Genomic DNA, 144,179 nt, shown 5'->3' on the forward strand with positions numbered 1-144,179 from the left:
ATCCTATGTGAATATGAACCCGGTGGATCAATCAGGATTTTCAGTTATTTGGACCTTGAAGAGGAAACCTTTAGGTTTGAATGTGTCAGGAACACAGACTGTATAATATGTTGAGGTACTCTGCATTTGTTTCTGATACAGAGCTTTTAAGCCTGTCACTGACAGCTGCCTTATTGAAAATGCTGAACTCAGTCTAGCTTGTAGCTTGTCAGACTTTAAACATGTTTGATTTTGTTTTAAAACCAGGTTTTTTAGGGGGGGCTTGGTGTGTTTGTGGTTTCTGGTATTTCTGCATCCCTTCTCAAGTGGACGCTCAGTGAAATGCAGTTTTTAAAACTTCCACTTAGACTTCTGATGTTGCCACTTTGCCGATAAATTCATGCTAATGTATGTGTAGCTTCAACTTAGCATCAGCATGATAAGCCATTTCCATTAGTTATATTTATTTTCATGCTGTCATGCTGTCATGTTCTTTTAAAATATCATACCATGTCAGCAGCCAGCTAACGTGACCATGAACTACAATGGGCCAATGATAGATTATGGGGCCCCTTTTTGTTGGGGGATCCACTGACGTGACCCTGGTATCAAACAGCAGCTTAATATAGACTCAAAAAGTTAGATTGTAAATGAAACATTACCAAAGAGTAGATCCATCTGAAAGATCATCTGTGTTCATCAGCTCTGGCATGTCTGAGCATTTTTGCTAGGCGGAGCTAAAATAACATGAAGGAAGCCACGGAAACTTGAAATATGTGCAAGTTTGATTCCTCAGTGGTCCGATGCTGAGGTTAAACTGTAATTCCTGTTATTGTTGGAGATTTACTTACCACACATTTACACTTTTATAATCCCATAATAGAATCACACAGCCAGTTTAAATTTATTTATATTACATTTTAGTTTATAGAATTAGAAAAAGGCCAAAGTTACAAAGCATTGTTCTAAAAAAAATAAAAAGGCTAGATTAATGTATTTATTTTTGTTCTTGCCGTCTTTATAACAAAAACTGTTGCCAATTTAAATATCATGAAGTCCACAACCCACCCAGTAGCTACACTGACATTTTACTGGTGCTGTTTAACTGTCTTATTACAGCTTTGTCCCTGTATACCTTAGGATGAACTTGGCATGAACAGTTTAAAGTAGTGTAAAAAACAAATAATACAATTTAAGTTTTATTATCATAAATTACACCCACACATTATATTTTACAATTTCATCTTAATGTAACAGAATTAATATGTCACTTATTTTTCTTCATAATCACAAAAATTAAGCCTGTATACATTTGTGTCTGTGTTGTAGAGTTTCTGTTTCTATGTGCAGCCTAATTTTCCTGTCAGTTTCAAGGTTATAATAGTTAACTAGAACAAAACTAAAAACGAAAACTAAAATTTAAAATACATTGCAGTTAACTCAAACTAATAAAAACTAGAAAAGAAAACAAAAACGATAAGTAAACTAAAACTGTATCTTGTGTTCACAAAACTAACTGAAATTAACTAAAATGATAGACAAAATTTCCTTAGTTATAGTTTTTGACAATATTAATAGCCTTTAGGATTTAAATTAATCCGACACATTTCCCAACCAGTTTTAGGCAGTTGTCAGCGCCGCACAGCACCATCATAGCGGAGTATAGGGACGAGCTTGTTTACTGCACTGACAGGCTGTGTGCTGTGCTGCGACGAAACGTAGTGGAGCAATTAATTAGAGCATCTGTAATAGTTTAACTGTTACAGAGTCCAAGTTTTTTATTGTATTTGAGTCTGCCTTTATTGTTACAGAGTCCAAGTTTTTATTCATTGAAGCTCATATTATATTGTTTTTTTTATAATTTATGTTAATATTATCTTTATGTAATTTATGTCAACATTATTTTATATAATTTATGCTTATATTTTTTATACTAAGTTTATATTATTTTCATGTGTTTAAGGCAGCAGCCAACAGTTCAGTATCAGCATTGACTGAGCAGTGAGCACTATGTTGGACTTGAAAAGAAACAGTATGACAAAATATTTACTTTGACCTTTTTTGAATCCTGCACCTGGTTAATAAGGTATGAAAAAACTAAAACTAAACTAAAACTAAACTAAAACTAAGCCTTGTTGCAATAATCAAAACTAAATAAAAACTAGAATGCCTGCTCTAAAACTTATTAAAACTAAACTGTAATGGAAAATAAAATGTCAAAACTAACTAAAACTAAACTATAATGACAAATCCAAAACTATTGTAACCTTGGTCAGTTTCTTCTGTGTTGGAATCTTGTCTCTTATGTCCGTTTTCTGTGTCATCCTTGGGGAGTTGTAGGTATTCATCAATCAGCTTTGTCTCTTTTTCTATCTTTTTCTATCTATTTCTTTATTATGTGTGCCCCTTTTTGTCTGTGATGTGTTTAATGTTTTCATTCTCTAGATTTTATTTTTATTTATTTGTAATGTTGTGTCCTAAATGTTGTTTTGAATTACTTTTGATGTCCATAGGCTCAGTGCAGGCTAATGTGCAGTGTGAGCTAGCTACGATGTACATGTATCTGTGCAGGAGCGGAGACGGGCTGCATTTGTTTCTGTGAAGTTAGTCACAAGTCAAGTCAGCGTTATTTATAGAGCACCTTCAAGAAGACAGCAGTTGATCAAAGTGCTGTACACAAATACAAAGAAATAAGTAAATATAACAATAAAAACAATTAAAAGATAGAAAAACAAGTTAAAGAGACTCTTTCTGTGTTCTGCAGAAGCAAGATCCGGAGACGGTCATCTTTTGCAAATAAAGACACAACACAGAGTCACACCAGTTATAAATACAGTTAATCAATATAATACAGATACATGCCAATAATAAATTAACAAGTAAAGTTATACGTATAAAACAGTTGATCTCTGTCTACATTTTTCCTGGCTTTATAAAGTCTAACAACAACAACACATTTTCTTCCTATAAAATAGTATAATATGGTTAAAAAATCATGTAATACACAGTTTCACATTCACAGGCCACTCACAAGCAGCCTACAGCCAGGAGAAATGTTGCATTGTTCAACTTTGTGGAAACAGAGTGTGTGAATTCATTTAAAAGCTGTGAACAGGTGTCATACGCTGAGTTAAAGTGGTCTAAAGAAGAGCGCACCATTTCCTCAGCCTCATTTGTAGATTACATGTCACTGGAAGTGTGTATGTGTGTGTGTGTGTGTGTGTGTGTGTGTGTGTGCAGGGTGGGGGTGTTCCTGTTTTGTTTAATGCCAATCACATGCCTGAATAACTGTTCATTAAGCAGCTAGAGGCCTGCAGGGATTTGCTGTGATAGAGATGTGACCCTTTGTCTTCACTCGAGCAAAGGTGGATCATTATTAAACATCTTTAAGTCATACTTTAATAACATACGCTGAAATAAAATTGCAGTCATATTTTCACTCCAGACTCTGGGATGAGGTTGAGACGGTGGGGCGAGTATCCAGTTTGTCTCTGCCTGAAGAAATAAAAGCTTTGTGTGGGAACGGGCTTGAGAAGCTCAGATCTTGTTCTCCCAGCACACGTCCTGCTGTTCTGTCTGATTATGTCGTCTTTGTCTTAGCCTGATGTGCTTGCCTCCTCCTCTGGAGAGGCTAATGCAGGCCCTTCTTGCTCCCGCAATTTCACCAAATGCCAAGTGTATCTGGTGCCCCTATTGCTCCTAATTAATGTATGATTAAAGAGCGAAATAAGGGATTCTACCAGTGATTTGTTTTTCCAAGGAGTAAGAAATTAATCCCCTTTTGGATCTTGCAAAATCATTTAAGGATTCTCCTTGTTCTGTTTATCAAATAAACCAAGTAATTAGAGACTTTAGATAAGTAGGCTAAATTGATGCCCGCCCTATGTCTTCCCAAGCCAGTGTTGGCTGATAGAGACAGTGTTGCTCTGGTAATGTGCAGCATTAAACTTGTCTAATAACAATAGCCTTTGTGTTTGCTAGTCGTGTAATTACACCAGGGAGCCTCCTTGACCTTGGTAAGCACATCTATCTTACATGCGGATCACTGTATTTCATTTCTGAAGCCATGAAGATACATCACAAGGGAGTCTATTGACATCCCATGAAAGTAATTTAGAGTATAGACTACATTACCAGCAATGCACGCCTGTGAAGTATAATTGTGCAGTTATCCAGGCTGATGATACAAGCAGAGCCGGCGGCTGTTTAACAGCGTTATCCTCAGCTAACTTATTGTACCTTCTCTGTATCTGCGGAGGGAGTAGTGTAATTTTTTATTACTTTCACCTGAGTACCCAGGGGAGGTATCTTATCTCCTCACTTGGTTTTATGCAGGTTGGTTTTGAAAAGGTCTTCAGATGTTGGGAAATTTGAATTTAGGCTGCACGTCTCACCAGGCGGACACACGAGGTGACTTCACTTCACACCACTGCCATCTGCACCCCCCCCCCACCCCCACCATCACCCAATTACAACCATTTCTGGTGTTGCATCAGTGTTTCCAACACTCTACCTGCAGCAAATGTCCAGTCTGAGACCTCAAACAGACACTTTGAAGCCAAGCAGGGCCGGGCTGAGTAAATGACTTCATCTGGGCCAGATGAAAACGAAAATGTCAGATTTTTGCATCACAAACAAAGATTGACAACATGTGTAATGTTTCCTGTGCAGCATTTATGCTTTTATCTTGATGTGCAGCTGAAAGAGTCTCAGTCCAGAAGGGCTGCAAATGTTTCATATTTCTGCAGGAGTCTATTTGTCGCAGCAAAGTAAAGGATTAGATTTGTGTGTCTTAAAATAACCTTTTTTTATGAGCATATCAACAGTTTAAGATGTCAGTTTAATGATTTTGTCTTTTTCTTTGAAGTTGTGCAAAAATATTAGCATTACATATTAATCCCTTCCCTAATGTTATTGCATTTTCTACATATGTCCTTGTCCCGTCAAAACTCTTTTTAAAAACTTTTCACAAACAATAGCAGTGAAATATTGTCATGTCATTCAAAAACAAGTTGAATGCAGAGTGAACTGTGCTTCTCAGAGTGTTTAGAAAGTCAGCACAAAAAATAAAGAATGATTTCAGAAGTCCCTGATGAATTTTCTGGAAACCATATGGATTCTGCACCCTCAAAATTTGTATTCAGTAATATTTGCTACAACTGTGTGGCAACCTCTGATCTTAAAATATGAAGCCTTATATGCAAAAGTGTTAAAGCTGCAGTTCATCAGTGTCCACTAGAGGGTGGCTGCAGAAACACCAGAAAACACATACACACCAGTTCAAAAAGCTGATCTTCACAGCAGAACTAAACCTGTTCACAGCTCTATCTCATCCTAACTCAAATAAAACTTGTCTGAGTTCAGTTTTTTCAATGTGGGTGCTGAAGCCATTTTCAGTTTATTTGAAGATCTTTATTTTCTAGCGTATCAAATTAAAACTTAAAGTTTAGTTCAATTAATGAAAGTATTACATTTATAAGATAAACTCATTAGGAAAAGTGAAATGATTGACCACACTCTGCTGGTACCCCAACTGACAGAAAAGCAACAAAAAGTAGGTATCTTCTGTAATAATTGTTTGTCTATTTATTTCTATTATCATCATCACTCTATTGTTATTATTGTTTCTTACATTATTTATTCATCTTGATTAACTTAAGGTAATATTGTCTTTCTCTCTGTACTATACCTGTTTTAAACATGTCTCTTCTTATTGACTTGTAGTGGCATTTTTTGGAAAAAAAAATGCAAAACAATCATGAAGTGTTAAGACAAGTCAAAGAAAAGTAGTAGAAGAGTAAAAAAGACAGTTAAACATTTTTTTGTGTGAATTTATATATTTATTTATACCAATATCAGGTAATTTTTTTTTTTCAATTTTAGTGTGAAGATTGAGATCTGTCTGTCTGTTCGTGGGCTTTGTATGAGCGTGCCGCCCATTATAACTGACCATTTTAGATCTGCCAGAGTATTTCTTTACATTTTTACACGTTAAGTATCTTTTTTTTTTTTGATAAAACTTTTGCCATACATCAATCAAACCTTTATATCCCAAACTTAAACAAAATGTATGGACCCTTGTCTAGACTTACTGAATAAATTACTAAAAAATGGCAATGACACATATGAAAAGTGGAAATTGGATAAATAATTTTCTACATACAGAAATGTCAGGGATTTTTTTCTAAAAAATATAAATGGAAAAAACATGATGAAGGAAGCGAGGTAAACAGCCGTGGTCTGAGTCATAATGTTGTTGTCCAGCAATTTACTTCACTTTCCTCCATCTGCTGCGTCTCTGTGCGAATGGGAGGGACCTTTTTGTTATTATGCACGTAATTTTTTTCCCAAAAAAATTGTGGTGGTAGAATGATTAATTCATTACTTTTATACAGTAAAAAATTTGTTTTATTGTTGCGGTTAGTTGATAAAAAACATTTTTTATTTCCTAAAATCTTTGTGCTGTGTTTTACCATAATTATAATCAAAATCATCCAATTCAAAGCAAAATCACAAAATTATTCAATGATCATTACATTTCATGTAAAAAGTATCGGTATCGGTATCAGTATCGGCGATACTAGCCCTCTATTTACTAGGTATCGGACCGATACCAAAATTCCCAGTATTGCCCATCCCAGAGGAGGGAAACAGCACTCTGGGACATGTTAAAAACTCAATATGAAAGTATAACTTCCAGATTTAATATGCAAAAAGAATGATCAATCAGTCTCATCTAGTTTCAAATCTACCGCCAATTGGAGCTTATTATACGGCTTAATTGGGATAACTGTCACGACAGAGAGTGAACGACAGATCTGTGAGTGATAGAATTAATCTTTATGAATAACAGATGTAAAACTATCCTGGTGTTTTCTACAACTTTTGTGAGGAATATGTGCCTACGATGGGTGTCAAAACTCTGCATCAGAAACAAATGGGTGACATCACAGAAACTATCTGTGTATTATACAGTCTGTGGTTATAGCTGATCGCAATACGTTCATGACAGAAAAAATAACAACATGAAGACGCTCTTGGCTGGCTAAAGTACGGACAGTAACCTTTAGACTTGACTACACAATAAGCCAATATCTGTCTATTTCATTCACAGACTAAAAAATGTCTTTGTCCGTGCTGTCTCCGACTTATTCTAGCTCCAAACACCAGCTATAAGGATATGTTAAATCGAGTAAATTGAAATAATTAGTGTGCAAACCCATCATTCCTGTGAATATTTGTGACATGAACAGTTGCTGTAGATAAATCTCCCTCCTACATGCACAGATAAGTCGACCTAACACTTCAGACTGGGTTTAGAACAGTAACGGTAAAATGCTGCTGAGTGTGAGGATGAGATCCTGACCTGAGGCTTTAAAACAGCATGTTTACCTGCTCATTTCCCTGCACTCTCTCTGTTGTTTTCCTCTTCCTCTCTCCTCTTCACTGACTCCTCATTCCCTCCTTTCCTGGGCACACAGTCGGCCTGTCTTCTTTATTCTCTTACGGCAGGCCCGGCGCTGAGCCTTCCTCTAATTAGATCAGGAATTATGGTATGGATTAGGTGATGGAGGGGCATGCCAGTTCTCCTGACCGTGGTAGCTATTTCAAGTCACCATTTCAAAGTTATGTGCCTAATGCCCTTCTCCCCCTCCCCTTTTTCGCTTTGCATTATAACACAGCTGCAGGAAGAGTGACAAACACTGTTAATCTCTTGTTTGCTGGCAGTCCATTACAAAGGGGTAAAGCAGGATTTTTCTCCAGCACTGTAAACACTTAAAATTCAGCATTGTCCATTACCTCTTAAACACAGCTGATAACAAGCATCATTAATTAAACTGTGGGAGTAAGTGGGGCTACATAAATTGAAATTATTAATCAGGCGCTTACAGAAATAGAATGCATGTTTCTGAATTGTTTCCTCAGAAACTCCCAAACGTAGCCGCCTAGATTAAGAAGGTTTGGCTCTTGTTAAGCTTGTGATGTTTCCACCAATCCTAAGGATAGGTTTAGTCATGGAGTGCTCTTTTAATTTGTTTGCCACATTCTCACATTTTCCTGGAAAAAAATGATCAAGTAGGCATTTAATTACTTGAAGAAAATAAATCACTACCCATAGCTATTGTTCTAAAGCCAAGTCTATTGCACATAAGCTGCAAAGAACATGAAAGACTTCACCTCTTGTGTTTGAAATAAACCTCGCCGAGTCCATTTGTGGCAAGAAATGCTGCACCAGTTTACTGTGAGGGAGGGAGGAAGAGCCCGTCAGGATATTTTCAGGATTATCACACAGGCTGATGGATAATAGATACACATAAAATGCTCATTAATGACCACCATGTCAGGTCTAATTATGCTTTAAAAGCCGGTTTCCTGTGTGCGATCATCAAGCATCATTCAGAGGTGTAAACAGACACCTCACAAACAAAGGGCAGCATATTGTGTTTGGAGTGCTGACATGGCATGAAGCTCTCCGAGGACTTCTGCACGGCTGATTGAAGACACAGCAGCCTGTAGCTCTGTTGTCTGGGAGAATCAAGCCAAGACATGCCCGTCCACATCTGACAGCGGAGCGAAGGAAGAGGGAGGAGGTGGAGGAGGGGGGCAGAGCTGTGCGAGCAAATGTTTAAATAACTGAAGAAATGCAAATACATGTTCATCCAATTCAAGCACTGATTTTTGAACAAAACAATGGAGTCGACTCCCACGAGTCAGAGCTGGGTCTTGTGGGCACCAGAGGTGGTTTTCGGTTCGAGATAACAGCCACTTTGAGGCCTAATTCTCCCTCCGGAAAAACACCAATCCACCTGATGATGACTGATAATCAAAGTCTGACAGAAATTTCTCAAACTCCCAAAAGGTGACACCAAATCCCTTGTAGAGCCAATTGAGCAATGGGTTGGACAAACATCTGCAGAAAGCCACAGTTGAAATCCATATGGCTGGGAATTAATTGGCGTGCGCAGGCCCAGGCTTGACGTGACCATGGTTACATAACAGTCTGTGTGGGTGGGCAGAGGTGGCTGGAGGTTTGAGGTTAAACCTCGGTCCCCTTTCATACTGTTTCACACGGGCGTCCTGGAGGTTATCTGAGAGAGCGCTGAGATCTGTGGGCACTTCCTGCAAAGTCTTATTAACACCAGTGGCCTTCCTCTAATCTGTGGCCCACATCCTCAGAGGAAGGAGAAGTGTTGCAATTACCTGGCGATGACTTATCAGAAAGTAGAGTGTTTATAACACGCTGACGGTTTTGTTTGCGCTCCAAACGTCTGTCTCTAAACTGTCACACGAGAAGAGTGAGAGGGGATCTCTGCGAAGTTTGTCAGGTTTGTTGAAGCCTCGGTAATAAAGAGTCACAGTTTTTCCCCCTCAGGTCCTCCCCACATTGGAGAGGCTTGATTCATTAGGACAGCAGGTCTCTTGAGGGAAATCTCAAGGGTGCTCTAACATACAAGTGACTGGGATAACAAGCAAAAACACTCATTGAGAGGAAAAACCTCCCTGGACTTCACTGAAGCACAAGACTGTACTGACATCATTTGCATGCTTTAATTTTTACATCTTTTCACACTCATTCACGGCGCAGAAAAAAAAGAAGAAGAAGGAGAAGAAGAGGGTTCTCCTGATCCAGAAATTTCCATAAGCGCTCCACCCCCACCAGCCATGGGAATTTTAATTAAAGGTGTTTGAGTCAGAATCGGCGTACAAATAAATGACGCGCTCCTGGGAAATCACGGCAACAAGCTGATACATGTTAAAACTCAAGAGAGGCTTCTCATTTGAGCTGGAGAGGGCTTCCTAAAATCCAGATGTGGTGGAGGCGCAGACAGGGCTCAGGCCTTCTCACCAGTAATGGAGCAATTAGACAGACAATTATGAACACCTGTGACACTGATTGGCACCATGCGGCACTGTCTCCTTCAGCCACGCTAAAGACGCCTGAATGCTGCTTAAGTTCACGGCCCGTAATGACGATTTGGGCCAAAACACACCGCACAGATGCATACATTTACACACACACACACACACACACACACACACACACACACACACACACACACACACACACACACACACACACACACACACACTCACAGGAGGTTCGCATTAAGAAGACAGGCTCATCCCACACAGCCGGTTGCGTCATGTATTATTGAAACCAGCCCTTGTATAAACACGACTCTCATAAATTGGGGTGTCAGTTTTTCTGATTCATTAAGTTTAATGCATTTTTAATTAGAGCTTGATTTGGAGACTATTAGAGGCAATTTATAAGTCCTTTTCAGGGACCTGCAGAGCCACGTTGCGTGGGATTAATAAGATAAAAGACACAGGTTAGAAGACCCCTCCAGGTTAATGCATAAAGTCTGACAGAGCTCACTTTGCAGTGTGACAGCTCGCTTATTTACAGAGCTCCCTCTGCTCTAATGATTTCCAATGATAACTATTGTCATTTGAAAATTAAAACTAGGGTAATCTTTAAACTGCAAACTCACAAAGGGGGTGGTGATAGCTTTTGGTCCTTTGTTGCTGAATCTTCACTTTGTTTTAAATCAGACTAAACATGTTCAATCCCACGGACAACAACAGCTGCTGTCACTCTGTTTTATTTTATTTTTTATTATTATTATTTTTTTTTCGTTTTTTATTTTTTATTTTTTTCTGGAATATCTTGAAGTGTTGGTTTGACTTTAGGTAACTAATTCATAAAATACCTTCCTATAGCTTTTATTCTAGCGAATAAAATAATAATAATAATAATAATAATAATAATAATAATAATAATAATAATAATAATAATATAATACCATACCAACTTTTTTTATAGAGCACTTTTTAAAAACAACCACAGCTGTAAACAGAGTGCTGTACAGGTAATAATAATGATAATAATAATGATAATAATAATAATAATAATAATAATAATAATAATAATAATAATAATAATAATAATAATAATAATAATAATTGTTATAACATATTTTGCAGGAGAAATTTGGGATTGAATGGTTTAGGTTGAAAAGACATATTTCAAATGTAACACACAAAATACAGTGTTACCATATTACTTTCATACACTTTGTTTAGAAACTAAACTCAAATTTGGCTCTAGATTTAAAAAAAATATAAGAGAAGCTGTTTATGTTTCTTTTCCCATTTTATTTAAATATTTTTATTTTTTTTCCCCCCTTTTTTCTTAAAAAAAAAAAAAAAAAAAAAAAAAAAAAAGTGCAGTGGTTTTTATTTAGTCCCTCAAAATTTAAAAATTCCCTAAAAGTCAGCCATGAAGTTGGAATAAAATATTTTCCACTGCTTCTCAGGAAATGATTGAGGCAGTGTGATATTTCCTGTAAAGATAAAGTGATCGATGTCTTCCAAAGTGAAAATTTTACCACCTTAGGGAATCATAATGAATTCATGAGAAGAGGTAGAAAATAAACAGGACCCAAAGAAGAACAGAGAAACAGTTGTTTTGTTATTTTCCTTGTAACAACAGAGAAACAAAGGGAGCACAGTGATGTTTTGAAAGCATTATTCCCTTATTACAGCGTATGAAATGGCACACACACACACACACACACACACACACACACACACGCACACACGCACACACACACACACACACACACACACACACACACACACACACACACACACACACACACACACACACACACAAACACACACAGCACAGAGTGGATAGCTGGGAGTGATATGAGTGATAGCGAGCAGGCTTTTGAAATGCTATCAGTGCAGGCTAGATGTCTGAAAATTACAGGGACAGAGTGTAGAGCTCAGCTGCTGACAGCAGGAGTCACATTACATTAGCAGATCCTCCAAGTGGCTGCTCTTTCTGCATGACATTCCCACTGTACGGAGCTGAATTGTTAACACACAGTGTTTGAAACTGTTACAGCCTCATTTTTCCTCCCCTCTCTGTGAGACGGTGGAGCCGCGAATCAACGAGGTTAGGGGACAGGTGGAGCTCCTGCGCTCGGCTCGCAGCTTTTGCATGTTTGTAAATTGCACCCAGAAGTGAATAAAATGGTCCCATGTGTAAACTTCAGCTCTGCAGGCTCACTTCAGAGACCTGAGATCAATTTTGGTGCATTTACTCTCAGAGAGAGGCTCACACAATAGGAATTCAGCAGAGATCAATGTTCAATAGGATAATAGGGCTGTGAAGAGAGGGGATGGAGGGGGCATCGCTTTCACACACTCTGTGGCTTCATGTCTGTGCAACATGAAGCCTGTCTCAACACCTCTATCTATCTATCTATCTATCTATCTATCTATCTATCTATCTATCTATCTATCTATCTATCTATCTATCTATCTATCTATCTATCTATCTATGACTGGCGAGGGGCTCAGCTGCTCTCTTTCTAACCTGCTGCAGCCACTAGATGGGGTATGATAACCACAGAGAGGCTCTCCCTATGGGCTGCCTCTAACTTTGCTGCATGTGGGTGCTGCTGCTGCTGCTCGGGGAAGAGCGGAGGAGAGGAAACTGTGAGCCAAGTTCACCACAGTCTCCATCAGCTTCTCATTTCAAAAAAAGGAAGAGAAAAATGTTTCTTTGCTTTTTTAAAAAGAGGAAATGTTGATCTTGCATATAAATAAATAAAATTTTAAAAAATGTTAAGGCATTGGTGAAAAAGTCAGAAAGTCACCACGAGACTGGGGACAGATTTTTATCAGATAAACTGTCACATTAATTTAATCTGTGTCACAAATGTGCAGTTAAGAGCTCTACATTTGTTCCTCATCAGTGAAATAAACCAGAGCCTGTAGAGGGTTAGATTGAATGTATTAAAAATAAAAGGCTTTTTTCTTCAAACAGTGAAATAATTGACCGAGGAAGGTGAAAGTGACTCAATTTGACTCGTTCAAATCCAGCTAAACGCTACTTTAAATAATTTCCTCTGAATCTGTTCAGGACAAAAGCCGGGTCCTCTTTGCCCTGTACCCACAACGCTGCTTAGAACAAGATACTAAGATTGTTCTGTGCCTGCTTTTTTAGTGATGCCAAAACTGAGGCTCAGGGAGTCTAACAGGGATGCAGGGATCTGCAATGTAATAAGATTTCACTCCTTTGTTACCTGTAATAGGATCAACATGAATACTCCATTTGATGGCCCGTTATTTGATACCTACAATCGAAGAAATAGCAAGACCACTGAGCAAGGGCTGTTTAAAAACACTGTTTTTATTTCTTCAGCACATATTTAACATTATTCTGTCAAACAAACAAATTAATAAATAAGTAACGGGCTGATTTAGAAAGAGATATAAAGTCAATCTGGCTGCTGAATTATTTCTAATCCAGAGAATTGAGTTGGATTACCTATGATCACATGAGGATAAATGCTTAAAGAGTTTATGATCAGCTGATATCACACACACACACGGTGCACTCCACCTCTGCACTTTCTGGGACAGTCTGAAAACATTTGGGGTCATAAAATTTTATCTCATGTCTTTTTTATTACACTAGTTTGTACAAGTTCATGTGTGAGTGTGTGTGTGTGTGTGTGTGTGTGTGTGTGTGTGTGTGTGGGGCAGAGACATCTTTGAAGTACACAAACAGCTGCACAGTTTCCTCAAGGCCTGTAAATCTAGTCATCGTTTCAGAGCAGGCAAACTGTAATTTCTCTTTACTGTCATCCAATTTGGATGCAGTGGATAATTTCTCAGATCTTCTGCAAGAAATGCAAAAATGAAAAGTCCTGCAACTGAAACAATAACCTGATCGCAGCTTTCTACATGTTCTTCTTAAAAGACTTTTACATCAGCGACTGAAGGTGTTGGTGTTGACTTAAATGACTGGATGCAGCTTTGTTTAGCTGCTGAATCACAGAAAACGTTAATAAGCCTCATCAGGCCAAAACCCTGATATGAACCTGAGTCTATGAGTAATGCTATCATCATCACTCCTATCTGGTTGGGCCACAGCTTGGCTCAAGTTTCATTAAAAGTCAGAAATTAAATTACCTGTAAAGATTTCTTTAAGGGAAAAGCTTTTCTACGTTTCTTCATTCATGCTTTCACTCTGTTTCAGGGAGAGTCTAACCCTCTGTTTTGGGATGTAGCCATAGATATGTATATAATATGTATGGCTTTTTGCATGTGTTCAGCAAATAAATCTTAAATCCTCAGACGTCAAATATCCGGACGTTGTTGGTAAATGGCAGAATGGCGTGCGGGACAATAACCAGATGTCAATTCTGCAATTCCTGGATCAGAATAAAACATATCCAGCCTGCTGCTCACCTCTGCAATCTCTGGGCTCACCCCAGCCACCAATGTAATACTGAACAATGAATTTTAAATAAAGTCAAACATTTGCTTCATGCTCCTCCACAGTTTAAACACGAAATTTCTGATGGAGACGTGTGGATTTATTGTAAGTAAGAGATATAAGAGATAACTTAATCCCCAGCTGGATTGTAAACCCCACCTTCACTTCACATGGCTCCACCCCGTCACACCGATTTCTTGACCTTTTGTCTCATTTCTCGGCTGGTAATGAATGCTTTCAGACTATTTCAGACAAAAAGATCTGGCACATGGTTCCTGAGCATTGGAATGCCATATCAGAAAATCACCCAATCAGCATGCTGGTGTTGAGAGCAAACACAGAGCGAGACCCCAGCACGCTCAGAACAGTGGTGGACTGGGTCGTCTGGATGTCAATATAATAGACTGGCTTATGATGTGTAAATAACACACCACTTAATGGTCCTCTCCTTCCCAGTCAGAGTATTTGAATCACACAAAGGGCAGCGTCTCCCTCTGTGCTCGCCTCTGCTCAGCGTCTCCTCACACACCGTCCAACCAACCAGCCTGTCTGTGTCGTCCTCAGAGTGGGACAGACACAGAGAAACAGACAGTTATGAGAGTTATTTTTCCTTTTTTTTGACAAATTTAAATTATTTTTCTGATTTTAAATTTGTTTGTGATATTTTTGTAAATTCCTTCTTCACACACTTTGTTTTTTGAGCTTCTGTTCTTTTATCTTTAGGTACACAAGAGTAACAATAAGGTAAAAAAAAAAAAAAAACATAATTATTTTTCAAATAAGTATTCAAGGACAAAAAATATTAAAGAAAAATTAAGGCAATGTTTTTAAAATTATTTTTAATATTATTTTTAAGATTTTTCCATGAAGAGCTGCTAGGAAAAAAAAAAAACTAAAAAATGTCTTTAATTTTTTTTTCTTTTTTTCTGGAGCATCTTCTCCCGGTCACTTGTTATTTTAATAAATTACTGAATTAGTGCAACTTTTTATTAATTTTCCTTTATTATAAAATCTTGTATAGTTGCACTTTTTTTTCTTTAATTTAATTCGACTGTATTTTATTTAAAATTATTGTATTTTTTTGAGACTGTCAACAAGTCACAAATTATTTCAATAAATTACTGAAAATTTTATTAATTTTCCTTTATTTTAAAATCTTAAATTGTTGCATTTTTTCTTCTTTAATCTAATTCTACTGTATTTTGTTTAAGACTATTCTATTTCACTTAAGACTGACAACATGTCACAAATTATTCCAATAAATTACTGAATTAGTGCAACTTTCTCTTACTTTTCCTTCATATTTAATTTTTGCACTATTTCTTCTTTAATTAAATTCTATTGTATTTTATTAGGACTGAAAACACATGTAAGTTAAGAACACACACACACACACACATGTTCGATACACACCCTTTTGTTCGTCCTCTCGTCAAACACTGCTTAAACTTAATTAAAGTATTTTATTCCTCACTCATTGAAGGCCTCTAAACTTTCCTTTTGTTCTAAAACACCCAAATAAATCCCCACTCCATGAACGTCAACATTAAAATCCAGCATTTACTAAACATCATAATTAATTCTGAATACACGCAGGGGTGGCAGACATAGTGAAGTATTACAAAACAAACACGCCCCGGGGAAACATAGGGTAATATTTGTATGAATTAATCATTACACTGCTGCCTTTTTTCTTAAAAGTGTTTGATGTTTGGTTTCCGAACAATGCAGGGAAACACCATGACATTCACTGAAACAGGCTTGAAATTAAAAGACTGTGTGTGTGAGACAGAGGCTGAGCATTTGCTTTATTTGTTCACAAATTTGAACAATTTTAACATTAATACAGAGCAATGCTGCCTGTGTTAATTACACACCCTGCTGCATGCTAATGGGTCAGAGCTCTTAGAGTTTAAAGTTTGAGGAGAGACCCTCTCACACACACTCACACACACACTCACACAGATTTGATCGTGCTGCAGAACAGTTAAACTCGGGGAAAGAGGCAGCTCTACGTCTTCCTGACTGCTTGTTTTTGTCAGCTCTCTCTGTGGATCTGATACACCGTCAAAGACGTGAAGCTGTGCGCGGTGCTACTTTTACATGAGTTATTCACACCTGCTGTGACATACATCAGAAACCATTACCGCCACTTCCATCACAGACCTGCTGTATACATGCCTCTGTCCCCCTGCTGTAATAAATAGATGTGACCTCAGCGAACATATCACTCGTGGCCTGTCCATCATTTGGTCCCTTTTTCTGAGGAACCCAGGAGACAGCAGCAGTTCCCACATTCGCCGACCTTGGAGTCTCTTTAGGGCTCTTTCCAAAAACCCGCTGCTCAAGGTTGCATCCAATCTATCTGCTGTTTTTCTACATTAGTAAACCTCAGCCCTCCTCTGCACCCGTGCCCCTCTTGAAAACTAACACCTGAGTGTACGGGCTGGAGTGAGAGGTAGCGTGGGAGTGCAGGTTGAGGTGGGTCAGATAGGGTGATCAAAAACAAAGCAGAAGGATAAAAAATATAATTTTACCTCCCCCATAATCCCGGACCTCCGAGAATGACCTTTGATCTGGCAGCATGTGTGGTATGCTGAGCTGCCTGCTCGTGCTGCATGCTGCTCTGATCCTGGGAAGCAATCACCGAGTGCTCTGCTATCAGAAAGGCTGCTTGGGAAACACTCTAAGACCGAGTCTGGAGGTGAGCACCGAGCAAAAAGCAAATGTGCAGGATGGAAAAAATAACCAAGTGCAGCCAACCACATAGAAGCCTGATGGGCCAGAGTGCTGCATGATAAAGGTAAAGTGGATACTGTATCTACAACACAGCCTGAGCCTGGCTGTGATTCAACCCCACAGAAAACATGAACAATCTTAATGGTGAAATGTCAGCACAGTGAAATTAACCATTTCACATTTTTTTATAACTTAAAGTTTATATTTGAGAAAAGAAAGAGAAAATCCAGCTTGTTTCTTGTTCTAAAATGTATTAATTTTCCATCAACGTGCTGACCTTTCATCAGTTTTCTAAAAATATTTTCACAGTTGTCACGTCCAAGCACTAAATTTGTAATCACTTATTTACATGCTCCATCTAAAAGGCCCAGGGCAGTGCAAATCCTCCACATGTGTGTTTGTTTGATTGTTTGAGAGCAATTTCCGAAAGCCAAGTTTTGGACGTCCAGGAGCCTGCCTTGTAGCAATTATGAGGTTAAATGTTAGTTGGCCACATAGGAGGGCATTTGCCTGCTGGCAGCTCCTTTCTCCTCTGCAGAGGTCAGAGGTCGTTGACTTTTCAGGAGAAGTCTCTTTTTTTTCTAAAGTGGTGTGAAACAGGTTGAGACTGAAACAGCATGAAGAAAAACTGCGTATGCCTGTGAAAAGTAGAAACACTTCTTCTGCTTCGTCTTCTTTCAGGTTTTTCTCTTTGTAGCTGCTTCATCTTTATTAACGGAGCACAATAAGCAACTTTTGATGAAAGGATTCACTGAGGAAATGAGGATGTAATGGCAGGATAAAAGGAGTTTAGCTCTTTCTGAAATATGAAATAACAAGAGTGACTTTTCTACATCTGCGTGAATCGCTCTAGAACCAGTCGGAAAGACCAATTCACTAAATTATGAGGAAAAAAGTGCAAAAGGCAACTCAGCTGCACTCGACCTCTCAGTGTTCTAACTATTTGGATTGGTTAAATCGCTGGGACCTGGAGCTGAACCCATCAGGAAGGGCTTAAGTGTTAAGGATTAGGGATCTAAAAGGCATTTGGAGGCCTTGAATCAAACCAGCAGGACCGGGGCGAAGGAGAGCCCTGGTGTTTGGCCTGCACCATAACCAAACAGAGGCGGCTAGGACCTCAGCACACCTGCAGGAAAGGCCCTCAGCAAAAGAAAAAGGTCCCAGAAAGCGGAGCGGACCAGGCTGTGGGCTTTTTCCCCGGCTCTCAGAGCAACAACAGCTGGAGCGGTGTATGGCGCTGTGGCCCGGGGGCACGGCCGGCGCGGTAGGCCGGGGGAAACAGCAGCCGGATTGTTTTTACTCGACAAGTGAAAACAGCAACGATGGAGATGCTGAATGTGCCAGCTGTGGTTGCGGATTTCTAGGCCACAACCTGACCCCACATTAACACTATGAAGGGAAGCTGGATCACTAATGACCAGTGGCCTCCGGCCCCACCTGATCTCCTCCCAAACAGCAGCCAGACCTCAACACACACTGTGAGTGCACGTCGCTGTTAAACGCTTCAAAATTTCAATCTGCTCATTTATTAATTTAAAGTTATTCCCAAACGTTTCTCCTCATTTGAGTCAAGCTCAAACTTGCTATTACAGCTAATTGTAAAACTAATAAAATAGTTTCACACTCCTAACGTCGTGGCTGGAAATGTGTTTGATTTAAAGCGCTTCCTGGGACAGGTTGGTTTGTGGTTGCAGCACACACAGAGTCGACCTGAATTCATCCATAAAATGTCAGGATTCACACATGTCCTCAGGCCTAATTGGTCTGGACAGTTAACATCAAAGCAGCCGGGCTTTATATGTAATCTGTTCGCTCCTCTCCCACATTCTCAGGCTGCCGCTCTTCTGTGTGTTCAAACATTGTAATGAAGGTCATTCTCCGTCAATTCACTTTGATCTAAAATGACAAAAATTTTGCGTTTTAATAAAAATTCCATCATCGCTTTGACTGTACTGTGTAACTCTTTCCATCACCTTTCCATCCCCTCGTCCTTTTCTCTCACGCTGAGCAGAAACAGCCTGCACAGCTCATCCCAGGTATCTGGGTATTTTTAGGAAACATCACGATAAAAAAAAACAGCCACGAGTGTCACAATGCAGGCCAACACCTGCAACAGAGCTGTAATTAAACAGTGAGAAACCATCAGGATCATAAAAACGAGGCATTAGACGGTGAAGTGTAAATGATGTGAGGAGTTTGGATCATTTCTCCAAAGCAGACCAAAGATTATCACTCAGCGTCTTAAATCAGGGGCGGGTTTGTTGACTGTATCGTCTGCCTCGCTAAGATAAAAACAACTCTGAGAAACATCGAACACATTGGACTCGCAGACAAAAGTTGTGCCTCACAGCCGGTGGAGGCGCACACTGCGGTGTGTTTCTATCACTCCTTTATAATGAGAAATCAGCTGTCTGCAGATCAGCTGCGGAAATGCTATAACGAGCCATGAGCGCTAATACTTGAGGATCAGTTGCACTGGATGAGGCAGCTTTATCCAGTTATTAGGGTAATGTAATGGAGTCTCCTAATCCAAACCCACCGAACCCTTCCACTGTAGGGGGCACAATAGTGAGGCAACATGTTATTCCAGCACAAAGCTGACTTCCTAATATAGCAGGACACTGAGGCTTGCAGCCTGTTCTAACAAGTCCTTCACAGTATCTCCCTTAAAATGATTTTCTCCCTCCTTTTCCTCAACCCCCTTTTCCCTGCTAACTCGCTCCCTCCAACAAACTCTGCTGGCAAGGCATATTCTACGCTTCTTAATGCCAAATTAAACCCCAACTCTTTTATTTTAAATGAGAAAAAGGCAGAGGAGAGCTGACAATCTTGATTAGGCAAAAGCGAAGGAGGGGGAGAGAAGAGGAGCAGAAATTAAATGGTATTAAAAAATATAGAACATTACATTAATGCTGTCCGGCACAATTGGTGCTAATTGGCAGATAATCCAGGAGCTCTGGGCTGCCTGATGCCGGGCTGAGTGTAGGAACAAGCCGGGCCCCTCGTCCTCTCCCACCACAGAGTCCTACAAGCCACAGGATAGGGTCAGAGCGCGGTGGAGGGGGAGGGATTAGCATTGGCATTGTTGGCTCTTTCCACTGGAACATGACCTTGACAAGAGTTTAGTTCACCCCCCCTTCTTTCCAATATTCCAGCAACATGAACTTTAATGGGAGCATAATGGGCAGTTTCAAAGTGCCAAGAGAAACACATGAAACGCAGAGACAACCCAAATAAAACCTGACGTTCCCACACCTTTGAGTTTCAACTCACTTGGGACTTGGGAGGGACCTCTTGGAGCAGAGTCAGCGTTACATTTTTCTAACCCCGCACAATAAGTAGCTTCTCAAATTAGGATTACCAAGCTGAGGAGTATATAATTTATCTACAAACATAAGCTTATCAAACATTCTGACAAATCCTGGAACAACAGTTCATACCCAGAAACCATTATTCCATCAAAACTGATCAAAACAAAGATGGAGACCCAAAGTGGTGTGGGAAAGCCAGCAGACGCTACGTGTTTTCAAATGTTCTGATAATCTTTATTCTAATCCCTTAATTGGGAGTCAATTTAGTCTCTCGTGAACGCACAAAGCTGCAGGCTGGAAGAAATTTTAGACAAAACCGAGCTCTTAGAGGCGACCATCTACACCTGGGCACTAAGTGTGCTTTTCACTCCTCCGAGGAGGCTTTAAAGCAAGTCCTTGGCTGTGAAAGTTCCCATGTTGAAAGCACTACCTATTAGGGAACATCCGAAAGAGATGTATTTCCGCACAGTGTTTGAAGAATTTCCATTTGCATGAGAAAGGAGCTCAGCAAAACTGTAACTTGTGAACTGATCAAAAGACCAGAGACTGTTCTGGGGTTGAATGGCTTTCCCCCTTTGACACGAAAGAGGCTCTCTTGAGGCGCCTTCGCAGCGGTGGCCTTGGAGGTTAGGAAAATGTAGCCCCTCAGACCAAATGGGACTATTCTCTAGAGTCTGGACAACACTTGAGTCCACGGCTAAAGAAACGAGCTGATTTGCCGCCGTGTATCACTACTTCAATGGGCCTCAGTAACATTCCAAAAGAGGGCTTTGCTTTTCCAATGGATAGCCTTTTAAGTTGAGAGGAGTGTGTTCATGGAAATGTGTGTGTGTGTGTGTGTGTGTGTGTGTGTTTGTATATGCATGCGTGTGCATTCCAAAACTATGTTGTTTCTAACAGGCTTGCATTTTTCTCTATTATCAAAAATAAGATCAAATATTTAGAAATAAAAAAAATCTGTACAGAGAAAAGCTGAAGATAAAAACAAATAGATAAAGCTTGGTGTGAAATAAAAGAATCAACACGTCGACCTCGAGGTGAAACTCACACATCTTTGTTCATCATCTTTAAGCAGAGGCATCTATCATCCCTTCACTCGTCTTCGGCGTGTTTTGATCGGATGCTCGGCCTCAGAGACGAGCTGTGACAGATGTGGCTTCGCTCACAGCACATGGACGTGACCTCAGAGACATCACCCTGATGGTTTCTGGAGCAGAAAGCAGAGGTTTGGAGCATTTGTAAGCAGTCACCATACTTGTAATGCTGGCTAACATTCAACTGCAAAAATAAAGGAAAGAAAAAAAAAATCTAAGAAAATGTTTGTCTTAATTTTTTTTTTTAGTAAAATGCTTTTATGCGACTTAGGATGAGCCACATTAATCTGGGAAAATTAAGTTAAGTTTGGGAAAATTTCTTAATTCAAGATATCAAAAACAAAAATGACTTCTAAAGTTTACAATGGGGTGAGAAAATGTTTTTGTCAAGTTTCTTAAACTTAGAAACTATTTTTATTGAAAGAAAACAATATTTTTTTTATTCATTTTTAATGTTTCAATATTTTTTGACATTTTTTTCTCTCAACTCATTTAATCTTTTCAAGAAATTCTGTCTTTCAAAATTTTGAAATGAGACATTTTTCTTACTTTTTTTTTTGGTATTGAGAAACTTTAATTCAAATGTTTCTTATCCCATGGGATTTTTTTAAATTGTTTATTTATCATTAACTTTATTTATTAACTCATATTAACTCACAACAAATAATTCAGCCATCATGTGTGTCTTTTGATATCTTGAAGAAGACTTTTGTCAGACAAATGTGGCTCATTTTAAGTCTGATGAGACATGTTTACTAAAAATTAATTATAAATATTATGCTCAGGTTTCAGTTTTTGCAGAGTAGCTCTTGGTCATCTCCGAGGCAGGCCTGTAGCCTCATTGCTTACAGCTAAAGTGTCTGTGCCTGTCAGTCAAGTCAACTGTTCCTCTTATCATGTGAAACTTGTGGTTTCAACTTGTTTAAAACTAATTAGTTAAATAAGAATTCAACCCCTGTACAATGTGCAAAAACAAAACAAAAAAATCTTTTTTGTTGCTTTTTTTAAACTGGTGTGTTTGTGGTTTCAAGTATTTCCGGAGCTAGCCTCTGGTGGACACTAATGGAACTGCAGTTCAGCACTTCTGCTTTGGCCTCGTTTTATTGAGGTTAAATATAGTCTGGAAAAATTTGTTATTATGGCTGTAAAATTATCTGATAATACTTTTGTCTGAGCGCTTTGGCCTCTATTAGGAGTTGTATATAAGCTTGCTTTTTAAAATCTGGTAAATGATACACCTTGCGTGTTTAGCATTGCTGAATCTGGCCACCCTAGCTTACTTTGTCGCTACTTGTTTTAATATTTTTTTTATGTTCAGTCAAATGTTTTTAATATTTACTTGTTCTTTCTAACTCTTCTCTATCCCCTTTCTTTATATATTGTATTTCTTTGAGTCATTTCTTAGATGTAATATTTTTTATACATTTACTTTACAGGACCTTAAAAGTGAAATCCCATGATACCCATGTGTAAACGTTTTTCAGAGTGACAATAAAGCTTCTTTAATCTTGAATGTTTATTGCACATGCTACAGAAGTATTAGCAGTGTGAAAGAAGTAATACACAAAAACTAAATAGATTTTTTGTATGAGTTTAGTTTAATTGACAGAAAGCACAGCTTCTCAGCTTCTGTCAGTGCTGGAAGTTTGTGGATTGGGCAAAAACTGGAGGAGGAACAGCCGTTTTTTGTTGTGTTTCTGTTTAGGGATGCACAATATTCGCGGCACAATATCGGTATCGGCAGATATGAAAATTTCTGCCGATAAGGTGCTATTCAGTTAGGATTATTATTATTTTCCATCTGAAAAATAAGCTCCTTAAATAAAATGTAGCACTTCATTTATTTGCTCTGCAGAGCTCTGTGTCTGTCACCAGGTTGTTACAGTAGCTCTAAAATAATCAAATGCAACTTGGTTATGTTTAAAAATGCATTGTACATTTAAAGTTCATGTGATCTAAAGAAATTATTTTTCTGTATTTCAATACTGAATGTCTTGAGTTTGAAATAATAATACATTTCTTATTTATGGTAAAATCAAATGTTTTTTGTCTTGTTTTATGTGTGTTTCTTAAACAAATAAGACCGTCACAATAAGAGTAACATATAAATTCCAGTACAGGATAGACTTAGCTTTCTTTACAGTGAAAAAAACAAACAAACTTGTGATTATCGGTATCAGTATCGGCCAAAAGGAGTTTCGATATATCGGCAAATCGGATATTGGCAAAAATCCAAAATCGTGCATCTCTATATCTGTTGTTTTGTGTTGTAGGGCCACGTTACGTGCTTTTGATTTGATTATCAACCATCAACCAAATATCACGGTTTCCATTACCGTTTAAATTTTTCTGATTAAACAAATAGTAACAGAGTTCAGTAATAACACTTTGAGGTGTATTGATGCATGTTTCACACCAACATGGCGTCGACTGAAGCAAACATGAAGCTCCAGAAAGATCGGATCATCGGACCACTCTGACCATGAGGCAGAGACCCTTTACTATTCTCCTCCACCTCTGTCTCCCCGGCTCTCTGACTCAGCTGGTTTCACTTAGAGCGCACAGAGAGAGGGGGTCACGGGGTCATACCATGACCTCATCAAATTAGCTCCAACTGAGTGAGGTGTTTAGCACGAGTTAAAACAAGTAATCTGAAGGGCATTAAATGCAAATGCAACGACCATATGCCCACTTCAAACACAGGCAGCTCCCATCCAGGCGGGCCCCCCCGCCCCTCGCTGTCCCACATAAACAGCGGAACCATTCACATGTCTCATTGAGTGGGGGGCTGTTAAGATGACAATGGGTTTCTGTCAGGCTGACCAGGTGCAACACATTTCAACTGCAGAGCTGTTTGATATCTTTTCACAGAACATATGCAACGAGAAGTCTGCAACTGGATTACTCTGCCTTTGAACACACACGCTCATTCACACACACACACACACTCATTTACACACACTTACACACAAATATGTGAGCGTACATCGATATCAAACCAATATCGCTCTTCACCCTGAGCTCAGATGTGGAGTATGTAAATAAAGGGGATTCTGGTCAGAAAGGTTATCCTGCAGTTCAAGGAGGGGAAGGAGAAAAAAGAGGGAGAGCGTCGGGGTAATACTTCTGCTGCGCCTCATAAACGCTACACCATGTGTCCCCGTTAGTGGGAGCCAGGGCCCGGTCAGGCTGTGAAGATTATGGGAGAAGACTGATTTTGCCCCCTCAGGCGATGGCCGCGTTGGGAACATGTGGCAGCTCATATATGCTAATAAGCACCTGTGGAGAAGGGGGGAGAGGGGGCAGGAAAGCCCCGCCGGGCTCTCTGGCTGTGCCACCTGCACAGACCTCCACTGTGCCTCTGACTCGCTGCGGCTACGAAACGTGATGAGCGTCAACTCAAACACAACACTGGAAAACTGAAGGGGTTAGCAAACAGTCTCCATGAGGGAGAAACGATGGTGCTGATTGGGCATCATCAGAGAGACAGGGTCAGAGCTGGCCTGTGGTTGGGTTTTGCTCTGAGTTCACTTGGTTACCTTAAACAAACTAAGTAATGAAATAAGTTAATTTAACTCAACATCTTCAGTAGTAACGATTTTTATTGAAAATCATTCTACAGAATGTCTTTAATCAAATAAACCTGATGCTTTTGTGTTACAAATAAAAATATTAAGTAATGCTAAAAAATGTTGCATATCACTGTTAAACATAATAAGTTCACCTTACTCAAACTGAAAGATGTGATATCAATAATTTTGTCTTATGAATTAAGTGAATGTAATGATAAAAAACTGAATCAGATCTGAACAACTAAATTAAATAACATTTTAAAAAACAGCTGGGTCTCATATTCACAGCGTTCCCTCCTCACTCATGGTTACAAACGCCGTCACAACAAAACTCAGCTCTAATTTGAAAACTTTAGTAACCGTGAGTGAGGAGGGAAGGCAGCAGATATGAGACCCTGCTGTACATTGAAATATTGTTCTTCAGGGGGCACAGGTTGTCTGAGCTCCACGGCACTGACTGGTGGTCTGTGCTCCATGGCATGGGGTCTTGTACCTATTGATTTTTGCAGTGTGCGCCTAATGGTTGATATATTAAAAAATGAAATTTTGACAGGACTATAATGCTAATTAGGTCAATTTTGAAAATGTAAAAATATATATTTTATTTATTTTTGACACAGACAGTCAGTCCACACCACGTAGAGCATAGACAGCTGATCAATGCCACAAGGAGCACAGACAGTTGGTCCGTGCTGTGACGCACAGACAAACAGTCCATGTCATGTGGAGCAGAGACAACCTGTGCCACTGCTGCACGTCTAGAAGTACAGCAGGTTCTTAAATGGATTGCATTGCCTCCTCACTCACGGTTACAAAACTCAGTCACACAAACTAATGATTTTAAGTTGTACTTACTGAAACAGTTACAAAAGTTAAATTACTCAGAAATCATCAGTTTCGACACTGAAAACTCAGACATTTGAGTAAATTGAATTTACTGACAAATTATAAGAGTTCACAGCTTAATCGAAGTGAGTAATTTGAACTTTGAGGTTTACAGTGCAGTTTGAGTCAGGAACAATCTGTTTTATCTTATTTTTGATACTTTCAAGTAGTACTACTTAGTTTTGCTTCATTATTAAACATCAACAAACTCATTCCTCCAAACAGGAGAATCTCTGTGCAGCTTTAAGTGAAGGGACTTTACTTAAGATCAAATCTTTTCGCAGTTTTTCCTGTGAGTCCGCGTCCAGCAACAGCTGCTGAGATACGACTGCAGCTCGTACAGTGCAGCAACCAAATTTATGAAACTCGCAGTGACACAAAAAACACTTCTGATTAGTGTCATGAGTAGCACATTCAGGCCCCGGCGGAGACTTGAATAAAAGTCCTGCTTGTCCCACGTTCTGTGGAGTGTGTGCGGCCTCCATCCCGTCCAGCGCGGGGCACAGCTGCTGACGAGGAATGCAAGAGCAAAAAGAAGACATTGTGGGAGAGCGCTCTCCTGTCAATCAGGAGAAGTCGTATTAAATTTGTTAAAGCTGTGAAAGCATTTTGAAGGAAAGGGACGATGTTTTTCGTGTGTTCATTATGAACACCAATTTTCCTCAACAAAGTTTCCAATCAGAGAAAATTTCCTAAAATAAGGTGGAGAGAGTCTGAGACGTCTTTTCTTTAAAGAACTGAATAAATAACGAGGAGGAGGCTCATGAAATATTCTTTGTCTGTGCAGGAAACTTTTGTCCACATGACGTCTTTACATGCTCTGTGTCATGTCAGTAATGTATCTCAGCAGCACATGTTTGTATGTGTGAGCTACAAGCAAATACCGTAATGTCGACTTGAGGGATCAGACATCGGTGTCTCCACTTTCTGAATCTTTCTCTACCCCCGTGTGATCGCTCCGTAAACCACATTAAAACCTGACGATATTTGGAGTATATACGACTCTCTTCATCTCACAGATCTGCTTTGAGCCGTGACTGATGCTCAGTGCTTAGACATTTTTTCAGTTGGGGAGCTAATCAGCTTCCAGTGATTCATGGGATTTCATATTCCTTACATCTGGATTCTATACATGGAGGAATTTTTAAGAGACCAATTTACTGCACTCTGCATTCTTTATTGACAACTGGACTGGATCCCTACAATAGAGCGCTTTACAGATCAGGAGAAACTTCTGAGGAGGAAACTTCAATAAACTTTTTCTGTAATGTAACCCAAACACACGGGGAACAACTCTTCGGGCAATTTCACACATTTGAAGAGCAATTAAAAAGCATTTACATTCAATATAACACAAAGACGTTTTAAAGTTTATCTAAAAATGAACTTGTTCCCTCACAAAGATGCTCCAAATACACGTCTCTGTTCTTGATATTCTTGGTTAAAAACACTATTAAAAATCTTCATTTTGAGTTTTAATTGGAGCGCAGAGCGTGTGACTTTATGTGGATCCCCTCTCTGGTCAGGGCTGTTTGAGGAAATGAGCCTCAGTCAGCAGAAGAAGCAATCAGCAGCGTGATAACATGCGACAAATAGGAGTTGTTTCCTCTCATCTCGACTCCAGAAACATTACAGACAGAATTAATTATCATCATAAGCAAATGACTTTAAATGTAATTTTCACTTATGTCTTCATTATAAGCACAACTTATTCCTCATGTTGTTAAAGGAACAGGCGCTTTAGCAGTTTATCTAATAATTTACTGCTGCTTCAAGTCCTTTCTCTCAGTGTGGAACTGCTGACTTGTCAAAAACTGAGCTCCACAAAAACTCAAAACTAAGCTTTCCAGTAAAAAAAAAAATGTCTTAATATAGGTCACATTCACCCAGCAGGTCCAGAAAATGCCTTATTTTATGATATCAAAAGAAAAGAAAATGTGGTCTGAATGGCTTACAAAGATAAAAAAAATACAATAAATGAATCTTTTAATGTTGTAAAAAAATTGACATGTTAGAAAAAAAATTCTTAAAAAATTTCAGCTGTTGCCATTTTTAAAATGGGAATTTACCATATAAACAGCAAAAATTGAAATCCTAAAAAGTGTTTTTTGTCCTATTTTAGTAAAAAAAAATGTTTATTAAACTCGATATGAGCCATGAACACCTGACTAGTCTGGAAAAATGTTTTATTTCAAGACATTTAAAGACAAAACTGACACCTGAAATGCTCAAAGAGAGTACACAGAATCTTGCTTGTTGCTTTTCTTGGAATAAGGACACTCTCCTTGTTCAAGTTAAAAAATGAATTATCCTTACAACTTGTCAGCTATTTCTGTTTGAATCTGCACATTTAATCTTTTGACGTTTGGCATTGGTGACAAGAAAGCTCAACAGTCACACTGCAAAAAGTAAAATATGAGCAAATGTTTATGTTGTTTATTTTTTGATAAAATGATCTTATCAGACTTAATATGAGCCTAATTCACCTGAAAAGTAAAGAAAAGTCTTATTTTAAGATGTTTAAAACAAAAACGAGGCCTGAATTGCTCTGAAAAAGTGAAAGTTTCTTGTATAAAGACATCAGCTTCTTCTACTTTGCACGCAATTTGGGTTTCATTTCTGTAAAGTTTAAGATTTTTTTTTTTATAATTATTTTTTACCAAAACTAAGATGTAAACACTTCAGAGTTCACTTTTTTTCAGTGAGTATTATAACTTACTGATGCAGAGCTGCAGGTGTGTTTCTGCGTTCTGCACTGCAGAGCTTCTACTTGGAAAAAAATTGTCCCGACCTGAATTATATGACTTTTTTTCATGTGGGACAAAACTATGGAATACCAACATGGTACAGCTGTATTGCTGCCTAAAGCTACTGCTGTAAACAAAGCAGTCAGACTGATTTATGCTACGTTCTCTGAGGAAAAAAAAAATACACAAAAAAAAAAAACATGCATTTTCAGAGTAAATTTTTTTTCAAAGAAAAAAAACACTCAAAATAAAACTTTAGAAAAAAGTACAACAGCAGGTCATAGATGTCTCATGAATGAATTGATGAAATAATGAATGAAGAAGAGATTTATAACCGGCAGTTATTTGTCAAAAATAACCGTCAATGTGGTGCAAAAGCTAACAATAAAAAAGCATCTGTGATATTTTCATCATTACTCTCTGTTTTTTTAACCTGTTGTAACTTATTTTTCCTTTGAATCATAATTTAATATGTTGTCTGACTTTTAAATTAAGGATCAAAGCAGTACTGACAGGAAAATTTAATGTGCCTAGTTTGTCAAAATGAAAATGAAGCCATTTTTTTACTCACTTTAGCATTTCAAGTGTCATTTTTATCTTTAATATCTTGAATTAAGTCTTTTTTTCTGAAGCTGTTGTAAATGCAGTTGATCTAATAAGATCATTTTCATTTAAAATAAGACTCGAACAGGTTTCAGTTTTTGCAGCGTCTTTGCAGATTGCTCACAATGGAAGCAGGTTTTTCACATGTTGAAGTCCCGCTCTGAGCCGCGGTGATTCCTTCCTTCCTTCTTAAAGGAACAGAAGTTTCTACAAGTCCCAGAAATCCCCAAACTTTGAATGACTGGTCTCAAACCCTGAGGGTCCTGATTATTGCTTCAAAGCAGTCATCAGGACTCTTGCTTGCAAAGGCATGAGATCAACCCTTTGATTATTCTCTCTCAGGATAAAAAGCAACCCTCTCCAGCTTTTTGGGCTCGACATAATATGCTTTGGTTGCCACGAGAAACACCATTGAGATGAAGCAGAAGAGCTTTGACAGAAGCAACAAGTGACAAAGGAAGAGATTTGGTGACTAACCTGCTGTTAGATCAATAAAGGTACTCTATCATCTGCTATAATTGCTGCCCCCCTACTCCTCCTCCTCCTCTGGCCTCATTGTCCACTGACGAGTGCTGCTTGCTCTCCGTCTAATGGCTGACAGATTTGATTTTTCAGCAGCAGCAGGAGCTCTGTTTGTGGCCTTTATTTTGAGTAATTACTCCCGTCCTCTCTCCTAACCGCCTCCTATTTCATCCTCTGTCTCCTAAATCCTTCTTTTTCTTAGATCCTTTATGAGGCTAAATTTCCCACCGCCCAACATGCCTTCAGACATTTCTCTCCATCAGAGGGAAGTTCTGTTACATCTGAGTATCCTTTACATTACTCAACTGGCATCCCACACCCATAACATCTCCGTAAATGTTAAAGACCCACAGCTCCTAAATAAAGCGTTTAATAAATAAATGATTGTTATTAATCTGAGTGATCATTTCACAGGATTATATGATTAGACTTGGTGTAAAACTCAAAGTTAGAAATAACTTGAAGGTGATACGATATGGGACACACTTTTTGGTTCAAGGCCATTAAAGAGGTATTTAAGAGGAGGAAAAGTCTGGTAACTGGATATTTAAAGTGAGAGTTCACTCAGAGTTCATATGAGGTCAGTTGTTGAAAAAAAACGTAAATGCAAAATTCTTAGAAATAATTCATAACAGCGATGTGTGAGGTTAAAATTTACTGCAGCAAAACAGCAGATAGTTAAAATAACAGTTTATCCGTCACAGAATGGGGAAATTTACAGTTACAGCAGATAAGTGGGTGGTGCAAACATTATGATAAGAGCATATCAAACAAATTCATACAACATGTGTAACTAAAACGTTACAACGTAAAGAAAAACACACTGAGCCTTTTACAATAAATATATGTACAGAACCAAGATTCAATTAAGATGCAAAAACTACATTCAGAGAAAGTTTTTATGTCTCATTTTAAGAAAAAATGTCCAATTATACTTTATATGAGCCAATTTCCCCTGACAAGTCTAGAAAAATCTCACATTTCAAGATATTTAAAGACCAAAATGACACCTGAAAGTCTCAGTGCAAGAAACTTAACAAGCACATTTTGTTAGTGAAGTGTTGCTTATAAACCTAAACATAAGAAGAGATGGATCAACCGTTGATATTATCCTTATTAAGGAAAAACATGGTCAAGCCCTTATCTTATAGTGTAACATCGTTAAAAGTTTAACAAGTAAAATATCCAAGAGTAAGGATTCTAATTCAAAAGATAGAGGTTATTTTTTAAATTTACATTTTTTTTTACTCCAGTTGCAGGTTTTTATGAACTCTTTACAAACAATTCAGAATCTTTGACATTGTGAACTAAGTCATTTTTTTGGATCTATGTGTGAATTTGGCTCTTAGTTAAATATGATTTTTTTTTAATAACAAGACATAAACACTTGCTGAGATATCAGTTTGTGTAGTAGATGTACAAAAAATAATAATAATTATAACATTAAAAATAATGATGTGTTATTGTTGAAAATTTTTGGTAGCATTTAATTTAATTCAAAGTGTTAAAAACAAAAGTATTTGGTACTTGGACTGATAAACTTAGTATTTTTTCTGGCAAATTGAGTGCATGCATTTTAATCCTTAAATTTTCCAAGTACAAAACATGTATATATTTAGATTTTTTTTTTTTTTTTTTTTCATTTTAAAGCATAAATCAGCTTTCTAAAGTCAAATCAATACTTTAAGAGTTTCCAAAAATAAAAAAAATTGTGGTGTCTGATGTTGCCAGTGGGATTGAAGGGGTTAATAAGGGATGATTCAACCATGACGCAGTTACTTTAAAGACAGTTCCTTATAGATCACCTGATGCTGACTTGAACCATGTTTTTTAAATGGTCAAAGCTTAATTAAACAGCACATACAACTCAACTTGTTCTTGTTAGTTTAAATTGAGTGAAATCAGCCTCTACGATATCCTGAGTGATGATGTTTCACAGCTGACACACTGATAATGTTTAAAACCACTCTCTAGTCCGTTGATACATCTCTGTTAGTCCAGCTTCAGTATCTGTTCAGGCCCATGTCTGAAAACTGTTCCCTTCCTTCCTTCCTTCCCTCCTTCCCTCCCTCTTCCCAGGAACAACAGCGCTCTTTATTTTCACTTTACACAATCAATCATGAAGTGAGTTCCTGAGCTCTTCATGTGCTGCCATTCTCTGCCAGTTCCTCATAGTTTCATGTTCACGTTACATTCAGAGTTTCAAAGCAAACATATTTTCAGAGCTGGTGTCTGTGTTAATCATCCCGCCCACACACTTCATGGATTAGTCCTCCTCATGGCGTGGAATAAAAACGGGGTGTAGCTCTGCCAACTACATTCACAAGTATTATCCACAATATTTCTATTGATGAGTCTCAAAGGTTTAGGTAGACACTTTACATATAAATATATATACAAATAAATAAATATACTACATTCTTCTTACCGTGAGAGGGAGTGAGGAGGTAAATCAGTCGTTTCTAATCCACACAACAGGCGGCAGAAATAATAATGTGTTCCATAAATGATTAGCAAAATACATGAATATTTAATGCTGCTTTGCGTTGGCATTCTTTAAATGGCTTTTAGGCACACCAGGGCACATGATGAGCATCAAATTGGTGTTTCTGCTGGAAATGAGCACATTTACAGCCAGTGTCGCATTTTAATGTGACTTTGCGCAGGAATCAGAGTCAGGTTTTAAATATATTTTAATTAAAATGAGTAAAAGCTTAGAGTGTATATTGGTGTCATCAGTATTGGGTGTGTTAGGAAACAACAAGCTTTTTATTTCTGCTCATTGTCAGATGTTAACACTGCCTCCATGGAAGAACCACGCGGAAACACACATCTAACATATTTGACCTGTGTTTAAATTTCACAGTTTAAATCTTCTTCCATTCGTTACCATGGAGGAGGCGAAGTTTGTTCTGCAGCCAGCCAGTAGGGGGAGCTCTGAGTGTTTTGGCTTAATAAGCAGTAATGCATCACAATGTAAATTTTTAAATTTTAACGCGCAGTCTGCAGTTTGTGTGTTTGAATACAAATGTCTCACACACATCATATTTAAAGACACCAACAAAGAAAGATCCTCTAAAATAAATAATTTTGATACCCAGAAATAACCGCTCAGCGCTAACGCCGAACATCACAAAAGGTCACAGGCCTCAAATTGCCAATCAGAGATGTCAGAGCCGCTTAATGTCATCTGTGTAACCTTTTTGTGGTTGATATGACACCAAACTTTGACAATACTTCAGCGTTTCTTCATCACACCCTGACCTTTGTTGTCACTCTGATAATGTTAAAATGATTTTCCAATCATCAAAACGCTGGCACCTGAAGGATGTGAGGACTAATGTCAGTTAAAGTACACTCCTCTCTCAGGCATTAGGAAGAAGGTGGCACACTGAAACCAACAGAAAGAGATGAACACACCAAAGCTGGACATCTGGAACACATGAGATCCATGTGAATGAGGAGTTTGTGGACGCAGCAGCAGGAAAACACTCCAGATACCTTCACCTCACAGGTTAATAAAGTCTAACATCGGCTGCATGAAGGAAGACAAACACAACAGCTCTTCTATAAAATGTTACACCTTGTTTGTTTTTATGAGAAATTTCCAGAAATGATTGACTATATGTGTTGATATAAATCTTGTACAGTAACTGTATCAAACTACTAGTCAGATTGTGAATACTCTAATGTGTGAAATATCTCTTTAAAGTTGGCGGGTGCTAATCATTTCTAGCCTTTAAAAAAATGTATACAAAGGTCATCTTCATCGACATGTATCATCCACACATGGAGGGTTATTATCTTTTTATTCATGACCTTCTTGACACACTGACAGTAACTGAACAGCTTTTTTGTGCACTTTTACTTTTGATTAGTTTTCATAAATGTAATTTTTAATCCTGCTGCAGTATTTTTTTTTTTTTGTGTGTGTGTGTGTGTGTGTGTGTGTGTGTGTGTGTGTGTGTGTGTGTGTGTGTGTGTGTGTGTGTGTGTGTGAAGTTTTGTACTTTAGTAACATTAACAATAAAAACAACCAGAAAGGAGCAAAGTTGATCATCATCATTGATTGGCTGACATCTCTAGTCCAGTGATCAGGTGAAAAAATGTTGAGGAGAAAAACACACTGCTCATGCTAACATTAGGGATGTTTGTAACCACTGTCTGTCATACCGATACCAGTACAAGTACTCCCTTTTGAGTACTCAGTGATACTGAGTACAAACACCACTAGTACTTCTGATACATAAAATTTCAGTTAAGTGTGACAGATTATTTCAAATAAAGACAGCACAGTCACTCTGATATTGAGTCCGAAATCAAACACAAACAACTTCATCCATGTTGTCTGAACAGGACCTGAAGCAAATGTGCTGTGGTGTCAAACCGCAGCAATGTAGCACCAACTACTGGAGAGGAGGACTTACTCCATGTAAGGTTTTTTTTTTGTTTTTTTTTTGCCTTGGGTATTGGCTGCTGGTATCGACAGCCTTCACGAGTACAAATACCTTGAAATAAGGTCGGCATCAGCCCAGTACTCGCCCAGCCCTAACTGAAATCACAACAAATCCTTTCTCAGGTTGGTCGTTCAGGTCAGTAACTGCTCAGAGAAACAGAGATTTGATAAAGCTGACACCTTTTTCTAACCACAGTCTGATCAAAATGTGAGAATAAACCTGATTCTGATCAGAACAAGCCGTCCTGCAATCTGGACACACTTCAAAGTGAACTCTATGGCTGGCTGTGACTTGATGTAGGGAGCGTCTACAAAGGTCAAAATAAAAACAGAGAGGAAATTCAAAGATTGAAGAACTTCAACCTAAATACTGGAGGTCCTCTACTTACATCGTTTCAACTTTACGACGAAAATAAATATATGTACATAAGAAAATAGAGAAGTTACAAAGTTACGCCGCTCTGTTCATAAGCTCCTACGACGCGTACTAGTTTTTGACGCGGAGTGCGTATGAATACACAGCCACGCAGTGCTAGGTGGTCATCAGCATCGTCCACTTTGTCTCGAGTCGCATCATGTTGCAGATTGTCTGCGTTTGTGCTCCGTATTTTTTCTTGGTATCCTCACCTTTTTAGCATCATTTCCCATGAATATGAAGTATAATACATGTATTTGGATAGTTATTTGGAGATTCAGGGGGTCTCTAGGGTAAAAAATTCGACTTGTGCAGAATTTCGGGTCACGACGCATCGTAGGAACAGAACCCATTACTAACACGAGGACCGCCTGTATGTGTTGTTCTCACATTAAAGCTCTCCTGTTGGTTAAACTTCAACTATCAGCACAGGAAGAGATGTTCTGACTGCATTTGGAGCTCAGATCTTACTGACATCTTTTTAACCCCTATACTCCACAACTCTTGATTTATAAACAAGTATACAGCACTTTAAGGAGATTATAGTTTTAGACCAATATTTTTACGTCTACTTAAGTAAAATTTCATGAAAGTAACTGCACTTGTACTTGGGGGGAATAATGTGCGCACACATTTGCCTATTAACAATAAAAAACAAATAAAATACAAAACATCTCTTTAGCACTGAGCTAATGCTAAAACAATGTCTTAATTTAGCTTCTTTTTCCTACCCTTCCTTTACAAACGTTGCTCTATTTGGATGATTTCAAACATCTTGACTTTCAGACACAGTGAAACACTGAATGCTAACCTAAACCACTGCTCCTTGAAATCTAGGGATTCATTTCTTATCAGATTTTGTTAAAAATTAAAGTAAATTTCCTGAACTTGCAGTTGCAAAAACCTCGTCTTTATGTCCTATTTATGCACTTCCTTTTAAAACAACCCACAGTGACGAGTTTCATGGCTCCAGTCTACCTCACACTGAAGTTTCATCGCGTCCCTGTGCAGGCAGACTTTCCAACATTGTGTTGGATGTGTTTGTGTGTAAAGAAGAAATGTTAATTTGATTCTTAATGTAAGCAAATTGCTATAAAATTGTGCAGACTGAGTAGCTGTGTGGGATGTTTATCCTTGTAGAAAGTGGTAATAAGCTGATTCCACTCTGCTGGGAGCTTTGAAGGCTGCTAAACGTAATGATATATCCCACTCATTTTTTTTTTTTTTTTCTGTGGGGCTAAGGTAATACTAGTTCATATTTGTGTGTTTTTATGTGCAGTCTCTCCAAATGCAGTATTTGTTTTACATTTAAATGTCTCACCGCTTGTAACAGTTGAGAGATACACACACATATCCTATTAGCTATGCAAATTCCTGGAACACTATACCTTTCACCATCTTAGCAAAATGGTAATCTGCAGAGACTCATTCAGACCATGTTCTACATTCATTACTTTAAATGAATTTAAATGACTTTAAATCATCCCGCTGTATAATGCAGCTGCATTTATATTGACTGTGAAAATTCCTGCCTTCAGCATGAGAGTTTATTAAAATATATTAGACCATATTTTACACAACATTTAAAAAGCAGCCATGACAGGTATTGCAAAAAGCATCCCTCATCCTCTGAAAGTGAAGTCCTGGAACAACCAACAGGCTGCGCTGTGGCAGAAGTGGACCGGAGGAATGAGGCAGTGCCATGGGAGCACAGAATCATGTATGCAACAAACTTCTTTTGGACATTTGTAAGCCCTTTACATGGATTATACAGAGACAGAAGGAGTCTGAATGGCCTAACCTCTGTTCTGCCATTCCCAATTCACTCAGAGCTGACAGTTCCTTTTTTTCAGGGAACATGTTCTTGTCATTAGCATGCCTCTGAACTTTAGCTCACAGTTACTCTTCTGAGCAGTTCTGATGAATTATTTCATCCTGTACGAGGCTGACTGCAGGGCATACACATGTGGATGCTTCCTCTGGACAGAGCGGAGCGGGATTTTTTTTTTCTGTAGCTGGAGCTGGACAAACACCTGTTCTCCTTCACTGCTGAGAAAGACCTGAGGCTGTAACGCTGACATTAGAGCGTGCATGTGAGGAGACAGGTACTTACTTTCATTTGAGGAATGAGAAAGTAGCGTCTTTGTCGGCCTCCTGAGTAAAATAATCATCAAAATGCTTCTCTAAGAAACAAAGCTGCAGTCAGGTAACATATCATTTCCATTCCAGCACTGCAGACTTTAAGAATACTTTTACATTTTTATTCCAGTAGTTTTTAAAAAAAAATCTTTTTCTTGTTATTTTCTTATTCCCCCCCTTTTCTTAGTCTTTAGCATCTGTTCTAATTTCTGACATTTTATTATTCCTCTAGCGTTTTTTCATCTCATCACTTTTTTTTAATGACGTCTTTTTTAGAAGATTTTCTTAACCTGTTTATCCACTCTGAGGTTTTATTTCATGTTTAATTCCCTCTGTTTTGTCACTACTAATTTTTGGTCGTGTACACCGCTTTGTGTTACAATGTCATGTTAGGTTATGCTACTTTATTTACAGTTTGATTTGTCCTGCAACAAGTTGATAACATGTCTGTTAGTAAATATAAGACTGTGTTATAATTTTAGTGTATCAAATTTAAAGAGGTAGGATTAGTTAAGTTTATGCTTCTTCCTGCTCTCTTTGGCACTTGTAAACTGAGAATCTCAAGAAGTTATTGTCCTGTTTTGTTTTCTGATTTTCACTTATTTGTATTTTTCACTGTTAAAGTTTTCATCTACATGAACTAACAAAGATTCATTCATTCATTTATTCAACATGAAACACACAATAGGATTGACCAGCTATTAAAACACCAAAACACAAAATAAGAGCATGTCAGCTGCACCAATCATAGTTTAAGAGAGAGAGAATATCATTAAAATGTATGAATAAATAGGATCCAAATAAATAAATAAAAACAAGAAGAACACAGAATAAATAATGACATGACCTCTTTGTTTCAGTGATAGAAACATGAACAAAGCTGCTTCTGTGCCTCTTTGTTCTGCAAACCTCTGTCTGGAGGTAGAAATTGAAACGTATTTTACAAAAAGTAGAAGTTGGTGTTTAGTTTAGTTTAGTTTATGTAGAACTTTCGTACCTGTCAGGTGTACACGGAGGCTTTTTAAGGCTGTGACTCACCAATCAGCTGGGTGGACTGTTTTTATTCTAACAGGTTTAAAGAGTTTTTCTCCTTTAAAGACGCGTGACTGAACAATAACACAACAGAAAACTACTGAACAGCCTCAATAAAAACACGTTAAATCAAAGTATGAGAGTTTCCTTAAATAATACAAGCCCTGGTGGCCCCTTTGCGTATTGCGTCACAACTGACCACACAAAGTTTAATTTATTATCTTATAAAAACCCTAAAACTTGCATCAGTGTTTTCCTCCTTAACTCATGGTTGCTGATATGTTTGTCTGGAGGTCAGACTCCTCACACCACTCCACAAACTGATCGATGACCAGGCCATGGTTAGTCATCATCATCCCTTCCTGCATACAGATTATAATCCTCCTCCTCACCCACAGAGCCCTCCACCACCTGGCTCCATCCCACCCCAATGATCTCCTCCACGGTCATGCTCCTTCCCGTAACCTGCGTTCCTCACACATCAACTTCCTGTCTCCACCTCACAGAACCAAGCATCAAACTTAGCTTTTAATGTGTGATTGTACTGTTGTGTTTTTATTGATTTATCTGTAATTTGTCAATGTTTATTGTTCAGTATTAATTTTAAGGCTCTCTATGAATAAAGTTTATTATTATCATTATTAATATTTAGAGGAGCACTGACCCTAACTGTCCAACATTCCTGATTGTTATTAATATCAACTGATCAAAGTGCCTTCTGGCTGAAAAGCGAGGATTGATCATGTTCTTGTTCAATGAGAGGTGCTTTGCAAATAAGGGCTGGTTGATTGATTCATTAAATATAAAAACCTGAAATGTTTTTAAAATTAAGATTCTCAGAGTGTAAGACATATGATTAAATTACTATAATAATAATAATAATAATAATAATAATAATAATAATAATAATAATAATAATAATAATTATTATTATTATTATTATTATTATTATTATTATTATTATTATTATTATTATTACTATCATTCATGATAAAAAATAATGATGATAATTATAACTAGAGAAGTTGCATTTCCTTGCAGCAAATGCGTTGAAATGCTGAAGCTGGAAAAGTTTGAATAAAAGTGGAAAAAACTGAAAATGTAAAATAAAGGAAAAAAAAAAATGTTAAGAGAAATGAGGAAAAGACAATGAGTGGATAAAGAAAGTGGATACAGTGGAAATGTAAATCAGCCTACAAAAGTTAAAATAATTAAATAAAAAGAGAGAGAAACCAAACAGTGAAATCTTAAAAATGTAGAAGAAAGCAGAAATCTATGATTAATGTGTAAATGAGATGAGGAGAATAGGACCAGTTTAATGTGTGAACAGAGTCTCGAGTCAAAGTCTGCAAAAGGTAGAAGCAGTTGAAGTTGAAGGAGTAGCAGCCTTTTTTGTTTGATTTGAGTCAAGTTTGAGAATTTTATGGCAGGTTAATTGGCAGTTTTTTTCAGTAGCAGCAGCTGCTTCTCTCAGTCAAATTGAAAACATTCCGCCCTCTAAGAGCAGGAGGAGAGGTGAAAAGAGTGAAAAGTTTGTGTCGCTTAGACAGTGAAATCTCAAAAACAGTTGAAGATATTAAAAACGTTATTACAGATATCAGTAGTGGAAAGATCAGTGAACATTTTAAAGCAAAAATGAAGTCTGTAAGTGGGAGTAAGCTGAAGTTAGAGCTTGTTGAAGTTGAAGCAGATTTTAGTCAGAGGAGCTGAAATTTCCCATCTGTTTAACATAGAGAAATTTTTTTGGAAAAAGCTGAATAAATCAAAAAGTTTAATAGTTAGAAAAGTGAAAAGATATAGCACACTATTCCTAAACAAGCTGAATAGTTTAAAAGTTGAACGGTGAAAATCGGACAAAATTTGAAGGCTGTGAAAAGAGCCAAAAAACGTACGGAAGAATAAGAAGAAGAAGAAGAAGAAGTGGAATAAAGTCACAGGATAACAATATGTTGAAATGCTGAGTCAGCATTTCAACATAATAATAATAACTGGTGTGGCTCAATGGTGGAGTGGGTTGTCTCTGAACCAGAAGGTCAGGGGCTCAATGCCAGCTCTTGCAGACACATGCCAAAGTATCACTGAGCAAGACACTGAACCCCAAATTGCTCCAGCTTTTGATTAGGGGTGTGTGAACATGTGTGGTTCCTTACTATAGTGGCCTCTGCCATCAGTGTGTGAATGGGTGAATGTGAAGTGCTACGAGCAGTCAGAAAGACTCAAAAAGAGCTGCAAGTACAAGCCAATTTAAAGATGCTATGAGGAGGATCTGTCTTAACTGGACTGCCTCGCTACCTTCTGGCCCGGAGTCTCAAACACACCGTCGTGAAGACGTGACTTTTAACCAGGCGTGCGTTTGTTTTGGAACAAAAACAAACTGTCAAGTAAACTTTTTACCGGATACAATGTGACAATGTAAGGTATTTATCAGAACAGTTAAGTAGGGCTGTTGTTTGAAACGTGACAACTAGCAAACATTGCAAGTTTGTACCGTACATCGTAGCTGGCTAAATGTAGCACTATTAGCAGCCAGGTGCTTCAATGTATCCATAGGCTAACGTGGCAACAAGTAAACTTTAAGTTCATACAGTAGTTGAGTAGCTGTCCATATGTAGTGCTACTAACAGCGCGGCGCTGTGAGACGTGTCATGCTGCATGTGGGTAGGAATGAACATTATCACAAACAAATTAGCCCTTTAGCTTGGGCTGTATCACTTACCTGTTAATTTTTCTTCTGCCCTTCTGTTCTTTTTCTACCTGACAGTCAGGCTCCAGTGTCCACCATCACTACAAAATTAATCACAGAAATTGTTTTCAGCAGAGGAAAAACACACATCTCTCTTCCCACTACTAAATTTCGTTAGCCAGCGTGGTTTTGTCATAGAGACTTAGCTTGCCATAAATCAATTAGGTCCAGCTTGACCCAATTGGTAAACTACAAAGTATGAGCTACGAAACATTTCAAAATAACCTATGGCCTTGATAATCTCATTTTAAAGAGTGGATTATGATCAGGCATATATCTAGGAGGGAGACTTTTTAAGATCGCTGAGAAACTCTTCACAGCCTCTTAAATATATTTTTAATTAGAAAAACAGTTAAACTAAACTATTAAAGGGTGATTGTGTCTTAAAGTGCCATTAAATATATTATGGTAACTAATTTGGAAACTCTTTAAATGCAAGGTCATAAAAAGGCAAACGTACCTGAAAATTATCATTCAAATTCAAAAAATACCAACACCAGCAGCAAAATGAGCTGTTTGACCTTCTTAGGGAAGATTTGGCAATTTTTTCACACACAAACTCAGCTCTGAAACTCATCCCACATATTGCTTACAAATGTGTCTCCATTTAAGAGAGAAAGAACCAGGTTTTACAAGCATTGTTACAACACAGATTGCCTTACTTTTTGTGCTATGTTTACATCAACTATGGATAAATAAATAAATAAATAAATAAATCTATTCATATAACCAAAATCATGAATGTGGCAACCATACAGGCAGATAGAAAATAAACAAACTATAGCAACATGAAGTATAGTAAGGTGGAGCAGTGCTGGGAGAGTAAGGAGGTCAAATGTGTCAGTGAACATAGTGCATTCTTGTATACCACAAACGTGTAAAAAGTATTTTAAAAATCATAATAACAATATACTAATTTGAAAAAAAAAATGGAGCATGTTGAACACAGTACACTGTGAATAGGACAGTAAGCAACCATCCATTTATGAGGAAGCCCTCAAATACTGCTGCCGAGCTTCCTTTCACAGCCAATACGGCTGGGGTTAACTGGTCTTCCCATTAACAATATACTATCACTGCGCTTTGAAAGACAACTCTGAGATACCTGGCTTCTTCATTTGGGTTATTACATATTATGAACTAAACAAACCATGTGGAAGTTTAAGTTTTAGCATTAATTCAAGTCGATACTCATTCCACTCACTTTTTACACTGCCGTGGGCTTTAATCATCGAAAAAACAATCTATAACACCTGATAAAAGCACAAACAGAATTCATGAAGCTACACACTCTTAAAGAATGGTTTAAAAATATTATTGAAATGATGGTTCACCCTAAAGTTCAACGTATCCTCATTTTTCTACAAGGTTTGATCTGGACAGGTCTTTTTAGTTACAGGTATTTAATATTTCTGGAGTTATAAGGTAGATATAAAGGTTTCAGGAAGTAACCAGGCCCTTTCCAGCTCTGCCCGTCACGCTGCAGTCACACATCTGCAGCCGTATATCAAAGCCATGCACAAAAACATTCCTGGGAGCAAAGCGAGGGTGATTTGTGTGCCTTTCTCCTTTTTTTATTAAAAGTCATCTGTGATCTAACTGTTCACTAGGTTAAAAGCTGTACCTTTTAAATCAGTCATTCGTCCAGAGCTTAGACCTGCATCACATTAAGACCCGCAGCAACACAACTGTTTCCCCTCTCCCCTCCATTCCTCATGCCCCTTCATATATTTTCTCTTGTCCTCCACAGATGGACAATCTTGCAGTCAGAGATTTTTTTAAAGTGTTTAATAAATGTAATACAACCTTTCTAGTGTTGGAAAAAAGGGGCCTAAACCAGAACCATGTGCACAAGGTGAATGGCGGTCGTTAGGGGCCACAGCTAATATTGTTCAACATGTGGATCAGGCTGTGCAGGCAGGTTCACTTAGAAGTTAGACAGTTTATGACCTCCAGAGTCCTCCTCAGAGAGCAGGCTGGATCTTAATGCTACGACTCTTAAATTTACTACGTAATGCTTTGTTTTGAAATGCAGTTTGTTACAAACCAGAGGAGAGTGATAAAAGACTACAGATGATACTGGTAAGCTCTGACTTTCATCTTTTATCTCATGACATCCATCTGTGTTTTTATACATTTACCTGTTACATAGTAACTGAAGGAACGGCCACTTTTGTACACATCGCACCCAAAGGTTCTGGATATGGATGCAAATTCTGTGGCCAAGAAAGACTGTTTGGAGGTTGGAAAGTGTTTTGGTTTCCATTGTTGTTTGCATGCAACATTCTTCAGTTAAAAACTGCTCAGGCCAAAGGTTCTCAACCCAGATTGCAGTTTTATTTCTGCTTTTCCTGTCAAAATACTTTGAGTCCTGTCTACAATAGTCTGTGTGGTCTGAGGTATGTCTGACTTTAAAGTGATACTCCGGGATGGAACAAGTTGGGTCCTATCACAAGGTTTAGGGCAGAAATTACCCATACAGCAGTGTTTTTGTGCAGCAGAAGCCCAGGGCGCTCGCACCAAACACCCCCTCCCTGCTCCACTGCCGGTTTCCTCTGCACTCAGACGGGGCCATATTTTACTTGACCAAAAACACAAATAAACGGACTCCCACTGAAAAAATCTGATATTGGTCTGCATTCACGCTTTATTTAGAGAATTTTCAGTGCTTTACTTTCACACAAAAACACAGCTAAATAAGGCTCTAGTTCTCATCATGTCTCTTCGTCCTGGCAGACTACCTGCGTTTGTTTATATCTGGCACACCACGCGCGAGGACTGATACACTAAGCGGCGAGCGCCTCGTAGCCAGCTGTGGCTCTGCAGCGGAGGTAGCGCCGTTTACGACACGATGAGAACTAGAGCTTTATTTAGCGGTGTTTTTGTGAGTAAGTAACGCACTGAAAATTCTCTTAATAAAATGTGAATGCAGACCAATATCAGATTTTTTCAGTGGGAGTCCGTTTATTTGTGTTTTTGGTCAAGTAAAAAATGTCCCCGTCTGAGTGCAGAGGAAACCGGCAGAGGAGCAGGGAGGGGGTGTTTGGTGTGAGCGCCCTGGACTTCTGCTGCACAAAAACACTGCTGTAGGGGTAATTTCTGCCCTAAACCTTGTGATAGGACCCAACTTGTTCCATTCCGGAGTATCACTTTAAGTCTACTCTACTGAGATACTGTTTGATTTGTCTGATGCCTTTGGCGTAATAAACAACCAGGTCTTCCTCTCCACACTCTTTGAACTTGGTATCTCAACATCTGCCTCCGCTGTTTTATGTCCTACTTCACTGGGAGATCTCTTAGATCAACAGGGGTGCCTCAAGGATCAGTGCTTGGTCCACTTCTCTTTTAAACATATCACATCACTTCATGCAAATATCTAATCCTATTGTTTATATAACGTTGCAATAAATATGGTACACAGCGTTTCCTGTCATGACATGACTGAAGACAAAACAAAACCTTTAGCTATATGAGTATAAGATGAGCTTCTTGTCACTCCACCCAGGGTTGGTAAAGATGGCTGCAAACAAGTTACAAGCTAAATGAGTCTCTGTAGAGTTCATCATACACAGCACTGGAGCTTCATCTTAATGTGTTCCTAAATGGAAGACACAACTCCAGGAAATCTGGCCATCACACAAAGAAGCTGATTAGGGTCAATGCCACAAATATGCTGGAGTTTCATTACTGACCTAGAAATGATGCAGAATTAGGCATATTTACTTTTCATTTGACGCGTCAAAATTCATCTGAGTGAAATACTTCAGTAGAACATTTTTTCTAGTCCTGACCTTCCCATCGGGTGATGACCAGCTCTACAACCAAGCTCCAGCTACATTTTACACATGGTAGTCAGACTTCAGACTCCAAACTTATTTCTGACTGCTGACCTATGATGTGGGGCTTTGGAGCATCCACCTTGGAGGGGGGGGGGGTATTCTTTTTTGTGAAAATGTCCAAAAGCCAGCAGCTCTTACTGACATATCTATTAAACATTAACATAATATGGATATGGATGCTCTATTTGATTTTTTTTTTCTAAATTTTGTGGTCAAATCATTTCCCATCATTGCAGAATTATGAAATCAACCCTCATTTTCTCTTGATACCTGATAATAAGTTTTGAGTTTTCTGCATTAAAACCTCACTGTTTTTCATGACGTTTTTCAGACTATTTTGATCTGCAAACAACATTTTTAGCCTTGAGTGTTTGTTATCCTGCATTCTGAACTATTTCATGCACCTGCACCATTTCACAAGTTAAATCCAGTCTTGTGTCCTCTGGTGTGTTTTTTTTAACCCTCACATTTCATATCATGATAAATCTACTCATTTTAAGATGTTAGCTGTTAGACTTGTTAAGTTTCTGCTGAATGTATAGAGCTTAAGTTTTATACAAGTAGCCTCTGCACAGTCCAGATGTAGTTTAGTAACATGTTACTCAATAGACTTAGGTTTGGTTGCTGCATGTGACAGAAAAAGTAAATGTACACATACTTAAGAACATAATTCATTTCAGTGACATCGTTAATAAATAGTAAGATAAAAGCTGGGGGCAGTATGTAAATAGACCAAAAGCCTCTGGGCCTGACTTTGGACATTATAGGTGTTTATAACCTCACTGTTAGCTTCACTTGTAAACATGAATCTTTCTACACTGAACTGTACATTGACTGCATTTTGAGCTGATCCATTGTGCCACTTTGGAGTGACACAAAGTTTTTCTGCATATAACCAAAGCCAGCTGACAAAATGATGTACAAAGTCTCATTTTTAAATGTTGTTTTCATTATGTATTTATTTGAAGAGACAGTTCATATTCATGCTGTGTTTAAAACAAATGCACCTTTAGAGATGGGGTACACAAATGTAATCCAAATTATGTAAATTAATCTTGGTTTTTTGGTCACTTGCATCCCAAGATGATTATGGTTTATATTCATTTCAATTGTTAAAATTCATCTTAAATTGACAGTCTAGGGTGGTAAAGATCCTCTTTTAGAAATGTATGATTTAAGGCTTGCTGAATAGACAATTTTAGACAGATTCATGAACTACTATACAGGCAGGCGTTTCCTTTGTGACACTATTGATTTTTAAACAGTCCCCAGGTCATAAGAATACCCAGCTTTGATTATTCACCTTCCAACAGTTGTGACAAAATATGAGGGAGAGAGTGAGATCCTTTTTGAAAAGCCTAATATTTTACTAACCGTAGCATTTCATTTAAAGATCTACTCTAGATAAATACAATAATCTCAGTCTGACTGATTGCCCAGGCGGGGCCTCAGGCAAGTGGTGTGTACTTACTGCAGAACGATAAAACCAACATTGGCAGGTGTGTTTGGTTAAGATGCACTTGTCAAGTGGGATGACAAGCATGTCTTTGTTCATTCAAGTGAACCCCTTATCTCCAGCGCCTTGTCCCACTCATGAGACAAAAGCTCTCCCTATGTTTGTATGATTTTCCTCTCACAAGAATCCCCCATCACCCCCAAATGACCCACATCCGTGCACACACATGCATATACAAAACCAATTCTCTGTAAAAATACTTTTAAAGGCCTTCATTTTTGCTCTCTGGCCGCCTAGCGCAAGCCACTGGCTGGTTTACACTCACTTCTATAATTTATCCCAATGGAATAATTTCTACAGGGACTGTGCCCTACTCCATCCTTTAAACCCAGCAGGTATTTTAAATATCATTTGTTTTCAGGCTATTAGCTTGAATGAAGTGTAGTAATTCAAAGCTGTGATTGGATTGACAGGTATGCACAGACACAATGTAGACAGAGGGCAGTGATTTTCTCAAGTGTTCAGTAGAGCTTCAAACAATTAAAATATTAAAAAATTAAATGTTATAAGTTATGCATACAAGTAAGGATATAAGCCTCCCCTCATCCAGGTGGTTGAGACCTCTTGCTTAAAAGAAAACATTTGTTAAACTTGATATCATATACCATACTGTTTCAAATAATTAAAGAGAGCTCAGAGTGGTGTCAGTCTCATGACCATGATTCAGACTACCGTTATACGACTAAAAAGATAAGTTTAGAGGCAAAAACCGAACAGATTCTGAGGTGGTAAGTCCTGATGAGACAGCTGATAAAACGAAGGGTGTCAGACAGAAGCTGAGTTAAAGTTTCTTTAAAACACCAGTTTACAAAAATAAGCTAGGGGCAACAAATACAAGTCCTGATATCATAACTTGTGTTAGCATTTCAGAGTTAGAACATCATTAGCATTAAATGTGGCTGAAGTAAAATTTCCTGTTATGCTGATTGGCTAAGTGGCTTGCATGAGCCCCCTGAATTAATTTGTTGTTAAAAATGTGGATTTTTTGCAAACCTGTACCTGTAAATATAATAATATTGCCTGTTCAAATCTGATACTTTTGGAAAAACAACTATTTTGTTGCAACAGGATGATATCAACATCACAACCTCTTAAAAAGGTTGACCCCCTTGTGTCTGATACCTAAAGTGATGTAGAAGTGGACACAACTCATCTGAATGGATTGTTCGTCCCTCATTTTGCTTTGTCTTTATCTTTATTGATGGTGCAGTTCAATCATCACATTTTAGGTTTCTTATTTTATTCCTAACCTCATGTCTATAAATTAGTGCATGGGACCACTCATCTTCTTTTCTACTTCTACTGAACAATCCTTAATGCACAGCAGTCTAATACAAATAGTACGTACTACATGTTCTTGAATTATAATAAACTATTTTGATATAGAAGAAAAACAAACACACTTGAACGGGGCAGTAAATTGATATCAGTGTAAAGCAGGACAACACAAGAAGAATTTCAGATGTCAAGACATCGTTCCTCTACAAGTTAAAAAAAAATATGTTGCTTAGTTTAACTAAAGATAGATGTAAATCATTACTCAGTTCCTCTAAAAAATGGGGAAGTAGGGGTGCACGCTTTCATTTTACATTTACAAATATGGAGTTTACAATGAAAAGCATTATATTCAAAATACGTTTTGTACTTTTTTAACACATTTGTTAAGGTTGTAGGTTGTGTGTCTTTCCCCTCTGCTTGTTTCTAGGTGAGGCCACTGCATGCAAAATGAGTTTCACCTGGTCCTTAGGCCTCAAAAGATCATTGCTGCCCTGTACCCTCTCCTGATTTTTCCCCTAATTTGTCAATTCAGTGCTGCGTTTGTTACTTCATTCTTTATGTCTTGATATCAAAAAGTCCCTTTTGTAAAAAAAAAAAAAAAAAAAAAAAAAGTTTTTTTTTTTTTTTTTTTTTTTTTTTTTAAGGGATTGTTTGGGTTGTTGTCAGGCCCATGGGCCACTCCTAGGTGGGGTATAACAGCATTTTAAAAACCTTGTAGCATTTTTACAATCAATGTTGAGATTATGTAAAATTTTGCACAATACTCTCTGTTCTGGGACCATAAAGTAGTGGAGTATGTAAAATGTTAAATTCTGCTAATTGCTGCAGTCAGTGAACACACAGGGATAAAAGCACAATTCCTGTCGAAATCTTGTCGGATAAAAATAATTTAAACTAATAAACATTGTCAGAAATAGTAAAAAAAATAATTTCAGAAAGCCTTACCTTGAGGAGTAATTCTCTTTTTTATCCCTTCGGACGTGTGTTCATTGTCACATGGGACCCATGGTGGGACCACTCGGCTGAACTTTCACCGGGGTGAGGAGGAAGTGACGTCAGAGTAGGAGTTAAAGCTCTCTGTTGGCTGGCCCGGAGCCGACTGTACTCAACAATTCATAGCAACAACAGCAACAACTAACACTGGCTGGCGTTAACAACTGAAACCATCAAAATATGTACCTGGAAGCCTGCGTCTGGTGAGCGGAGGAGCTGAACGTACATCCACTGCGGGTGAAAATGACAGAAAGGTGAGCAGCCGTGTGAGGGATGCTAGTTAGCTCATTGGTTAGCCGCCTGAAGCTAACGTTATCCTAAAGCCTTCAGAGAGTGAAAACAGTGGAAACGCTTCAAACCAAAGTTATTATCGCATGCTACCTTATATAAGTTGAGTAAAAACTGTTTGTTTTTGTACAAAGCAGCTGTAAAATTCATCATTAAAGGAGAAACAACACCGACGGAACAGAAGTCACGCTGCTGTTTTTTTTCCATGGATAAATAAGAGTTTTGTCGAAAAATAGCCAGTTTAACCCTTTCTCTGTGTAAGATAACCGACAGTGTAATAAGTGGTAGATGTCACATCTTCAGATAAAATATTGAGAGTACAGTAGACAGGGAACAAAGACAGGAAAAGTCACTGTGACAGCTTTAATGGTCATTCTGCTGTTAGTGACAATAGACCAACACCTCATTTTGCCATAAGATGAGATCATCAGAGTCAGTCTCTGTACTCCTATTAGCTTACATTGTGAACAAGAACACTCTAACATGGTGCAGTTTCTTCTTCTAGCTTCTAGTCTTTTTTCCATGTTCTCTTATAAGTCACATGCCAGTCATGAACAGTGATAAATCACATACTCATGCTGTTCTCTCTCTTCCCAGATGACTCACCCGTGGCTTGGACATCTCTGATCTGTCAGAATATGAGGCTGGCTGAGTTCCTCAGGCCTGTCATTGCTTGTAATGATTGCTACTTTAACCAAACAGACATTCACAACAAACTAGTGAACACAGAATCATGTTTGTTGCATTTTGCACATGACACATGACACTAAAAGAAAAGCTCCATAAATTATCATCTAGTTTGTTTTGAATGGATTCCAGCTGATAACTGCCGTTGTTGACGATGTCGCTGGGCGAGCAGTCTCAGAAGTGGTTTCCAACCCATGTCCAAGCCACAGTTCTTCAAGCTACAGGTTTACAGCCCAAAGGCAAAAATGGCACCAATGACGCCTACACTATCATCCAGCTGGGCAAAGAGAAGTACTCAACATCAGTGGCGGAGAAGACGCTTAACCCTGTCTGGAGAGAGGAAGCCTCCTTTGAATTGCCTGGTTTACTTTTGGAGGGCAACCCTGAGGTGTACGAACTCTGCCTCATAGTGATGCACCGCTCCTTGGTCGGGATGGACAAGTTCCTGGGTCAGAGGTTCATCAACCTCAATGAAATCTTTGACAACAAGGAGAGGAAGAAAATGGAGTAAGTATAATCAAGTAAAGCAGTAACAAGCCATCAATTGAAGTCTATAATAAGCCAGTAATGCTTATCTTATAATGTGCATTACTGTAATTCTTCATTCTTTTAATCACCAATGGAACCAATGCTGTTTTAATTATATTTGTGATTAAGTTTAACACTTTTCTGCTCGTGATATTATAAATAATCCCCCTGTTTTCAACAACATATCACTGAAATACCATTAGTTTACCATAGAAAGCCACAGGTATTAATACATCAGCATTACAGATTGATCAAGAGAGATGCATGAGATTCTTAAACAACCACTTCATAAACTTTTACATAAGTCTGTACTTAATTGGAAGTGAATATAGTAAAATTTTCTTCTTTGAATCTTGAATTTTAGTTAAGTAGACTAAACATGGAGTCTTAAGTATAGAATATACAGAAAGAAATCACATCTCTTTTAAAATATCAAACTCCTTTGCACCTCCAGCTCACAGTCATGCACATATTTGCCATTTGTAGAGGAATGGACTCAAAGGAGGAAGTGGAAAATATTTACAGAAACTCTCCAGTCATAAGATAAATGCAGCATGTGCTCAATGTGTCGCTACATTTTATAAATACCTCTCCGGCCTTTTGGCAGTACCAGTGTTTTCTTATGTTTTTGTTGTGTTTTGTTCTCAGCTAGATTTATGACCTAACTCCTTCTGCAGCATACAGTTTAAATACTGCTGCATTGTTCTTTAATCACATTTTGTGTTTTGTACAATCATTGTATTAGCTGAATCTCTTTAAGTTTAATCTGTATTGATTCAATTGTTGCTTAGCCAACCAGTGGAAAGCTTCTGACAGATATAGCATTTTTCCTTTGCTGATTCAAACATACCCAACTCACACACATATATACATATATACAGTTTTCCATATATGCTGAATGAGTGAGCACAGATTGGTTGAACTTGTCCATCTTGTTGACCCTCTACTGTTGAGGCTTAGCAATGAAACGGCCTGCATTGTTGAGGGATTATTTTTAGCTTAATCACAGACATGGTTAGCAGTTGTTGGACTAATTGAAACTAGTGGAGCTGGCCAAACATGTCTAGTTAGTCACTCCCATGCATTCACTTATTCTCAAAGGAGGCATTGAAAGTCAGGAATGAACCGATGGCTTGTTCCCCGCAGAGGTTACTCATCATCTGTGTGTTTGTATTTTATTTTAATGCTGTAGTCTTTGCAGACAAAACTGAATGCAGTTTGTGTAAACTGCATATTTATGGATGACTGCAGGTGTGTGTCTTACCGAGTCAGCCTTTTCATCCAGAGGTGATTCATATCGGCTATGTATAAATAATGTATGAGAGGTTTAGATTGATATATAGATAGACAGGAGGCAGGAGGATGGAGAGACAAAGACAGAAAAAGATGGTCCCTTCAGATTCAGAGTCACAAAGAGCCTCATTTACCAAAATTAGCGCATTGAGAATGATCCCATGGAGAGATGTACCAGAGAAGGGAGGCTTGGAAAAAGTGACAGTTTTAACATCACTTATGGTTAATTTGGCAATAAATAAACAAACTTTAAAAAAATATTAAGTATATTCAGAAAATTATGCACTTTATGTGGTCTAAGGGGCCATTTACATGACAACGGTTTCAGAAACGCAAAAGTATTGTTGCGTTTCGGACACTCGTTTACACGGAACAGCGTTTTAGTCGACCTAAAATGCAAACTTTTGAAAACGGCCTTCAGTGTGGGTTTTTTTCTGAAACACTTCAGCCAGCATAAACAGTAAGCTGGTGTTTTCACTGGAAACGCTGACGTCATGCTCCGCTTCATAGCGCATACAGCAGTACAAGAGTGCCGTTTATACAATCGTTACGGACTAACATGTTGTGCTTGTGCTGCTGACTCTGCTGACTGTCTTCATACAAAATGAGCATCTGATGCTCCACTTCTGCTCTTAACATTCCTCTGAACACCAGATGATCGGCCCAACTCTACTTCAGTGGAAATCTACCAAAAGCACCTTCCGGATAAGACAGTTATAGTGCCAACTACAGGCCTAGCATGCTTACTACAGCGCTTTCAGTCTCAGTGTTTCTGTGTAAACACAAATATTTTTCACTGCATTTAAGCGTTTTCAGTTTTAGCAAACAGGGACTTAATTTTGTCCCTCTATTGCTCCCGTAGTAGCTTTACGTGATGAACTACTCAAAAGATTCCCGATTTTTCTCACATTGGTGTTTCAGAAAAGTCTTATTTCAGTGTCTGTCTGAAACACTTTAATCTAGCTGCGTGCTCCATAGACCCCCTTCCCTCTGGAGGTCTGTCAAGAGCAGAGCTATAGGTCAACCTTGGTGTTTGAGGCCCGCTCCTCTAATGTGTTAGGAACCAGTCAGGAGCTCCTGTAATGACCTCATAATTTCAGAAACTCTCATTAAGATCTTGTTGAGAGCTTGTTAAACTCTAATGTCATTTTCAGCAGTACTAGGGATGGCGTGTTAAATCCGCCTCGCCTGTTTATTGTCCGTGTGGAGGAGACAGAGGAAGCATGTGAAGAAAGTGACCAAACGGGTCACGGTGATGACATGTGACAGGATGTGTTTGAACAAACCTCCTCCACTCTTCTGTGGCTTGTTAGTGATGTAGATTAAATGAGTGGCCCTAACTTGTTCAGGTGGTTCATGCATCCTTAATGTTTTGTCGGGTTTGATGAGGAGTTGGATAGGATCGGGTCATTTTTGGGTGGATCAGGCTGTCTGTCACTTTCCTTGCATCTGACTGTGTTGTAGAGGAATTTATGAACTTGGATGTAAATCCAGACATTTATTTATTGTCCTTTGATGAATGAATGCACAAGCATACATGGCCTTTTAAGGATATAAAAATATATTTATTAAATCAAATAAAACATCTAAAAGAAACTTCCAGGTTCAGGCTGTGATTCCTTAAAATAAAAGGTTTCAGTGTCTCCTTAAACTTCATTTGGGAAAAAATAGGTTGAATAATTCACAGGAAGTGTTTTCAGTCAGCTCTCTGGGATTCAACGTGGAAACATGAACTTCCTCCTAACCCACCAGTCTGTAAAACTATTTGTTTGATGTGCTTCAATGATGCACCTCAGGGCCTTAAACATCTCCAGCAGAGTCTCTGCACTGAATCTATTTATGCCACTCATTGGCCTAATCCCTCACTGCAGACACACTTGACAGTGGTGCTGGACCCTTGATGGATATCAACACTCCACAGTGGCTGTGTGTTCACCACTTCATCTGCAGTGTTTTTGAACTGACATATAGGGGAGGAGAGCCCACCTTGACATCTGAGCAGGCAGGCCGTAATTATCGTACACCTGTGTTTGTTGATTGTGAGAAGTTTCCCAGCGGCCGGGGCCCGAGTGGGAGGATTGTGGTTCCAAGCACAGAGAGGTTTATCTTGGCCTTGAAACTCACGTGAGGAGCAGCCCCGGCTCAACGCGGTGGTACGCTGTGGCTGCTGATCAGACCAAGCACAGCCTGGGAATCAGACCCAGCTGGGCCTTTCATGATGAGGCTCAATGACTCAGCTTCTGACGGTTCAAAATACCATTTAACAGCTGCAGTTGTTCAATAGCTACTAACAACCGTTGTTCTGGATTTAACCGATAACTGAATTTCATGCTGAAATGTAAGGGATCTGTCATATGTCCATTGTAGTACAATAAGAAATGTCAAACACATTTTGGTGAATCAAGTCTGTGACCAGTTCAGATCTTTAAAGGTCTTTGAAAAATCCCGCCACAGTCTCCTGTCAGTCAGAACAGGGTCATCATAGCTCACATGTCCTGCTGGACATTATAACCCTTCATGAAATACTTATCCTTGATTTTGTGGTTGCTTTATTGTTATTGTTTTACATATTTTGTTCCTTCAGAGAACTGAACAGTTAGAAATAAGAGGGTTTGTGGAGCAAAGATCCTTAAAGAGACAGCAGCTAAAACACCAGTGTGAGAAAAATACAGTTTTTTTTAGCTGTTCTTATGAAGGGAACTACAGGGGATAATCTTAATCATTACAAAAAGCCTAATACTACCTCTGCAAATGTTACTTGAGAAAAAGGACCAGGATATTTTATGTGAAAAGTTGAGTGTAGAGTTACTATTACAAATAAGAGTCCTGATTTTAATAGCCTACATTTTCATTTCAGGGGTAAAACAAGATTAGCATAAAATGGGGTCTTGGTAAAAAATTCCTGTCATGCTGTCATACTCCCTCTGAATTGATAATGGCCTCCATATGGCTGACCAATCAGAGGAAAGGGGGTTTGTGGAGTGGGGTGCCTTAAAGAGACAGCAGCTAAAATAAAGCATTTCTGACAGAGGCTGATATAAGGGTTTTCTTAAACACCAACAGGAGAAAAATAGAGATGTTTTTGAGCTGTGAAAGGCTACTACAGGAGCACCAGAGAGCTAGAATGAAGACTAGAAAAATCTCAATATCCCCTCTTTAATAATAGTTTGACATGTTTAAAACCAGCCTGAAAGCTTCTGCTTACAGTTGCAGATTTTGCATCACTGAGTTTCTTGGGCCTCCTTCAGTATAAATTGTCAAACCCTTTTCCCTCTCTTCTTGTTTTAGCTGGTATTCCCTGGAGTCTAAGCCAGGGAAGAAAAGGAAAGAACGGGGCCGCATCCAGATCAGCATCCAGTTCATGAGGAACAACATGACAGCCAGCATGTTCGACCTCTCCATGAAGGAAAAGCCCCGCTCCCCTTTTTCTAAACTAAAGGACAAAATGAAGGGACGCAAGCATGACAGCGGCTTCAGTGACACATCTTCAGCCATCCTGCCTCGCTCTGCTGTGTGCGACTCTGAGCCGAACCGGCGCACCGTAGAACCACAGTCTCAGGCTGAAGTGAAGGCCAAGAGACCGCTGCTGGCTGGGACGCATAAACTCTCTGCAGCTCATTCCATGTCAGACCTCATTGGAACCCACTTTCGACCAAAACTGGACTCCATGAACTCCATTGAAGAGACTGGTGAGAACCAAAGCTTCTTTTATCTGAGTTTGGGTGGAGCTCAAAGAGGAGATTTATATTGCTTTTCTTTACCAAGTAGTCCCCTGGTGATCATTGAGTGCCAGCAACTATATTCAACTATGCAGATGTTTCTCTACCACCTTTGTTAAGACGGTAGAGAAACACACTTTAAACCAGAGTGGTCAAATATTTCAGGTCAGATTTCTATTTTTGAAAGCAGCTATGTCATGGTTTGATGGAATGCTCCTTGTTTCCCTCTCAGGGGTCACAGGTGGCCCTCACAGGCGTTCCCAGAGCGAGGTGCCGGGCTGCCAGGACAGCGAGGTACACAGTGACCCTTTCACTGATATCGGTGATACCCTTCCACAGAAGTATGCCACGCTCCCACGCAACCGCAACCCATTTGAGGGGGAGCACGGGCAGCTGTGGGACCGGGCAGAGCGGAAGGAGAAAAAGGAGAAGGTCAGCCTACTGGAACGTGTAACGGGGAAGAAGGAAGGTCGCAAGACCAACGGGGGGCGTTCAGGCAGCTCTGGAGACCTGCATTCTCCCAACCCCTTCAGCGGAGACTCACAAACAGACACCAACCCGTTCAGTTCTGGCTACAAACTCAGGTAGGCCCCCTGTCTCAGGAACTCCAAACACACCACACTGCTCTTCTTTAATTCCCGTACACAGTTTCACAAAGTCATTCATCACATATGGTTTCACCAGAACATTGGTTTTAAACCACCATCCACACTTGACAAGGCAGTGGCCTCTCATGACCTCATCGTTCACCACTGATTAGTCATCAGACGGTTCAAGCTTTACTGTCACAGAAATGACCATTCAGGCTCTGAGTCACTGCAGGAATATACAAAAGAAATATTCATCAGAATCATAAATGCTTAATTTATCCCAAGGGAAATTCTGTCATTACAGTAGCTCATATACACACTAAAGTAAGAATGTCAGAGGAGTAAAAGTATCAATAATTCAAGAATAAATATTAAAAATAATAAAATATTGTTTTATATTTGTTATTGTTTAACTGGTCAGATTTTTTCCTAAAACAGAAAACGCCTCTGTTGGTTTTTTTGGCTTTAATCCCTGAAAACTGGACTTAAGGGTTGAAGGGTGCTTAAGCATGGTACTGATTGCCAGTGTGACTGTGCCTTCAGTTTGTCTTGTATTTTTTGCCAAGCAGCAGGTGAAGTCACATATACACCATGCCAAAAAAAGCCATTTTCACAGCAGAAATATTAAAAATATTTACTGCCTGGGCCAAAAAAACGTCTCCTGTCGGAATCGCTAATTTCACTATTGGTACCCTTTAGCTGTACTCAAAACCTTCGCCACCTCCAATATGGCCACGATAGCCAATCTGCTTCAAAAATTTGCTTCAGAAACAGACGAGTGACGTCAGGGAGACTATGTCCATTAATTTAACAGTCCATGTTTTTTGCCTCCTCTGCATCCCTGTGTGTCTTAAATATCCAGAGTTTGGCAGGAATTTCCAGCGGTTTGGCCAATGAGCTGGACAGCTTATGAGTTTACCATCAACAACTGCAAAAGCAGTGCGAGTTATGTATGTACCCTCTGCACTTACTGGTACGGCTAACAGTGCACAACATCTTACTGGGCATTTCACGACTGTTCACAGCTGCTCGTCTGTTACTCAGCTAATAACAACCATCAATCATGGTTTGATCTGTTCCTGCCCCTTCCTCTACATAGCCAATATTGCGACCATTTAGTGTGAGAAGTGTCCAGCTTTCCACGCTCAACTTTTTGCACTGTTTTTTGATACTGTCAGTGTGAACACACTTGTGCTCTCAAAATAGTATAAGTTAGTCATGCACCGATTGATTAGTGCCGATTTCCTTAATTTTGGGGGATCGGTGATCAGGGATCAGGGTGATTGGCCCATCCTTACATATGTAACTGATCTTACATACCCCCAGGAAGGTCTGACAGCCAGCCATTGTTGCTTGTGGCTCTGAGACCTAAAACTCAGGACACTTTATTGGTTGTTTAAGTCAAAATTTAAAGATTTTATTGTTTCACAGGTATTGTTCAGTGATTTTCAATAAAATAAGATTGGAACATTGAAGGTATATGCTATCAGTTATGAAAATAAAAATCAGCCCAAATCGGTATTGGCAGGTCAGGCTTTTTCAAGATTGTGACCGGTGATCAGCCAGAAAATTGTGATCGGTGCACCCCAGATACAAGTGCAGAAGTTTGATTCCATTGTAAAAACAGTGCACAGCTCTCTTCAGCGGCAAGTCCAGAGAGGATGCAACTCAAAGAAACTGTCAGAAAAATCAAACAAGTTTGGGAAAAAAAATACGACAGATGGAAATGACCACAACTATATATTTATTTATCCCACTTACACTAAACATAGTACAAAAGAGAATCCACCCCACACCATCACATTCCAAATAATGCTCCTGCTTGGTTTGTTACACACCTGTTCAGGTGTTGTAAGCTGATTCTTGGGGCTGACCAATCAGGTACCTGACTGGCAGCACCTGGAGGAAACAGAATCTCAAAAAAGTCAATAGCAACAGCAGAATGAGCTGTTTGGCGTTGGCAGAAAAGATTTGGCAAATTTTTCATTAGCATAACCCACAAACTCAGTTCTGCTTAACCCACAAATACATGGTCTATACATGTAAAATGTGTCCCCATTTAAAGTGAAGACTTTCTAAGAGGTAAGATTTATTACCAAGAAGCATTGTTACAACATAGAAATTAGGGGTGTAACGGTACACAAAAATCACGGTTGGGTACGTACCTTGGTTTTAGGGTCACGGTTCGGTACATTTTCGGTACAGTATGGAACAACCCAAAACCATTTGCTTGTTTAGCATGTTTATTAAACCAAAAACTTGCCATTATACAGCGAGGGGGGAGGCTCTTCAAGCTCCGGTTGGTCATTAGCAGCAGCCATGATGAACAATTCAGACACAAGCTCCTGTGGCTACGGAAGCTCTTTGACATTCATCTTCTGATTGGCTCACCGTGAGACAGCACGGCCACATGATATGCACATGATCGCAAAGCAAGAATCACAGACCACTTTCCTCATGAATATTAAAACGCCTTCCCTGCTCAGCCAATCATAGACGAGTACTCACGTGAATATTAAAGAGCCATGTGCAGCGGCTAACGTAAACTAACTGTACTCGTTCGATTACAGCATTGTACTGAATCGAACGGCCTTATGGAGCGGTTCGGCACAGATACATGTACCGTTACACTCCTAGTAGAAATAATCAAACACTGAGTTCTTCACATTTTTCTGGTGTTTCTATTAATAGTTTCATCCTGGTTGTGTTTAAACATTGTAATAAGTTTTCAGCTCAGTATTCACAGTGTGTAAGGTGTGTAAGGGTTTCCCTTCTGTCTAAATTCTTGCTTGTGTTGTATGCCACTTTGGACAAAAGTGTCTGCTAAATGAAACAGCACAATTGTAGATCTGAGGGACACACTTCATAGCTCACCTTGCAATATTGTGTTTGAACTATATCTTCATGTCCTCCTGTCTTTAAAGTGGCACTTACTCACATGATCTGTACACAGCACCTGTGCAGCAGGTGATCAGGTTATTGGATCCAGCATTGCCATAAATGTTTGAGTACCTTGCTGATTAAATTAATTATCTGATTGATAGTCTAAATGTAAAGGCTGGTGTTTCTGTGTGTTTAGTGCATTACATAAAGGCTCGGTGAGCACTGTGGCTATGTTCTGGTTTAACTGAGTGGAAGGTGTCATTAGTGGCTCTTTAGAGTGCTTGGGTTTGATAACAGAGCCCTCTGAGCTATGGTAATGAGATCCTCCACACAGATAGACCACCCAATTAACTACTTATCTTTGTAGGCACTAGTCCATCATCTACACTGCCTTTGTCACACAGACGCTCAGTGGTCATTGTCAATGTGGGGAAGAAGATGATTCAGAGTGTATTATTTATAGGTGATTTCATACAGAGCTGCAGAAAAGTTTACCATTTTACATATTTTGTTCCTTGATAACACCTCTGACCCTTTACATTAGTGTAATGGTGATAAATGTATCTGTGATATCTTCTGCCTTCATGTTATCAACATGTTCTGTGTTTGTTTGCAGCGATAAAAAGCCCACGAGGAAAGAAGAACTCATCTTTGGTCAGAAAAAGAAGGACATCAACGGCAAAAGAAACGTAAGACGAGCACCCTGCCTTGTTAAATGAAGTGATCTGTCAGGTTGTTAGTTTGACTCAACAGTGATGGAGGAGGAAGAGGGAGGACCGGTATCATTACTCCCAGTGTATTGTGATGCACAGTTATAATTGGGGAGCCTTTGTTTAATTTGACATAGCAGCTGGTGATCTCTGAGGGCTCTGAAACTCAGATGTGTTATTTGCCTAATTGGACACGTCGGTCACCGTGCCTGAGCTGATTTTAATTTGAGGTGGTGTGAAAGTTTAGCCTGTGAGGTCAGCTTCTCCCTGATTTCATACATGAATGGTTTGCTTGAAAAAGAAGATGATTTCTGATTAGTCCTAATGATCGAAACACTGTTTGTACCTGACATTTTACCCTTCATACGTTGGTTTTTCATATCTGTCTGTCTGCAGGAAGAGCGAGTAATTGCTGACAGTTAAACAGCAGAACTGCTATTTACGGGGAGCTGTTGGTGCAGTGGCTTAAGTGACACCTAAATGAGAAGGAGAATGCTGATAATGGCTTTCCTCACCTTCCTTTGTGGGTGATGAGGGCTTTCGGTCTCCACATTTCGCCCCTGTCCATGCCAGGCAGAGCCAGAAACGGCAGATCCTGTTTCCTTTGCTCCGAGGCCCTAATTAAGCAAACACATGGGGACGGAGAGCTGGGAGACATTTCAAAGGAACAGAGCTTTTAGATTCTCAAAGCTGAGCTCATTAGAAACTGTAATGACACAACTGGAGAATGCCAAGTGTGCGCCTTATCTTCTCACTACTGATCGCAGGAAAACGGCCATCATTGCTTTGCCAATTCACGCTCATTTCCAGGCTTTTGTTAGCATCTACTGAAGCTTATTAATATCATACTCTGTGTGTTAGAGCACAGGCATGGGCACATGCTGTCATGCCTTACATTTTCCCAGGTGGCCTAAATGCATCGTCTCTTAATGACGTGATTATTCTGTGTTATGTGAGAAGACGTAACCTTCTCCACCTGGTTCTTAATCTCAGTGGCGAATTCTGCTTTCTGCTCTGTGTTGCCCTGTAGCAGCCTTTATACAGTTAGACCTGATAAGATAGGGGTACACAGGCACACTCCGGGTCCTACCGCACAGTCTTTCTGCATCAGTGTCGCGGCTGAATGGTGCAGGGGAGTGGAAGCTGATAAGTGTGGTATTTTAAATAGGATGAAGGCTGTGCTGCCCTCCCTGTTCAGGGGAGGATGCCTAGCATTGAAGCTATGAAGTGGCCCCTCATTAAAAACGATTACAGCTTTACTCCTGCAATATGATCTGCACATAATGTACCACACAACACAGGCTGTTTGAAACAAGCAGAGCAGGGCTGGAGCTGCTTTGACTTCGTTTGATATTTATCATCCTGACCTGAAATTGCAGAAGTCAGCACCCTGGCATTTTCCCATCGAAACAAAGACTTTTTTTTGCAAACTTTTATCAGTAAGTGCTTGTGAGCTGGTTAAAGCCCTCTTCCTGAACCCACTCTGGTTCGAGTAATTTCTCTTTCAGCTGCTGGAAACAGAAGAAAAAGAGGAACATGCTGAGCAGGATCTCATCTGCTCGCTGTAGTTTAATTAGAGAAGCTTAACTGCTCTCAGTTCATCACAAACACAGTAACACATCATCAGATCTGCTGTAGATTTACTGACATGTCACTGCTTTAGTTTCATTTGAACATTTAGCCTTAATTAGCAGCAGCAAACGAGAGATCAACACATGCCTGTTAGTGTCACATCAGACGGACCAATCCCGTCAGTTTGTTTTGTTTCATCATGAGTAAATCTTGACACCATCTTTAGATTATCAAATGTTTTCACCCATTTTGCTCGACTTTTTGATATTGTTCTTGTTTTGTTTTTATTTTCGAGCTATTTTTAGGACTTTCTTGCCTTTATTCATTAAGTACAGGACAGTGGACAGAGGTTGACTCTGAACCTGGGACTAACACTTGAGGGCTCACAGGGTACACAGTCCAACTGTTCAATGCTGGCGCACACTACAGGATTGTTCAAACCTTCACACATTTAGAGAGCACATGCTTGATAACAAAATATGAATCACACAGATCTCTTTATCCTGATCTTATAGTGTGTGGTGTGCACTGCAGAGCAAACCAAACATTAACCCATTCCTCAGCATCCATCTATCAGCTTCTTCACACTCAATATTCCAAATCTTGTGTAGAGGGATGGGTACCTTTCATATTTGAAATGATACAGTAACAATGTCCGGTACCTGGCAATCTATGCTCAACGGTACCAATTTTTGGTACTTTTGTGTGTTAATGTGGTAATAATGAACTAATTGTTAAATATTAAAATCTCAAGAGGTTTTTAATTTAACATATTTACTGCTCAATATATAAACTGTGTTCATGTCTAGCATGAAAAATCACCTTCTCTTCCACTCCCTCACAGTCACAAGGATGCATTAAGGTACCGAAACATGGTATTGTTTAGTTTTACATGAATCTGTACTGGGTACTACAGACAGCAATGGGTCGATACCTATAAAAGTACCTAAATTGATACCCTTCCCTACTTTTGTAATAAAACATGGTTTGGTGTAAACAAACATGGCGGACGAACAGGAAGAAGCAACGATGCTTGAGTTTGGCCTCTTACTTTCCGTAAAAAAAACAATGTGCTTAAAAGAAAAGCTATCATGGAAAAAGTCGTGGGGCAGGCGGGATTGTGAGCTGTATGTATTACAGCGCGAGTTGGAGGCTTCTTTCTTTTCTGACATCTTCTTCCGTCGGTCAGCTGCGTCAGCTTGAGTCTTAAAGTGATTCTCCAGGATGGAACAAGTTGGGTCCTATCACAAGGTTTAGGGCAGAAATGACCCCTACAGCAGTGTTTTTGTGCAGCAGAAGCCCAGGGCACACGCACCAAACACCCCCTCCCTGCTCTTCAGCCGGTTTCCTCTGCACTCAGACGGGGCCATATTTTACTTGACCAAAAACACAAATAAACCCTAACCCCTAACCCGAAAAAATCTGATATCGGTCTGCATTCACGCTTTATTTGGAGAATTTTCAGCGCGTTACGTTGCACAAAAACACAGCTAAATAAGGCCCTAGTTCTCATCGTGTCGTAAAACGGCGCTACCTTCGCTGCAGAGCCACAGCTGGCTACGAGGCGCTCGCCGCTTAGTGTATCAGTCCGCAAGAGCGGGGGCGTGCATGATATAAACAAACGCAGGTAGTCTGCCAGGACGAAGAGACACGATGAGAACTAGAGCCTTATTTAGCGGTGTTTTTGTGTGAAAGTAACGTGCTGAAAATTCTCTAAATAAAGCGTGAATGCAGACCGATATCAGATTTTTTCAGTGGGAGTCCGTTTATTTGTGTTTTTGGTCAAGTAAAATATGGCCCCGTCTGAGTGCAGAGGAAACCGGCAGAGGAGCAGGGAGGGGGTGTTTGGTGCGAGCGCTCTGGGCTTCTGCTGCACAAAAACACTGCTGTAGGGGTAATTTCTGCCCTAAACCTTGTGATAGGACCCAACTTGTTCCATCCCGGAGTATCACTTTAATTGGCTTTTGTCCAGTTACACATGAAATTATACGCTGTACCTGCTCGGCTCCTCATGGAGCGGCCCACATACTACAGGACTTCTAGTTGCAAATGTTAAACATGCTCAGAAATACAATCTCATTCTGGGGTCCTGAGCAGTTCGGAACATCACAGGAAAATCAGACTTGATGTCGTTTGCAAACATCAGACATTCGGGTCTTTGCTAGCTTTGATCGTAAGGGGAAGATAGGGACAAAAATCAGCCCCATTATCCTGTGGTTTGTACCCACCTTTTCCGATGCCCGAATATCTTTGCACTTTACAGCATTTGATTCAAAGTGTTGTTATGTCGTGAACACCGTGACATCCTTTTAATTTTGTCTTTTTTTCTGTTGCAGGAGGTTACACAGGAGAGTGTAGCTGCCTACAGCAACTTAACCTTTCAGGAAGTTGTCCAAGAACTCATCAAGCAGAAAGAAGTGGTTAAAAAGAAAGACGCCCACATACGAGAGCTGGAAGACTACATCGATAACCTTCTTGTGCGCGTCATGGAGGAGACCCCGAGCATTCTACGGACACCCTATGAACCAAAAAAGAAGGCTGGTAAACTTGGCAAAAAGTAATAAAACAGTAAAAGATGCAGAAAGAGCATTGACTGCTGAAGGTGTAGAAAAGCAGGAATGATGGGATTGATCAAAGCCAAACTTATGATTGAGTTATGCTTTACAACATACATTTATTTTAAATGTGTAGATTTTCAAGATTTTTAGTTCATGTGATTGATTTTGCCCTCTTTGTTGGGCAGAAATTTACTTTCCAATCTTTACTCTTTAGAGTTATTCTAGGAGTTGTTGTTGCATTCCAGTTTTAGATACAAACAGGAGGAGAAAACTCTCCTGTTATGTAACTGATCATCTCATACTCTTCCACTGCGTGTCATTAACCTGCAAAGACCTGCTGCACAAACAGCTTTATCATCTGTTGTTCAGGTGCATAAAGAGCCAAACTCGTGTTTACTGATCAGTGGTCAAAAGGGGGTCGAGGTCTGAAAGAGATGAAGCTGATTTTGAAGTGTTTACGTTTAGCTCTGTTACCTTTATTTAAAAAAAACAGACTAACAGAGGCAACAGGTAGAAATCACACTTATTAGCCTCGGTGATTTGTGAGTATTTGTGCACAGCTTGAAAGAGTTTCAAAATGCAAACAAACATTTCTGTTTTCAGCTTTCTGGTTTTACATTTTTTAAATTGCGTTGGTTGAGTTTCCAAGACTCTCGCAGACACTTACAGAGGGTGAAGGTGAACACTTTACTGACCTTTAAGTGCAATAATCCCATCTTTTGTTATTGTTTACATTAAATCACATCTCTTCATTTTGATTGGATTCCCAGAGAGGAGAGTGGAGATTTTTGTTACAGCCTCAGTGTAAATTTGCAAAGGATTTTATGAACGGTACGTGACGGTCAAACATTGCTAATTCATAGATCCTTTATCACTCATTTACACATAAAACTAATTTTATTTACATCTTAGGTACTTATGTTGTAAAAAACACTTGATCTCATTATCAGCTCTTTATCACTTTTTTGTGATTCCCCTAAAACAAACTTCTGTTTACGCCTTACTGATGTGTAGTGTGCATCAGCATAGTATGTGCCCTGACAGTAAGATATGAAGGATGTTCTGCGCCTCAGTGACCTTAAAGAGGGGGTATTCTGCTTTCCTATACAATAACCATGGATATGAAATAACAATGTGCTGGACGTTCAGACTGAACATGTGCAGATTTTCAAACCTCTACGTATTTATATGTTGTAGAAATTACTGAATCTGTCCGTACTCTGATCTGATCTGTTCTAAAATAGCACAGGATCTTAATGAGACTTGCTAAATTGATGAGGTCATCACATAAGGATCTCCTAAGTGGTTCATGGCTAATTTGAGTGGAAGGTCTGCCCATTGCTCCGCCTCTGATAACCCTCTAGATGGCTGGCCAATCGGAAGGAAGGGGGTTTGTGGAGAAAAGAGCCTTAAAGAGACAGCAGCTAAGCATTTTCTAAACCAACAGTGTGAGAAAATCATGTTGTTGTTTTTTGAGCTGTAAATCATGTATAGCCACTTCCAGGCACCAGAGTAAAAAATAAAAATAAAAAGCACAATACCCCCTCTTTAAGTTACTAATGTCATTCATGTTTCAACATTCACCTATGGTACGTGTTTCTTACAAGCTCCATGAGCACTAATGAGAGTGGTTACCTTATTTAGATAAGCAGCCACTAAGGGTCACTGAGGCACCAGTTTGAAAGCCTGACAGCTTTTGTCTTTATTTAAATGTTTCCTGTCGTTCCATAAACGTTAATCTGTGATGCTAATATCTCAGTTACAGATGATTCCATGACTCACAGGGCTCTTAAATCTGCTTATTTATTCCTTTCTACTGAACAGCTGCTGAGCTGTTACAGGACAGCAGTTAATTTGCACTGCTGCTGCTGAAACGAACACTGGAGAATGACTACTTCCAGAGTTCAGGTCTTTTTACGGAGGCACAGTTTGCACCACACACGCCTGTGGTTGTGCTAGATGTAGTAGAATCACCTGCACATGCTTTGGGTTACATGTTTGGTTGTTTACTCTTATTGAATGGAAGCAGCTTCATGTACAGTGCTGGACATGCTTTGTATTATAGCGGTGATTGTGCTTCAGTCGGACATTTTTATGACATTTTATTATTATTATTATGATTATTACTCTGAGTAATAGCTCTGGTTTTTGTATTTCTTCTAATCACTTTCCAGATGTTTGAAACATTTGGTCTTAACACTGTATAAAACCCAATCACAGCTACGAGTGCCAACAGTGCCACGGTCTGTCTGTGGAGTCAGAAGCGCTTCATCAGTGTGTTTTTCCTCATGAATGCAGAACCACTCAAACACTGGTTTGGTAATGTACGTAATGTTTCTGCTGCTGTCAGTCATTTTTTTTGAAGGAATGTGATCTCTTGATACTGAATGTATTCAGGTTGACTTTGAAATGTATTATTGTAAAACCAGACGCATCGAACAAGTACACTAACGAGGCCGTGGAGCCTTGCTTGCCTCTAAAGTATTCAATGTATCCAAAGAGATCATTTCAACCGCTTCTCCATCATCCTGAAAGAACTCAGACTTCTTCACATGAATGTGAATTCATGTGACACACGTGGACAAAATTTACTGGACGAATGTTTTCTGTGCTTCAAACAATCTTTAAAGCCAAAAATGTTTGAATCAGTGCATTAAATGATGATTATGTGTTGATAGTTAGGCGCTTCTATCCATCAGAATCAGTTTCCTGTTACAGATAATCGTCTGTTTTCTTTCTTTCCTCATGTGCTGAAATGTAAACACTGTCACCTGATGTTACAGCCTCTTTCGATAGCTTTAATCAGCCTTGTTTTGGTACTTTAGCTACGTCTTAATGGACCTTCCCGAGCTCTTCCACTGTACATAATGTGTAGCTGCTTTGTAATATTTCTTCACCTTTTAACTTTTTTGCACATTTTTGTGCTGTGAAATGTTTGCAGATGTGTTTCTGAGGGATTCAGTCTGCCAGGGGTTCCAGCAAAGTACAAATAATTTCAAAATTGGGAATAAAATGTTGTCAAAACCGGAAATAAAATGGTATTTCATTCCAGCGTTTCACCACTATCTGAAGCACACTGTCGCTAAGGTTGCAAAATCCCAGGACTTTTTAAAGTTAGAAACTTTCCAAAAAGAATTTTTGGAAAGTAACTTCAAGTAACAGGAGTATTTATAAATATTGAACATCTTGGTTTGTTAAAAGCAGGCATGCAAGTATGTTTAATGCAATATCTTTAAATCAAGTTGATAAACTAAAAAAAGTAACTAGGCAAAATATATGAGCCAAAATTTCCCGGGAAATTTTTTTAAGTTGATTTAAGTTGATGTCATCAAAACCCTGAAAATGTCTGATTTACAGGAGATAAAATTTCCGTCTAATTTTTCAGGAAACTTTCCTGAAACTTACCAGAAATACTCCACCCCTCTGCAACTCTAATCATCACTAAACAGAAATGCTCCAAATATTGTTTAGGTTTTCGCTGTGAAGGAAAAACTGCTGATTCTTACAGGCCAGGCTTTATTGAAGATGGTGTAGATTGTTTTGCACATGTATAAAAGTGTAGAGAGGAAAAGTCTTTCCTACTCCACTAAAAGTGCACACATATAGGGATTTTGTTTCCATGTTGACGAAGCATGCATTGAACCTTTTGATGGATATGACATAAAGCTCGGCTCGGATCTCACAATCCTCCTCTGGCAGTCTTCTAAGTCTTCTGCTGATAATGTGATGCTGCTTGCCATAGGCCACATACAGATGCCAGACACTAAGACTTAAGCTCCCGCTAAATCCCCTGACGGTGCTTGTAATGTGGCACACAGTTTTGGAGGAAATGATGACTGTGTTTATAAAAGATTTCACCAGTGAGCAAAGCTTCATTCAGTTTATAGAATGGTTTGAAAAGCTGGAAGACAGAAGCCAGCTCAATTAAGCATTCATTGATTTGAGTGGTCGAGGCCTGAAGACTTCTAAACTCTGACAAGAGATCAACTCAAATAAACAGGTCCACATCTGAGGAGCCTGACCACCTGACTCCAACAGCTATGGATACTGTACAGTTTGAACTTAAAACTACAAGAAAAATCAGGAATCGTTGTTTTATTTCAATAGTTCATTTAAAAAAAAGGAAACTCATATGTTATATATTTTCAGTTCACATAAGTGTGAAATATTTCCGTTTTTATTTCTTTAATACACTCACACAAAAAAAATCAGCATCCCATTAAATTAGATTATTACATAACCTGGAGGTGTTGTGGAACTTTAACCAGCTCTTGGTTGTTTTGGCGTTGTGGGCAGGAGCCAAATCCATCACCATCTTCTTCCAGCTTATCCGGGGTCGGGTCGCAGAGGCAGCAGCCTAAGCAGGGAAGCCCAGACTTCCCTCTCCCTAGCTACTTTGTCTAGCTCTTCCCAGGGGATCCCGAGACGTTCCCAGGCCAACCGAGAGATGTAGTCTCCCCAGCGTGTCCTGGGTCTGCCCCGGGGTCTCCTCCCAGTGGGACGTGCCCTGAACACCTCACCAGGGAGGCGTCCGGGAGGCATCCTCATCAGACGGCAGAGCCACCTCATCTGGCACCTCTCAACGCGGGGATCTTGTTCTTTCGGTCACTACCCAAAGCTCATGACCATAGGTGAGGGTGGGAACGAAGATCGACCAGTAAACAGAGAGCTGAGCCTTATGGCTCAGCTTTCTCTCCACCACGACAGACCTGTGCAGAGTCCGCATTACTGCAAACGCTGCACCGATCCGCCTGTCGATCTCTCGCTCCATCCTTCCCTCACTCGTGAACAAGACCCCGAGATACTTAAACTCCTCCACTTGGGGCAGGATCTCATTCCCGACCCGGAGAGGGCACTCCACCCTTTTCCGCCTGAGGACCATGGACTCAGATTTGGAGGTGCTGATTCTCATCCCAGCCGCTTCACACTCGGCTGCGAAACGATCCAGAGAGAGTTGAAGGTCACGGCTTGATGAAGCCAACAGGACCACATCATCTGCAAAAAGCAGTGATCCAATCCTGAGGTCACCAAACCAGACCCCCTCGACACCCTGGCTGCGCCTAGAAATTCTGTCCATAAAAGTTAGCCAAATCAACCTCTCCATGAAGCTCGTCAGCAGAAGGAAGCATGAAGTGCTCTTAAGTTTCTTGGTAAGCGTCTATATTTACTCTGGACTTAAGGAAACACAGTGGACCAACAGCTGCAGATGACAATGGCCTCAAAATTCTCTTTGGGCCCTTGATTCACAAATGTGATGAAAAATGACTGTTGTTGTTGTTGTCTCTGGTACGGGAGTGGTTTGACTTGAGGAATGAGACAGTTGTCGCTAAATTCTTTGATCTGTCTGAGTGTGGTGGCTCTTGATGCTCTAACTTTGGCCCCAGTCCATTCTTTGTGAAGATCTTGAACAGGTTTTTCTTGACAGTCCTCTCCATTCCATGGTTATCCTTGTTCTTCCTTTTCTACCACCTTTTTCTTTCCACTCCTCTTTCTGGTGACCTCCTTTGATCCAGTCACCTTTAGTGTCTTATCCTCCTTGTGGAGGGGTCAGTGGGTCTTCAAGACAGTCTCAGTCAGTTAGCAATCTTCACTATGGTTGTGAGTGACTGAACTGGACACAAAGACCATTTAAAGGCTCAGGAAACCTTTACAGGTGTTTACAATTCTTCAGCTGATTAAACATTTTTATTCAACTGCAATATTCTGCCTTTTCACTATATTCAGATATATATTTTTTTCTTTTATGAGACCCTAATCGAAGTACATGAAATATTTCACAGTGTACTGAACTTATATGAGTTTCACTTTTTAAGTGAAACTACAGAAATATATTAACTTTTCTTTCATGTTCTGGTTTACTTTGATACACCTGTTACTGAAATATCCCACAAAGAGAAACCAGTTTTTACATCAGGTTGTTTCCTTTTCTTCAAACCTTTTCTCTCAGATTTGTAAAGTTAGTTAGCACAGACCTTTTTTTAGTGAGGCACGTGAGCGTTTGCTGTGCAATGACTGAACCCAGACAAGTTTGAGGCTTTTTGTTGTGGTTCTCAGAAATTGTCTGTATAATAACTGCTAGTAGAATACCAACATAAATATCAAAACAGTCCAATACGTTTGAGTGAGTTTCTTCACATTACCGCATACTACAGTTATTACTACTCACAGTTATGACTTTTACACTGTCCCATGTTCATCCTTAACAATAGACAAGAGAAGATTATTTATTTAGCATGTTTCAGCTTCACACAGGCATGCAATGAATCATTAAAAGGTCAACAGAACACATCAAAAGAAAACATTTTATTAAATTAACTTACAGCTGTCGAAGAAGCCTCTGTATTTTCTTGTTTGCTTATTGTATTTAACTATTTCCGCCTAAACTACACTAAACTACAACCTGAGTTTACAAAGTTTGACTGTTGCATCCAAACAATAGCTCTATATAACTACAAATAAATATATTACCTTGTCGCTTTGCATCCTGGGAAAAGTTGTCTTGAACAAAGAAAAGTGGAATTAAAAAAGATTTTCTCTCCAAAACAATGTACACTTAGACAAGGTCTTAACGACAGTGGGTGATGGTGCTCATGGGAAATGTAGTCGTTACCCCAGTGAAACCCTACGGATTCCATTCAGGGGTGTCACTGCAGTCAACACCACATGAACGATCCTTAAAGCTCTTTTTTGAGTCAGATCTGATGAGGTCTCTGAGCAGCTCCTCTCTTAGGTTTTGTTCCTGCCTGGTAAAAAAGGAAGTGTCACCGTTTGATGACTGCAAAGCGAGATTTCCAGGTCAAACTCCACTCGTTTGCTCTTGTGTGTGAAGTCTTCTGGGGAATTAAACTCTGAAGTTGTTTTCTGAATGATGCCTCTCCTCCCTCTGCCACCTCGCAGGTTAAAACCTGACCTCTCACCTGTTACCTCAGTCTAGAGGTCCCTGAGGGGGAGCACCTCGACTCAGCAGCAGCAGCAGCAGCTGCCACGCTCATTGCTGAGCCGCTTCACATCTGATGATGGAACATGCAGAGGAGTCGTACCCAACGTTAAGATGCAAAAGTCCTCTGCGGGTTGAGGTTCAACGTCATTTTTCATGATGCTTGATCTATGGTTTGGCACATTTAAAAACAGCTACTCACAAACTTAATTCTGAGATAACTTGATAAAATCGTCATTGTGCATCATGATGAATATTTTATCTCCCAGCCTGCCTTTGGGGACACTGAGCACAAAAAAGTGTGTAATTGGGCTTTATGTAGGTGTCACCTGTTGTATTCATAAGCTAAATGGCATACTCATTGTTATCCTCACACATTCATCAGAAGATCACATTCCAGCTTTTGTGCGGTTGCGGCACGTGTCATCTGAGTGGCTCCTACATCACAGACAATTAGTTCATTGTGCAATATATCGTATTCCTGTAATTTGAATATCCAACAAATGTATTATGCCAGATTCTGTGGGTGCAAAAGCCCAAGCATGCCAGAAAAGGGCCACCCACAGGTCACCTGTAGTCCCCTTTAAATATGGATGGGCGTCATAGCAGGGATCAGTGTCACCCAGCACGCGTCTGTGAATGGAAGTGCCTCTGGCGATCATGGGGAAACCTCTGCGAGGAAGAGTTCAGCAGATGGATGAGGTGTTCACAGCTGAAGAACAGACCTGTGTTGGCAGCTGCCTTGAACTTGTTGGATGGTCGAGGGCCAGATGTCTGAGTTAACCCTTCAAATCCCTCGGGTATCAGACCCTATCCACTCTGACTCTTCTTCGGACAGTTAGCTTGTCTGAATAGGTGCTTGGGATAAATCGGGTGTCGAATGTGCTGCAGAACCTGGTGTTGTCTTTTGTGTTGGTTGTATTGTCTTCTTTGTCTTCTTCTGATAGCTGCCACGAGACCGGTGTCACATGAACAAAGCCAGATGACAACCAGGGTGAGGAGAGTCTGACAGAGAACAAGGTGAAAAACACAAAATGTGACTCTCAGAGCTGTGTGTGTATGTCTGTGTGAAACTGATATAAAAGACTGAAGGGAGGATTGAAATGTTGCATTTAAACTTTGTCAGAATCACAGTTAACGTCTGGTGGGGGTTTCTCCTTGTCTGTCGGCTGAGGCCCAGTGGAAGTCAGTCGTCTCTCTCCTGTAAGGTCAGTGGTTTGATCCCAGCTTTTACAACCACAAACAGAAGTGTCCTTGGGCAAAACAAAACAACAGAAAAATTTAAGTCGGCAGTGTGCAAATGTATATGATCAGGATGAAATGAGAATGAAAAAATAATAAAAGAAATTGGAAAACAAAACAAGAAACTTCACTAAAACAAATTAAAAAACACATAAAAGAACATAAGCCGTTCAATCTCAGTAATAGCAATGTTTGCCTCAGTTTTTTTTTTTTAATATTATTTTTTTCTCACTTCTGGAATCTCTTGAGATTTTGGTTTGACTTTGGGTAGCTAATTGAAGTTTTAAAATAATTGGGTCTGAAAAAATAAATTAAAATAATAGTAATACATCAATAAAAGTAATGAGAAGAAAATAATAAAAAAAAAAATAATAATGTTAATAATAATAATAGTAATAATACTAATACTACTAATAATAATACTACTGCTAATAATAATAAATATTAACTTTTTAAAAAGGTGGAAAAAAAAACCCAACAGGTTTAATGAATGAAAAACATACATACAAAATACATTTATTTTACAGGGGGAAAAATGGAATTGAGTTAGTTTAACAACAAATCACAAGAAACAAAAATCACTATATACAACAAATAAAAAATAAAACAACAAATTACTAAACACTGCAACAAATCCTTAAAACAACAATACTTAAAAAAACAAGAAACCAAAAAATAATAAACATATCCTGAAACACAAAAATAAATCACAAAACAATCAAAACTCAGAACAACAACAATGAAACCAACAGATCACAAAATAACAAGTCACACAACATCCACAAACCATGCAACTCAATATCACAGAATGCCATCAGATAAATGCAACCCTGACAAAAAAAAACCCATGACAAACCAAAGAACATGTGACGGATCATTAAACAACCAATTATTACCAAAACAACCATAAACATTAAAACAACCACAAACCAAGAGCCACATCAACAAGTGGTGAACAGACTCATTAAAAATGTTCGCTGAAGGTTTATGAGATTAAAGTAAAGGCTGAAACCCTCACAAACCAAACATTCTGTAAAATTTATTTACAGCTGATGTTTTAGCATCACTTCAACAAACCAAGTGATACTGTGAGGAGTTTCTAAGTCGTGTTGATTCTGGTGACCTCTTGGTTTAAATGTGGTGTATTTTCCCTTGATGAAGACTGCATTTCCCATGAGCACCATTTCCCACTGATGAACGGGTCACTGTCAGCATTTATTGTGGAGGAACCAAGGGGCAACATACAGTTAGTAAAAATGAAGCCTATGCTGAAGTACTAAAAGTTGCTTCATTGAGAATCAGCTTGAAGCTGGCTGCAGAAAGACCGTAAGTCACATATACACCCAGCTTTAAAAACTGGCGGCATTTAAAGGCATATTTACAGCCTGGCTGAAAAAATGGCTTGTTTCTAAAATGCTGATTTCACTATCGGCACACACTGTATGGTGAGTACATTTTTTTCTAACTCCTCGGTTTAGAAATTATTAGGATCTTTTGATTGTCCAATTAGAGACACAGCTCAGGTCACGTGACTACCGGTTGCCCTGTAGCTGTTCAAATGAAACTCACAACTGGCATATTAAATGTGGCTGCATGCGCGGATTGGCTTCATTTCCCGGTTTCAGGAACAGACGTGTGACGTCGTGGAGGCTACTTCCATGTTTTATACAGTCTATGGGAGGAACATGCACAAATACAACATTTTTTAAACGTATTTGTCATTTTAGATGAATTTTTGGCATATGTAGTCTGATATGGTGATGTCTTGATTTGTAGCTAGATCAAAAGAACTTTACAAACTCTGATTTGTTACCCTTAGTTAGCTTACCAAAGGTGCACAGACAGACTTAGCCAATAGAGCTCTGGACATGGCCTCTTTTTGGCCCGTACAGACTTTGATATTTTTATGCTGACAGCATAGAAAATAACGTTAAAAAATAGTCATTTTGTTATTGTTTATTCTCTTCTGCAGAGTTTGAGGTAGACACTGTTCAAAATCAGTAAACAACTCTTAAGAAAGTTTAAATTCTTTTTTAAAAAGTTGATGTTAAATTATGATGTCTTAATTTTCGAATAGCTTCAAGGCTTATAAGTGTTTTTTTACTCCTGCTGGAGTTTGTTGGGGCCTCTGCAGACTTGGATATTGTTTGCATTTAAGGGAAGAGCTGGTTTGGTGAACAGGTTGAGCTTGTAAGACTGCAGTGCTTCCTACAGCAGGCTGGTAAGTGACTTATGTCAGTATCACTGTCTAAGCACTAACACATGCTCCGGACTCATCTCCAAAAAGCTCTGAAACACGAGCTGTTAGCTGACAGCGGGCTCACATGTGATGATTTATGACCTGAAACGAATCATTTATGAGAGAATTACACATCCTCATCATGATGCTCATTAGCTCCTGGATCAGAACGTAGATTTGTGATGTGTATTGTAATATCTGCAGGTTGTTAAGCTTCTATAAGTTTACACTCTGAATGTTTCAGTATCTGTGATCGTCACAGCAGGATCGCTGAGCAGCAGGCGGGCAGACCGCTCACTGCTCATGTCAGGCACAGTGGTAATTTGCAGTGGAGAGATCACATTAGAAGTTCACTGCAATAGCTCAGTAAAGCCATCCTAAAACTAGAGTAATACAATCAATCAATCAGTCATCTCCTGACTTCACAGCACAGGAGAGCTCTGCTGGAATGCTGCTAAGCTGCAGATGTACCAGCCAAATTACCCCAGAGGGGAATTACCAGGCCATAAATCCAGACGTCAGGAGGGAGGCTGCAGCCTGTTTCATGGTTAAACAGAATAAATATCCATAGGACGTGTTTCCATTACCTGCATACAGAGAGTCTCACCGTCCAGGGGTCAAACTAGTTCATCAGTAATGATGTAAACATGTTTACATCCATTCTCTGCCTCATTGAGATGTTAAGGAAACATCTAGAATGTCCTGTGGTCATCTACCATTTGTTATCTTCTCTAATGCACATACTTGTTGCATCATATGTGTCCAAACTTTCACCAAATATCTTGTGTGGGACTTAAAGTTTACATTGAGTGTTACTGTCCTGGGGACAAAATGTTTTTGTCTGATTTTGTCCTTTACATGCAGAATAATGTTTTTTTTTATCCCACAAAAAGTCTCATCCTGCTTTCTTTAGAGAATTCAATTTATCATTTATTAGAGGCAGAGACATGTGCCCACTCAGATGTTTTAATGGAGAAAGTATTTGGTAAACATTTATATCTTGTGCTCTAGATTTTTTCAAAATTACTGTAATGAACCAGGAAATAATTAATTAAAATGAAAAATCTGTTTTTCAAAACCATCCTGGCCAAAACAGGCAACAATACAATTCACAAAGTTTCTGACAGAGACGAACAGCTCTACAAACCAATTTAATACAAAGCATCCTGAAACAGCAAGTTAATAACACAATTTTCATTAATTTAAGTAAGATGCAGTTAACTGTTTTTCCAAGCCAACCAAAACACATGCATGTGTCTGCCACCACACTGTTCAATATCACCTTAAACTCACTTAATGACATAATTTCATTAAAGTTCGTGAGGAGTTTCTGAGTGCTCTTGAAAAAGTCTTACTTGTGGATAGATGTCTGATTGTAATCCATCTATACATCCATTTTCTATACCGCTTATCCTGTTCAGGGTCACGGGTGGTTGGAGCCTATCCCAGTTGTCATTGGGCGAGAGGCGGGGTACACCCTGGACTGGTCGCCAGTCAATCACAGGGCTGACACATAAACAGACAACCATTCACTCACACACTCACACCTAGAGACAATTTAGAGTGATCAATTAACCTGGTGAGCTTGTTTTGGGACTGTGGGAGGAAGCTGGAGGACCCGGGGAGAATCCACACATGCACAGGGAGAACATGCAAACTCCAAACTGAAAGGCTCACTGGCCGAGGTGGGGATTTGAACCTTAAAGTGATACTCCGGGATGGAACAAGTTGGGTCCTATCACAAGGTTTAGGGCAGAAATTACCCCTACAGCAGTGTTTTTGTGCAGCAGAAGCCCAGAGCGCACGCACCAAACACCCCCTCCCTGCTCCTCTGCCGGTTTCCTCTGCACTCAGACGGGGCCATTTTTTACTTGACCAAAAACACAAATAAACGGACTCCCACTGAAAAAGTCTGATAACGGTCTGCATTCACACTTTATTTAGAGAATTTTCAGTGCGTTACTTTCACACAAGGCTCTAGTTCTCATTGTGTAAAACGGCGCTACCTCTGCGGCAGAGCCACAGCTGGCTACGAGGCGCTCGCAGCTTAGTGTATCAATCCGTGCGCGCGGCGTGCCAGATATAAACAAACACAGGTAGTCTACCAGGACAAAGAGACACGATGAGAACTAGAGCCTTATTTAGCGGTGTTTTTGTGTGAAAGTAACACGCTGAAAATTCTCTAAATAAAGCGTGAATGCAGACCGCTATCAGATTTTTCAGTGGGAGTCCGTTTATTTGTGTTTTTGGTCAAGTAAAATAAGGCCCCGTCTGAGTGCAGAGAAAACCAGCAGAGGAGCAGGGAGGGTGTGTTTGGTGCGAGCGCCCTGGGCTTCTGCTGCACAAAAACACTGCTGTAGGTGTAATTTCTGCCCTAAACCTTGTGATAGGACCTAACTTGTTCCATCCCGGAGTATCACTTTAAACTGCTTTAGAAGTTATTCATTGAGGTACTGGGGCATTGCTGCAGCACTTGTTCCTCAAAGCAGTTTTCATATGACTGATTTTATTATTGAGGTTTTCTACTGTGCGCTCAGAAACACCACACGCATTTAATCTGCTCAAGATTGACAAATTTTCTCTTTCTCTTTGTTTACCTGACTGACCCACTGATAACAGCTGTTTGTGTATTCCTGAAATATAATCACCATTTCTCTGGCAGAAGAATGTTTTTCTTGATCATGTCTCAGCCACACCATTACTGTTCATCAGGTTTATTGCTGTTTATGAGTGGTAGACATGTGCAGTTTAAATTTTTTGATGGGGTTTTCCAGGAGGTTCCTTTAAATTATGATGTAATCCGCACCTGTGCCTCTTTCATGGTGGTGCTAATGCTGCAGCCACATGGACCGTTCCATAACAGAACGTTAGGACTAATGGTCCCGTTTGTTTAATGACTGAACGTACTTACGGGCCCTGGACACTAAACTACTTACAGAGTTTACAAAGTTTGGCTGTTGTTACTTTTCTAATTTTAACTCTAGATAACAGTTCATATATACATTACCTTGTTGCTTTGCATTCTGGGAAAAGTAAAAAAAAAAAAAAAAAAAGAAGAAGATCTGCCCTCCATTAAGTCTTTGTCCCAGAAAAACACAAACTTTCCCAGATAATCCTCACAGCGCCCTTAAGTGTATTAGTCTATACGCAGACAAGGAGGACCAACCAGCGTTCAGCAGACAGTGATGAGTAAAGGCTTTAGAGTTTGTGATAAACCTCAATGCTTCACAATACAACCTCATAGTTGACAAACATAAAAGTAACAGAGAAGGCCTGCTAACAGGCTGGACTGAAGGCAGAATTTGAGTATCTGAGAGGTAGAAATTGAGGGAAGGTTCATTTGTTTTGATTTCACATTTGAGATTTTTTTTTTTTTTTTTTGGACTGGATTACATTGATATTCTTTTGTTTAAGAGTGTTCAAACCAGACTGTCCTCTGCCCTCTGGCCTGCTAGCCGACATTACCACAATATGAAAATATCCCATCCTGCTTGACATCAAACTTTAGAACTCAGACCTGCTTGTATTGCCTGACAGTGACAATTATAAGACCAAATTATCAAACGTTATAGGGAGCTATAACTAAAATTCTGTACAATTTAATAAAAGGTTTGAAAAGAGAGATGAAAACAGGACTTTTTGGGGTGTAAGAACAGATAACAAAGTTTTAAGTGTTGAGAAAAAAGGACATGGTTCATTTATGTACAATAATGAATAGTACTTTAAATGAGCAACAATTTCACTATTACCCCAATACAGTTAATTACTGTGTTTCAGTTACTGATGCATTAATGTGTTCTTATCAAAATCTCCCTGGGGGATGAGAAAGTCTGATCCTAAAACCGCCCCTGGTCTCAGTTGCTTTTTCTGGCTCACAAAGAGACACCAGAATAAATTCAGTTTGTCTCACAATCAGCTAAATCTCCTCAGGGGAGCCTGGTTCACATCACATGATATAATGGACGCATCTCAATCATGATCAACCTCCAGTGCTACCTGTATTTGAAGATCGCTCATCACTTAATGTTTATCCTCAGATTGAACATTTTTAGCAAAACATAAGATTGTTTTGTCCATTTTGTTTGTGAAATTCTTGTGTAAGTACTAGGCAAACAACAGACAGGCAGACAGCCTAGTCAACATGACACAGTAACCACTGGCATCCAATCATTGGCAGGCGCTGAGCTTCATTATTGCTAATTAAGATGTATAAATATGCTGTCTGGCACTTGACTTGTCGGTTGCAATGAGCCATTTTTTCCAATCAAACTCAAAAAGTGCCAAGGTAGACAAGGTGAGGGCACAACTGCTGCTAGTGGTGCTGCAGTATGTACTCTGTGGGCACATTTCAGCTCATCTGGCATACATCTGACTGACGCCTTCTGGTGCCAGCAGCTAAACAAGCTCAGGTTTGAGGGAAGCCTGTTGTATATTTGGGCTGAGCGCAGCAAAGTCTGCCAATGTCTTTGAGTGCCTGGCCTCAGTGTCTCAATACAGAGCTTCTTGTTCAGCTGTGCTCTCTGCTTGTCTAACACATGATGGCAATGGATGGCTTACAGTTGGAGGCACAACCAAGAGGATATGACATCACTGCATACTGTACTTTAAAAAAAAAAACCTCTACAGGATCTGTGCTGAGAGGCAGGGATGGATCCACTGCACTTGAAAACCACCTTTATGACAGTGGGAAGATCTTCACTGCAAAAAACAGTCTTCTAACACACTGTTTGGGGTTCTGCTGTCCATATGCCAAGGAGGGCTTGGGCACAGGAGAACCCCAAAACCGCCCCATCTGACTGTGCTGGCAGTGTGCTTTTATTTGTAACATGTAACGTAGAAGGAGCTGTTTTTTAAATCACAATTAATCCATCCTCTACTAACAGTAGTTCTGTTTGTAATCCAAAGACCAACATCATGAAAACACCTTTTGACAGAGGAGGTGATGTGGTGATCAAACCTTCCAACAGCCCGTGGGCAGCCCCTTACCCTGCTGTGTGGTGAGAAAGAAGGGCTGCTAACAGAAAACATCCTTTCCCACTCCTGTAACTCAAAAATGCCCAGAATCACAGTTCAGGTTGTGGAAGGTTCTGGTAATGATGACCTGACCTGACTTCTTCTATCCACCCCACATACCGTGTGTGCTGACAGAGGCATGAGATAGTCAGACTCAACCTGTGTTTTTTTTAGAACCAGGCTGTAAACATGTCTATTTTTGCTGTAAAATCAGCTTTTGGTGTGTGTGTGTGGTTTCTGGTGTTTCTGCAGCCAGCCTTGAGCAGACTCTCCAAGAAACTGCAGGTTTAGCACTTCTAGATAGGCCTCCTATTTTTAGATTGGACGTTACATCAGAAAGGCAGAGTAGTCTGGTGGATTAGGGTCTCTGGAGGGACATGTTTTCCAAATCCAGAAACAGGCAGGGCAACAGCCCAATGATGCTGTTGTCCACAAAGCTGCGCAGTCTCTGGTCAGGTCCAGGTGAGGTCTTGGCTCACCTGTCAGAGGTAGTGTACCTAGTGCTGCTCCCACTGTCAGAGAGAGACCTGTATAGTAGCCCACAAGTTGCTATTTTGCTACTATGATGTTCTGTAAATGCTTGCTTGGGCCATGGACAGACGTATCAGAAAAAAGCTCATGAGGCTGTTAATTTTGATGTCAAAGGGTGTGTTTAGCGACATTTTGGTTGTTGTCAGTTATTTTATTAAATATTCTGGATGTTGGGTATGTTCATGATGGTCACAGTGTGTCCCAAACCTCACACCATACACTCACCGGTCACTTTATCAGGTACAACTTGCTAGTACCGGGTTGGACCCCCTTTTCCTTCAGAACTGCCTTAATCCTTGGTGGCATAGATTCAACAAGGTACTGGAAACATTCCTCAGAGAGTTTGGTCCATATTGACATGATAACATCACACAGTTGCTGCAGATTTGTCGGCTGAACATCCATGATGAGAATCTCCCGTTCCACCACATCCCAAAGGTGCTCTATTGGATTGAGATCTGGGGACTGTGGAGGACATTTGAGTACAGGGAACTCATTGTCATGTTGAAGAAACCAGTCTGAGATGATTCCAGCTTTATGACATGGAGCGTTATCCTGCTGGATGTAGCCATCAGAAGATGGGTACACTGTGCTCATAAAGGGATGGACATGGTCAGCAACAATACTCAGGTAGGCTGTGGACTTTAAACCATGCTCAGTTGGTACTAAGGGGCCCAAAGTGAGCCAAGAAAATATCCCCCACACCATTACACCACCAGCAGCAGCCTGAACCGTTGATACAAGGCAGGATGGATCCATGCTTTCATGTTGTTGACGCCCAATTCTGACCCTACCATCTGAATGTGGAGCAGAAATCCAGACTCATCAGACCAGACAACGATTTTCCAATCTTCTATTGTCCAGTTTTGGTGTTGCTGTGTGAATTGTAGCCTCAGTTTCCTGTTCTTAGCTGACAGGAGGGTCACCCGGTGTGGTCTTCTGCTGCTGTAGACCATCTGCCTCAAGGTTGGACGTGTTGTGTGTTCAGAGATGCTCTTCTGCAGACCTCGGTTGTAACCAGTGGTTATTTGAGTTACTGTTGTCTTTCTATCAGCTCCAACCAGTCTGTCCATTCTCCTCTGACCTCTGGCATCAACAAGGCATTTTGGCCCACAGAACAGCTGCTCACTGGATATTTTCTCTTTTTGGGACCATTCTCTGTAAACCCTAGAGATGGTTGTGGGTTAAAATCCCTGTAGATCAGCAGTTTTCTGTAATACTCAGGCCAGCCCGTCTGGCACCAACAACCATTCCACGTTCAAAGTCTCTTAAATCACCTTTCTTCCCCATTCTGATGCTCGGTTTGAAGTGCAGCAGTTCGATTGACCGTGTCTACATGCCTAAATGCATTGAGTTGCTGCCATGTGATTGGCTGACTAGAAATTTGCGTTAACGAGCAGCTGGACAGGTGTACCTAATAAAGTGGCTGGTGAGTGTATGTGTAGAGGCTGTTGTAGATAGAGACCTCTGACCAGTTTCTACTGGTCAAAAGGCCTTAATGTACAAATATTCACTGAGACTGTGCTGGGCTGTGTAAGGTGATACGGAGACTTGCAGAAAGAGAGAGGTGGACAAGAAAATAACATCAGCAGCACATGTAGACTCTCAGCGTCGCTTCAGTGCCAATGAAAATGGTGCCCTTTTTCAGGCGCAGCAAATGAGTGTTAATAGACTGATCTTTGTATGCATGGCAGTGCAAGTCACCAGGTTTATTATCAGCATTTAGATTAATGATGAGGATCATAGAAACATGAATTATAATGTCACCTACAACAGTTGGAGACAACTTGTTCTCAAGGCATCATTAGCACAATAACAGTGAGAACAATGTCACTTACAGTGCTGATAATTAAAGATCCCTGACTCAAAGCATTATTCTACCCAACAGCTTACCACTGTGTTATGCCATACTATATTACATTATATTATTTTACATCACTTTTTACTATGTAATATTATATTACATCAGGAGATTAGGGATGGGTACCTTTAACATTTGCATTATAAAATCTATTAATTTATTTTTTCAATTTAACATATTTATTCTTGGTGCTGCACGGTGGTGCAATGGTTAGCACTACAGCCTCACAGCAAGAAGGTCACCGGTTTGATTCCCAGCTTGGCCGGTGGGCCTTTCTGTGTGGAGTTTGCATGTTCTCCCCATGCATGTGTGGGTTCTCTCCGGGTACTCCGGCTTCTTCCCACAGTCCAAAAACATGCTCATCAGGTTAATTGATTACTCTAAATTGTCCAACCAGTCCAGGGGGTACCCTGCCTCTCGCCCAATGACAGCTGGGATAGGCTCCAGCCACCCGTTACCCTGAACAGGATAAGCGGTTCAGAAAACGAATGAATAAATATTAATTCTTCAATATATAACCTTGCAATTCTATGTTTATATCCAGCATGGAAAATCACCTACTCTTCCACTCCCTCACAGTCACAAGGATGCAACAAGGTACCTAAACATTGTACCTTTTGATTTTACTTGAGTTGGTACCCGTTACTTTTGACTGAATTAGGACTGAATAGGTTGGTGCCGTAGGAATATACTAATAGCCTAATCCAAAACCTGATACCTGAGTTATGTTGTAATTTATAACTATGATAAATTAAGTTGTAACGGGTTATTATACGTTAGGGTATGTTACATTATGGTACATTATCATACATTACGTAGCTTTATAATGCATTGTGTTATGATAAGTCGCATTGTATAGGGGGCCATTATTTTACCACAATAGTTTATTGTATGTAACATTACAATACATTGTATTTTATATTTTACAGTGTGACGCTATGACATGAAATGCTGCTTTACTTGAAGTTATATGACTTTAGGTTAAGTGATGCAGTTCGACTTTACATTAAAAATGTTACTTTATGTCACATTACTTTTGTCATTTTACTTTAATTAACGATACTCTATAATATGTTACTTTAAGATATTTTCCTGTTACTTAACTTCACGTTGCTTTACGTTGAGTAACAATGTGCACACATAGAAGACAAAATTAAGTATTAAATTCTAGGTGACCATTACTTTTTGAAAATTCATAGCTGCTACTAATTTAATAAATACTATTTTATTGTCACTGATGTCATCGAAGAAAAAGGAAGCCCTGATGTGTAAACCATGTAAGGCAGACTTGTTTTCTACCAGTGGCTTTTCCTATTACAGTATTTCAGCCTAAATTAGTTTTCTGATGGTTGATGTCCTCCAGAAAAAGAGCTGGTTGAAGCAGAGTCCAGACCTCACACTGTTTATAGTTTTAATGTGGAACTACTGGCTGCTCTGTCCTCAACACAACCATGCAAACTGTGTGCAGAGTGCAATCAGGGGACATTCCAGAGATCACTGCAGACAGTAACAGGATCAACAAAAACATTCACTTCAGACAGATGTTGGTATTAACCAAGAGGGGAGTCTGTTTTGGCAAATACTGATGAATCACTGATATCATTACAGATGTCTGCTGAGAGAATTCACTGTGTTTCTCAAAGGATGCAGCATATTTCTGTCTGATTATGAGGGTTGTGTCTTAACCAACAAGAGAATTACTGTAAATGAGGGACATCGAACAGAGCCTGCTATTCCTCTGTGGTGACTAATTAAGAAGAAAAACAATTAGCCATTTGACCAATTATAAGAGTCCTTTAATCTGCGAAAGTGATGGGCAGGAAAGATTTTTCAGTGTTTCATGGCTGAGAAAAGAGAAGCTCCACAGGCACTCTCCACCAGAAGAGATTTAAAGGTCTTTGATCTAATTAATCTCAGATAAATAGTGGTTTATGCTATTACAAAATTGCTCATAGAGAGGATTACAATGCTAAAAAAATACAAAGAAGTAAGTTTTAATGGGAGAAATTGAAATATGTTCTGAGCAAGCAGCAACCTCTGGCCACGAGAAAAGAAGCTGATGTTTAAGTGTTCAAAACTGCAGTTCATTGAGCGTCAACTTCAGGTCGACCACGGACACACCAATTCTAAAAAAGCAGAGTTTTACCACAAAATTGTGAATAAACAGCCTGGATTATTAATAATAAAACCCTACCAGGTTAAAATATATATATATATATATATATATATATATATATATATATATATATATATATATATATATATATATATATATATATATATAAATAATTCATCAGTTTATAAGATATTAAGATACATGTTTTCCCAGCTCACCCTTTGTCCAAAGCGATGAACAACACAAGCAATGATGTAGTCAGAAGAGAAGACCCAGTTAGTAACGAAAAAGTGCTACAAGTTATTTTGCTCCAGGTGCTACTATCATGTGCTAGAAGTGCCTTTTTTCAGGTCAAATAATGTAGCCATAACGAACCACAATTAGTCACTGCAACAACATACTTCATCCTTCAACACCGTTCAATGATCAGTGCTAAATATTCACTAAGAACTTGGTCTGAGACCTTCTGACTCATTCGACCCCGAGGACAAAGAGGAGAAGGCTCAGATTAAGGGTTTAAGTGGTCCCTGAACAGATGAGTCTTCAGACATCTCTTAAAAGTAGAAAGGGACTCTGTGGATCGTATAGAGTTAGGTAATTCATTCCACCATTTGGAAACAACAGAGGAGAAGAGTCTGGCTAGAGATTTAGAGCCATGTTGGGCTGGAAGCACCAGGCGTCTTTCACAAGCTGGGCGTTGTGAGCGAGAAGGAGTGTAGACCTGGATGAGGGACCCCAGGTAGGCAGGAGCCATTGTTTTCATTGTTTTGTAAACCAGAAGAAGAGCTTTGATTTTGATTGGAGCTGCCACTGGAAGCCAGTGAAGAGAGATTAACAGAGGAGTGACATGTGCTGTTGCGGACTGGTTAAAGACCAGACGTACTGCTGCATCCGTTGATGCATTAGTCGATGCATGAAATCACAAGGGCCTGTACCAGTCTGTACATGTCTTAGAGCTCTGGGCTGCTAGTAGCCATAAATATGGATGGCTACTAAACTATGGTACAAACTGCCAACGTTTGCTTGTTGTCACGGTTCAAACAGTAACACTGCATAAATGTACTGATAAATACCTTACCTTGGCGTGTTTTATCCTGAAGAAACTTGTCTTGGACAAAGAAAATTTGTTGTGATACAATCTGCATTCAATTCCAAAACAAACACTCACCTTGTTAAAAGTTGAAAGGTGGCGAGGCAGGCCGGTTTCAACAGAACCTCCTTATAGCATCTTGATGTGGTGAAACTGCACATCTGATGTTATGAGGGGTTTCGATGTTATTGACAGGACTGGTGCTCCAAGGGTTAGAGGGTTAGTGCTCAGTATTTCAACATTCAAAATTTTCAGCGAGAAAATGCTGAATGTTGAAATGGGGCCCAGCATTTCAACATCCAGCATTTGCTGCAGGAAATGCCTCCCCCCTTCAGTTTGACATTAAAGAAAACAAGAATTGACAGAAGAAAGTTCATTTTTAGTTATAAACATTTACAGCATTTTTTTCTCACTCTTTGTCTCTTTCATGATGTTGTTCCTCTCTCCTATAGCGTCCATAACAATTACATGCGAATGGACAGTTGTGCAAATTAGACAATGACATCATTTAGCAACTTCTGGCAACTTGTAGGACAGCCAATAGCTGCTTTCCTTACTGAATAATCTGTAACACTGGTTGTACTTAAAGTGTAGAGTTAAAGAGAATAAACCAACTTTACTGTAACTCAAAGAGAATACTGGCAAAGTTTTTGTAAAGCTCTTAAAGTCTTTGGAAGTGCTGCAGATAATTATGTTGCCCAAGCTTTGACACGCATCATTATAACAAATGAGACATTTTAGTAAAAATCTTTGTCCGTTTCATATAAATATACATACACGTCAGTTTTGATGCCACCCAACACAGCCCGTTTAACTCAGCTGTGACTCAGCCGCAGTGTGAGTGGAAAGTTTGGCCAAAAAAAGCTTGAGGGACGAGTGGATGTTATTGTTTTCACTTTGGGAGCAGTAAGAATTTTGATAAGATAAATAGAAAAGTGACAGCAGTGGTTAAAATCAGCAGAGAGCGAGCCGAAATCAGAGAGATGTTTAGTTTTCCAAAGAAAACACTCTCACAGATTAGCCCAGTCACTGATTCACACTTTTTTGTTCTTTCTGAGGCTCGTGAAGACTTTCTGTTGGATTGATTCAATGAAAGGTGCTGTGAACATGTTTTGTTGTTGATGTTTTGTTTTATTTTCCATTGTTGAGGCTGTTCTTTGACATGGCTCGCCTGAGGACGAGGGGATGGTTGTTGAGAGGAGACAGCAGTTGTCTCGGCGTTGTCAGACTCCGGGGTTGGTACGTCTGTTTGGAACATGAAGTCCCCTCTCCTCCAGCGGTGAACCAGAACCAAGTGGAGTGAGGCTGGCAGACCACAAGAGCTCCATTGTTCTTCACATTAATCAAACTGAGGAAGGGCAGGTAGCATTTCCCCAGCCCACCCCACATACACACAGCCTGCCAACCTTTATGAATGGACTGCTTTTTTAGCTGGCAGCGATTGGCCATCGGAGCTCGGAGAGGATGTGTGTCTGTTTAATTAGTGTGATGAGCTCAGCGGAGTTTATGTGCAGTGTCAGACACCAGGTATTAACCCCTCGAGTCTGACCCTGCAAGGGGGGCGGTCGACCTCAATCTTGACGTCTCTTTCTTTTCACTGTTCTCACTTTCTGCCTCTGCATTAGAGAAAGACAGATTAGACAGGTAGGAGAGGGAGACGGGTCCCCGCAGCATTTGTTTTGAACAGCCCCTCTTTGTGGACTTTCCTTTATGAGGCCAATAACTATGACAGGGATCCATCTGATAATGCTGTCATTAGTATGCTAAGGTGTTGTTAGCGTCAGAGCTAAAATCTGTCATTAATTTACCCTGAGCTGAAATGAATGACAAACATTGCAACAACTTAGTAGAAATGTGAGGCATGTTCTAGTGGATCAGACTCAGACATCAGTGTGCTCAGAGTCAGTCAAGTGAAATTATATTGCAGATTTTGGCTTTTCTCTTCTGGTGGCATCTGTGCGCAGCGTCTTCACATCCCCCAGGGGCACTGTTTCCGCGTTTTTTAACCACAGTGTTTTCCTAACAGGGCAATTAAAAGCATGAAAAGATATGAAAACACTCTTACCATGCACAACGCACTTTCCACAAAGGTAGAACAACCACTTCAGGCGCAATCAAAGCGAAGATATCAGCTTTTATCGGATTATGCACTTTAGCGTATCAGTAGAACTAACGTAGCCACTTCAGGGGCGTCTATTGTGATGCCTCTTTGCTCACAGATGAACAGTTATGGACACTCGGGGTGAATTCCTCTTTGAAAGGAAACTAGTTTCTAATAAATATCTTACTCAACAACCTGTCTGGCAGTCATTTCAAAGCTTATGGCATGTTGTTGACTTCAAGCTAAGGATCTTTTTTTATTCATAGGATTACAGCGTCAAGCAAACGTAATGTCAGGAATCCTTTTGTCTGACAAACGTTGACTTTTACCCAAATTTCATTCTTCCACGGCAAGCGAAAAACTGAATCCCTGTTCTCTCCCAGAGCGTGATTCAGACTTGGGGTTGTATTTATTAATATTACCCGCGCTACCAAGGGAGTGAGGAACAAAGAACTTGAGTCACAGCATGTCAGCTTTCAAAAAGCAGTATTTGCTGCACCCCCTCTGAAAACACTTTATTAATTGGATTTAGATATTTGCAAAATGATCTATTTAATGGGATTACCACTCATATAATGATCTTATTTATGAGGGAAGCAATCCAAGCTTTGGGGCGGGCTGATAATGCATTTCCAGCTCTTTGGCAGTTAATGTTGTGTTACAAGGGAGATAAAGTTGGAGTCCTGTCGTAAGTGAATAGGTAAGTTAGCCCGCTGAAATGGAGCTGCTTGGATGGCAGGCTGGACGGGCTTGAGTGGCCACGCTTGCATTCCTGAGGCCTGTCTGAACTGTAGGCTCAGAGCGGCTGAACTGAGCGGGGCGAAGGCCGACGTAAAGAGGAGGGAGCAGGGAGAAACAGAGTCCCTCGTCTCAGCAGAAGAATGGCTCTTTCTTACATCTTTATCCTCCTCAGTATCTCACCCAGCCGCACAGAGCCCCGCTGCACTCACAGGCCTCCAGTCACATCCTGCCTCCTCTCCTCACCTCCTCTTTCCTTCACTATACTCTCATTTCCTCCACTCCTCTTTTTATCCCCTCTTCCCTTTTCTTTTCTCTAATCTTTCCTTTACTTCTTTTCTTTTTTTCTTTCCTCTCATGTTTGACTTTCCTTTCTTTTCCTTTCCTTTCCTTTCCTTTCCTTGTTTTCTCTCCTTCCCTTTCCTATCTCATTCCCTCTCCTCTTCACCTCTTCCCTCTCCTCTTCCCCACTTTCCTTTCCTTTCCTTTCCTTTCCTTTCCTTTCCTTTCCTTCCCTTTCCTTTCCTTTCCTTTCCTTGTTTTCTCTCCTTCTCCTTCCTATCTAATTCCCTCTCCTCACCTCTCTTTTCCTTTCTCCTCTTTTCTCCTTTTTTTTCCTCATTCCTTTCTCGCCCTCTCCTCTGTTCATTTCCTTCCCTTTATTCTCATACCCTCTTCTCTTTTTCATCCCTCCTTTCCTTCCCTGTCCTTTCCTTTCCTTTCCTTTCCTTTCCTTTCCTTTCCATTTTCTCTCTTCTCCTCTATCTCCTTTTTCTTGCCCTTTCGCCCTCTTTCCTTTCCTTTCTTTTCTCCTTCTCTCTCCCCTCTTCACTGCCATACGATTCCATTCATCCCTCATTTACTTTCCTTCCTTCCCTTTTTCCTTACCCTTTCCTCTGTTCCTTTCCTTTAAATCTATTCCCTTTCTTTTCCTGTCTTCTTCCCTTTCTTTTTTCCTTCTCTCCCTCTTACCCTCCTCTTTTCTCCTGTTTTTCTCATCCTTTTTCCTTTTCTCCTGTTTTTCTCATCCTTTTTCCTTTCTCCCCCTCATCTCCTCTCCTTTCTTCTCATTCCTCTCCTTTCCTTTCTTCTTCTTTCCTTTCTTCTCCTTCCATTCATCAATCTTCCCTCCTTATCTTTCTGTTCCTCTCCTTTCCTCTCTTTCCCTTTCCTTTCCTCTTGTCCTATTTCCTATCATCCTTTCATTAATTTTCTTTCCTTTCTCCTCTCCTTTCATCTCTTTTCCTTACCCTGTCCTCCTCTCCCCTCCTCTTTCATTTTCTTCTCTCTCCTCCTCCTACCTTTCTTTTCCTCTCCTCTCCTCTCCCCTCTCCTCCTTCCCCCTCCTCTCCTTCTCCTCTCACATCTCCTCCCCTCCTCTCCTCTCAGTGTTGGTTTGAGGAAATAAGACGAGAGGCAGAAATTATATTTTTATTTTTAAATAAATGCTGCACGGAGGGAATATTTGCAGTTGTTTATTGTAGCTCTTTAAATGGATGTTTCATGTTTGCCAAGACATTTAAGCTGTTGGATGTTTTCCCTCATGAAGGTTTTAGCTTTGTTTTGGATCTTTTTATACAGTTATGAGCCACTAATGCAAAAAAAAAAGTAAATATGTAAATGGACTTATTTTCTGCAGAGCACACAAACTTTAAACATTAACATTTCAATGGAACATTTGATTTATATGTGTTTAAAAAATAGGTTATAATCTGTTACTTTTACTAAAGGATGTATTCTCAAATGAGATTATGCTAATAGACTGTCATTTGCATAAAACGGGTGGAAATGTTAAACCAGATTAAAAATTCTGAATATTTAAGAGTTTTATCCGTGCTGTTAGTCAACAAATATATTCATTCTCCTGGAGAATATTAGAGCCTAAATGTCACAATGTGCAGAAACACAAATGTGTAGCAGCAGCACGATGAGGACCCCGCTGAACTGGTCGACAAGTCTCATAGTTCGTATCTTTACCAACACTTTAGGAAGACTTTGGTCTTTTATTTTGTCCAGATTTTGATGCTGGAAGTGAGGGCAAAGATGAGGGCAAGCCCACAATCCCCTGCTGTTAGTGTTACAATGCTTGAGTTTGGGAAAGAAAGGTTTTATTTCAAGTGCCATCAGTGTTATACATGGAGTGGATTCAGAATGTCCTGAGTGTTTCCTCAGCCTGCAGTCTGCTGTCTGAGTCAGCTGCTCACTTCTCTGAATGTGGACGGACTCTATACTCTCACACAGTGCATAAACACAAGCTTTATTTTAGTATCTTATTAGCAAAACTTAATCACACCTGTAGAATAAAACATGAGGATAGACCAAGAAAAGAAAAAAAAAAACAGAAAACAGAAAAATGTGTGATTATAGGACTGTCATTATTAAAGAAAAAACAAGTTTGCAGTCTTCACAGCAAAAACTGAAACCCAAGCAAGTTTTTATGTTTTATTTAAAGTTAAAAAATAAAAAAAATCTTATTAGACTTAATATGAACCACAGTCACCTGGAAAGGCTAAAAATATCTCTGATTTCAGGACATTAAAAGACAAAAATGAGGTTGGGATCCCTTCTAAAGATTAAAAAAAAATCATCTAAATTAATTATCTAAATACTTTTTTTTCTTAGTTTACGAAACAACTAAACAAGATTTTTTTTTAACACTGCTGGCAGATTTTTTTGATAGTTTTTGTTTGTTTGTTTGTTTTCTTTTTGTTTGTTTTGCAATTCAGGTGTGAATGTGGCTCATAATAAATCTATTAAGACCTTTTTTTTTTTTTTTTTTTCTAAATATCCGTTATTAACACGTGCTAAGACAGCAGCTTTTGTAGTTTTTTCTTCAGAGATCTGAATATTGTTTTTTGGAATATTTATTCAGGCAGTACCATCATACACACACACACACACACACACACACACACACACACACACAAAAAAAAAAAAAAAATCATTATTGTGAGAACTGTTTCTGCAAACCTCTATTTTCTGTCCCTTGAAAGAATCTACACTGCATAAAAATGAACTCAAAGCATTATTCCTGTTTTTAGTCAAAACTATCTTAATGGACTTAATATGAGCCACACTCATCTAAAAAGTCTAGAAAAAATGTTTTTCCCCCGAGATATTAAAAACAAGAATTGTGCTTAAAAATGTCCTCGTTTAGTTTCTTGTATAAAGACTTTTTTCTTTCAAGAAAATAAACAGGTACTAATTTTCTTACACCAGTAGAAGACATTTTAATGCTTACAAGGAATTCAGGTGTCATTTTTGTCTTTAGTAAAATAAGATATTTTTCTGGACTTTTCAAGGGGAATGTGGCTCATTTTAATTTAATGTTAATGAGACAGCTTATACTAGAATTTAGACACAAACACTTACTTGGAATTAATTGTTTTCAGTGTGTTCTTGAAATTAAAGGGGGCATCAGGACAGTTCATTAATTCAGATAAATGTGTCCAGTGAGCAGCTGATGGTCATTTAGATTTATACACGGCGTCTCTATCAGAGGATTATTAGCAAGCGCAAAATTATTCTGAAGTTTTACTAAACACTATGGAGCTTTCTTGTTAATAATAAGACATTTTTGTCCTCCTGTGAAGATTTTCTGAACAGATAAACAACAAATTCTGGTAAAACAACTTAATTCAGACACGTGGAGGCGTCTGGTTCACAGACTCCTCCAGCACAGAGCAGGAGGAGGAACATGCTGGATCACGGTTTTGTTTCAGAGTGCAGTGACACATGCACATTTTTGTTGGAGTGGATTTATTTTCTATTATTGTTTTTATCTCTAAATGTTGTGCATCTCATGCAGTTTCACAGAGCTGGAGCCACAAACAGAGGTCTAACCTCAGCTGACTCCTGCAGCCCACCCTGCAGCGGATCAGACGTGGAGCAGCTTTGGGAGCAGCTCTGGAGCTCTGGTTGTGTGTCGTGTATCGCACACTGCCCCTTGTGGTGTACTCCAAACCCAGATTGAGATTGTGACTTGGCAGCAGGATCCTCTCTTTGCCCTGAGGCTCACACATTTGTGCTCTCATTTATTTATTGGTTTATTTGAGTAGCTCTGCCATTGTGAACTTTGGAAAGGTTTATTATTTCCATTTTGTCTCACTTTGATGCAGCGGAGAGATATTTTTCCATCTGGCATTCCTTCTTTCTGTGACAGCTTCTCCGGGTTATGGTTAAGAATTAAAATTACTATCAGGATATATTATGCAAAGAGTCCTTTTTTTTTATAATAGCTGGCTTAGGACGACCCTGTGGGACATTAGTGTGAAACTTGACATCCTTCTTTCGGACTCCTTGTAAATTGCTGGGCCTTAAACAACAGCAGATGTTTTTTTTTTCTTTATCAGAGGACGTTTAACGTTCAGGAGTATTGCTGAATGTAAAAGTGAACCCTGCCTATCTGACTTTAATTGAAGCAAACACATTTGTAATATGTGTGTTTTTTTTTTTTTGAGCATCCAATTTTGTTGATGTGGATTTATGAAGTGTTGGCGACTGAGGTCACAGTCTTTTATAAGATTTATGAAATGCCCATGAGGTATCATTATTCAAGCTCAGTAAATCATGCCAGCCACTTTAATATGGTACAATGTGCCATAAGCCTGATCAAATGCATCTCTCAGCTTCATGTCTGCAGGGATACGCAGCCTTTCTCTAAAGGTTTCAGGTCGTTTACTTGGAAGATATCATCACTATGGAGTTTGTTTTTTGTTTTTTTTGTCCAAATATCCTGCTAGTTTTCCTGAAATCCAGAGAAACAGAATAAAGAGCTCTAAGAGGAAAGAGTTGGAGTCAGAGTGAACTCTTCAGCCCCTGAGGCGCGTGTCCTAACAGGGTTCAGGTGATGTCTGCAGGAGCAGAGGTTGCAGATGGGAGGTGTTCAGGATGTGGATCAGCTTTTTTATCACTCGCAGGCTTATAATGTAGGCTTCTTTCATCGGGAGCGGTGGGCGTAAGTGTTGTGTTCTGGTGGGCAGAGACAGTAAATGTCCCAGATCCACAGTATGAATAAAGTCATATTGTGAAGTGTGTGGGCTGATATGCTTGGCAGTCAACCCTGACAAGTAGATTAGCTCTTACTGGGCCACCTCTGAATGGCATGCACACGACTCAAGCGTTTCCAGTCACAACGCTACATATCAAACATCTAACGCCCAGCAACACAGATGAAGGCACATCAAAACATGGAGAGGGGAGAAAAAAAAACCTGCTGTATGTTATGAGGCTTCTCCACAGCTGCAATGGTTAACAGAAGTCAAAAATTGGCATGTCTAAAAAGTGGGATAATGATTATAAATGTGACAGGCTGAAAAGTAATTACAATTGTCTCACTGTGTTTTCCAATAATGCCTCGAACATTTCTATAAAACTCATTTAAATCTTCCACAAGTCCAAAATTCAGTCTTGCTCTAAAGCCATTTGGCACATTTTCCGTAGTTTACATTTAGAGAGGATTAGCTGAAGAGCTGAAAATAATCATGCCAGATGTCTGCTACAGCGAAGAAACCGCCTCCCCGGTGGGCATTTGATTTTATTGAGTTTTTATCAGTCTTAAGTGACTACACTCAGGGATCCTCATAAAGCACAGCCTCATGTTGTGAAGTCGTGTACACAATCTGAATACCATGTCACGTTTAACAATAACAGTAAGAAAACAAACACGTCCTGTGTCATATAAATGTATGAGGAGGAGTTCAAACAGTCAACAACAGTCTGTTTACAGCCAAGTTAAACAGACAACACAAAGCTTAACGGGGCAGCCGGGGTGGAACAAAAAGCCTTATAAATAGGCCTGATTCAAAGATAGCTTTAAGCGCTCGACCACATCTGTGCACTTTATTAAAGGCATGGTAAATGTCACCGTCTTTAAAAAGTGTCTGTCAGTCATACCGACTCATTAAAGTTGCTGAATAAAAGGAATGACGGGTATAAAAAATGACTCCCCCTCTCAGAGCAGCGCAGAGGAGACAAAGGAAATCATCAAACAAATAGAGAATAGATCTATATTAAGACGTAATAGCCGGCGTCATTTCTCCGCACGTTCTTCACGTCTTCCTTCGAGACTGAGGCATTGTTTGTTGAATTTGTTTCTCGGTTTTAATGAGCTCCACTGGAATGCAGTGTCTCCCACATGTCTTGCAGAGGGCGGGGCCATCTTATTGCTGCCACATGTTGGACTCCTAGTCACTCTTCCAGGCTTGTGTGGTCAGCCAGTTCAAAGCGCCCAGGCTCATTTGTTATACAACTAATGTAACATAGAGCTGATGCTTCGGTGTGTCTGAAGAGGCAACAAAGGGATGTGGCCGTCCTCTCTTTGTCTTAACCCGCTCAGCCCTGAGGAGACGTGCTAATATCTGCTGGACAATACGCGCTATTGTGCTTAAGTCGTAGTACAGGAATCCTCACGGCGTTTGAACTCTGACAGTGTGTTTGTTGGATGATTATGGTGGATGGTTGTAGTTGATCACTGTCATTGCGAGAGTGGTGCGCCGTGCCACATATGGCAACAATCTGACATGGTAATCCAGTCTTGAGGTTATGAGTGACTAGGTGTGGGCTCCTCAGATCAGATGGACTCCATCAATTTTTCTATTAGCTGTTTCTGTGCCAGAGTAAGTGGCAGAGACTCTGCTGCTGCTGCTTAACAAGACATCTTAGCGGGAGAAGAACGTGGGCCTCACGAAACCTCCTTTTATGAATTCAAATGCAACAGTCATGAAGAGAAAGTGAAGCTAAAGGTCTTAGCACACTGAGTCTTAAACTGATGTATGTTACAAAAGAAATCCAATCCCATGCTTTGTCAATTACATTTATACACTAACGCCGAAACTTCCGTCCGTCATTATTTTTTTGGGGACCAGGCTCGATTTTTGTGTTTTCTTGAATCCGCCCAGCCTGTTTCCTGGCTAGTTTGACAATCCAGAGACACTGTAGGCTAATTGTAAAATCACATCCTCACATTTTCTGACATATTTTCTCTACACACACTACAAAAAGATGAAATCGTACCAAGTGTTTTTGTCTTATTTTCAGTAAAAACGTCCTTTTAGACTTGATATGAGTCACATTCACCTGACCAGTCCAGGAAAAAGTGTCTTCTTTCTAGTAATTCATTAAAGAGAAAAATGAGGTCTGAGTTACTTGTAATAAGTAAAAAAAATCTGCTAGTGGAGTAAGAAAAATGTTTTTGTATTAAGACAAGCACAAGCACATTTCTCTAACTCCACTGGCAGATTTTTTTTCACTTGATTCAAGCAATTCAGACCTCATTTTTGTCTTTAAGTTACTTGAAATAAGACACTTTACTGGCCTGGTCAGGTGAATGTGGCTCAGAATTAAGTCTAAAAAGACATTTTACTGAATATAAGACAAAATCACTTGGTAAGATTTCATTTTTATGCAGTGCATTTTGGGTGATGTTTAGATGATGAATAATGACTTGTGAATATGTGTGTGATGTGTTCCAGGCCAATACCGTTACTGACTATTTGTAGGCAAGGAGGCCGATAACCGATATTTGAAGCCGATATTAATTTGCAGTCAAAGTGAAAATATTGAACAATACAAACTCCAACGCTTAACTTCATTCAATTACCTTCAAGCATATGTTTATTAAACAGCTCTCAGGCACAGCAGCATGTTTTATAAAGTTAAATCAAAACTTAAAAAATAAATAGCTAAAGTTTTATACAGTAAATAAAGTTTTTCAAAATTTCAATGTAACTGCAATAAAACTGGACAGAATTGAGTTTGTGCTGCCTTTTACAGGCATGTAATCCACTTGCATTAATTTTCTGTTTGGTTTCCATATGACTGATTTTAAATGACCATCCAGGGCTTCCATAGTGTAGACAGGGAGAAATTCTGTGCAGAAGCATCAGAGCCAAAACAACAGTTTTGAATGGGTTTCATATTGGCCATCGGAGGAAAAAAAAAGGTTGATGCCGATATGCCCCAAAATGCCAAATATTGGCCCCGATAATCGGCCTTTACATACTGACAGCTGCTGCTCAGGATCAGTTGCCTGATGATTCCATTTTTTTGTACCGTGAATTTCCGCAATTAATACAAAAATAAACGCATTGGATTCAGTGTGCAAGGCATCTGTTTGGGACATTGTTTTTCGGATTAAAGATCTAAAAAAAAAACGTCGGAATGAAAACAAACTCAGGGGCTGTTTACATGACAGTGGTTTAAGGGTGAAGCGCAAAAGTTTTGTTGCCTTTCAGCCTAGCTTTACATGGAAACTGCGTTTCAGCTGACCTAAAACGCAAACTTTTGAAAACGGCATCCAGAGTGGAATTTTTTTAAAATGCTGCCGACACCGTTGCAGTGTTAACAGTAAGCCGGCGTTTTTCAGCAAGGGGCAACATCCGGTCAGTAAAAGTGAATTCTATGCGGAAGTGTTAAAAGTCACTGTTCAATGAGAATGTGCTTAAGGCTGGCTGCAAAAAGACCAGAAGTCACGTACACACCCAGACATAAAAACAGACTTTTACGACATTAAAAACATATTTACAGCCTGGTTCGAAAAACAGCTTGGGTCTAAAACGTGGATTTCACTATTGGCACACACTGTACGGTGAGTGAATTTTTTTCTCTTTGTGGTTTAGAAGTTATTAGGATCGTTTGGTTGTCCAATCAGAGACACAGCTCAGGTCACGTGACTGCCGGGTGCCCTGTAGCTGTGAGTAGAAAAACTCACAGCTGACGTCATAGTGAATGTGGCTGCGTCCACGGATTGGCTTCATTTCACAGTTTCAGGAACAGACGGGTGACGTCCCGGATGCTTCGTCCATGTTTTGTACAGTCTATGGTTTTCAGTCTCTACTAGTTGGGGAAAACAGCCAAAGAAGAGCGACAAGTGTTACCTTAATAGCATCAATATGATACGAGATTTACACAAAACATACCTGTTGTGATCAGTGACTGCCTCCTTCTGTCGGCTCCTTGCATCTCCCCTACCAACATTAGAATGTGGGGGCGGAAGTTGTCATACCATCTCTCTGAGGGACACTGACCAATCAGGAGGCTCCTTACAGTTTTCAGAAGAGGCACCGCCCATGAAGGTTAGGACGAAGTGCAAACAAAACTTCTGGAAGCGCAATTAAATCTGTGTTTCATGAGAGCAAATTTTTGATTTGAAAATTTAACTTGTGGTTTTATGAAAATACAGTTTTAATCACAAACATATTTTTTTGTATTTTTGAAATTATGATTTGTTTCCAATTTTTTTTTTCAAATCTATCCTTTTTGATTGCATAATAAAGAAACGAATTCAGCTCCATAGAGTCACGCTCTGCTTCGTGAAAGCACATACAACAGCACAACAGTACCACTTTTACGAACGTTGTGGTCTGCCATGTTGAGCTTGTGCTGCTCAATCTGCTGAATCTACTGACTGTCTTTAACAAAATGTTCATCTGTTGCTCCACTTCTGCACTTCTGCATCTGTTATAGCGCCAACTACAGGCCTGGCATGCTCACTACAGCGTTTTCAGTCCCTCAGTGTTTCCGTGTAAACCCAGATTTTTTTTTCACTTTTCAGATGAAATGTTGTAAATGTGGCCTCAGTGTCCAAAGCCCTTTAATGTCACCTTGGGTTTCAGAGCACTCTCTCCGTATGAACTCCTTACGGCATAACCAAGGACGTGTTTTCTTGTTAGCAGACCCAACAGAAAAGGCCTTGGCAAGTCTTTACCAAACACTTACTTTAAATAACCTGTTTTTCCTATCTTCCTCATGAATTCCCCAGGGGACTTTTTGAGCTCCGCTCGACTGGGAGTCCTCTGGGAGGAGGTCCACTGCATGTGCTGGCTGGTAGACCATTTGCAATAATCTCCTTTTTACCGTTTAGAGGCTAATTATGTAACATTACACCTGCCTCCCTGAGCCTTGGCTCTGGCATGGTGCAGCATGAGTTACTTTTTCTCCCCCCTCCTCCCCTCCACTCATAGGGGTGGTTAGAGTTTCTTAATGAGATTAGCCCAAAGCTGAAATCTGTTTTGTGTCCCCTGCTATATGGAGAGATACTGGATCAGCAGAATCAAAGCAAAGAGGGGGGACTCATTGGAAGAAGCAGTCAGCTGACCCCGTTTCTGTCTCCCCACCAACCCCCCTGTGTGTGACTTGGACGGGATTTGTCGCTATCACACATGACATTGTGTGTGAGCTTTGCATAGGAAATATCTTTGTCTCACTGTGCTGTTTGCTTGCTTCAGTGTTTTCGTGCCTTTCCTTTATCTTGCTGTCCAGTTTATATTTGCATGAGGATCTAACATCTAACTCGTGGTTCTCAAACTTGAAGACAGATGGTTGAATATTAAGTAAAAGTTTTTCCACCCGTCCAGAGTATAAACTTGTTTAGCTGTGGTTACTGTACAACGGCCTTTATTCACTCAAAATATAGTTTACCACAGCCTCTGAGGCCGGGCTGGAATGATTGTTTGTCTTGGTGCGCAGCTCCATGATGTGTAAGACAGAGCTAAATAAAGACCCAGCTACAACACCCAGCGCACAATTAGAGCCTTTCTTCCTCTAATTTATTGGAACCCTAATGTCCTCGTGACTTTCAGCTCAGACAAAAGATGAAAAACTGAGCATGGTCCAGACAGTGTTACACACACACACAGAGTCACGCATGCACACACAGCCTCTCGTGCACAGTGATGCAGACAACTTTAGCTGAGAATTCCTGGAGTGAAAACAAATTCTCACCGAGCGCTGCGAGAGATAACATGAAAATATTTTGCCCACTTGCTCCGAATATGATGTTGATTAAGAGAGTAAAGGTTAAGGTTAGGGAAGGGGCAAGGATTAGTAGTGTGGAGCGCGTCTAGGGTTACCATAACAGCCTGGCTGCTGGGACTAGTAATAACAACAGCAGTAATAATAATCACAGACTAATTGATTGAACTCTGTGGCTTCCTTGCAAGAGTCTTATTTGTAAAGCTTAATGCATCCACTATAGAAGTTAAAATAATACACCGGTTGCCAGTGTTGCTTTCACATGGGTCCCATTTATTTACTCCGGAAGTACTTTCTCAAAAATAAAAATCAAACAAAACCAAACAAAGTGTTTCCCTCTTCATCTCTCTCTCTCGTCTGAACGCTGTGTGTCTTCTCGCTGCCGTTATTTGGTTTTATCTGTAATTTTGATACTGAGCACACTGGCTCCACTGTATGAGATCCTATCATCACGTTGTAGTTTGTCGAATTTACAAAGAAGCCCTGAAGCCATATACTGCTACAGAGAGCTATTTGCTCTGCGTCAGCAGAGTATCCTGTCATGGAGAGAAAATCCCGTTTGAAGTATGGCCCCCGTCTTTCACACTTGACGATAATGCTCCTGGCTTTATCATGTCCTCCGTGCAAAGCCCATGTCTTCTCTTTTGTCCAGCTCCCTCCCCCCCACTCCTGCACACCCCCTGGCTTTCCTCTTTTGTGTCACTCTCTGTCACATTGCAACCCATTCACAGTGAGGAGTAGAGGTCCAAACCTTATTCCCCCTACGGCATGCTGGGAAGTGTAGGCACAGCTGAGGGTTTGCCTTTGGTCCCCTTTTTGGGGTCTTGGTTGAATTCTGCTCGTCGGTTCAGTTTGCAGTCACATGAAACATAAAGCTGCTGTACAACCCATCGTCTCCATTGTACTGAAAGGTTAAAGCCGCTCAGATTACAATTTGCAGCCAGTGCTTTATGGGAGACACTGAAAAGAAATGTGTCTTTTGATTTTATTTGTAAGGTTTTATGGTTGAATAAATTCTAAGGTAAATACTTAGCATTTTAAATTAGATACATTATTAGTATTCATTCTGCTCGAGCTGCTCCTAAATCCACAGCTTAAATGCAAATGCACTGCAGTCTTTTCCATCCATGGCTTTGTTGGCCTCTCAGGAACCTTAAGCTGGTATCTTAAACAGGGGCCTCTCATGGCATATGCATGTGCAGCATCTTATCTGGTGAATATCACAATCATTGTCTAGGACATCAAATATTTAAACAGGCCACACAAACAAGAGACAGGAGGGAGGGCATGGAAACAAACCTTTTTTTGAGCCCTGTGTGAAAACAATAAATGTGCAACCAGCATTGAATATTTCTCATATTCAATGAGTCTGTATGATCCTTATGATCCCGACATAAAGAGGGTCTGCGAACCCTCTCTCTTAAACTGTAGCAGGCATATATTACCAGGCTTAGAGCTTGGCAAGCTCCGTATCCCAAAATAGATTTCAACAATACTCTATGAGGATGCATTAAATAAATCTCTGCTCAGCTAATCCGTGGAACAGTTCACATTTTCGAGAGAGACACTCTGGTAGGACAAAAGCGCCGCTCTCCTCACCGCGCCTTCATCTAGGGACAGACATACATAAAGAGAGATATTTAGAGAGAAGGGAGGGGATTGGTGGGGGGGATCCTCCACTAATGTGACAGAGAATTCTCCAAAAAAAAAAAAAAAAGGGAAAATCATCATTGTGTGTTCCTGCACTGCATAGCAGATTTTTTATCACTCTATATTTTTCCTCTTTTCTCCAGCGAGTGCAATAACTTAATCTTTAAGGCAAAACACGGACATGAGGGCCATTTCGAAACATGTTGTAGATAAATGTTAATCACATTAGCATTTCCCAGACTTCCGTAAATCTCCATAAATAGCATGCCGAGGTTGATCCCTCTTTTTTGCCCATTGAGGCAAAATTACAGTTGATGAATTGCTTTTGCCATGCATGTAGGCTAATGAAAGCTTTGCTCCTGGGCTTTCCTTAACAAAAGCTCATATTTTTTCCACTAAAATAAGAACCTGTTCCACTTTTAATTGATAATTTTACCCTCTCCTATTCAGGAGTGTATGCATAGTTTCAAATTAATTTTTTTTTAGGTGAGGCTTGGATATTAATATGAAAGAAACATCCTCTTTTGTGTTGAAGTAACAGGGAGGTAATGTTAGCCTGCAGGTTTAGACTAAATTTCTCCTTGTGTCACCAAACTGCTTCACAGCAGCCATGACTCTGCTCTGAGATTTCTGTGAATTATCTTTTGCACCTGTGTTAAAAAAGTGAGTGTTGTTGTCTCATTTCTCATAAAAGAAGGTCATAAAATACTTAATTCGAGCTCGATTTACCTTGTAAATCCAGCGAATTGTCCTATTTCAATGTGTGACAAGTCAAAATTTATGCCTGAATTACTTGTAATGGGTAACAACAAATCAGACAATGGAGTAATTGAACTGGGGTGATTTCCTTTTTTCAAGAATCCCAAAGGAAGACTTTTCTCTCTCATTACGAGCAACCCAGGCCTTGTTCTTGGCTGCTGAAATCCTAAATAATGACATTTCCTGGACTCATTGGGTAAATGTGACATATACAAAGTTTAGTAAGACATTTTTACTAAAATTTAGACGAGGGTTGCAAAATTTTGGAAGTTTTCAAAGTTGGAAACTTTCCATGGCAATTTTCAGAAATTATCAGGAATTTATATAAACTGAATTTCCCTGTTTACATGTAGAAATATTAAACACTTTGGTTTGTTATTAGCAGGCAGGCATGCAAACCAGGTGGCAACCTCTAGTCTAAAACTGTGAGACAATGAGTCTGGCTCTGGAAGTACCGTAAACCATGTCCACACCAAGCTGAAGAAGCTGCTTTCACAGCAGATATTGACATATTTACAGCCTGCTTCAAAAAAACCCTGTCCCATCTAAATTGCTAACTCCACTGTTGACACACTAACTCAGCAGTTTTTGAATATCAAGATCACAAGTTTGCCCATTCAGGGGCACAGCTCAGCTCATGTGACTGACAGGCGCCCTACAACTGTTAGTGTGGAGGCTCAAAGCCTGGCTCATTTCCAATATGGCCGCACAAGTCGAATCGCTTGAAAAATCTGTTTCACAAACAGATTGGTGTCGTCAGGGAGACTACGTCTGTTTATTATCAAGTCTATGATGCAAAAACTTCTGATCCAATATATTTCAATAAGAGACGGGTACCTTTCCCATTTGGAACGATATGGTACCCATGCCCGGTACCTGGCAATTGGTACTGGTACTCAGTGGTACCAATTTTCGGTTCTTTTTTGTGTTAAAATGATAAAAAATTTCATTTTTGTTTAATAACATATTTTTATTTTTATCATCAATTCAACATATTTGTTTTTTTAATATAAAACCTTGTATTGCTGTGTTCATGTCCACCATGTAAAAATCACCTACTCTCCTACTTCCATACAATCACAAGGATGCAGTTAGGTACATAAAAATGGTACCTTTTGATTTTAAGTGAATTGGTACGTGGTACTTTTGACAGAAATCGTTCGATACCTCAAAAAGTACCTAATTCGGTACCCATCCCTAATTTCAATGACATGATAAATGAATTTTCTCTGAATTTTGGTGAATTGTTCCAAACTGAGTCCAACTGTCATGACTTTATAGCATAGATCTTTGCCAGCCTCTAAAAACTTTTCACATTTTAATGAGCTGATGTCAGTTTAATTGAAATGCATTTATTACTTAAAGTTAAACCATAATATCCTGTGTATTTACCTCATTATCAAAACCCACCTTGACAGGACTTCTAGACTCCAAATCCATTAATGTGGTCGCAATGAAAATCCTGTTGACTGGTGAAGTAATGGTTGATGATGATCAAACGTGCTCGGAATTGACAGCTGAATTTGTATTGGACCATGATGTTTCAACCAAGATGATTTTTGAAAACCTTGTTCAAGTTGACAAGAAAAAAATGAAAATTTCTGAGCCAAAATTTCCTGTGAATTTTTGTGAATTTTGAAAAATTCATCCAAGTTGATGATAACAGAACCCAGAGGATTTCCTATATTCTGGAGCCCAAACTCCCATGGAAAATTTCTGGAAAGTTTCCAGAAATTTCCATCTCTTTGCAACACTAATTTAGGCCCAGTTTACACAACAATGTTTCATCTGAAAACGCTAAAACGCAGTGAAAAAAATCTGTGTTTACACCGAAACGCTAAGGGACTGAAAACACTGTAGTAAGCATGCCAGGCCTGTATGAGGTGCTATAACTGTCTTGTCCAGAAGCCGCTTTTGGTAGATCTCCTCTGAATTAGACTTGAGCCGATCATCTAATATACTGGGGAATGCTAAGTGGAGAAGTGGATCAACAGATGCACATTTTGTTGAAAGACAGTCAGTAGATCCAGCAGCACAAGCACAACACGGTAGATCGTATCGACGATCGTAACAACAGTACTGTTGTCCTGTAGTATGTGCTTGTGCAAAGCGGAGTGTGACGTCAGTGTTTTCACTGAAAACGTGTCGGCAGCGTTTCAGAAAAACTTCACTCTGGAAGCATAACAAAACAAAAACTTTTGCATTTCACCCTAAAACCATTGTCGTGTAAACAGCCCCTTAGGCAAAAACACTTGGCTAGTTTTGACTTTATGTGATGCTTCTTTAAGGCATGTTGAGCGACCTAAACTCAATAATGAGGTTAATAAGCAGCAGCTTACATATATGTGTGCGTGTGTGTGTGTGCACGTACTCGGGTATGATTGCTCAGATGTCTGAGAAAGAGCAAATAGCCTCAGCAAACTCTCCACTCTGAGGTTTAACGTCCTAATCACTGCTGTTGAAAGCAGCACATTTATGTATTGTGAGCATATCTGCAAATATTGTGATTTCTGTCACCCTTCCTCTTGTAACTGCTTGTTTTGAGTTGCCAAACAGCAGTCTTGCCATTATGCTGAAATCCTTTCATGTCACAATATTTAGAGTAGCTTCCTTTGCACAAGAGAATATCTGCAGCCTTTATGTGTCCCGTGATAATGAGAGTATAGCTCTTGTATTCCTTATTGCTGATAAGACGGGGGAACGCAGTGGAGATTTTCTCCCTCTGCACCTGTGACTTAAGCTCAGAGGTGGGCGATCCATATGGTGGATGTTTGTGTTCCTGTGCTGTCAGGAAGAATCCGCTCTGACACAGTGACACAGAGCAGAAGCAGTAGCTGCACCTCAGCACCGCCGCTTATTTCATACCAATTAGTGCAAATCGTGAGGTACTTAAGATTATTTCCAACACTTAGACAACTCCTCTAACGCTGACCCCTCTTGAGTGTTTTTCACCCAGAGACTTCAGACTGTTTCACCCTCCATAAAGGAGTGTAGCTGTTATTTGTCCAGACAGGGGAACCAGCTTGGATATAAGGTCAGGAGAGTCCTCCTCCTCCTCATCCTCCTCCTCCGGAAGTGAAGGACTAGCTGGGCCGAAGACAAAGTAGCAGCCCCTCTGCCACCTCATCCCGGGGCTTCTGCCGAATCGCTGTGGCATGAAAAAGAAGCTGCTGTCTCCATGGTGACAGGTCTCTTTGGCTTCACCAGCTTTACCCAGCGCTATCAGGCTCTGAATTGACTGGCTTTAAAAACAGACAAGACATTGAGACAAAATATACCGTTTCATTCCTCTTCCCATTATGTCGGCTCATGAAAAACAGGCCTAATATGGAGCATTGGCTGCTTACATGAATAATGGCTGGAGAATATGCCCTGAATAGCTGCTCTGCTGATGAAAAGCTAACGCAGGGAGTCTTTGGCAGTGTGCGTCTCATTGAGGAGGCAGGGAGGGAGAGCTGGAGAGGCAGTCCCAGAGGTACGGATGGGGCTGCTGTGATAGTTGTGAACTCTCTCAGTGTTTATGTGTCAGCCAACAGCCTCCAGAAGGAGACTGGAGACATTCTCCACACCGTCTTGCAGACAAGAGCCGGTCCCCTCAATTAAATGAGTTAATTTGAAACCATAAGCTTGTCCTTAATTAAGGAGAGCTTAGACATCTCCTTAAATGAAATATCTGAATTCAGCTGTATTGACGACATACTATTCCCTTTGTTCGCACCACAGCTCCCTCTGTGTTACTTAAGATGCAGAGCCCGGTCCGCGCAGGATGGAGCCAAATGCTGAAGAGAGGGACGAATGTTTATCATTTTAAAGAAAGTTTCAATTTCAGAGTCCCTCCATGGTGGACTCCCACACTGCACTCCCCGTCTGCATGGCTCTCTGCATCCCCCCCCAGCCTGGGAGAGGAGGAGGAGGAGGAGGAAGACGAGAGAGGAGAGGGGGAGAGATTGTGGCATTAAGTAAATAATTTGTATGATAATTCATTACAGCACAGTCTTTTTCAACTTTAATTGGTCTAAATGAAGAGACATTTCACACCATTTAGATAAAAAAGAAAAAGGAGGCCAGCATAATGAAAAGGGGCCTGCCTATCGGACTTCAGAGGTTTGCTCTAAATGAAAATGTAATTGCAGGCGGAATGGTACAAGAGGAGAGACCCGCGCTGCAGATCCGGGGTATCTTCAGACAGCCGAGCAAAAGCTAATGACTGAGCAATTTGGAACATTTACTCACCCCAAAGACTCTCATTAAGTCAATCACAGGCTTAGCTGAGACCCACTCGCAGCGTCGGAGCCGGCCCCGCATTTATTCCAACATCAATCAGGAGGGGCCGGCTTCTTCTTCTTTCAGTAGCCATGAAAAACGCCCAAGTAATTTATTCGGGATCTTTGAGAGGATAATGGCCAATTATTTGTTTATAACACTGGTTAAATTTTCATTAGGCAGATTAATGGAATATCATGTACTGTCAACACTGGACTGAGGGGTGGTGTGTCAGAGATAAACGGCCAAACAGATGATGTCGCTCTGTTAGTAAATTGGTTTTTCTGCAGCCCTTTTCCTCTATATGGAAATTTAAAGGTGGACAAGGCACTGGGGGTTTAGGCTGACTTTAACTGGAGTGGGGACTGGGAGAGATGGAGAGGAGGGTGCTTTGGTGAACTTCATCAAGCTGCAGGTTGATTTTTTTCATTTTTTGTTCTTAATTTCTGCTCTCGGCGTCTTTAAATGTTCTCCAAAGACTGAAGCCCTGCACGCGTTGATTCACATCCACGTCAACACGAGCCCTAAATTACCTTTTCCATCAATCATGCACATTCCCAGCCAACGCTCGGAAAATACATTTCATACAGGAACTATTTGAAATGATAATTTGGTGGAGTTGTTAAAAGCAAACTTTTTTTAATGAAGAGAAAGAGCTGCTTTCTGCAGACACTGTGGGTGATAGCTTAATCTGACATTATGCAGGCAACACAAGATACCTGTAAGTGACAGTTCAAGAGTGAAATGACAGCTACAAGGCAGGCCGGCTGCTGATTCGCTGACCCCATATGATGCTTAACGCTGATAAAAAGCAGTTTGAACCTTAAGTTGTGCTTCACAGACCTCCACCTGAAAGTGGTCAGGGAATTGTCATTTTGAGCATTCCATATTCCAGCTTCAAATAATCTCGCCTGCTCCCCCCCAAAACGCAGCGTTTTTGAGAAGTCAGATAAAATATAGCATATCAAATCTTAATATGCACGCTTCACCCACTAGTGTGCAAATGATGCATCCAGGGTCTACTTTTCCAGACTCATGAAACCAGAATTGAATTAACATTTTCTTCTTTGAGTTTCGGGGTCTTTTGGATTTTCTGGAAGCTTGAGTGCAGTTCTTGGTTTAAAAAAAAAAAAAAAGGCATATTTTAGCTTTTCCCCTTTCAATTCCAGTCTCTGACATCTGTTATACCCACATTACATTATGATTACAGACGTTTTGAGAGTGTATCCATCGTCCTCCCCTCTCGCTTGAGTCCGCGCTGATGTTTGTAATTTAGACTCCCCAACCTAAGGGCACCCAAAGTGGCTCCTACCTCCTCTATCAAAACAATAATCAGCTGAAGGAGGTTATCGTTGGGCTGGGCTATCTGTCACCCGGCCACCAGCAGCCAGCAGGACACAAGGGCCATTTAATTAGGCCTACTGCTCCTCAGTGGTGTGAAAGACTCTCAGGCCCCTTTGATTCCCTGCTGCTCTCCCAGCAGGAAGTGGTTGGTGATAATTGACACAGGATTTCCTTGTTAACCAGCGGCAGACTCTGTGGATTAAAGTGACAGAGATCTCCAGAAGAAAGTGGGGAGAAGATAAGGGGGAGGGGAGGAGGTGCAGTGGGGGACGTGGTGGAGCAGCAGCTATTTACCGCTCTTGAGAAACCAGGGAGGAAATAGCAATATCAGACTGGTGCGCGGTCCTGCCGCGAGATGTAGCTCCCACTTATCTTAGCCATTTCAGCTTGGCTGATCAAAGATTGGCTTCCCTTAAAATAACCTGGGCCCAAGGTTGAGTGCATGCTTCCACGCCACGTTTTTTTTTTTTTTTTTTTTTTTTGGCAAATTATCAGTCTTTTCCAATTCCCCCCTATAAAGCTGCATGGCTGTTTGTGGAGGACTAGAGAGATAATCTCATTTTATTCCTACAATTATACACCATCAAGGAATAAAAGCATATTTGCAAATGACGCAATTTCCCGCTTTGTACCAACTGGGTCACAAGCCTTGACAAAAGCATTATCATGCAGACAGGAGAGGTACCCAGTCGGCTGTAGGGCAGAGATGGAGCTTTCAGAGGATGTAATCCACTTTATTTATTTCTAGATTTCCTTTCTGCTCATCCAGCCACTACACAGCTTACCCACAGACATTTTATAAGTGCTCATACCAGGTTTTAACATTGCTCTCTTGGAGATAAAGGAGGGAGCTGCTGCACTGTTCACTCACTGTTCACTCACTCTTCTCTAGTTTTTAAGTATCATTGGTTTTCCTGACTGACGCAGGGCGCTGGGACTTAATGAAGTGCACAAACAGCAGGCTCTCAGTCTTTTATAATCGTACACTCTGGAAACTGTAACCAAAACTTCTGAATTCAGCTCTTGGGTCATCATGCTAAGACATACAGCCAGCTGAAAGCTCATGGATGATATGTTTAGTGCTGCACCTGACAGGACACCTTCTCCCTAAACGTCCCGGCTGCCCAGTGTGACCCAAACGTGGCATAAAACTTTGCCTGGTCACTTTCAAGTGCTCACTGATAACTATGAGGGTGATTGCGAGCTTCCAGCTGTTGGACTGGGTCAACGCCAGGTCCATCAAATAAATCAGAGGAGAAATTCCTCCCCCCTCCCCCCCCGAGCCGATTCATACATGCAGCTGTGGATAGGTGAGAGACAGAAAAAAAAGAGCTTTTTCATTTTTACAGCAATAATGTTGGGGAGAGTAATCCTTCCTGTGGTTACAGGTCAGATGATGAGGTCGATAAAAATGTTCAGAGTGTTTTAAGCAGGAAACTGTCCAGTGTTGTTCGTTTGTGCATCTGATGTTGTGTCACAGACTTTAAAGCTTTAACCACAAATATTTAAAAAACATTACACTTGCTAACTTTAACTTGTGAGATGTAGCTTTAATCTTATACAATGATTATAGGGTTAACCGTAAGCACAGGAGAGCTGCTCTGCTAATAAATCTATATCTCATTGCTGCTTTCTTTAAGTCACCTTCTTCTTGCTTCCTGTTGTTTGAGAAAAAAAAATAGTTTTAATAATTTACTTTCATGATACTTTTCAATACATGTAGTATCCTTGGTGGAACATAAATTTACTAGTGATGTATCATCTTATATTTAGCTTTAAGAATCAGTCATGCCATAATGTTTGCATTATAGCTACATTTATCACAGCTGAGGTTAAAGAAGAAAACAATGTTTCGCTGACTTTCACAACTTTTCTGCATCCGTTGGGAAAACTTTCTGTGGCAAAACTGCAAAAGTTGACCTTTTTTAATTTTTGTTGTGGCTTAACTTATGTTGTGTTGCATTTTTTTGCATTCTTGTTGTGGCTTTTGTTGAATTGTCTGACACCTACTGGCCACCGTATTTCACAGTGGGCAAAATAATAATACTAATAATAATTTAAAAAAGTAAAAAGAAAACCAAGCGTTAAAACAAAATAGAAGAAGCAGCAAAACATAAAAAACAAGGCAATCAAATTGAATAAAAGTTAAAATTTGATACACTCACAGATTACAAGCTTTTCTATGGCCTAAAAATAAGTCTTCAGTCGTGAAATAAAACTGTGTGCGTCTGGTCTCTTTTGGCTGGCTGTTAAGAAGGGAAAACAAGGAGCTTTACTTTCAGGCATTATGATGTTCCTCAGTTGCTACTTTTCTTTTTTTTTTCAAATTGTCTCAATCAGGGGGTGGAAGTTACTGTAACAACTTCTCTGTGTAGTGGTACACTTTTGAGTAGATTTTAAAACCAGGACTTTGACTTTTACTTAAGTGTTTGTTGTGATAAGTGTTGTTCGTTTATACAAATCACATTTCATCAAAAGACCAGAAAGGTTTACGGTTACAAAATTCCAGTTTTCCAGAAATTTTTAGAGTTGGAAACTTTCCACAGGAAATGCGAACTAACTGAGGATTTATTATGAAGAACTCTTAAATACAGTTAGGGGAGGTAAAGTGTAGCATAACTCTGGCTTAATAAAAATAAATAAATTAATTAATTAAAAAAAAAAAAAAACAGATTTGATGCAAGCTCATTTAAACATCTGTACCAATATATTCATTGAGCACATAGCAGCACTTTGCTGACTGCAGGGCTCTGGAGGCCACACTCCCTTCATGCTCTGTGCATGAAGCTCAAAGCACAAGATCATCAACCTGATGACTGCACAAAGTCAAGTTTGAAAGAAAAAAAACTCTATTTTTATTCTATATTTCCAAATTTCCCAAGCTCAACTTCCCATGGAAAGTTTTTGAAATTTTCTGTGAATTTTTGTAAACCTTGAAAGGCTCCAAGCTGTCCATCAACAGCGTGCCTGCAGCTGATTGGCTGACATCTCTGGTCCACTGATCATTGACAAAGTAAAACCTAAATCTGTGTTGTTCTCACCTTTAAGCTCTCCTGTTGGTTAGACTTCAACTATTAGCACAGGGAGAGATGATCTGACTGTATTTAAAGCTCAAAGCTTACTGACATCTTTTTGACCCCCTCACTCCACACTGCCTGATTTAAAAAGAAGTACTCAGGACTTTAGCCCCTTAAACCCCATGGTCCCCCAATTGGAGGACTTTGAGGTTGCTCCACAACAAAGGCTTAAAAAATACTCGAGTTATTACTCTGAGTCAGTAATTTAAATACCAATACTGAAACCTCTGAACAAATTTCACAAGTGTTCTCTGTATTATGACACGAGAACTATTCAAACAGACCTTGTAGATGCAGAGATGTACTTTCTTCGTTTTGGGTATGTCGTTTTTCTAAGACTCAAAAAAAGAGGTCTGGGCGTAAAGGGTTAAGGGGATTTTAAAGACACGACTTTTTACTTTCACTTCTTTAGATTTACAGACAAATACTTTTAATTCTGCTTGACTAAACTTTCATCAAAGTTACTGTACGTGGACCTAATTATTTAGGCAGTACGTTAGATATCTGCTTACACTGATGATTCAGTTCATGGCAAGAATTTCAGACTTCAACGACACAAAGAAACACTTTTGGGGATGTGGTTTTAAGCTACTTTTAAGCATTGTGTTATGATCTTAGGAGTAATTCAGTGAGGGTGGATCTAGCTGCAGTTAGATTTATCAAAGAGATAGAATTTGCTACTTGATTTTTCTTTAAGTCCAGCTGGTAAAATTTGAGCATGTCTGTATTTATTTATCTGAGCAGCTGTAGTCGTTTTCAACAATTCAAACTACGTTTCTCTTGCTTATATTGTGGTTTTACCCAAAGATTAAATCTGCCTTCAGAAACTAATGTAAGCAGCAGTACAAGTTCAGTTAGTGGATCAGAGTCTTTTCTGTAAAGCTGAAGCCACAGTGGGAGCATAGACTGGACAAACTGAGCCACAAACAAAACACAGTTTAAGACACATTAACTAATATCAAACAGCATTAATGAGCATAGCATGGTTTAAACGGTATCTACAGGGAATCCAGGCGAAGTGGAGACACATCCGAGTGAGCCAGAGGAAAGTTGACAACCTTACTGTGAGCCTCTGCGTCCCAGAGGGGCACTTCCAGCATAATACTGGAGCCCTGCAGGAAATTGGGGCTTTCCCCCCTGTATCTCTGTAAAACATATTCCACTGCAACAAAGGCTGTGGAGAGTCGCCAGCTTTTTTATATTAATAATGAGGTTAAGACTGACTCCCACAGATTAGACCACAATGTCTGCCTGCACAAAGAGGACACGTTTGACCCCTTTCTGCTGCAGACTGAGAGGTGACAGAGAGGAGAGGAGCGAGGCACAGATCCCAGAGTTAAAGCTGCTGCCGACACTCGGCTGCTGCCACCTTCGCTTCAGAGTGTTTGCACCATGGTCTCAGGCTTTTCAAGGGTTACGTAGAAGACTGTTATTAAAGCAGAGAATGAAAAATAAGAAAAAAAAAGTGATTTTTTAAAATTATTATTTTCAGCTTTTTAACATCTAAAATAAAAACTCTTCATTCCATGATGGTTTAGTGGTTTAAAGTGGAGGATAAAATGACCAAACAGATCCCCTCCGGCTCAGTATAAAACAGTAAACCACCTGCTTCTGGTGGAGTTACAGGGCTCTGCTCTCCCTTTGTTCGGTAAATCTTCTGTCTGAATGGTGTCACGCTGCCACATCCACTCTCCGGTGAGTCACTTCAACACTCATGGCTCATTTGCTAACAGGGACGGGTTTTATTGTTTCTGAGGACCACTTTTCAAAAGGACTGACACGCTCGACACAATGCGATCCAACTTGAACTTTGTAATTCTGAAAACCTCGGGGGATGAAATGGTTTGAGAGTTTATCCTGGGGCCGATGAAACGAAACGGCAGCTATGATTCTGGTTATGACACAATCTAAATCTAGACCTCTGTGTTTCCTTGATAGCCGAGCATGTGTTGGTTATATGATTGTGTCCTCTGCCTATCCTATTTACCTTCCACTGAAGAGAATAAATCTCCAGCTTCTCCTCCTGGTTGCAGTAATTCCTGAAGAAAATCAAGCACCTTGAAGCGTGTTAATGCCCACATATTGAAGTCTTACAGCGTGGTTAAGATACAGCAGCTATGAGGGAGCACAGATAACAAAGTGTGGACAGTGATGTGAAGTTTCTCTGCACCATGTTTGTGTAATATTACATCTAAACACTTCAAAGGTGCTCTGACTCATCTCCGGACTTTGCACCTGACTTGTGCTCAGCCAATCAGAAATGCACATATTTATCCCACAATCAGCTCTGCTTAGAAGCTTTGGAGGAAGCACTTAGGAGGAGATGTCTGGATGAGGCTTCATGTGTTTCAGGCTGAGTTTTATAAAGCAGGTGGCTCTGTTGTGTGTGCTGTCGTAGTTGTTGTACCAGAGGAATTACAGATCTGACCCTTAAACCAGGACAAACTGTATATTATCCAGAAAATACAGTAAATGTTTTTAATTACAGTTTAATCCACAACACTCACATCTCCTTGAATTTTGTTTGCTCTCTCTTCCTCCAGCTTCCTAACCTTGCAGAGCAGATGCTTCAGATTCAGTTTCTGAAATCCTGCAGATCCATCTTGCCAGGCTCCATTGACCAACGAATTCACTTGGCTAAATTATTAACGGCCCAATCATTAACTTTCCAAAAACGGCAGCAGTCCTCTATCACAGCTTTTCTTGTGTTACTGAAGTTGTTTGTCTATTGTTCCTCAGCAGTGGCGCACATAAGCTACGTCATATCGTGGCTTGATGTGGATTGGTCTGTGGTGAGAACGGTCGTCCAATCACCAGAAAACAAATCTGAAGAGCTGCTACCCAGATGGACTAGTGAAATATTTCCATGGCGGATATTTGAAACTGTTCGTCTGCCGTGCCAGGTTCCCAGCTTCCTTTATATGCATAAAATATAAAAAGTCAACTTTTACGGGAATAATTGTGCTCAATCATCTCCTACGGGCCTTTAAACATTTGTGTCAGTGTCTGTCTGCCTCAACCCCCTTCCTCTGCCTGTATGTTGATGCTTTGGCTGTATCAGGACGTTTCTGGGCAGAGAGTAGATGTGGCTACCTCAGCCAATCACAGAGTGCCCAGTTTGCAAGTGACTTTGGGTGTTGATGATAGCGAGTGGAAGGAGCTATCCTAAGCAGCTATGATAGTGGACGTAGCACAGAGGAAGAAAAACACAACCAAAGTGAAACAAAACGCCAAACATATAAAAGCTTTTTCCTAAATGATGGTAGGGGTGGGCGATATGGCCCAAAATTTATATCACGGTATTTTTCCTTCATAAGAGAAGCTTGTCCCATTTCAAGCTTGAAGTGCACTATACTGATGAGCAAACTGGGTCTGAGGAATGAAGAATACTTATGGTAAAAAAAATAAATAATTGAATTTTATTTAAAAAGGGTGCGCAATTAACTAATAACATTTTTGATGCAAATAAATTCGTTAAAATTAATATTGCTAGTTTTTCGTTTCATGAGTTTTCCTAAGTGAATGTTCTGTGTGTTTTCTGCAGCCTGTAGGGTTGTCTAATGAAGCGCTGGCATGAGACATAACATTTCACTGACGTGTTTTTTCCACTGCTATTTGTGTTTTTGCAGGAAACAAACAGACTTATACTGAGATACAGACAGATCAGAGATTTTGACTGAATAACAGAGGGCGAGAGTTCAGACTCAGGGCCTGAACCATGACCAGAAAAACAAAAACTTTTGATGCAGATGCTCTGTCTATAGCTTTTCAATCCAAGGTAGGATTACTAACTCGTTAAATGCTGTTTTAAGATATTTATCATCATCACCCACAAGGAGTAAAAGCAATAACCTGTCCCAGCGGAACAACATGATGTGGCACTGGACAGCACTCAGGCTTCATCCTCAGAACAAGAGTCTATCAAAGGCATTCTGTAGCTACATGACTGGACAAAAGAAGTGAAAACAAATTTATAGTAATCCAGCACCATGCTTGTTGTACCTTTCCCATCAGCAGAAACCTGCTGACATGACAGTGGTTGATCCAGCTGGACGCACCGGAGCAGGCTGGCTATTTATGCCTAAACTCCGCAAATACCCGTGGTTACCTTGTGCTAACATGCCAAGTGAGGTGCATGGCTCTCAAGTCTTTCCCATGTAGAAACGCAGTGCTACAGGTGGATGCTGGGTTAGTGAGTGTGTTCACGTAGTCAAGGTCGGAGCCAGTGGGTGTGCGCTGCTGCTGGCACTGAGCCAAAGAGGAGGAGCCCAGTTTGAATGTTGTGTTTATGACTAACAGAAACTCCTGCAGAACTTACCTTTAAGCAGAAAAGTGCATTGTTAGATTATTGGAACAGCAGGAGGCACATTCCAAGGCCAAGCGTCCCCCCCAAAAAATGCAGGATAAGTCAACAGATGTGTAAAGAGTAGGTCGAGAGGAGCGGTCACAGCAATCATACGTCATGGATCATACCTCATGTCCGCATGCTTGTGTTCTAGTGATAGGAAACTCGATTCTTTTTACTGAATCGAGTTTAAATTAGTAAACTTAAATTAGTCACTCACCAAAGAGTCACTCGAGTCAGTTACCCAGAAAGTGCATTGAAATCTATATTTCAGAGAGATTCATAGGTGGCAGCGGTGCTGTTTTAATGAGAGATGCATAGACAGGAGAATAAAATGCGAGATGACAAGTGATATGTGCTTTGAGTCACACTGTGAGTGAGTTAGTGATCCGTATACACTGTGAGTTGAGCCATTCTACGAGTCAGTAAATGAGTCATTTGGGGCGAAGAATCATGATTCTCGAGTTAGTAAAGTGATTCTCGGGTATTGAACGATTCGTTCATGATCCGCACAACACTATTGTGTTCGTGCATGTAATGAACCGTGCTGAAGCCAGTTGAAGCATGCCAAAGGAAAAAAGTGAAATGTGCTCAAGCATGACTTGACTGCTTGACTGTGCCCTCGCTCACGAACTGATTCTAAATGTAAAATTTAGCGAAGTACACAGTGCATAACAAAAATAAGTGAAGTCCCTGTGAGGACTCTAAATGATCTTGAAAAAAGCTGTCTTTATTACACTGACCAATTCCAAAGGCACATATGAGATCCACGTGCACAGCTGAATGGGAGCTGTCAAGCGCAATTCAGACATTAGACATTATTTTTGCAAGGGCGTGCAGAATGTCTCTGCCCACACGAGAATTATTGTGGCCTGAAAGATGAAAACCATGCCTTAAGTGCATTCAGAATCATAATCCACGATTTAAAACAAGGTTATCAGTTGAGAATAGGTGATTTCTGGGTTATCCAGAACCGGATTAATTTAAGGCACATCAAAGTCCCTGTGACAACTTCTCAAAAAAGTTTAAAATAAAAAGAGATTTCAAAAGTTCCAATTTTTGGATTCAGAAAATTCCTTCATTTTTCTCAGTCTGGACACACAAAAACTTATTTATAAACATGTTTTATTCACAACAATTTAGCGTTTAAACTTTGATCCACACTTTGAATGTTAATTAAATGAGGCCTAAAGAAGTCAGACCGGATGTGTTTCAGTGAAAGAAATCCTGCAGAGGTCAGGGGAGACGGGTGAGGAAAGGGAGGAGAAAGGTTTGACCTCTGTTGGTCACACCACCTTTACCAAAACATTAACCAAACAGCGGCCACTGACAAACACTCAGGAAATCAGAACCACATGCTTGAAGGGAGGTGTACCGAGGCGCTTATTTGTTTTTGCTAAATTAATGGGTACTAATTGATAATGTCATTACATCACAGGAGGGGCACGAGGAAGGGCAGGGGTAAAAAATCAAGGAATGCTGCCCATCAATCCTCTCTGAATACCACAGATGCTGCACTCTGTCTGCCCACAAGATTAGGATCTGTTGAGTTAACCAGGAGCAGATCCTGCGCAGGAGGTGACACAAACGCAGCCGCCCTGCAGAGGTGTGGAGAAAGCTGAAACACACATTTATATGACATTAAAAAGTTTAACAATCAAAAACACCAGCACTGACTCAGGAAAACAGAAAAGTTAGGAACAAGGCAACATTTGTTTAAATTAAAGGAAAAATATCAAAACATTAAAAACACATATATTTCTATCAGATAGATGTTTGGATCTTCTGACTCTTCTGACATTAAACGCCGCAAGAAAACTATTTCCAGCGCCCCAGGTCTGGTGTGCATTCACTATTTCAGCACACTGAGGACATTTTTTAATTCTAATATTATGATAAATATATTTCCACACGGTCATTGAGTTAGAGCAGAGTTAGTCTGTATCTGCTCACAATCAACACCACTTCAGAGCAAGTGCAGCTGCTGGAGACGACGGTGGCTCATTTTCTGCACAGCGTGATTTAAGAGACAGCGCGGGGGTTTAGGGAAGGAAAACAAGTTCATTACACTTCCATACGAGCATATCACTCCCCAAAGACCTGTCACTGAAGACAGTGGAGAAATGAGCCGGCCTCATCCTCTCCTCAGAAAGTTATTAGAAGAAGCCCCGAGGTTAACATGTCATTTACGAGTCTTACCCCGTGACCTTTGACCTCAAACTCTCAGGGGTTACTACTTCATTTCAAACAGTTTGTATTACTTTGATGAGCACTAAACAAGTTTCCCCTCAAACAGGATGAGCCTGTTTGTAATGATTCTTCATTTGATACAGAAGAGGTGAGGTGGAAGTAATTACAAACGTCAAAGCTGAAGTAAAAACTGGATCAGGGAGACTCGGAGAAAGTTCATCACAAAAACAACACCACAACTCTTTCTAATACTCTACAAAAACAGTCCTCTCCCTGCGTTTTTGGTGCCAGTTTTTATTTGTGTAGGAGTTCATCTGTTTTCTAGTTTAGAGCCACAACCTCTTGTTTTGCCCCTGGGAGAAAATGATTTGACCTCCGAAGGTACGCACAGTGATGCCAGCAAGAAAAAGTGTGTGAGAGGTTTTTTTTTTCTTTTTTTTCTTTTTTTTTCTTTTTTTTCTTTTTTTCTGTCTTAAAATAGATCTAATAAACAATTTCTAAAAAAAAAAAAAAAAAAAAAAAAAAAGAGAAAGAAAGAAAACTTTTTTGTGGTTATTTTTATTTTTACCAGGTCAGTAATTAATTAAGAAAGTTATTTATCATATTTCAACACTTTTTTTTTTTTTTTTCAAAAACACATGGATAATACTTGATGGCCTCAACCGTTTACAATGCATGCCATAAAAAGTGTAAAAACTTTTTTTTTTTTTTAATTTAATAAGATTTCATGTCTGAATGTTGCCCCCATTGAAATGAATGGTTCAAGGACTCGTAACATATTTCATATTACTTTACATGAACTATTTAACCAAAGACTTTACTTCTGTGGATTTCAGGAGACAGGCTTTTCATTGTGGAAAAAATGTGTGGAGGATATGAGCCTGCAAACACGTTAGAGGAAGGAAACAGCGCTCTGGGACATGTTGAAAATTTATTGTGATAGTCTAACTCCTGAGATTTTATAAGCAAAAAGAATGATTGATCTATCTTACCTGGTTTCAAATTATTACCAACTTTTATTTTCTCAGGAATGTTCTCAGTGAGTTAAAAAAAATCTTTTTTTTTTTTTTCAGGGGAGTCCTTAACAAGACAGCAGCTCATAGAGTTCCATAGTCAGTGAACAGTCAAAGACAAACAAGACAATCCCTTCACTGGTCAACCGATCGATTATCAGAACACATACACACACAGTTAAATGAGCCTTGATTCTGTTTTTACTTAATATGCAAATTGTAGCATTAATGCAAAGCTGAACTCAATAGGGTTAAATTCTAATTGTTGTGGATCAAACAAGTGCAAATAAAATGAAAATTCTGCATCATACAAAATTTAGTTTCTGCTTATGATTTAAAACATTTTTTCAGGCATTTAATGCCTTAATTTGGAGAGGACAGATCAGGAAACGGGGGAGTGATGTGCCAGAAGGAGCCTGTTTTAAACCAAGACCATCGCTCAAAAGTGAGCCTCATGACCTCAGCTATACCAACGCCCCAAAACATCAGTTTCCTAATGTAGAAATAAGATATTACACTTTTAAAGCTCCTCTCCACTCTTTCATCATTTCTCTCTGATAATATTCTTAAAGCTTGTTGTGCCACATTCAGCCTTCATCTGACACACATACATGCAGCATGTGCACACGTCTGAGCCTCTGGCAGCAGTTCGGGGTTCAGGGTCTCGTCCAAGGAAATTCAAACATGTACAGAGCGAGACAAACTGACATTACTTTGATACTTGGTTTACTGAGTTTACTTCTGAGCCTCAACAACTGCCCTAAATAAAAAGAAAAGCAAAAAAAAGTTATTAGAAACATTTACAGAGACTTAAAAATGAGACTTAGAGATCTGGGATCATTTACAATGAATTACAGATGTTGTGTGGCATCACCAAACTGCATCATAATCAGGTCCTTGTAGGAGTTGACCATGTATTATATAATAACCCCTTGAAGATATTAAACCATTCAAGTTGTAATCAATAAAAATAAAGGCATGTTTCACCTTTTACTGAAACCCTGGGATAAATTACAAAACAGTAATCAACCGTTTCTTAAATAACGTCCAAGTTTGACCAAGACTTCATCTTTTCAGGCTCTAGGTGGAGAAAATGAATCCAAACAGTTCAGAGAGTCACAGGAAGTAGAAAAAGTACGTAGTTTACAGTATTTGAATTTTTAGCCATTGCTGTTTGAATCTGCTGCCCTTTAAATCTTTGACATTTGCTGTTGGTTACAAGGAAAACTTACCAGTTACACTACAGTCAAGTGTTTATGTCTTACTTTTAGTTTAAAATTTTCTTTTAAGATGTAATATGAATTTGATTCACATTCACCTGACAAGTCCAGAATCATTTTTATTTCATGGTATCAATAATCAAACATTTGGCCTGAATTGCTCATTAAGAGTAATAAATCTGATTATACGGTTGGGATTTATATATATATATATATATATATATATATATATATATATATATATATATATATATATATATATATATATAAAAAACAGTTTTTAGTTTCTTGTATCAATACAAAATCTGATGTGTACGGTGGCCAGTGGGTGTCAGATGGTTTGCAAAATCTTCAAAATGAATGCAAAATCTCCAAAATGAATGCAAACACACAATATGAATGCAAAAGCAAACAAATGCAAAAGCCACAAAACAACAGAAGTACAGACACAACTAATGTCAAATGAGGTTATTATCCCAACACAAACAGAAAAGTCGCAAAAGTAAGAAAATGATTTCTTTTTTAACTTCATCTATAATAAGTAATGCTTTGTAGGGGTCTCACCTTGTAATGTCCTTCATATTACTTATATTTCTTTATTTATTGGTAATATGTCATCTTATATTAAGCTTTAAGAATCAATACCGTTAGCATTAAAGCTTTATTTATCCTGGCTGATGGTAAAAAAAAAATAATTTACTTACTTTCTGTGTGTTAGGATAACTGATCCCTTAACTTCCGTTGTGGCTGTACTTCTGTTGTGTTGTGGCTTTTGCAAATCGGCTGCCACCGTAGATTTGATTTGATGTTTAATCACCTCAAACATTAATATAAACAGCCAAGGTACACTTTTCATCGCCCAAATATAGCATCATCACATCATCATTGTTTGAGGGGGGACAGGTGGAAGCTTGATGCTTGAGACCTTCCCTTACCTACCAATTACATTAGAGTACATATTTTTATTCTTCTATATTCTAAGAGTCTATATTCTTGTTTTAAGAATCATAACTTTAAATTTCTTAGAATGAGAAAATAATCTGGACCTGTCCAGTGAATGTGTCTCATATTAAACCTAGAAAGACATTTTTACAAGAAATAAGACAAAAAAGTTTTTAGATTTTAGTTTTTTCTGTGGAGGTGATCACACCTGCAGAGGGAAATAAGTAATTTGGAGTTACTCTGAAGACACTTGTGTGATCATTTTTTGTGATATATTTAGGACGTGAAGCTTGTAGAAGTATGTGCCATGATGAATTTAGGTTGATCTAAATTTAATTATAAAGTCAGATCAGTTCTTGTTCTTGTAGCAGAGACATAATACAATTGGCCAGAGGTAACACAACACTTCTGAGTATCATAAACATGGTAAAATTAAGTTGATATTCCATATGACAATCAAACTTCCAAGACATAATGAAATTACATCAGAATTACACGATTCATCGCAGCAATAGTAACTTGAAAATACTACGTTGATTCAACATGATTCCTTTAAACAGTCTTATTTGATTGAAATGTTTCGATCTAAAAAGAAATATTCTGTTGGGATAAAGAGGAAAGTGATGTTGGATCTATACATTTTAATTGTGTGGGACCGATGTACAAATTAAAATTAAGTAAATCCAATGATCTTTTCTTTCAGTGCACCTTTGTACGAGCCGTCCTCTTCACATTCAAATCAACTATCAACCCATTAAACTGATGCAGAGCCTCCCAACTCCACTCGGCCTGTGACTCACCAACTGCACAGAGATAAGCTCCCACTCAATCGCAGCGAGCCTGCAGTTAGCATATTAGCGTGTCAGAGGAAAATAATTTGTCAAAACCTTATTTTAAAGCTCTATGAATGTCATCCTGTGTTGCTGCTCTTAATTGAAATGTAGTCAGCCAAGTAAGAAAATATATGGGCACACATGGATGGTGTCGGCAGAGTGTTTTATGGTGACGGTAACCACACATGGTAAATATTAGCATCCTCCTTACTGTATACTTCACATTCTTCACGTCACGTTTACTTTGATTTATCCCTCAGAGGTTAGCTGTGCATTAAAAAAAAGAGTTTTATGTTGGAGAAATCAGAGAGATGCTCTGATAACTGGAGAGGGATGAGTATGTAAAATATTTGTACAAATTATTGAGGTGCGAGGTCATTTCTGGGTTTGACTGTTAGCACTGAGATAATATTGTGATCGTGATTTACGGTCAGCCACTAGAGGCTTGTCATCTGCAAATGATTCATTCTGAGGGACCGGGCTCTCATGTGGCCGGGACCTTCACAGAGCGGCTGGTTGGACGTCTAACAGCTGGAGAAGAATGTAGAAATAATGCTCACGGAGCGTGCTCAGCTCCACTCCACTCCTCTGCAGAGTTAAACCTGTTAATCACACCTGCAGAGGGGAAATAAGTGATTTGGAGTTACTTTGAAGACACTTGTGTGCTCGTTTTGGTTTTTCTTTTTTTTACTTGTGAGGGGCACGTATCACAGAAAGATGTCAACAAATGAACTAGTGTCAGCTCTGGACCCTGGAGATCAAGCTTTAGCCGACCCCAAACTGAGACTCTCTAAACTCTCAGAGCTTAAATATCCTCTTCACACCTGTAGATGGAGGCTTTTCTCTCTTCACCACACGTCACATTCACCCTCTCTCACACACAAATGAGTTCACTGACAGATGTGCCCTCAGGAGCTACCTGCTCTGCCTCTGAACCAAAGCTGACCCTGAATACTTTGCTCCAGAGGAACTTGCAGGTTCCCACCCTGCAGGATATCAAAACATGTCAACATGAAAAGTATTTTCTTTGACTGAGACCAAACAACTTCACATGGCTGTTCTAGAGATGTCTTCATCTCTCCCATGTCTAAAGTCATTTCAGCTCAGCTACTACGGAGGTAACATGAGGTTACATTCAAACCTGAAGCTTCTGACATTATTATACAGCTCTTATACTTAAAGTCACAGTGAGGACTTTAGAAGTAATGAAATAGTCTCATTTTTATGTATCTGCCTGTTCATAATCCATAATTTACAATGAGATTATCAGCACCAAAACTGCTCATTTACTAAACTTACTGCACAGACTGAAAATCAAGAGAAAGCGACATTGCAAAAAAAAAAAAAAGGAATCTTATCAAGTGTTGTTGTCTTATTTCAGTGAAAAATGTCTTTTTCGACTCAATATGAGCCACATTCACTTAATCAGTCCAGAAAAGTGTCTTATTCAAGTTATCTAAAGACAAAAATTAGATCTGAATTGCTTGTAACAAGTAAAAATCTGCTGGTGGAATTAGAGAATTGTGCTTGTCAAGATTAGAATAATGCCTTGATACAAGTGCATTTTTGTAACCCGCTGGCAGATTTTTTTTTACTTGTTACAGGCAATTCAGACCTAATTTTTGTCTCTGAACAACTTGAAATAAGACACTTCTGTTGACTGGTCAAGTAAATGTAGCTCCTATTAAGTCTAAAAAGAGATTTTAACTAAAAATAAGACAAAAACACTTCATAAGATTTCATTTTTCTGCAGTATAAACAGGAGAGTGATAGAGCACAAGCTAAAACACAAGTTAATCTGTTTGTGTTAATGTTGATTCCAACCCACAGTCAGCAGTTATTCTGCAGTGGTCTGTTCAAACTTGAGAGTCTATCAATAAAATGAAGAGTGAGGTTACGTTAGCTCTGTTTGGTGAGGTTGGAGTTGGTAGATGAGCTCTGGTAGGACTGGTTCAAGATGGCTCCCGACAACACAGTCAATGCACAGTCAAGTCCGTCATTTAGTTTAGTGATTTTTGCACCAAGCGTAAGAACACTTGTTTAAAATTTGACCGTCAGGCTATGTTATGTCTGTGAAAGCATGGTAATTTCTGATCTATGACATCAGATAGAGACACCATCTCAGACATCAGAGGTGGTGCAAGATTTATATGTTCATACCCTCTTACAGTGGAGTTACGGAAGCCAGCGCAACAAAATGTCATAACCCAAATGCTCTGCTGTGTAGTTTGTGAAGAGACTATAAAGAAAGTCTAAGTCTAAGCAGGATTCACCTGTTTTCACCTTTTAAACAACAGCTCTACCTAACTATAATAGATACATCCCCTTGTTGCTTTGCATCCTGGGAAAAGTTGTCTTGAACAAAGAAAAGCTTTGTTAAAAAGAAAACCTGCTCTTCAAAACAAATGCAGGTTTTGACAAGAGTCATGTCTTACGACAGTAGGTGGTGGTGCTCATGGGAAACAGAGGCTGTTTTCTAAACCTGCCTACTGCTTTTGCATGTAGTATGTAGTATGAAGTATGTAGTATGATGGTTCTGTTGGGTCTGTTTTGTGTTATATTACTCTAGTTTTGGAGCTGCAGGTGATGGATTTTATTTATACTTTATTATAAATGTACAACACAAACTTTTGGTAGATCTCGGCATTTTGGTCATTTTGTTAATCATACCACAGCAGAATCACTGTTTTTGATTTTAAATCTAACACCAAAAGTTATATTGATTTGTGAAAACAGGAGAAGGGATTTTTTCTTTTTACAGCTGATGGAAAAACCACTTAAATATAATCCATGTACGGTTTAAAAAATGAAGTAGTGGTTTATTTGGGTTTTAATGAATTTGTAGAAGTAAACATCTCTTTTATAACTGGAAGTAACAAGATTTACTTTACTTCTATCTCACAGACTGTCTAACATTAGTGTTGTTGTATTGTAGTTGAAATGCTGACTCATTCTAGTAGATGGCAGTAATTCACCAAAACCTGTCACCCGTATAGACAAACAGCGTTAGCGCCGTGCATTGTGGGAAACAGTATACCAGGTAGACTGGTCCAGGAAATTTTTCTGGATCAGTAGGACATCTGGGGATTTTTAGTATACTGCAGTTTTTGCAAGATTTTGCAGACTGACTACTACATACTGAATTTCAGCCATAATGGTGTAGTCAGTGGTTTGGAAAACAGCCAGAGTCGTGATTCCAACAAAACACTACCACTTCCTGCCACAGGTGTCACTATAATCAACACCAAAATGGATAGTCCCCATAAACACTTACATGAAGAAAAAAAGTAAAATATGTCTCAAAATAATGCCAGAGGCTGTAGCATTGGTCTGTGACTGCCGGAAAAATCAGTGGTTTAAATGACTTCATGCTTCACAGTGATGCATTAAAAACATTTTTCAGTAAATATCAAACCTGAACACCCCAGATCAGATAATTCCAACTCAGATTTTTTTTTCTTTAAGAATAATGTATCCAGATTATTGTGTACTACAGTTTTCTAAAAGAGAGCTCCCACTCTGATGACAGAAACAGTGATCATTTAGCTGAGCGCTCTAAAACAAAGTGAACGTCTGAATGTGTTGTTAAAGTCACATCACAGGTCACAGATGAACTCTTCCTAATCATAACTCTTCTCTTTATTCACTAAAAAAGGTTGAAATTAGCCTGTCCCCCTCCCCCCTCGTGAACCCTGCCATAACCCGGGCTCCTGAACCCACTTGTACATTTTAGGCCCTGATAATAAACCAACATCTGCAGAACTTACAAGTGCTTTACCAGAGTTAATTGAGAAAATTGAAGCAAGCTGCAGAGCAGTGCTGATCTATGATCCCCTGTTGAGGGCCCAGAAGGGAGACAACAGATTTACTGCAAGGACAGTGGGCGGCCTTTTGTTCAGACCCTGGTTCATGGGAAGTTTGAGGTCAGCCAGGATTAAAATATTTTAGGGAACAAATGGAGTAATTTGAGTGCAGTTTAAGAAGCACTCCACCAGTTTGTACCAAGCATCCAGGTGTAATTTATTTGATTTTAAGCCCCGCGTCCCTTTTTCATCTTTATTTTAAAGCCTTCACTATTATTTGGGATTTATAGATTATTTGATGATTGGTCCTTTTTTAACAAGCCATTAAGTTCTGGTTGACATAACCCCAGAGGGGGAGTCATGCATCAGAACACAAACAAATACCATGAGGGAAATGTCTGTCTGCTCTTCTCAGGGGGAGCTGGGCTCATTGAAAGCTTTGAACTGTGACGTAAAATTCAGATTAAAAAAGAAGCTCTGGATGAAGATCCTGGATGCTAGCAGGGTCCACACCATGAAGCCTTATTGTCTCTATGTCATTTGCCCCTCAGTAAACTACTCAGTGAATAGATGAATTACCTTTAACATAGAGCCTTGTTGACTGAAGAAGCTCTTTTTAACAGGACAGGCTGCTTGGGACAAACCAGGAACTAAGGTGGAAGTGAAAATAATAAATCAATAAATTCTTTGCAGGTTATTTTTTCGCTTAATGTTTAACTAACCATGACCTATCGGAAAAAATACACTTTATTGAGTTTTTTTCTTTAAAAATAAATAAATGAAATGATTTTTTTGGAAAAATAAAATAATAAAAAAAAACAATATGCGAATTTTATTGAAAGGCATTATTGAAAGACAAAAAGGTCAACTGAATTGCTAATTTTTTTTCTTTTCAGGCATCAGTTTTAGTATCAGGCATCAGATAGTATTTAGTATCTTTATATACGACATTTTTGGCAGATTAATGTGGTTTGACATTAGGTTTATTAAGACATTATTTTCTATAATTGAGACAAACTCGTACTTAGATTTTAGTTTTTGCTATGTTCAAGACTGGGCATGTTGTTAAATGCTTTACAGTAAAACTCCCTTGAAGTAATAAAGCTGATATGCAGCACATTGGAGACAGAGAGATAGCTGAGTCTGTCTGAAGTGGAGGAGTTTGTTGTCTATGATAGACTGGACTGTTAAACAGGGTTTTTCAGTGTGGAATTATCTGGTCTGTATGTTGTTTACAGTAAATGATATCATCAGAAGAATCTGGGATTTTGCAGAAACCCACTGTGATCTCCAGGCTCAAAGACAGCAGCCTGTTCATTTTTATGTCCACACTTTGATTTTAGTTTGAGCTAATAACAGATTCTGTTTTGTTGCGTTTCAGCCTTGCATTTACACTGAAACGATGTTTTAGGCTGTATTCAGACCAGAGAAGTCCTTTGGTCCACTTTTTTGGTCCGGACCAAAAGCGGACTTTATTTTTTTTGTTTGGTGTGGTTCGTGTTCAGATTGTACTTTTTGCAAGTGGACTATATTCTGTAAGCAAACTTTTGAAAACGGCCTCCAGAGTGGGATTTTTCTGAAACGCTGCTGACACCGTTGCCGTGTAAACAGTAAACTGGCGTTTTCAGTGAAAACACTGACGTCACACTCCACTTCACGCGAGTGCATACAACAGGACAACTGTAGCGTTGTTATGATCGTCGTGAACTACCATGTTGTGCTTGTGCTGCTGAATCTGCTAAATCTGCTATTCAACAAAATGTGCATCTATTGCTCCACTTAGTATTCACCAATACACCAGATCATCGGCTCAACTCTACTTCAGTGGAGATCTACCAAAAGCTGCTTCTTTAAAAGACAGTTAAAGCGCCACCTATAGGTCAGGCATGTTACTACAACGTTTTCAGCCCCTCAGCATTTCCGTGTAAACACAGATTTTTTTTTTCACTGCATTTTAGCGTTTTTAGATGAAACATTGTTATGTAAACAGGGCCTCAGTGTCATAGCTGAGGCAGGAAACACCAAAGGAGGTGGACACAACTATAGGTTAAACAAAAAGGGGTTTTAAATAAAGTAAACTCAAAAGTCCAAAAATGCAAAACCAAAAAGTTTTTCAAAAGAAACAAAATCCTAAACTCAAGAAAAACTCACCAGAGGGGAACAGCAGCACATGAACATTTAAGCATACACAATCGACTAAAAAAAAAAGTGGAGTCAATTACAAATCAACTTACTGTAACTGTAGATTCATTTTTGCATTTAGAAACAACGCAATAATTGCTTCAAATACTACAACATTACATCGCTTTTATCTCGGTGGGGTTTTATAAAGAGCCAAGATACCAGGCCCACATGAGCTTTCATGAGAGGACTTTTATTTTTCACCTGGGATGGAAGTAACTGGAATTGAGCAGCTTTTTTTTTACTTATCTTCAGAAGATTTTACTACCACTACTTTTACTTTCACCTGAGCATAATTTGTGTGAAGTTTTGCACTTGTCTATTTTTTACATTTCATCAGCTAGAGAGTAAAAATTAAACCAGAAATGATTCGAGCTGACCATCAAAAGTGTTCCTGCTGCTGATTGGCTGACATCTCTGGTCCAGTAATCAGGTGAACTAACGTAGAGGAGAAGAAGAACACGCTGCTCAGGCTGAAATCACAACAAATCCTTTCTCAGGTTGGTCCCTCAGGTCAGTAACTGCTCAGAGAAACAGAGATTTGATAAAGCTGACTCCTCTTTCCAACCACAGTCAGCTCAAAGTGTGAGAATAAACCTGATTCTGATCACAACAAGCCGTCCTGCAATCTGGACACACTTCATAGTGAACTCTCTGAACTCACAGCAGGCTGTGACTTGATGTAGGGAGCGTCTACAAAGTGTGAAATAAAAACTAAGAGGAAATTGAAATATTCAGGAACTTCAGCCTAAATATGTGTTGCTCTCACATTAATGTTAGTCAGACTTTAACTTTGTGCATAGGGAGAGATGTTCTGACTGCATTTAGATCTCACTCCACACCCCCTGATTTAAAAACAAATACTCTTTTAGACTTTAAGGAGGTTTTAAAGAAATAAGTTTTTACTTCTACTTCATTAAAATTCATTGAAGTAACTGTGCTTGTCGTTCATAAACAGCTTTTAAAAAGTGGCCAAATGTTTGTTTCAATGGTTACGAGGTGATCATGCTTTGCTTCAACAAATGTTCAAAAACAGACCATCTGTCACGTTAGGAGTCTGACAAGCAAACAGTGAAGCATATGTTCTTCCTCCTGAAGATGAAGAAACCTTCAGGCCAAATGTGGTTTGATTCCAGACTCTGAAATATGAGCAGGTCTTCCTCATGTTTTCTGTTGAAACACACATGTCACAATATTTTGCCCAAAATATGAGTCTGTGGCTCCTGATGCCAGTACATGTCTGTATTATTGGATGCAGAAGATAATTAGCCATGTTGTGTCAGTGGGCTGCCAGCCACACCATCTCTTGAAACATTTCACACGCAGATTTGGCCAACAATTGGCTCCATGCCTCCCCCATTCACATACAGAGGAGTCAGTGAGCAACCGGAAGGTTTTCACAAAGGGAAGGGAGTGACACACACCGAGCAAAACAGGCTGAGACTGAGAGCAAAGGAGGGAAAGTGGGAGGGTAGAAAGGGAGGGAGAAAGAAACAGCGGGCCAAACTCGTTTTCCGCTTGATGGGTTAGCTGCAGAGAATGTGCCTTTACTAGGTAAATGATTAAGGGGGGAGGGAGGAGGGGAGGTAGGGAGGGGGCCATGCTGCTCTGCTTTATGTACTTCAAAGGTCTCTTAAGGCAGGTTAAATGAAAAGCAAATGTGTTGCCCTACCGCTCAAATACCTCGAATGTTTTAGCAGGTGCCATCAATGAAGAGGTGGGTATGACGGCAGAGCGCTGCACCTTGCTTGGAAATCGTGGGTGCTTCGATTTGGAGAGACAGATAGTGTCAGACAGGGTGAGGAGGGGTGAGGAGGGGTGACGCGCAGGTCAAGCTCTGCTCAGGATTCTCACCACTCTGCCCTCCAGGTGACACTCAGTGAGAAAGTAGCTGCCAGCAGGAGATGTTTCTGATGTGTTAAAGAGAGATCCAAATCTAGAGCAAATCAATCTCTGAGAAATGTGACAGGGTTTACATTTTTACCTGAATTACTGACCTTTCAGAGCAAAACTAATGTAGAGGACGTCCTTAAGTCAGAGAAGCCATGGTGTGTCAGCATGTCAGCAGTCCTGAGGTTACACAGCAAAATCTGACATCGAAGCAAGTGCTTGAGTCTTTTTTCATAATGAATTCGCCTTTCTAGACTTAATATGAGTGAGTCCAGGAAAATGTCTCATTTTAAGGTGTTGATCATGGGGCACCAGTTTTAAAGATGCACACACTACAAATAATAACATTTCTCCACAATTAGCTCTAAAACATCACTTTTTTGCAGATTTGGAGAAATATCTGTGAAATATATTTGTCAAATACAATATATAAATGTTGAATGATTTATCTAAATGTAAAATGTTATTTATAAATGTTATTTATAAATGTATTGATTCTAAATATTTAGTTTTATTCTAAATATTTAGCTAAGACTAAATATTCACCAAAGATTTCTAAATCTTTGGCAAAGATTTCTAAATATTTGCAAAGGTTTCTAAATATAAAGTAAAGATTTCTAAATCTTGAGATAAGATTTCTAAATATTTAGCTAACATGCAAATTCACACTCACGCCCTCCAGAAGTACCAAAATAAAAGTTGGAGAAAGCGATCCAGCCAAGCCAACTTTGAGAAAGTCAAACACAGTCAAAGATTTCTAAATCTTTGGCAAAGATTTCTAAATATTTGCAAAGGTTTCTAAATATAAAGTAAAGATTTCTAAATCTTGAGATAAGATTTCTAAATATTTAGCTAACATGCAAATTCACACTCACGCCCTCCAGAAGTACCAAAATAAAAGTTGGAGAAAGCGATCCAGCCAAGCCAACTTTGAGAAAGTCAAACACAGTCAGCTAAATCAGCCGTTAAAAAATAAGCATACCAAGTGCTGTGATGGCGCTCTTGAAGATCCTGTGGCCGACATTGAAGAAGTAGAGCTTGACATTCTCAAACTTGCTTCCCCGAACTTTTATTTTGGTGCTACCCGGTGGGCAGGAGTGTGAATTAAAAAACAAAAAAAGATACCTGAAGGGTTTTAAATGTTTAAAAAAATATCTGTTAAGGGAGAAATTAAAATGAATGTAGTTATTTTAATTTATTTTATTTGATTTGATTTGATTGAACCAAAACATTATTCTTGTTTTAAGAAAATAAACAAGCAAATCTTTCTACCAAAATTGACAGTTTCTTTTCAGTGTCTTTTCATATCTTGAAACAAAATAACCAAATAATTTTTCTGGACCCATGAAGTGAATGTGGCTCACATTAAGCGTGGTAGGACCTGCAGGGGGCGTGGCCTTCAGCTACCCCTGGAATCTGGTTGGCCATCCCCAGTAGAGCTGTCAATCACTTTATTCATCTTCAGTTCAAAACCTGAACCCCATGGACTACTAGAAGACCAACTAATTGGACGATTTCATTTATTATCAGGATAAACATGCATTAACTGAAATCAAGGTAGATGGCTCAAATAATCCTAATTATGATGTTGCCATAATTTCTCAGCCCTTGGTAAGAGTTTTCTTTGTTTCACTGTAAACAAGCAATGAAATCAAAGTTAAAAATGTTTGCTAATGATTTGTAATGCTGCAATTGATGTTGTGTTAATGGTTTTATTGATGCACACTTATAACATATTTTGCACTTTATAAAGTGTTTTTTTTTAATGATGACTAAATGAGTTTTAACCTTTTGAGATGATTTATACATAGACAGAGACATAAAAATGGAAGAAAATAAAAGTGTTTGCTTTTGTGACATTTTTCTAAATTTTTCAATTGTACTCAGTTACGCGTAAAAGTACTGGTGTTAAAATAATACTTGAGTCAAATACTTCTCAAATTCTACTCGGAGTATTAATTACTTTTTAAATCAGGGATGTTTTATTGTGTAGTCAGTAACAGACATTAAAGGTCCCATATTCTGCTCCTTTTCTGCTGTTTAATATGGATCATTGATGTCTTCATGAAATGGTAGTAACATGTTTTGGTCCAAACAGCCAATAAATCAAGCACAGCAGCATTGTTTCCAGGCTCTCATAGCCCCTCTGTTCAGAACGCTCTGATTTAGTGGGCGTGACCTTCATATGTTAATGAGCCACCGCTGATACCGCCCGCTCTTCAGCGTCACTGAGAGCGGCGCCACGAGCTCCGAGTGCACAATGTTTAGAAAACAGCAAAGCTCGTTTATCGTAACATTGCAGGCTAAAACAACAGGCTAATCCCAGCTAAAGTTAGCATCCTGAAGCTAACACAGAGACAGGGGGGGACACTGAGGAAAAGCTCTTACATCTGCTCAACAGCACACAGCATTTAAAATACTCACATTTCCAGGGTCTGAGGTTTGTTGGTGGGTGGTTGGTTAATGCGCCTGGATTCAGGACCAGTCTATTAGCTAGCCCTCTGTTGTACTGTCCAAAGTTGGAAAAGCAGTCGGCTGTGAAGTGACTAGCACACACATGCACAGTTTTATTGAGTGTAGCTGGCTCATTTCCTTGATAAATGAACTCCAGCCACTTAGTCTTGTCTTCTTCTGAGATGGAAAGCTTGAGCATGGAACTATGTGGCTGTTTACAGCCAAAAACAAAGCAGTGATGGCTCTTCAACTTTGGCATTCTCCTCCCGGGGAGGGCAGTGGGCGGGGAGGGGGTTCGGGGATATCTGCTCAGGTGGACCAATCAGGTCAGTCTTGCTCCTGATTGGTCAAAAAAGGGAATTGCTGACGTCTGCAAATCCCCAAAAAGGTCAGGATTTTACATTCACATGCTCTACTAAGTACAGGTTTTGTCATTTAATATCACATTTTGTGGGCTGGGAGGAAAACGAAAGAGCCACAAATTTTACTAAAAGACTTAATAAAGGGATTTTTGCATAACAGGGGGCCTTCAAAGTTGATCTCCAGGAGATGTATCTGTCAGAGTGATATCATGGCACTGCTCAATCTTAGATGATTTTTTCTTTGTTAAGGTTAGTATTCCATCACACATCATATTCAAACATCATGACTTCATCACATCATTAGCACCAAAGAAAAACATATTTTCAAAAACTCATTCAACCAGGGAACAATCTGAGCTCATTTTTGATTGTTTTTTAAATTAAGAATGAGTGGTAAGTTTGGTTAAACTTTACAGATATATTTCTGTATTAAATCAGAAGTGTACACAAATTTTGGATCATTGCAAAAAATCTATTTCTGCACACATTTTTAATTCTGTAATCTTTGAATCAGTTAAAGATAAAAAAAAATAAAAAAGGAATAAAAAAAAGAAAAACATTGCAAGTGTTGCAGAAAAATCTGCCACCAGTCAAAAATTTTGACCCCATTGCTGTTTGCATGATGCTCCGATGGTGTGGGTTTGAGAGTTTTACATCAGCGTACAAGAAGAATGCATTAACATTAACTAGTTTTGGAGTTAACTTGATTGATTGATACAGAGAGTGAGACATCGATTTTCACATGCAGGCTTGATTGCAGCTCATTCAACATCTCAGAGAATGATAGAAAGAACTCAGGATAATTGATGCATCTGGTCGTCTTCTTTTCTCCCGCTGTACATGAAAAGTTCCTCCAGATACGGCCACAGGCACTTGTCAAGTATCAACTTGAGTATCAGCTCTGTTTACCTCCAGACACCTGTGCTTGCATTGGCAGAGTAGTTCTTTTCTTACGTCGTTGGCGCGGTGGCAATCGGACAACCTGATTGGCCACAGTGTGCTGATGGAAGGTTTGAATATTGATTCAGACGGTGGGAGGACTCAGTGGTGACTTGAAATTTTAAAAGTCGTGAAGTAGATCACATGGTGTCAATTGTATTTATGAGTAAAAAAAGAAATCTACTTAATTACAGTAACTTGAGTATTTGTAACTCGTTACTTCCACCCCTGGTAGTGTGTGCAGAATTTATATCCTTCCTTCTGTAGCAGAAGATTTATTTCCACCGTGTTAGGACCTTTACTGTTGACTTCTCTGGTTGTGGTGTGTTTCTGTTTCAGCTTCTCAGTCACATCTCCTATTCATCTTCATTCAATGACTCTGATGTTACAAGTTAATCAGGACAAATCTAATCATTCAGCTCATGTGATTCAATAACTAAGTCCTCATCACCTGCTATGATAATTACAGCCCATCTCTATTAATCAACACGGTGCTGCTCTTAGCGGCTGTATCACATTTATGAATAATTAGGGCATAATCGCGCTGACATGATGAGCCGTGTGTTTGTAGATGGAGTCTGTGTTGTGGATGCTCTAAATGAATGAGCTCTCTCCTGGCTCACCTGTTCAGTATCAGCGCGGTCCATTACATAATCAGAGAGCAGTGATTACAGGTCTCCTCCCAGCACAGCAATTACCCCGGCCCCGTCATTATCACCTCATAACATCATCTGCTCTCTACATATCAGCACAGACAACAGAGCTGTATGTTACCCAGTGTTAGGTCACAAAGCGTGTCTGCTGCACTATAGCAGCCTAATTTGTTCATTATAATTAGAGCTAATGCAGGAGGTGTTCGCACTGATGAGCTCAGTTGTGAAACCATTATTCTCCTGTGTTTGGGGCACAAAGCGGCACATGGAAAACCACAAGAATCATTCTGGGAACATTACATCTCCAGGATTTTAAGATGATATGTGATATAATAAAGCAAAATAAAACCAGCTAGCAAGAAAATGTGAAGCTAATGCTGTTTGTTTACAATAAGTGAATTCAGTTTCTGATTTTATGTGACATGGTTAATGGAAAAAATGCTAAAATGATTGATTGTACAGAGTAAATTAAAAGAAGAAAATGATTGAAATGTAGCCCAAATAATCACAGGTCATTCGAAAAATATATGAATAAAGTGATTCAGTGCTGGACTTTATGAACATTGTGTTTCTCTATTCTGTGTTATTTTATTAATCTGCCCTTTTATTAAAAGTGTCCAAGCTTTGACCAACTAGCTATTTTAAAAAATACTTTGTCTGATCAAGCTTTAATAAACAGCACATTCCTTTTTTAATTTCATCACATGTAAAGAATTTTAATATTTCAAACCAGACAAAACTAAAAAAAATAGCTAAGTTAGGTTGTGCCACGTGAGACTTGTGCCATTTCCATCCTGTTTCAAACTTACAAAGCCTGAAAAAATAAATCTCAAAGCGGCTTTGAGGTCTATCCTAATCTGTAGTGTCCAGAATCAAGACTGTTTCCCATGAGCACTTGCACCCACTATTATAGATATGGCACTCTTGCCAAAGTGTGCATTTGTTTTGGAGAACAGCTTTTCTTTTTAACGCAACTTTCCTGCAAAACAAACCAGGATGCAAAGCAATGAGGTTATGTTTTTATTTGTGGTTTCAAAGGTAAAAACAGTCAAACTTTGTAAACTCAGTTTGTAGTTTAGTGAACAGAAGGTGAGCAGACTATCTGTTTAGTTTCCCTCACAACCCGGTGCTCTGAGACGTGTCTGTGTTAGTGAATCCTGGTTATGTCCTGCCAGTCATCTACCAATCAGAGCTAACGTAACCTCACTCTTCATTTTATTGATAGACTCTCAAGTTTGAACAGACCACTGCAGAATAACTGCTGACTGTGGGTTGGAATGAACAGTATCACAAACAGTTTAACCCCTGTGTTAGCCTTTAGCTCGTGCTCTATCAGTCTCCTGTTTATCTTTCTTCTGCTCTTCTGTCCTTTTTCTGTCTGACAGTTAGGCTCCAGTGTCCACCATCACTACAAAATTAATCACATAATTCATTTCCAGCAGAGAAAAACACAGAGCTCTGTTCTCAACTACTAGATTTTGTGGGCCAGTAAAGTCCAGTCCCAGGAGGTGAGAAATAGCTTTTAGAAATGACATATTTTTGGGGCTGATGATCTCATTTTAAGCTGTGGTTTACAGGCTTATATTTAGGAGTGAGACTCATTCAAGATCACTTAGAAACTTCTCACTGGAACTTTTACCCTTTGGGATTTTGCTCAAGTAAAAAGCACTTATTGAGTTGCTTTATCTCACTAAAAATGTGTTGAACTGAGTAAAACCTGGTTGGGTAGTCTACAGCTTGAAATATTTTTTTTTATTGTTGTGGTATTAAAAAATACAAAATATTATTTGTTTATTTATTTATTTTTCTTGGAACATTACATGGTTAAAATATAAACAGACTTCATATCCTTCACGTTTAAGCAGTAAAAAGTTGAAGGGTTAAAGAAAACAGAAAGTAGCCCAAACCATCTTAACCTTGTTCACATAAAACATTTAACCCTGGTATTAATATAGTTTGAGTTGTTAACTTATCCTTTTTCTTTTTGATTGCTAATGACTTTATGATCCGCAGTCTTTTTCTACTCTTAAGAAATGTCTGAAGAATCATCTGTTCAGGGAACACTGAAACACTTAATCTGACCCTTCTCCTCTTTGTCCTCAGGAGTAGAATGAGTCAGAAGGTTTCAGACTCAGCTGTTAGTGAATTTTCAGCACTAATTACTGAATGTTGTTGAAGGTTGAAGTATATTGTTGCAGCAATTAATTGTGGTTAGTTGGCTACATTATTCTACATTATTTACAAAAAAAACAAAAACATTTCTTAGACTTGATGGCAGCACCTGCAGCCAAATAACTTGTAGCACTTTGTTGCACGAAGTAGTTTTTTTTCCCTTCTGTTTGAATTCTTGCTTGTTTTGTACGTCGCTTTGGACAAAAGCATCTGCTAAATGAAATTTGTAGAATTGTAGAACTGTAGACTTTCCACATATCAAACATGTATTTTAATCACATTGACAGTTAAATGAATCCATCCACACAGAATCAAAATCTGTATTTTCTTCCAGATTAGTCTTTTTGTAGATTTAGTTATCTTCCCAGGACTGTAAAACTTGAGGTTAGCCACAGGTGCATGGAAAGTTGGTGGGCTGTTGATGTAAGAGGTGAAGTAGAGCTGTGGCAGGCTTTACTGACAGATGTGATGCACATTCAGTTCAACAAAATGTTCACACATGACTTTTGTTTTAATGCCAGTGTCTTTAATCATCAATGCCCTCTGTAATAAAAATAACAATTCTTAATTTCATTTTTTGTTTTTAAGGCAACAAGGAGCAACTGCAAAGAGCCGCATGATAAGCAGATCAGCAGAACCACAGGTTGCAGACTCTCGCTCTTGACTGCCTTTTTTATTGAATATTCATCTTTTCCATAGTGCTGTACTTTCAATTCTTCTGCCAACACCTGCCTCAGACACAGATTAACTTCTAATCATGATAATATGCATTAATGATATTTATCGGAGCATGGCACAGCCTCATCATTCAGAGTGCCACTTAGCTGAGTTCAGATCTCATCACTGTGACAAACCATAAACCTGATAGATGTAAAAATGTTCTGTCTTCCTCTGGAGTCTGGCTGTGCTTTGTTTGCACCATCTCTCAGCTCTTAGTCTACAGGCGTTTATAAATTCATGTCCGAGGAGTACAGGTGTTGATTAATCCTCTCGACATTTTCCTGAGACATTCTTTCATTGGTATCGACATTCCTGCGGCTGCCTGGAGAGTGGTGGGGAAATGAAAGCGCTGCAGTGGTATTTTGGAAGCCCCTCAGAAGTCAGACTTACACAGGCTCACTGCTGTGATGGCCTACATTATGGAGTTTATGGCCTGTGGGGTTCTGCTCCCGTGAGCCAGTTCTTCAGGGGAAAAAACATCCCCTGACAAGTGTCGTCCCCGGAAGACTCTGAAGAACTGGCTAGCTCCACACAAGTGTTTAGACTTCACTTTTGAGGTAGGTAGGTAATAATTAGACAAAGTTTTTTCTTATTTCTTCTTTCTTCAGTTAAATACGACACACCTCATGGTGGGTAAAGGCAAAGAGCTCTCTGAAGACATTCACAACCTGATTGTTGCTCAGCATCAGAATGGAACTGGATACAGACTTATATCAAAGCACCTGAATATTCCAGTCAGCACCGTTGGGGCCGTTATTCACAAGTGGAAGAAGCACCACCTTACCATCAACAGGCCACGCACAGGGGCTCCTTGCAAGATTTCTGACCAGGGAGTCAGAAAGATAGTCAGAAGAGTACTCAACGAGCCAAGGACCACCCTGAAAGTGCTCCAGAAAGACTTGGAGGCAGCAGGTACAATTGTTACAGAGAAAACAATAGGCCATGGCCTCTATGGACGCTCAGCCCGCAAGACTCCATTCCTCAAGAAAAGGCATGTTGAAGCTGGTTTAAAGTTTGCTGAACAGCATCTTGACAAGCCTGTAGAAAACTGGGAGAATGTTGTCTGGTCAAAAGAGACCAAAGTTGAACTTTTCAGCTGTCATACTACATATCATCTTTGGAGGAGAAATGGCACTGCACATCAGCCAAAAAACACTACACCAACAGTGAAGTTTGGAGGTGGAAGCATCATGGCATGGGGTTGTTTCTCATCTCATGGTGTTGGCAAACTTCATATAAATGACGGAGCAATGAATGGAGCCATGTATGGAGCCATGTATGGGGAAATTCTTGATCTGAATCTGCTGCCATCCACCAGGATGATGAAGATCAGACGTGGCTGGGTCTTCCAGCAGGACAATGATCCAAAGCACACGGCAAAGTTGACTCTCAAATGGTTTCAAAAACAGAAAATCAATGTTATAATGGCCTAGTCAATCACCTGACTTAAATCCAATTGAACATTTGTAGAAAGAAGTAAAGAAAAGGGTTCACCAGGGGGCACCAAAGAATATTCAAGACTTAAAGACAATCTGTGCAGAGGAATGGGCCAAAATCCCACCTGAGCAGTGTGGGCCATTGGTTCAAACAGACAAGAAGCTTCTGGAAGCTGTCATTGCAAACAAAGGCTTCTCCACTAAGTATTAGATGAGTCTCAGTTACTGTGTTCAATACTTTTTTCCTGTGTTATCGTACTTAATTCCACATAATCATTATTTATGGACCTGAACGTTGTGATTTCTTTTCACGTGTGGATTATTTGAGTTAATACCAATGTCTGACAGAAACTTTATTTGAATTGCATCTTTGCAAATAAATGTGATGAGAAAAAAGTTGATGCGTTCAGAACTTATTTTCCCCACTGTATAGAATAATTTAACAATATTTGATAGTTAACAACACTGAATTCAACCCTGACATCATCAGCTATCTCACGCCAACCTCGCCCACATACAGTACGTAGCTCCTGCAGCCGTTTACCGAGCAGAGAGAGGGTTTGATTCGTTTCTGATCTAACGTGAAGCAGCAATGACTCACAGGAACACGGAGGACTGACTCTACACACAGCCAGCAGAGAATTTCATGGTGGTGGTTCAGCCACAGATAAAGGCTTTTGCTTCATTAAGAGAATAAACAAGCGAGGGGCGAGAATTAAACACCAACACTTTGTTGACTGAACACTTTCTGGCTCACCGTCTCTCCTCGTTACCATTCCTCAGCTGTGGTGTCTCCAAATTGTCTGATGGGGAAGTTCTCACGATGTAATTTAAAAGTTCATCACGTACGGGAGTAACAGTTTGTACTTGATGCACTCCTGACACACTGATAAAGAACACACACACACACACACAACACAGAGTCATACTCTCATACCACGCAGGAGCTAACATGTTTTACACATTTAAGGCTGGTGCGGTTTTATTCCCTGTGAAAATGATGTGCGGTGTAAAACGTATATATCTGGGTGAGGAATATTATGCAAAGAGGCATCTCTAACTGAAGTTTTTGTGGGTCAGGTTGAGCTCTCAGTGATGGAGCGGTGAGTGAGAGGAATCTTGGCTTCTGCACTTATCTGGTGTGTGGAGTGTGGGGTACTTTCCTCCTTCTTTCCTCCATTTCTTCTCTATCTCTGGCACCAAACTTATCAAAATAATGTGCAGTAAGATCATTTTTGGCTTGTGCCCGACAAACTGATATAAATTTCAATCTGACTCTGACAGAAGTTTCCATTTTGCCAATAGTGCAAAAAGAAGCATGCTTGTGTGTACTGTATGTGTGTGTTTGTGTGCAAATGTATGTATGTATGTGTGTGTCCATGTTGTGTGTGTTGAGCGTGTGCGTTTGGAGAAGTTTTACAGTTGAAGTCTTGTGAGGAAATTGAATTGTCATCACAGGGAAAGTAGAGTTGGCTGGAAAGTGTTGAGCGAGTATTTAAAGAACATTCTGGAAGTATGAATGTTTTCTTTGAGTGAATCAGAAAACAACGAGGGGGCAACTTATCATATTTACTCCAGTCACTGAACAGCTTTATGTAGTTTTCAAAACCAGTACTTTCATTTTTATTTACATTTTCTTTGTGGGAAGTTTTGTACTGAAAGGATTCAAACAGTCCATCATCAGTGTTCCTGCAGCTGATTGGCTGACATCTCTGGTCCAGTGATCAGGTGAACTAACATAGAGGAGAAGAAGAACACGCTGCCCAGGCTCAGGTCAGTAACTGCTCAGAGCCGTCCTGCAATCTGGACACACTTCACAGTGAAATCTTTGGACCCACAAAAAGCTTTAAATGTTCAGGAACTTAAGCTTTAATCTGTGTTTTTCAACTATCAGCACAGGAAGAGATGTTCTGACTGTGTTTAGAGCTCAAATCTTACTGACATCTTGATAAACTTTTACAGGGTATATTTTCAGACTGGTGCTTAAATGAGATTTCATCAACTGTACTGCACTTGTACATGACTTTAATATTTTAGTGCTTGTGAATCAGTTGAATAAAGAGTTTGTCACAGTCACAAATGGGACCATAAGTCTTAAGACCTGTTTCCACCAAGTGGTTTAGTTTGGTTTGTCTGGGTATGGCACACATTTTTTGGTGTTTCCACTGACTAATCCCAAGCTAGATTCTCAAATAACCAAGACAAGCCGTCCCACCTTTTGGTAATTTTCTGTATGGGTGCTAGACAAACCGATCCGACCCCAGAGGGTGGAGAAACACTGCACACTGTTTATTGATTGGTTGAAAGAATCATCGCTTATCGTGTGACAGCTATTGCTGTATTTCTCCTGGCGGCACACAGACTTCTCTGAAACAAAGCTTGATTTTGCAAAGAGCCACATCGAAATCACAAAGAAGACAAATTGCTGGATGTCTTCCATCTTTGCTCTTGGTTTACAGTGTCATGTTTTTCTTCTTCCTTGATCTTTAGCGAGGTAAAGGGTAAATGGACCAGTACTTATATAGCACTTTTCTTGTCTTACTAACCACTCAAAGCCAGTGGCATGGCGTGGGGATTTTGTTTTTGAGGAAGCCAAGTGAGACAAAGCCTCTAATCTGTATGATTTTTAGGGAGTGTGGTACATAAAAGACTATGTTGCAGTTTGTATGTCGCTATTTCATGTAATGAAACAACCTGTTAGAGTGCCCAGAGAGCGCTCATTTTACTTACTTTGAACACCCTCACTCACCCATTCACACACATACATTGTCCTCTTGACTTAGCTTAAATGTCTTATTAATTTACTCAACCGCCCACTTAAACACACAATCGGCCGCTTCATGCACACTGCTAATGTGCTAATCTCCCTGATTTCATTCAGTGGCTTGATGATGACGATACTGTGATTTGATTGGTTTGAGGCCAAAGACGGGGTGGCTTCCCTTGACACAGTCTTGGCCAATCACAGGTGAGCAGTGTCATGACCGCGGCCTCATCTGATTGGTTAATCATTCTTTTTTTTTTTTACCAAGGGACGGCAACTCAGTTTGGCTTCCTTGCGGACAACAGCGTGCAGTATCGTATTTTAACCATTCACTCGCCACATAACATTTAGGAGGGCGCTGTTTTACACATTGTAAAATGCTCAATAAGTAGTGGAGAGAAATAAGGAAGAGATGACGGTGACAAAACACAGAAGAATTATCGAAACAGTTAAAAAGGAGTATTTTCATGAAAATCACAGCTACAGTTCAAAATAAGAGAGGAGGCATGGCTTCCCTTGGCCTCCGGAAGAAAACGCCACTGCTCAAAGCGCTTTGCACTGCTAGTCTCAGTCACCCATCCAAACCATTTCCACACAGTGATGGTAGTAGCTGCTATGGTAGGAACCATCAGTTAAACCAACACAGTCATACCCATTCACACAACACTGACCAACAGCCAGAGCAATTTGGGGTTCAGTTTCTCAAGGACACTTTGGCATGTGACTGCAGGAGCTGGGATTACTCTACCACTGAGCCACAGCTGCCACAGGTGCACTGCAATGGCGTCACTGACAAAGCTGTCAGCTGAGCGCCACCTACCATCAATCAGGATCAGACTTTATCGATCCAACATGTACCAAACTGTACTGATCTATTCTGGACTGCTTGGTGGAAACGGGGCTATGGAACAGCCCATTTGGTTGTAGCGTTAGCCACATGCTCGGGCGCCAAAAATTAGCCAGTTAACTAACTGCACCATGAAAGGGAAGCAGATGCTGAATGTCATAAATTGGGGGAACCTCCTAAAAAACTTCTATCCAACACATGTGCACTCCACATAAACAGCGATAATCATGGAGAACAGTAACAGAAGAAAAACAATTTGGACATTTTATAAGAAGAGTATTGACTGAACAAACAGCTGTTATCAGCTGTTCATTTGGCAAAGATTAGACACACAAAGGGAAAGTTTGGTAAATATCTTGAGCAGGGTAAAATGTGTGTGTCAGAAGACCTCAAAAATACAATAGTATAATACACATGAGCACAATGTCAGCCATCTTTAAAACAGCCCAACAGGTGTGGTAATCCTGCCGTTAGCATCTGTAGAGGTGGAGTCCACCAACGTTAAATGTAATGCTCTGTTAGGGAGGTAACCTAGCTTATGCACACTGCTAATCCTTTTTTTTCCACCATTATTGCCAGTGGCTGGACGTGCATATGGAGCCTTATTATCACTGTGATTATTATTATTATCATTTTTACAGTTATCACCACCTGCTGGGGAGACATAAAGTGCTGTGAAAAAAAAAAAAAAAAAAAAAAAAGAAAAGCAGCCCGGTCATGGACACTGTGAGATGTGAACCTGGTCTGGCCGGGATGCTGCTCAGAGGTGTGCCCTGTCCGGCTTGGCACCAGCTGCATTAGCAGGAATCTTGCACCCTCATTACACCTCAGGCACTCTAATTACAACCTGCTCAAGAGCTGTTATCCTACACCTCGCAGTGACAATGACAGCACCTCCTCCAAGAGACCTGGTCAGTTTTCTAAACTGAGGCGCAACACAACACCCCTGTTAATAAATGACTGTCCTCCTGAAGAGAGCACAAAGCATCTGCCAACTTCAGCCTGTGAGCTGCTGGAGGCAAACACTGGCTGGATTTTACCATTTATTTTTAAATAAGTGCCCTTTTCTGTATTTGATGATGAGAACGGTGAGGATGGTTTTATGTATTCAAGTAAATGATGATGAAACCGAGCATAATTCTCTCTGGCCCTTCGCTCTGTTTCAGGGAAGAGAAATCCATTTACACAACAGGCAGTGGATTCTGCTCTGAATGTGTTCCATGGTTTCTTCCGCACACAAATTATTGTTTGAGATCCTGTGTTATGCTGACAAATCCTCTCGTGGCGGCAATCACCTAAGCGCCGTCCATGAAAGGGATGTACATATTCCTCCACTTATTTCAGAATTTATTGTGTTCATCTCTAATCCAGAGATGGGTTCCTCTTGTAATACCTGCCATTTAATCATTCTTAGCACTCCGAGGGCTTGTAAGACTAGATCCTTTAGACTGTAATTGTTTTGTCAATTGATTCTGCAGAAAATCTGCGAGAGATTAGAGAGCAGAAGAGTGTGGACTATCATTTTGGAGCAGAAAAATCCACATCAATACTTTTATTTTGGATGTGTACAATTCTTCTAAATTAGTCTCTGCTGTGACACAAACTGGTGCATTCAGAGGAGGCATTATGCGTCTTTGGGAACACCTTGATGTTTTCTTGGAATACAGTGCCCACATTGTTTTGGTAAGGTGCCTGACTTTCCAGCTCTGTCACAGCGAGCAGCGGCTGCCTACTGTAAGTCTTCACTGAACCTAAACATATTACACAGCATAATGTTTTTATAAAAGTCCATATTAGGCTGCGCAGATCTTAAAAGGTTTATGACGACCATTAAGCATCATGAGAGCGAAGCTTAACATGGCCATGTCAAGATAACATGCAAGCATCCGTGTTGTTTTCATTGGCTGTCAGCACAGATTTTACACTGGCTGCAGGGAAAAGGGGCATATGGGCTTAAGACGCTCCTGCAAGGGCTGTCACTGCAGGAGAGCAGGGACGAGGATGTCGAGTACAAAAATAGAACAAGAGAGACACAGAGCTCTCCTGTCCAAAAAGATGATGAGGAAGAATAGAGCACGGTGGATAATTTGACTGGAGTGGGGGGATAATATGGGAGCAGTGTTTAATTTGAAGCTGCAGATCTTCTCTCATCTGAGGCCCATTCAGCCGTCTGCTCTCAAAAGGAGCGCAGAGGGAGGGAGGGAGGGAAGGAGAGCAGCGCTGCAGAAACTAGGTGGAGCTATTGCTTACATCTGTGTCCACTGCTCAGGAAAGAGGGCCAAGAGATGAGAGGAGGAAAGACAATGTTTAAGAGATGAGTGTAGAGCAGGAGTGGGTCACATCCTAAAATAAGACTTCAGGGCTGAGGAGCAGCACAGAGACTCAAACACAGACAATATTCCATCTGAAAAACTTGAAATGCATTCAAACTTTCCTTTAATTTGCTCTTATTGTTTTCATCATGTGATCCCAGACTCAAAGAGCTTTCTCTGCAACATTTTTTGGACTTATCACAGCCAGGAGAGACTCCAGATTCCTCACCTGAAAAGACTCTGAAAATTCACTTTTGTCTTCAGTGTTTGGCTCTGGTTACTTAAATGAATTATGCAACGCCTCTGAGTTATTTGCACTTGGACGTGGTCAGTTGGCGAAACCAATAAATGCCAGTTGGTGCAACCAATGTTTCTTATGAAAAATCTGATTTTGTGCAAACAAGTTACTTCACCGTAAAAAAGAAAATTTAAAGGGATTGTAAACCAATTAACTCAAAACTAAAGAGAAAATGTGTATAGCATACTGGCATACTTAGTACAACTAAATCCATATTATCAAGTTTGCTTAAAAAAAATTAAAAAAAGATAATAAATTAAATTAAATTAAATAAGCTTGGAGATTAAATTTCATGACAAATAACTTGTGTTTTTGTGGTTACCCCAACAGCACCCCGCTTGTCAAGCACTCATTGTGTATTTCACTGTCTCCTGCCTTCTGCCCTGTCTGTCAGCTCAGAGGCCAGCCTCACCTCGCTTTCCCTGGAGAAAAAAAACAGCCCTTATTAGCCAATCAGATTGAAGCGAGGCTCATTGTTTAATGGTCAGTGCATCCCTCATGTCATCACTCGTCACATTGACACCTGATGTGACTCTCAGGCTTACTGCCGCTTACAAACAATGCCCTTTTTTAACCCATACACTGAAATTGATGAGAAGTAAAATAACAGTACAGTCACAGTCATTTGAAAATACCAGCGTCACACTAAAACAAAACCCATTTTTCGTCATTTTAGCTTTTATAATAATTTTTGGTCACGGGATGCCACTGCTTCCTTCTAGATATATGCCTAATCATATCCACGCTTTAAAGTCAGATTATCAGTGCCAATATAGATTATTTCTAAATGCTGTATGTTGGCGCCCCGATCATGTCAGACAGGACCAGATTGATTTGTGCCAGCAGATGAAGTTTAGTAGAGAGAAGAGAGATCTGTGTTTTTCTCTGCTGAAAATGATTTCTGTGATTAATTTTGTAGTGATGGTGGACACTGGAGTCTAACTGTCAGACAGAAAAAGGACAGAAGAGCAGAAGAAAGAGACACAGGAGAGAGAGACAGAGCACGAGCTAAAGGCTAACACAGGGGCTAATCTGTTTGTGCTAATGTTGACTCCAAACCACAGTCAGCAGTTATTCTGCAGTGGTCTGTTCAAACTTGAGAGTCTCTCAATAAAATGAAGAGTGAGGTTATGTTAGCTCTGATTGGTTGATGACTGGCAGGACATAACCAGGATTCACTAATGATACAACGTTGGGTCCACAAACTATTGCTTGGGGGACCACGGAATAACTTAAAAACAATTGTAAAAGTGTGCTATATCACTGATAAAGCATATCAACCACTGGGATCTCTTGCACCAATAAATCAGTTATTTTTTCCAATACTCTCACCCAGTTCAGTCCATGAGATTGATTCTGAAATGATTGCGACGTCTATCACTTCATAGTGCACGATACAAAAAAAACTACCTGTAAAGTATAAATGTAGCCCGTTTGTATTGTTGAAAAGTACTGCATCGTGCATTATTACATAAAATTAGGATTATGCCAATCAATGTTATGATAATGAGAGGGTCCATGGACAAATGTCTAACCTGAAAGGGCTCCATGGTCTAAAAAAAGAGTGAGAACCCTAGAGTTACACATTACAGACATGTCGCAGACGCCAGCAGCTATTTTAGACTGTAAAAAAAAATGGGCATCATCTTGCTCGGCTCGAAGTGAGGTTGCCACAAAAACTGCTGCCCCTGGTGGCTGGCTGCAGTATAGGTCAAAAAATCCGGTTTTCCAGTCATTCCAGATGGGCTATGGTCAACCTATAAAAAATTAATCCACCTCATAGAAATGTTTCTCACATCTGATTGTTGTGGTGATTTGAAGATATCATTTGGCTGCCTTGAATTCAAGTCCTCTTTTTTTCTGAAAAGTTTTGTTTTCATTAGTTATACAAGGTTAAAAACAAGGTTTTACGTCGTTTAATGATGGTTGACGGCTGCCGTTCTCGTGTATTTTTTTCAGGGATTGTAAAACATGTCGAGAGGTAGAGTCAAGAAGAGATCAGACTCTCAAAAGAAAAAAAATATTATTTTTGTCATCCCTCACAGTCTCTACTGCACAGACTCTGGCTACACAACTGCTGCCAATGGCTGCGCCTGTGA

General features: G+C 39.6%; 1 protein-coding gene and 1 long non-coding RNA gene across 2 annotated transcripts; one reads left to right on the top strand and one right to left on the bottom strand.

Moving 5' to 3' along the window:
* Nucleotides 1-21,429: 21,429 nt before the first annotated feature.
* Nucleotides 21,430-48,240, bottom strand: LOC141795291 (uncharacterized). Its single transcript, XR_012598581.1, has 3 exons — nucleotides 48,118-48,240; nucleotides 40,513-40,580; nucleotides 21,430-21,538 (listed from the first exon to the last, which is right to left on the bottom strand). It is a non-coding gene; the product is annotated as an uncharacterized LOC141795291 (long non-coding RNA).
* Nucleotides 48,221-66,016, top strand: rab11fip2 (RAB11 family interacting protein 2 (class I)). Its single transcript, XM_074676119.1, has 6 exons — nucleotides 48,221-48,419; nucleotides 49,051-49,647; nucleotides 54,250-54,650; nucleotides 54,913-55,264; nucleotides 58,770-58,842; nucleotides 62,772-66,016. The coding sequence occupies exons 2-6, from the start codon at nucleotides 49,295-49,297 to the stop codon at nucleotides 62,994-62,996; spliced, it is 1,404 nt and encodes a 467-aa protein (XP_074532220.1). The 5' UTR covers nucleotides 48,221-48,419; nucleotides 49,051-49,294; the 3' UTR covers nucleotides 62,997-66,016.
* The last annotated feature ends 78,163 nt before the right edge of the window (nucleotides 66,017-144,179 follow it).

This window comes from Halichoeres trimaculatus, unplaced genomic scaffold (assembly GCF_033239565.1).
Source record: "Halichoeres trimaculatus isolate MK-OKI-2021-1 unplaced genomic scaffold, fHalTri1.1 fHalTri1_scaffold_8, whole genome shotgun sequence".
In the NCBI taxonomy this organism is placed as follows: domain Eukaryota; kingdom Metazoa; phylum Chordata; class Actinopteri; order Labriformes; family Labridae; genus Halichoeres; species Halichoeres trimaculatus.

Coding starts and splice junctions, on each gene's coding strand:
- rab11fip2 (XM_074676119.1), top strand. CDS start 49,295: ATGTCGCTGGGCGAGCAGTCTCAGAAGTGGTTTCCAACCCATGTCCAA. Junction 54,651..54,912: donor GAACTCCATTGAAGAGACTG/GTGAGAACCAAA, acceptor TTTCCCTCTCAG/GGGTCACAGGTGGCCCTCAC. Junction 58,843..62,771: donor ACATCAACGGCAAAAGAAAC/GTAAGACGAGCA, acceptor TTTCTGTTGCAG/GAGGTTACACAGGAGAGTGT.